Raw genomic sequence first — 144,179 nt, forward strand, 5'->3', positions numbered from 1 at the left:
ACGGCCCTGTGAAGCGATGCGAGCTGCCATTGGAGATGAGACTTGTATTCCACTCCAGTTCTGTAGGAAGCCAGCAACAGCAGCCCAGGACACTTGCTTTGGAAGACTCTATATTCTTTCATCAGGCTAGGGTAATGGAGTCCCCCAAATAGGGTGGCTTAAAAGAGTAGAAGTTCATTCTCCTTCAGTTTTGGAGCCCAGCAGGTCAAGATCTAGATGTTGGCAGGGGTGTGATTCCACTGAAGACTGTGGGTGTGGCTCCTTCCACGTGTCTTCTGGCTTCTGGTAGCTTCCAGCAATCCTCGGTGTTCCTTGGCAATCCTTGGCAATCCCTGGCTTGTGATATATCATTCTAATCTCTGCCTTTGACATCACACGGGAGCCTCCCTACCTTTCACACCACCTTCCTCTGTGTGTCTGTCTTTGTGTGAACCTTCCTTTGCTTATGAAGACCCATGTTATGTTGGGTTAAGCACCTGCCCCACTGGACTATGACCCATTCTAACTAATGAATGCTCCTATTTCCAAGTGAAGCCACATTCTGATGATCTAGGAAGGATAGGAATGGGCCAGGGGGACTGACTGGTCAGCCCAGTCATGCTCAGATCTGGGCAGGGTCTGCGTTCCAGGACCAGCAGGACGGGTGGCCTGGTGTCCCCTTCCACACTGGGGTTCCCTTGCTCGTTGCCCTGTCCGGCTGAGTTTAAAGCCCTGTGTAGAGAATGCAGCAGTAGGTTGCAAGTCTCTTCCTCTGTTTCCCAGGAAGACTGCACATTTGCTGGCTCCCTAGAATTATGAATTTACTAGAATTTTTATCTTTCTGTGACGATGGCTATTATTACTATTGCAGTTTGGCGATATATACAGTGACAGTTTGAGATGTAGCTGGAGGCTTATCTTCATTTATTATGCTCTACTGCATTTCTGGGTTTTTCAGTATAAGACTTCTTCCAAGTTCACCAGAGCTCAGACAGCGGAAGGGCATCTGTGGCATATTTTATAATTTTCTCATTCCATGGGCTCGGCATCTGGAGCCGGGGAGGTTAATACCTTTTACTAATTCTGCAGCTTATTGCTTTGCTGTCTATACTGAATGCAGTACACACACTTAATGTTTGGTTTATTTTTTTAGGCTGATTGTACGTTATCTGTATACCATGACATACAATGTTATAATTTGTTTTTGTTTTTCAAACAGTATACATTTGACACACTGTCATTGACTTTTCTGTTATTTTAAATATAAAAAATGAGAAAGAATGCCATTTTCTACTTTTTCAACATGTTGTGATTCCTAGGATCAACATAATTCTCTGCAAAAGGTTCTGACATGCTCTTGCTTATTTTTTTTAAAGTATGTAACTAGCTTTCTGGGTGGCCTGGTAGATTTATTTGTTTGCGTAATTATAGACTATATCTGAACTCTTTATAATCCTATGATCTAAGTGTTTTTGTTTGTCCATAAAGATCCACTATTCTTACTACCAAACAGTTGGCAAATTGTTTTACCAATTTCAAGTCATGCAGTGAAATTTATATGGGAACTGAAGAGTGCATTGCTTTAGACGTAGACATATTTGATAAAAGAAATATATGGGGAAGATGATGATAATGATAATACTGGTGATAGTGTTGAGTCTGAGTTTTTTTGTGGAACAAAAATGAGGAGGAAAGTGTAGTTAGGAGAGGAAAATAGTGAAGGAAGATTGAGAAGAGTGCAGTTGGGGAATACAGTTGTCACCCATAAGATTGTCCCCCAGATGGTTTGGGACACAGGCCTCAGCCCTCAGTGTGTAGTGGGAACTTTTTTTTTGGTGGTACTGGGGTTCCTGGAAACCCTTCTACCTCCAGGCTACACTCCCAGACCTATTTTTATACTTTTAATTTGGAAACAGGGTCTCTTAAGCCAGTGTGGCTGGCTTTGAACCTGCGCGATCCTCCTGTCTCTGCCTCCCAAGCGCGGGGATTACAAGCGTGCGCCACCACACCCGGCTTGTAGTGGGAACTTTTAAACCACACCAATGCCAGGTCAGAGCCCAAGAGACTTTGATTAATGGGTCTGGGGAGGGCCTGGCCTCAGCTCTAGACCCCAGGTGTCAGGAAACATGAACAGTACTTTTAGCAGATGACATATTGGCTTTTAGAGAATCTCGGTTCTCAACTGAGTGGCAGAGAATAGGGCATACATAGGGAAAGGTAGACTGCTTCATCAACACAAACGATACTTGGCTACTCTAGATTTGGGGCTTGAACAGCAACATTTGTGAGTGGTGGGTGCCCGCTCTTCTGAGGCTGACTATCCATGGGGGCTCTCCCATAGAGACCCCACGCTCTACCAAGCCAACCTTGAATGGGAAGAAGGGCTAGTGTGCTGCAAGGTCATGACCCCGAGACCCTAAACACACAGCCCTGCCCCAAGGACCCTGCCTCAGAACAGAGAAGGAGCTGGGACATTCAAGTAAGATTTTACAAGTCACTAGGCTATTAGATAAAAAATAGGATTCCAGCTCTGCTACCTGTAAGACCTCAGGGTGGGTGTAACCACTTACCTTCTAGTGGGTTGATTTTCTTATTGTTCCAAATGAACATAACAATCAATAATCAATAGAATATAAATCTTTAGGTTGATTATGGCTTTCATTTGAATGTGTCTTCCCAAAGTTCTTGTGTTGGAAACTTGGTCTCCAACACAGAAGTGTTGGGAAGTGGGGTCTTTGGAAGGCGATTGGGTTATGAGGTCTCTACCCTCATGAATGGATCAGTTCAGTTATGGATTGATGGGTTATTTTAGGAATGGCTTTGATATAAAAGCAAGCTCTCTCTGGTAGCTTGTTCTGTCTGATCATTTGACGTCCTCTGACCTGTTATCATGCAGCAAGAAGACCCGCATCAGATGCTGAAGCTCTGATCCAGAACTGTGAGCCAACCAACCTCTATTCTTCATAAATGACTCAGTCTTCAGTGTTTTGTTACAGCAACAGAAAATGGACTATGACAATTACCTTGCAGGATTATGGGAAAATATTATGAAATAGCATTTGTAATGAAATGCCTGAAGCTTAATAGATGTCAGTAACGAATGAGTGGGTAGCTTTTGGTGCTATTTGTGCCAGGCTGTGATAAACCAAGGTCACCTACTCATAGACAAGGCTCGCTCAGAACCTGCCTACCCTGGGTGTTGGTTCACTTTCCCACCGTGGACACACACTAGCACAGTGAGGTCAAGAAATCACCTCAGACTCTAATCACAAGAAGCCACGAGTAAAATGGCTTCTCCCACCTCCATCAGCAGCACTTTTGGGGTTCTGGCTTCTGGAAGGACCTTTCAGTTCTCCAGAGAATTGACACTGAGCATATCTGGTCCTTCACAGATACCCAGTGCAAGGATCCCAAACAGGCCAATGAGGCCATTTAGAACAGAGATGTTGATTTCTAAATTCTCCTGCTATCTGCCATGGGGCACAGTAGACCAACAGTGCAGAGACCATGTGGGCTCATGTGGAAGGTTCACATCTTCTGGGTTACCAGGGTCAGCTCTATTTTTATGAAAGACTTCTAGAAGAGGAAATTAAAACTAGTGTCTCTTTCTCCCAAGCTAGAGGCAATGCCCAATTATTACTGCTATTATTATAGTTATTAAAGTTTATAAGCCATTCATAATTACAAAATGAGACCTTTAGCCCAGTGCTTTTCAGAGCATGGTTCCCGAACGGGTGCCAGAGGGTGAATGGTTTGCTATTGGTCCATGGCAAGATAAGTACAGAGACCGAGAGCAGATGCTTAGGAAGTTTGGGGGGAATTTGACATTGTCACAAGACCAGTGGTGTAGACTGATCTTGTAGAACAGGGTTCGGACCAGTCTGAGGGTTTTCAGACTCAGAGAGTGAGTCATAGATGATCACGTGTCAGTGCACTGGGAGGCCACATGTTGCTTTGTAATGAACATGGGAAGGAAAAAAAAAAACCCAAAATCTAGTCCTTCACAATGGATGGACTTAGGTGGTGACCTTCAGAATCATTCCTGAAGATATGAAAATAACCTCCAGGGGAGACTGTGACCTCCTGAAGACACAGCCAGGTAAAAGTAGAGATGGAATTATCATTTGATTTTATTCCTGATTTCTCAGCCACTGCCTCACACAACAAGGTATTCAGAAGCTGAGGTTAATGCTGAAAGAACAGGGGATTCGAGATTCCACTCATGGGTAGGACCTTGGGAGGACTGGGTGACAATTGTTTCTTTGTTCATTATGGAAACATAATAAAACCCATAGGAGTGTCTCTCTAGAGGGAGAGGTGTGACTTCTATGATTTAAAACCACCACCAGTTAATTGGGCCTATGCTGGGGACAGATTAAGAGACCTGTACTTTGTATATTTGTATTTGATGTAAAATAAAGATAATGTGTAGAGCTGGAAGTGGAGGTAGTATCACTCATTCACCAATTAGGGGCACCTTCCATGTGCCAAGCGCCCGCCTGTGTCCTGAGAGCACACACAAGCTAGCCACATCCTCATCTGGGGCTTGCGAGTTGGTGGCAGGGAGAGATGCCCCAAGAAACCCTTTCTGTGGCCAGTGAGATGCAGAGTACTTCTAGGGCGTGGAGAGACTGAGGTTACTACCAATGTCCCTGTCCTTCTGAATTTACCTTCTGATGAATGGTGAGGCGACAAACAGACACAATGCAGTTTCAAGCAGTCACAAGAAGGAGAAAGAGAAATAAAGAAGGTGAAGGAGAGGGTGGAGAGGAAAGGTCTTTCAGGGGTCGTGACATCAGAACAGAGGCCAGACCACATGGAGGGTGCACGGTGACAAGGTAGAGACCACACAGAGGCTTCATAGGTGATGTGATGGGGACGGGGTGGGGCCATGACCACTTTCCTAAGACGAGGAAGCCAGGAAGAGCTTTGTCAGGAAGATGAGACCCAGTCCTAAAGGGGAGCGAGAGGCCACTCTGGCACCGGGGAATGCGGGGGAGGGAGAGGTTGAAGGTACAAGTAAGTACTTGTAGGTAAACAAGTAAAGTGTTTTCTATTTAAAACCACAAGTTCTGTAAGGCAGAGTAAGGGGTGTGTGTATGTGTGTGTGTGGATGGGGGATGGGGTGGGGTGCAGAGTATTTGAACAGATGGTGGAATGAAAAATGAAGGCCAGTATTGGAGTTTGGATAAAAGTATCCCCCGCCCCTCAGTATAGCTCAGGTGTTAGGCTATGGGGCCAAGTTAGAGCTGGGACATGGCTGGATGGGGTGGATTACTAAGGGCATGTTCTTGGGGACAGAATATCTCTCTCTCTCTCTCTCTCTCTCTCTCTCTCTCTCTCTCACTGTCTGTTATGAGTCGAGAGTGGCTTTTGCTCTGAAGCACTGCTACCGTGGTCCCCACCTTGGAGCCAACTGTTCATGGACTGATCTCTGAAACTATGAGCCTCAAATAAACCTTTCTTCCTCTCCTCTAAGTTGTGCTTGTCAGGAATTTTTGGTTAGAGTGATGAAAAAGCTAACCAGAACAACCAGCTCAAGAGAGGCCTTCTGTGGGAGTGTGAGTGGTGTTGGATTGTACCCTGAAGGGAACAGGAAACACGGGGGGGGGGTGTCGTAAGCATAACTTCAGCCAGCATTGCACGATCACATTTGCACTTAGCGATCTCTTTGAAGGAGCCATAGAGATAATGGAAGGAAGGCAGTCAGTGTGAAGTGCCCAGAGATGTTAGGAGACCACAGGAGAATCCAGGAGAAGGGACAGGTCTGATATTCAGAAAACATGGAATCATATGGATTTGCTTATTGATTGCACATAGTAGACATTTTGGGACAATGAGAGATGAATGATTCTCGGCTCTCCAGATTGGACAACAAAACGAGTGGTGTCTAATGGTTCTGGCAAAAGGAATATAGGAACTGAAGCATGCTCAGTTTTGGAAGGTGGGTAACTCAGGCTGTGCTGCTAGAGTAGGCCAGATGATTTGGAAAACACAGAGGGTTCTGTTTGTTTTTTCTTTCCCTCATAGTTCTGGAGAGTAAGAAGCCCATGATCAAGGTTCTGGCATCCAGTGTTGGTGAGAACTTTCTTGCTGTATCCTTCCATGGCAGATGGGACAGAAAGGCAAGGGGGTGGGGCATCTCCCTCGTATCTCTCTTCTAAGGGCACAGACCCATTCAGCGGGCACCACCCTCACAACATAATCTCCTCCTTGAGTCCTCACCTCTTAAAAGGATCACATTGGTGATTGTTCCAATATGGGGATTTTGGGAAATACTCAGACCACAGCAATGGCGACTTCATTTTGAGTTACTTTAAGTGGGAGAAAGCTGGGAGACATTCATGTGGAGGTGCTCATGGAATAGGCTACTGGAGATACATGTTTACCCTCCAGCCATTGCGATTTGTCAATGGGAGGAAAAATCGCTTAATTTGCTGTGCAGAGTTGGAGAAGGAGCCCCATGGAGGTGTTGGCCCACTATTTGTCTCCTGTTCTGAAGTCAGGATGGGCCATGGCCATAGTGGGATTTGGTGGAATATCTACCCCACTGTTTACGATCTCCTCACAGATAACAGCAGGTGCCGTCCTGTGTGCTTTTCCCTAGTAACTCTGCCCTCCTTCACCTCAACAAGGGAGAAAGGCTCTGGTGAGGGTGCACAGAGAGGGTAAATCACTTGCCAGGGTCGTCCAGTGCCTGAGTGGCCCTGGCCCAATTTAATTCAGGCAGTTGGGTTCTGGGTTCATGCTGGGAACCACCACAATACACTTGTTCTCAAGCTGGAGGCCCTACCAACCACTGCTTTCTGATTTTTACCTCCTGGGCACTCTGCCATTTCCTGACGGAGGCTGGAGATCTAGCCAAGGGCGTCTTATGTCCAGAATATGCTCTCTCTCTGGTTCTTTTGCGGAACCTCTGGGAAGGTCACATACATGCCCTGTGTGGGCCATTTGGGGACAAAGCTGATCACCAGAATGCTTAATAACTTAATAGTGGAGGCAAGAGAATGCCAAGGGATCATTAACCAGCCTGGAGTGTGCCATTAAGATGAAGGAGAGCCAGGATTGCCGCTCACAGGCCCACTTCTAGCCGACAGCATTGTTGTATGCACTGGGCTTTTTATAGTAGCGGGTTGCAGTTCTTTAGTGGTTGGGAAATTGGTTTAGTAGATAGCGACCAACATTCTTTGAACTTAATAACACTAAGAATAGAATAGAATAGAATAGAATAGAATAGAGTAGAATAGGATAAAATAGGAAGCGTTAAAATATATCTCGTGTAACTTAGGTAAGCATTTATATGTGGATAGATATTTGGTTCATGATGTAAAATATATTTCTTACTGCGGTTTGTGGTTTAAAAAATATTTGAAAGCCACTAGGCTGGGACACTTTACAGTGCTGACTGTCCGTGTCCCCCAAATATCACTGTAATGTATTGTTTTTTTCTAATGAATTGACATAAGAATTATTTATGTACTTTAAACATAAATATATATTTAAATATATTTAAATGTAAATTTAAATTTACTTTAAATACAAATATAAATGTACTTTAAAAATAAATATAAATCTTCAGCCCTCTGCTGTAGATCTGAAGCTCAGACCCCGAGGTCTGCTTGAGTCTTAATTTAGGGAATCTGTGGCAGGTAGATGGTAGCCAAAGCTGCAGGAAGCTGCAGTCCAGGCAACATGACAACTGTGTACAAAGGCCACCACAACTTTATACCCACGCCCCCCCAAAAAATCTGCAAGGATATCTATCTGCCCAGCACCTCCCCGTCCAACCTGGAACCAATGCCGCCCCTGTCATTGATTTTGGTAGCCGAGGATGCTTGCTGCAAAACAGCTTGTGTAATATCCTTCATCTTGAACATTTGTCCTTGCCTTGACCTCTCTGAATGTGCCCACATGTGCTGTCATTATGCTACTCCCAGATAAACTTATTATCTTTGGAGAACCTCTATTTGTTCTGTAGGTTGCCATAAATAACAGAGGCCTGTGAATGAGCAAGGAAGGCTGCCCGTAGAGCTGGGACCTACCTATCTTTAAGGCAGGGACGTGGAAGGAGCCCAGGGAAACCAGCGAAATGCAACAAGGAGGTAGACAAACCAGGAGGGCCCTGGCCTTGGGGCCAAGTGTGTGAAGAGGGAGAGGGTGCGAAATGGTGTCGTGTGGCAGGAGGTCAGGGCTTGAGCAACACTGCAGCTGGCTGCCGGCCTTGGCGAGGGCACCTCCAGTCAAGGGTGGCAGCCAGACTGGGAAAGGCTCAGAGGGGAAGACACAGAGATGTGGGGGAGGGACGACATGACCAACATGTTTGGAGGGGAAATGAGAGAGAACAAGAGACCCTTGGTTGGAAGAGAGGGCACATACTTTTCTAGAAACTAGCTTGAACCTAGTTTTACAGGAAATGACAAAATACTCCACAAATCACTGTGACTGGAACCGGCAGGGATATTTAATCAGGACTAAAGGGGATGAGATGAAGCGGTGGAAGTTTTTCCCCCTACTTTTCAGTGTGTCCAAACAATCAAATAAGATTTTTTATTAATTGCAGGGACAAAGATTTAGACTGGTGACAATAACTGCTTTCATTTATACACGTAATAGCTAAATTTATCTTGGAATTGTGATTCCAAATTGTAGAATCAAGGGTCCAGAAGGAGCAAAAATTATGAAGGACCAAAGAAGAGGATGTAACAGTAACCAAAAGAAAAACAACACTGCCACACTATACACATTATTCTATGAACAACAGTGAGATAGGGGGCTGTATTCTGAAAACGGAAAGTGCCGTGGGCAACTGGTAGAATCCCAGGGGACAAAGTCAATTTCTTATATGTTTAAGGTGGTGACAAGGCTTCAAACAGACCTTTTATTTGTCTCTTTGTTTTATCAAACCTTGGAGAGAATTTGGACAGAGGCATCTTATCATTGGCGATGTTACTCAAGGTAAGATTATGCTGTTCAGGTCGTGGTCTTGGGCTCTAATTGTAAGATTCTCAAGACAGATTACCAGGTGCTCCATAACTATCATGACATCTAATCTTTAAGGAGTAAGATTTGCCTCTGAGTATAAACATTTGTACAGAGTTTAATTATTTCTCTGGGGGGCTGGAGAAAACCTTTGGACCCCTAATTAAGTTATCTTCCCTAACGACCTCTGAACATATTCAGAGATAAAAGACATACATATATTTTGAGTGGTAAAAGCTTATCCCTTGTAATCTAGAAAATTCCCAGACCATTATATTCATTAAAATCTATCTATTATTTTTGACTAGCCAGAATTTAGAAATTGCCTTCTATAGATATATGTGTGTCTTATAGATGAGAAATATTATTGATTTTTCTGAATTTATTTATTTATTTTTGTGGTACTGGGGATTGAGCCCAGCGGGATTCTACCTCTGAGCTAACTTCCCAGCCCTATTTTTTATTCTTTATTTTAAAACAGGGGCTCACTACATTTCAGAGGGCCTTACTAAGTAGCTGAGGCTGACTACCTAGTAAGTAGTACTCCCAAGTACTGGGATTACAGGCGTGTGCCACCACGCCCGGCTTTATTATATTTTTAAGAATTTTAATTTTCTTGTGCTACTTGGGACCTGAACCCAAAGCATTGGGCTTATAAGGCAAAGGTCCTGCCAGTAAGCTACAGCCCTAGCCCTGCTCAGCTTAGTCACGTAGACAAAAGTCTCTAGCCTGGGAATAATTCCTTTATCCCTGAATGTGCTGCCTTTCATTTTGGAAATCTGCAAAAGCAATTTTTCTATTGTCAAGATTTGAATGATGAGGTCTACTTTTTCAAACATGGAATGAAGCTTGTGTGTTTGGGAAGACAGGGCCACGAAGTTTACTTTCTTTTCTTTTTTTTCGGGTCTGTGGATGGAACCCAGGGGCATTCAACCCCCGAGCCCGCCCTATTTTTTATTCTTTATTTTGAAACACGGTCTCACTAAGTTGCGGAGGGCCTAAGTAGCTGAGGCTGTCCGCAAATCACGATCCTTGGGTCTCAGCCTCCCGAACGCTGGGATTACAAGCGTACGGCACCGGGCCTGGCTGGAGTTTAATTTCAATGTAAATTATATCATGGGTGGAGCAAGTAAACGCATTTTAAAAAGTAATCCCAGCTGGATATGGCGGTACGCACCCGTAATCTCAGTATTCGAGTGGCTGAGACAGGAGGAGCATAGGTTCGAGGCCAGCCTCTGCAACTTTGTGAGGTCTTCTGCAATTTAGTGAGACCCTGTTTCAAAATAAATAACCAAGTAAGGGTGGGGGTGTGTCTAAGAGGTAGAATGCACCTGGATTCAATCCCCAGCACCTTACACACACACTAAAAAAGGTAATCCCCGTACTTGGGAAACTGATACAGGGAAATTTCAGGTTTGAGGATAGCCTCAGCAACATATCAAGACTCAGCAACCTAGTGAGATTGTTTCAAAACAAAATTTAAAAAAGGGCTGGGTGTGTAGTTCAGAGGTCGAATGTCCCTGGTTCAATCCCCAGTACCGAAAACAAAACAAAACAAAACAAAACAAACAACAACAAAAGGGAATCCTCTGTCCCTGTAATTTTAGCTTTTCCTTGTAAGTCAAAGCGATCATCCTGGCATCTGAAGGTCGACATGCCTGTGGAAAGAGACTGACTGCTCACTACTTTTCCACGAGTTCAGATGCCTAAGACCTTTGCTGTTTTCTACCTGCCGTTGTTGGAGTTGTAAGCAAAAGCTGAATTTTAAGCACAAAGAAAGAAATCTTACGCAGTGAGAAAAAAACTCGACCCAAGAATTCCTCAGAACTTTATGAACTTTCATATATTCTTTGAAGTTATTCTTGAATGACTGACTCCATTGTCCAAAAACTCAGAGTAAGAAGTTGGAATTTCCCAACTCTTTGCCATAATGCGGGATCACAGGTTCAATTTTCAAAATAATTGATACTATTAGATCTCGGCACCAGAACGGGACAGAGATTATATATAGTTTCTCCTGATTAACTAAAATTTTAGCGGTTTCTGTTTTTATTTCAATTCTCTGGTTAGTGACGTTGGTTCAAGCCAGTACTAGTCAGCGTGGCGAGGTGCCAGCTGTCTGGGGGAGACAGCTCACTCCCTGTGAGGGCACACTGCCCTGATTACCGCTCTGTCTCCTCCTTGCAGACAGAGTTCCGTTTGGCAGAGGTGCTCGCCCTCCTGGCCATGGGTTCAGGGTTTAAGATGATTCGTCCTAGAAAGCAGATGGGGGTGGATGACATGGATGACGGTCATCAGTCTCTAGGGTCCAGTCATAACAACTCATTTCTCTTGTTCTTGATAGATTTGCAGGAAAATTCGCCGTCTAAAGACATCTGGCCTCCTCTTTGAGGCAGAGATCAGATCTTCTCACTTTGACCTTCTTCTAGTTATGGAGTCCGTGGCCAACACCATTTGGCCTGTTTCACACAGTTCTGTTTGATCTTTTTCTCTTACACTCTTCAAGGCCCGACCTGTCCTTATGATGTGCTGCAGGCAAGGAACACTTTGGGAAAACCCCAACTTGGGCCCTGGCTTTGTCCCCAACAGAGGGAACAAAGCAATCCTAAGTCTGGGTGGAGCAGACCTGACACCAGTGTGGGGCCGAATCTGGCCAACTGGTTACTTTTATTTTCCACGACTCTATATCTGCTGCTGTAGTGTCTCACACGCAATCCTTCCCATCACAGAGAGCATTCAGAGGAAATTCACTCGGTTGTCTATTTTACTTCTGAGAGACTTCTTTGAGAGTTGCTGCAAGTAACTTTTGCCAGCTTTAAAAAGAAAAAAAATCCTAAAAAGCTACTCCCTTGTATTTGACCGTCTTTGTGGGTTTTTTTTCCAGTAGCCAGAACAGAAATGTATTGTTAACATACAGCAGAAATAGGTTAGTGTCTCCCTGTAATTTTACACACACACACACACACACACACACACACACACACACACACACACACACACACACGCAGTTTTCTGTTTATAACTTTCCTCTCCACCTCTTTGCCCTAAATCTTATAATAAGCTCATTGACTCGCAATTCTGTTTGGTTGCATGATGTTTTTCAAGTAGAGTTAGTCAATGCAGCTACTTTCCTGAGTAATAAGAGCTTGTTTGGAACTGGTATTGAGCAGGGAAGGCAAATTGAATCTGTGAATCCAGCAAATTCTCGACTCAGAGAAATCCTTATCGTCTGCACGTGGTCGGAATGTCCCTACCCCCCCCCCCCCCCGCCCCCAGCCCCTGCATCCAGCAAGCCGTAGTTAGAAAGATGCCTTTGTGCCCTGCCTATGATTAAACAGATGGTTGGTAAGGGAAGAGAAACTGCTCTGGAAATAATTCTCCAGGCGTGGTGGTTGTCTGTACAAACATCTCCCCATCAATTTTCTTCTCAATCCCAGGGAGGAAGTGGCATTCGTCGTGGCGTGAATAGGAATGTGTGTTTGGAGTCGCGGGGCGGGGCCGAGGGAGGAGACAGACACTCTCCGTCCTCCCTGGAGACGGAGGGGCAGCAAGACATCCCGGGGTGCGGGCAGCGCGGTCCCCGGCTGGGGGCAGCAAGGGACCAGAGGGTTTGAGGTCTCCCCAGCAAAAGCGCAATCCCCCAGGTCTCCAAGCCCAAAGACCAGGACGCGAGCGCGTCCGGGACTCTCTTGGCACGCAGACCAAGCCAGGTCCCCGTTGCCTGCCCACCGCCCACCGCCCACCGCCCACCGCCCGCCTCCGCCCGCGATCCCACGCCCGCGGCCACCTCCCCGGCAGGGCAGGCGCCAGGTCCCCGCCCTGCGCGGGCCTCCTCCCCCTCCCGCCCCGGGGAGGAGCGGCGGGTGCGCGGAGCAGGTGCGGCGCCCGCCTCGCCTCGCATGCGGCTGCCGGGCGCGCGGTGGTAGCGGCGGGGGCGCTGCGCCCGGCCCTCCTGGGCGGCGATCGGGTCCCTCCTGCGCGGGGCCATGTCGGTGGTGACGGGCAGCAGCGAGGCGGCCGGCGGCGCGGGGGGCGGCGGCGCGCGGGTTTTCTTCCAGAGCCCCCGCGGCGGCGCCGGCGGCAGCCCGGGCTCCTCCCGGGAGGACTCCGCGCCCGCGCCCCCCGCGGCCGGCCAGGTGCAGCAGCAGCGGCGCCACCAGCAAGGAAAAGTGACGGTCAAATACGACCGCAAGGAGCTCCGCAAGCGGCTGGTGCTGGAGGAGTGGATCGTGGAGCAGCTGGGGCAGCTGTACGGCTGCGAGGTAGGGCGCAGGGCCGGGCGGGCGCGGCTCGGGGGTCTCCACCCGGGGCGTCCTGGCTGCACGCAGGGCTCAGCGGCCCGGAGCTCGGGCGCCCTGCCTGGTGCGTGGCGGGAGCCAGGGACCCTGTGCCTGGCCCTGCGCAGCCCAGGGCTTTTCTGCTCCAGCAGGAGCACCAGGTGGGGCTCCGAGGCGCGCGCTCCAGCTGTGCCTGGTGGGGGGACCTCAGCCCCAGAGGGGCAGCCCGGGTTTTGGTGGAGAGGAAGCAAGGAAGGGACCTTAAGCTGCAGAACAGACAGGAGAGTTTCTGAGGCTCTCAGAGGACACCCGGTTTCTGAAATCCATCTCAAAACCACGAGACACACTTTTCCTTTTCCAGCCAGCCCCGGAGCGTGTCCCCCTGCATCTGTTCTTGCATTCCCCAAGCTACAAGCGTCGGGCTTTGTTGAAGCAGCTTCTGAAGGCTCTCTCAGAGATGGGCACAGAGTGAGAATTGCCCCCCTACGCCCAAGGGTGCCTCGGCGCGTGGTGTGTGGATGGATGCCCAGGGCCCTCCAGCTGGGGCACCCAGCGCCTCGCTACCCTGAGCTAGGTCACGGCTTTCTCTAGTTCGCTGCTAAGATTAGCCACAGGTATGTAGGGAGAGCTATTTAAAATAAACTATAACAAGCACATGTTGGAAAATGACTGAAGCCAAATGGTCTCCCACGAGAGCCTTTAACATGGAAGATTGTGAATGAAACATTCGCTTCTCTCACAGGACTGGAGTTTGGCAAGGGCGAAAGTATGGAAGGGGATTAATAATTAAAGATATGGCTTCTAAGTTAAAGCTAGATTTGCATCTATCCTCAGCAACAGTGAAAGCCGGATGGCACCCCCTGGCTTCCCCGCCAATGTTGGGCAGTTTGAATTTCACACATTTTAGGGCTTATTGTGAATACACATTTTCTTTAACATCCTCATTGCACAAAGAAACAGCATTCTCATTGCTGACTACCGATGAATGATTTTGATATAATGAAGCCTGGCTGTATAACTAATGAGCTTGTAAAAAATATTGTTTCTCTGGCCCCACTCTTACAAAATGCCAATTAAATTGCCCAAATGAAAACTGGCAAAAATAAAAAGTATTCATGGGATTTTTTTCCCAGGAAGTTGGCGAAACTCCTTAAAGAAACAGTATATTTGATTTAGATGGAATTTGTGTTGTATGAAGAGATGTGCTCAGTCTTGCCTCTGTAGACTCCAGTTAATTTTCATTTATTTCCTCTGGCCTTTATACTCCATTTTGGGTTTGGAGAAAATCTGAGTTAATAGAAAAAACTATTGTTGAAATTAACAATGCTTCATTGGATGCAGCGTGGGGAACTAGAAAGAGTTCCATTCACTTAGATAAATTATATATTTTAAAAATTCTTGATAGGAGTTGGGGAAAATGGAGGTTGAATGTTCACCATATTGACCATGTCGGTTTAAGGTCATGTATTTTAAAGAATAAACATGACCTTGGCATGCTTCCTTGCACTTTTCCTCTTGGGTTTGAGACCTTCAACTCATAGCCATCAGCGAGACGTTTGAAAGAGAGGCTTTTGTGGTGAGATAACACAAGATGCCCCGTATGCCATTAACACGTGGCGAGTATTTCTTGGCAGATTGTTTGTTCAATCTTTGTAGAATGAAGGGGCACACATTGTTGAGAAGGCTGTGGGCAATTTGTAATTACCGTGCTGATGGCGTACCTTAACTTGATAATAAAATAAATGTGGACTAATAAACAGCCAAATAAAGGATGATCTCTTCCTATTTCTCCACTGCTAGAGATCTAATTTTAGCTTTAGTTTTTTTCCCTGTCCTTACTGATTGCCTCCAAATATTTTGGCCCCTGGACCTACTCTGGCTATCACTCCGAACCCCATGAATATGAAGGCCAGGAAGCCCCCTTTTTACATTTAAAATTGGTGAGAGTCTCAAATGTTTATTGCATGAAGTTGACACAGAAAGCCAATTTGCCAGACTTCAAGCTTTACACTGGCCAAAGGCCTGAGTTATCTGCTGAATTCTTAGGGTGGGAGGTGAGCATACATTTAATTTCAGAAGAACTTGTACCAGACAGGGCAACAGTTTGATAGATGACTTGTCCTTTTCAGGTTAGAAAATGATTTTCTTTGGGAGTGGCATAAAGCAAGATGTTTAAAATGAGGAAGGAATGGAACAGAAGAAATGCACAGACCCAGCTGTGGTTTAATCTGGAAGATTGTAGGGGTCGGTCAGTTTTGTTTAAAGAAAAATGCAATGGACACAGTTGTGTGCTGAGACACAGTACTTGTGTGCCAAGTACGGTTCTAATTCTGCAGTAATTAATTGAGCCTTTCCAACCACCCTTTGATAGGGGTGCTCTTACTATCCTTGTTTGACAGACAAGGACACTGAGACTTATAGAAAGTTATGAAGTTTTTCCAAGACCACATGGCTGAGGAGTGGGCTGGGAGTGGGGGAGGACTGGACCTGGGCTGCATGACTCTGAGGCCCCCACGCTAATGCCAAGCCTGCTTATAACTTTGCAGGATCCCTTGCAAAAGAACAAAGGAGGCCCACGTGCGTCTCAGTACTTAAAACCTACTGAATAAGTGAACAGGCATCTATATAAATTTTTTTTTTTTTTTTTTTTTTTGCGGGTCTGGGGATGGAACCCAGAGGCATTCGACCTCCGAGCTACACCCCCTGCCCTATTTTTATTTATATTATTTATATTTATTTATATTTTTATTTATATTTATTTTGAAACCGGGTCTCACTGAGTTGCAGAGGGCCTCACTAAGTAGCTGAGGCTGTCAGCGAACCGTGATCCTCCGGTCTCAGCCTCCCGAATGCTGAGATTATAAGTGTGTGCCAACACGTCCGAGTGACAATTGTGTATCTTCATAATGGCCTGGAAGGCTAGCTTTGAATTTTGAGTTGTTGGACTTTGCAGAGCTCTGAGCCAGAATACAGTTGGGGAATCGATCCCTGGCTCAGGTGTCTTCTCCTTGGGTTGCCCCCTCCCCCCACCTGGTGAGGTATTGTGTCCAGCTGCCTGGCCCTCAATGACCATGCCTCTGGCCCACACCAGCTCTGGGAGGAGCCTGCTCATGCAGGAAGCTGTGTTTGATGAGGGAGCTCTGGGGACCTGGGGCATAGCCTAAAACCAAGGTGGAGGGATATTGATTCCAGGCAGGTGGGTCCCAGGAAGTCTTCAGAAGGGTGGGTGGGGCAGGAGTGGATCCCTGAGCTGTGGCCCCTTTTATCCAGTCCAAGGTGACATTGTTAAACATAGCAGGCATACCAAAAGGAATCACACAACCTTTTGGATACATATATAAACATTTTTATTAAATCCCAAATGATTAGCTCTGTGTATATAGTTCTTTTTCATTTCATCTTCTTGTGGGAAGGCTTGTACAGTTAGTGAAATTTTTAGTTAGGAATTTGGTTGTAATGGAATTGTTAGGTTAAATTTATATCCATATGTAAGGATTTCTGTTTTAAGACATTTTCACATCTCTTCCAAACCCTGACTCTTTTTTTAAGAGCATTTGAAATCTGGCATAATGTCTGCTCTGACAAGTATTGCAAGATGATTTACTGGATAAGTCATATTAATTTTTAAATCTTGCCCAGTATCAAGATAACATCTGTACTTCCAGTTTTGAGGTTTAGTTTGCTTTGGAAATAGAATGTTGCTAAACTAAAATTATTGAGAAATGCCAGTAGCAGTCAGTCTAGCCATAAAGTCTAGTGTGGCTAGGATCATGGCTGTGTTATTCTGACTGTCCATTTGGGCCTTCCTTTTGTTGTAGATGCCTGCTTTTTAAAGAGGGATTTCTGGCTTGTTATACCTTCAAGTCTTCCTCAACTCTTCTTCATCCTCATCCTATAAAACAATGTGTTCTGAGTTTTTCATGGTGACACAGAAAGAAAAGCCCTTTAGATTGCTGCCTGATACATACACAGGCATGTGGATGTTTAGAAACAGAGGTTCACAGGTACAAGATAATCTAACCATGTATGCTTTAGAAAAAAAATTACAATCATCTAAGCCATGACTTCTTGAATATTTGAATATAGCATTCTATTCTGTTTCGTTTTCCAAAAATGCTGGTTGTGACCTTCAAGTCGATTTCAGAACACATAAAAAAAAAATACTATTTTGTAGCCGGGCGTGGTGACGCACGCTTGTAATCCCCGCGCTTGGGAGGCAGAGACAGGAGGATCGCGCAGGTTCGAAGCCAGCCGCGCGCGCTGGCTTAGGAGACCCTGTTTCCAAATGAAAATGTAAAAATAGGTCTGGGAGTGTAGCCCGGAGGTAGAAGGGCTTCCAGGAACCCCAGTACCACCAAAAATAAAAAAATAAAAAAATAAAAAAAATACTATTTTGTAAACGGAAAGGCCCAAGCAAAGGTAACAGCATTAGCTGACTTTGATGGATACTGTCTATATGTTGGGAAAGGTTCATTCAAGCCTAGTAAGAAACTCTGATAGCATCATTTTTTTTTTTTTTTTTAGATTTGAAAACAGGGGCACGGGGGAGTGAAGAAGTCACACCAGGGCCCTTCGGTGGGATATGGCAGAGCAGGGCTGTGGCCAGGCTGCGGTGGGTACAGGGGCAGAGCTGGCATCTCTGTTCTCTCCCTAATTTGCCTCTTCCCCGAAGCTGCTGTCGTAGCTGCTAGGTTGCCTGGTAGCGCCTGTGGGCACACCACCCGCAGTGGTTTTGTTCTTGTGCCCAGATGAGGCCTCTCATTTTAAACTCCAGCCCTTGCTTTGTATATGGTTTCCTACTCGACAGTATCAATTCAGCCTGCTTTGCTGTTTGTTAGTGTCTCAGCTGGAAGGCAGAACTGCTGCTTGAAACAGTTATTTTGGCAAATCCTCGTTTGTTTAGGTATGTACGTACAAACTTTTCCAGAAAACTGCTTTGTTTTTGAAATCTCCATAAACTCAATCTATAAAGTACTAAGGAATAACTGAAGCTGTTGATTAAAGGAGGATAACTTGCCAAAGGAAGAAAAGAAAGCTGCACTTAGTTCCCTTTGAAGCAATGGTTAGGGAGATTCAGAGTGAGTGCGGCGGTGGTTAGGAATATTTGTTCTGAATGGATGAGCTTGGGTTTGCACTGTGGCCCCTCATTCGGGGGTGTGTGGGATTGGGAAATTTTCTTAGCATCTTCTTCACATGTTCAAGGGGCTCGCCTTGGAGTCCATTACTAGATGGAAGAAGAGTAGGTGTGTGGTTGGTGCTGCTGTTGGAGCCATCACCGGCCACTCTTAGTTATTCTCTATGGTGTTGGGAGGGGAAAGGAAACGAGATGTTCATATCAATTGTGTGCTAGGCTTTGGTGAAGGATGATGTGTGGGTATCTTGGAGTCAGAGATACTGTGCGTGTGAACTTGAACTTGGGAGAATGGGCTCAAAATCATTCCTTGTTTTCCTAGAGCCTCCACCATGCTTGGTGTTTTGGTGGATTTAACAATTGGAAAGCAGAACCATCTTAATTTTCATTGTATATGTCCCTCGTATTTGCATATTTCTTCAGCCTTTAAGGATTTATTTGAATGGATGAAAAAGGGTTGGTCAGTCTTCATAAAATGTTTCCAGAGTCATTTATGTTTTAAATTTAAATTAGTTGGTGGTGTTTCTTTCTTTCTTTCTTTCTTTCTTTTTTTTTTTTTTTTGGTGGTACTAGGGTTCCTGGAAGCCCTTCTACCTCCGGGCTACGCTATTTTTATACTTTTTTATTTGGAAACAGGGTCTCTTAAGCCAGCGCAGCTGACTTCGAACCTGCGCGATCCTCCTGTCTCCGCCTCCCAAGTGCGGGGATTACAAGTGTGCGCCATCACGCTTGGCAAGGTGGTGTTTCTTTATCATAGATGTGGCTAAGAAAAAAATCAATCTGCTCCTTTGTTACTCTAACTCATATCATACTCTGACATCAATACTGTTTTGTTTCAGCTTTGTTGAAAAATATACTTCTATGCCGGGCGTGGTGGCGCACGTTTGTAATCCCCGCGCTTGGGAGGCAGAGACAGGAGGATCGCGCAGGTTCGAAGCCAGCCGCGCGTGCTGGCTTAGGAGACCCTGTTTCCAAAATGAAAATGTAAAAATAGGTCTGGGAGTGTAGCCCAGAGGTAGAAGAGCTTCCAGGAACCCCAGTACTACAAAAAAAAAAAAAAAAGAAGAAAAAGAAAAATATACTTCTATTGACTTACGGCTCCAAACAGGAATTAAAAGGTGGTAGTGGTAGGCAACTGGTTTTTAAATTAAGATCAAGAGAATGATTTTGGAAATCCAACTTCCCCTGAGTTTCCTACCACCTTTGCTCGGTGGCACCTCCACCATGCCTCACTGGTTTTCTCTGCTAGCTAATTTCTGATGTTTGCTTCGAGTATCTTCTGTCTTCCTCCCAGCCTGCACAGCACCTTGTCCAACCCTTGGCTCTTCTCCAGGAAGTCTTCTCTTTCTAGGTGGTGGGAGCAACGTGGTCTGAATTGTTTTGTTTTCCAGGTGATCTGAGCTTTGTCTGCATGATTTTATTTTCTTGTTTCTTCTCTTGTCTCTTATTTTTTACACTTGGCTATTATCACCCTTCCCCTAAAAAGAGTATTTTTTTCCAGGCACTTTCCTGTTGTCTCCCATGCTCTATGTCTTGGAAGCCTCCTCCCGTCTGGTCCGCCAGGCAGCTCCATCATCATGTTCTTTTTATCTGTCCTGTCAACCTCCCTTCCCGTGGCTCCTTCAATTCAGCACATAACCGAAGTCTTTCTCTTCTAAACAGAACCACCACCACCATCACTCTCTTCCAAGAAATGCTTCCTTTCCTCTCTCTTATACTACTGTTGCTTTTCTCCTTCTCTTGACATGTTTTTTTTCTAGAAGCTCTGTCTCCATCCCTGACACATGCCTCCTTTTTCTACTATAATCTGATGTCAGCTCACACCAACGCTACCTTAAAAACTTCTTTCTCTCAATCCAGAAAATTATGCAGGTCCTTCTCTGATCTGATTTTCCACACCATTAGGAAGCTCACCATTTCCTTCCCTTGCCTCTTGGCTTCTGATGGTTCCCAGCCTCCTTTCTCTCTATGCCTGCCTCTGCAGTGCTCACATTTCCCAGGGTCTGTCTTTGGTCCTCTCCTCCTCCTCCTCCTCCTCCTCCTCCTCCTCCTCCTCCTCCTCCTCCTCCTCCTCCTCCTCCTCCTCCTCCTCCTCCTCTTCTTCTTCTTCTTCTTCTTCTTCTTCTTCTTCTTCTTCTTCTTCTTCTTCTTCTTCTTCTTCTTCTTCTCTCTCTCTCTCTCTCTCTCTCTCTCTCCTCCCGCATGTTCCTTCTGGGTGGTGTGAATCTCTTTCCATGGCTTCAGTTCTGCCCATCTGCTAACAACTTCCTAACCTATATTTTTAGCCCTGGTCTGTTTTCTGAGAACCAGCCACGTGCAGAGCACTTTGCAATGGACAGCTCCACTAGATGCTCCAGGGAACCTGATAGTCAAGCAGTCTGAGAATGAGTTTCTTATCTTGCTCTGCAGACCCGCTCCTCTTCTGTAATTCTCTTGGTGTGTGGCAAGTGCTGCTGTTCACAGTAGTTTCAGCAAATATGTGGCATCCTTATCTCTCGCCTCTCCCAGGCTGGTCACACCCAATAGTCATGAAGTCCTCTTGATTCTTGCTCCTCAGAGCTCTGGAATCTGATTCCTTGAGTTGTCTCAGCCATTGCTTTAGTCCAGCATCTTATAATTCTCACCTGTGTTACAGGACTAGCCACTGGGCCAACTTTCCTTCAAGTTATTAGCACAACTAGCACCCCTCTGCTCCCTGCTGCTGCTGCCACTAATTGGGCTCTCAGGCAAGGACCAGGTGACTTAAGCATGTCATTCCATGCCTTCAGTCTTTGCAGTTACTCTCTGTGAAGTGGGTGGTGTGCTTTTCATTTCTTTATTATATAGAAGAATCTGAGATCAGAGAAGTTGCTGCTTGTCCTTATCTAAGGTTACACTGATTCCAAACTCACGTAGCCACGATGCTGTCTTGGCTCATGACAGCCCCGTGTATTATGTTTTTACGATCCAGCCTGTCCTTCAAGAGATCTCATGTGATCCTCACAGACTCTCTGCAGAGTGAAGAAACTGAGGTAAAGAGAGCTTGTGCCACAGCCCGGGGCCAGAGGCCGCCTGCCCTGGTTTTCGGGGTGGGACCAGAGGCTGCCGTCACCTCCAGGTTCCCCTGGTCATGGTGACTCAGGAAAGGCACCTCCACAGTGCTACCTGAGTGTTCCCTAAAATCCAAGTAGGATCTTGTTCGCTTTCAGCCTTTAAGACAGAGCGTGAGCAACCTACCAGGCAACGTGGCCCAGGGGTCTGCCCTGCCCGCGTCTCTGGAGTGGTTGCCCCTGCCCCTCATCCTACCTCCTCAGTTCTCAACTGAGACCCCAGTGTAGGTCAGCAAGAACATCACCTCAGCCAGCATCACCTCTCCTCATCCCCCACCTCCTTACCTGTTGCCTCTTACCTGGGTCAGGCTGGTGCTGGGTACTGTCTCCTCTGGGAAGCTCCTCTGCTCTTTCTAGCATTTCTAGTGAGGTATCCTGCCCTCACTACAGAATAAAGGCAGAATTTGTGTGTCCTTGTGGCCAGAATTATTCTCTCTCTTCCAGCTGCTCGCAGGTCTCTGCTACCCGCTGACTGTGTCCCCTTAAAATCCAGAGGTTGAAATACTAACCCCCAGGGTGACAGTGTTGGGAGGTGGAGCTTTAGGGAGGTGATTAATGTTAGGTGAGAAAAGGCTCAGTGCCCTTGTAAGGGGGTGAAGGGATCAGTGCTCACTCTCTCTCTGATGTGGGAGGCAAGAAGTCGGCCACATCTGACCTCCAAGAGGCCCTCACCAAGAACCCGGCCATGCTGGCACCCTGATCTTGGACTTCTGGCCTCCGGGATTGTGAGAAATAAATGTTTGTTGCTTCAGCCTTATCTGTAGTATATTGTGTTATATCAACCCTAGCAGACTCAGACTGTCCTGGGCCAGACTGCTGAGTGAGAAAGACAGAAGCTGGTCCTTTAGGGCAGTCTAGTGATGTGCATTCCAGAAACACACACTCCAAATTAAGTACACGAATGTAACTTGCCTCTGCCAGCACTGAAGCCTGTTCTTTCGTCGTCAACTTGAAGTTATAGTTCTTTTTTGTGGTTATGAATTATAACCACACAGTCCTTTGAACTTGGGAACAAAAAGGAAGTTGTCATGAAATACAGCACAGATGCCTGGGCGGTGGGACTCCGCAAAGGAGCCAATCACAGGTTACTGTCACTCTCCTCTGTAGTTTTCGGTTTCCAGCATGTACGAGGTTACTGCTTTATTGCAGAGGCGTCGTTCATTTCTTGGGGAGTGGAAATGCCTGCTCATGCTGGCAAGGGGTGCGTACTTCTCTATCTGCAGATAAGATTCAGGGCGACAGGCTCGCGCAAGTCTTGATAGAACAAGGAACTAAAGCCCAGATTCCTGTCTTGGCTTCACAGTTCAGGCCAATGAATCCTCACCAGGTTTTTCTTTGTTAGCACTGGCATTTTGGAAGTCTGTTTTTGGAAGCCGAGTAAAAGCTTAGCAAAAAGGACGAGACCTGAGTGTAGATTAGACTCTAAAACATCATTTTATGATGGGGGGGGGAGTTGTCAATGTAGAGTCTTTCCTTAAAAACTCCTACAGCAGAAGCCGGGAAGATGGCGACCGAGAAAAGTGGGGCTTAAGAGTCCCGCTAACAACCAATCTCCATTACCACAAAAAGAGCGCCTTTCATAGCCAGAAAACACCATCACCAGAAAAACAAAAAAACCCACCAGGCTCCAGAGAGAAAGCGGACTGAGAACAGAGCTCAGGGCCACAGAGGAGACACACGCGCCCGAGGACGCGGCAGCAGCGCCATACTGCCGGCGGCAGCGGCGAACTCAGCGGACGGCTACAGCAAGCCAGGTGAGCCGCTGCGGAACAGCCAGGCGGGATCTTTCGGTGCAGACAGCATTTAAAGCTCCCAGTGGCTGAGCTCAGCACACGCTGCAGGGATTCAGAGTGGAAATCAAAACCAGAGAAGAAAAAATACGCCAGCCTCATGGCCGAGGGCGTGGCAGAGGCGCCATATTGCCACCAGCGGCGGCAGCAGCAGTGAATTCACCGAGTCCAGTACAGCTACATCTGCGTACTCAAGAACAGTGAGTCAAATTGCGGGCCACAGAGGAGAAATCGCAGTATTGGGCCTCCTGGGACTTGACCCAGTGAGGGAGTGGTGGTGGCAGAGATATCACACCATAGGAGAACGTGCAACCTGGCACCCCCCATAGTTTAAAGCAGTCTCTATCGACTCCCTGGGTCGGAGACTCTGTGATACAACCCAGTAAAGGAGTAGTGGGGTCTGAGATAATACAGACTCGAGATCCAGAGCACCTTAAGTGAAGCCATAGTGACCCAAGGGAAGAACCCAGAGAAGGCACAAACCTCCGAAATCATGGGAAAGAGGAATAACACTGGAGTAATGAATGTGCACAACCCCACAACATCAGAACCTGATAAAACAGAAAATCAGAGATTTCTAGAAGATCAAATCAGGAAAATAACTGTAGAAATAATAGAGGTGCTTCGAAAAGAACTCAGAGAGAGCCAAAAAGAGATAAAGGATGCAATTAATGAAGTAAAGGCCTCAATTCAAAGCACAAACAACCGATTAGACCACATGGAGAACAGAATCTCGCTCTTAGAAGATGAGCAATCCAAAAATGAATGCATAGTTTCTAATCTAGAAAAAGATATCCAACAGCAGGAATCTGATATTGAAGAAATATGGGCCCATCTTAAGAGAGCTAAACTAAGAATAATTGGAATAGAGGAGGGAAAAGAAAGTGATACCAAAGGGATCAACAATCTCTTCAAGGAAGTAATAGCAGAAAATTTTCCAAATATAGAGCAAGAGGTTGATACACAGATCCAGGAAACTTATAGAACTCCCTTTAGACAGGATCGGAGAAGAGGATCCCCACGCCATATAATTGTCAAAATGACCAATGTGGAAGCCAAGCAGAGAATCTTAAAGGCAACAAAAACAAAGGGCCAACTGACATTCAGAGGCAAACCAATTAGAATCACTCCAGACTTCCCAAACCAAGTCATGAGAGCCAGAAGGGCTTGGAGTAACATATTCCAAACTCTGAAAGAAAACAACTTCCAGCCAAAAATTTCCTATCCAGCAAAACTTTCTATCAAATTAGATGGAGAAATAAGAAGCTTCCATGACAAACAGAAACTGAAGGAATTTATGTCTTCAAAACCAGCGCTAGAGAAAATACTCAAAGAGATTAACTACAAAGAAGAAATAGGTAACACTCACCAGAACCAGAGAAACAAGAGTTTCCATCCAACAGACAACTAAGATTGGTTATCTGTGGAGATTCATTATTTATGTTAGTCTTTTACCTATCTCTAAGTTGTATTGTTTGCCTTTATTGTTGTTAATTTTTAGGATTCCTAGATGGAATATTAATATACCTTCAGATATAGCATTTGGAAATATTTTATCCAATTCTATTAGTAACTTTTAACTCTGTTTACATTGTCTTTGGATATACAATATTTTCTTTTATTTTTTAGGGAGTTTGTATATTCTTCTGTTGCCTGTGCCATTGAAATCATATCCAAGAAATCATTGCCAATTTCAATGTTGTGAGGTTTTATGACCCAGATTTTCTCCTAAAAGTTTATAGTCTTAAGATTTATATTTAGGTCTTTTATCTATTTTGAGTTAATACTTGTATATGGGATTAGGTAAAGGTCCAATTTTATTCTTTTCCATGTAATTATTATTTTTCAACAATATTTAGTTAAAAGATTATTATTTCCACCACCAAATGTTCGTGGAAACCTTGTCAAAAATAACTCGACAATATAGGGAAGAATTTAGCTCTAGGCTTGTATTTAACTCCAATGGTCTATATATCTGCCTTTAGAACAGTACTACACTGTTTCAATTATTGTAGCTTTATATGGTTTGAAATCAGAAAATATATATCTGCTAGCTTTGTTCTTTTTCAAGATCGTTTTGGGTATCTAGAATTCATATTCCATATTAGGATAGATTTTTTTCTGAAAAATAAATATATAAATATATGATAGTTTCACCTAAAAAAACAGAAAAAAATATGCTCTAGTAAGAAAGAAAGCAAAAAGAAATATTGAAATGCTATCTTTAAATCATCAAACGCTTGGTATCAGACAAATGAAACTGTTATGTGAGATTATCATTTTTAATTTTGGATAAATTGCTATAATACTAGATGTCAACCACTAAGCCAAGCATGGGAAGGAGGGATGGGGAGAGAATGGGGTGGGTATCGGGTGGGGGCTGACTGGGCGATGTGTGCATGTATGTCTACAAAAGTTTGTATCCCACTATGATGTATGAATACAGTGCACCAATAAAATAAAATTAAAAAAAAAAAAACAACTCCTACAGCAAAAAATGGAATGAACCCTGGAGGGCAGGAATACTTTTTCATTTATTTACTTATTCATTCATTCAGTAGATATTTACATGGGAAAGGAGAGAAGAATGGGTAGACTTTTATTTATTTATTTATTTATTTATTTATTTATTTATCTATCTATTTTTGTGGCACTGGGAATTGAACCCAGGGGCATTCTACCTCTGAGCTACACCGCCAGCCCTATTTTTGATTCTTTATTTTGAAACAGGGTCTCACTGAGTTGTGAAGGGCCTCACTAAGTAGTGGAGTCTGTCCCTGAACTGTGATCCTCCTGTCTCAGCCTCCCGAATGCTGGGATTACAAGTGTGCGCCACAACATTCGGCTAGTAGAAACTTTTAAACAGGAATTCGTACCTTTACATAAGAAGGAGGAGGGGTCCATATGATTGGAAGCACTCTGAGGGGCACCTGTGTCCTGTTCACAGTTGTGTTAATGTACTTATTAATACACTGATTTAGAGTGTAACAGCTGTGTACTTCTTCCTTTACTTAAACTCTCCTTTCGGGAGAGGATATGACAAATTCATTGACATTATAATGAAAGGGACTAAACCAATTTAGTTATCTATCATTTTAATAGGAAGTAAAAGGTCTTAAGTAAGAGAAAGCAACAGCTGAATTTCTGACTGCGTGAGCCAGGGCAGGATGTATTATTTGTGAGCTGGGGAGCCTTGTTGGCATCTATGAAGTCAGTGGCGACGATGAGGCCAGCTATTTTCAGTACGAATCAGCATCAAGGGCCGGGCCCGTGGACTCTTCTTGCTGCCGCTCACCAGCTGGGTGAGCACGGCGAATCATTTTCACCATAGGATTTTATTTTCAGGTTTTCTTTTCTTATGTGGAAAAAAAAAATGAGGGAGGCTGGGGCCTTTGTAGCTAACCTTTAGAGATTCTATGATTGAGCTGGCTGTGTATTGGAGAAAGGGAATTTTATTAAAGAGAGGGTGATACTGAAAGCAGAAGAAATAGAAGTGTCTTTGTCTTTCAAGGTGTACCTAAGACTAGAAGAGGACTAGTTCCTGAAGGGGCAGTCTAGTCGACATGGCCGACTCCCTTAGCCTGAGTGGGAGAGAAGCCATGCTTTCCTGGTGTGACTTTGTGCACGATGGGACTCCATTAGGCACTGGGAATGCCAGGATCAGATTGGGAACTCTGTTCCCAAATCACCTTTCAGCTGGGCATGGCAGCACATGCCTGTGATCGAAGGTTCAAGGCCAGCCTCAGCAAGTAATGAGACTCTCATCCACTTAATAAAAATAAATAAAATAAAAATAAACTAGGACTGGGGGTGCAGCTTGGAGGTAGAATATCCCTGGGTTAATCTTCATTAGCACATATATAACTCCCTTCCCCAACAACAATGGCAAAAAAGAACTCTCTTCTTTCTCCAACCATTGGCTTTGGAGTTAAATTTGAAATTTGACAGCACAGATACTTAGAGTCACCTTAGCTGCTCCCCCCTCCCTTTTTGCATTTAATTGGGGTAACCTTTAAGAAGATCTGGCATATTTGCCTTTTAAAAAATCTTAGGCATATAACTTACAATCTTGGTTGTTGAAGGCCTTTCCTGGTCTTCCTATTTGTCCTTTATCTTGGCAGCTCCTCATGAACTAATGGCGGTATTTATTTTAAGTTGAGGGAGGTTTGAGTTCAGATATAAAATGAACACCAGAGTAGGGGAAAATCACAGCAGCTTTAAGGAATAAAATTTAAAAAGGTGAAATGTACAAATCAGCCCGAATAAGAGTGTGAATGAATCCATATTAAGCACATTAATCTTTACTGGGGAGCTTATCCCTGGCATGGCACATTCTCATTAAACACTAACTTGAGAGCATACCAAAAAGAAATGAAGACTTCTCATGGAAAGAAGTGGAAAACAGACTTGATTACTCTTTATAATATTTGTTGATTTTCGTATAAAGATAGAATCATAAAACGCCATCAGATAATCTCATTCAACCCACACAGAGACTCAGTGATGTGCCTAGTTATCCATGTTTAAAATGAGAAAGCCGAAGCCAGAGGGGCTTCCTGACACCCTCACGTTTAAACTGCTGGTGAAAAGATGCAGGGGAGGGGAGGCCTGGCCCCTGGAGAGGGCAGCTCCGCTCCACACCGGGCCTTGCCTGTGCACTCCAGCATGCTTGGCCCATTTCCTTGGGCAAGACTTTCCTGTTTAATCTATTCGATGCATTTTCCAATATGCGTCATTCATCTTATTTGGGTCATTACAGGATACTGTTCTTAGATGAACCATTCCAGCCATTTGTTTAGAAGAATTCAAACCCATTAGCTCTCATGTATCCATCCCAGCAAGTGTGCCTCTCATTTCCTTGCTTGCAGGTTTGCACAAGCAGTTAGTAACGCCTCCGTCTACTCTCTGTCTATCCATGTAGATGGAACTGGCTCTGTGCTAAGTCTCTTTTGAGGTGAAAAATTAGAAGCTCTGGTTGTTTGTTTATTTAGTTGCAGTGCTGGGGATTGAACACAGGGCCTTATGTGTGCCAAACACACTTTCTACACTGAACGACATCCCTGGCCACTAGAAACTCACTGTAAATAAATCATAGATACAGAATGTGGGTTTCGTATTTTGTATTTGAAAGCAGCAGATATCATTTTTGACATGATAAAAGTAAACTAATGCTTTTTCTAAATAAAAGGTGAGAACCCCATAACAACTTGTTTTGCTTATGCTAAGGATGTTTGTGCTGAAGTCCTCAGCTGTGGTCGATGATCTGCTTATATCTTTCTCTTATATTTTACATGTCACTAGTACAACTGACAGAGTTGCTTCATTCCTTTCTGCTATTCTTAATGGGATCCAATCTGTTTCCAGCCCAGGAGATAAGGCATTGAGCTTTCAGATTGGCAAAGATGTTTCTTCTGCCTAGTTCTTGTGAGCTAAGACTCACAATTCTAATTAGTCGACTGGTTTTTCTCACTTTGTAATGGGGTGTGGCAGCTTTCTGACAAGTCAAAAGAAAATGAGTCATTGATTTGGTGCTAAAACATGATTATGCTTGCTATAATGAAAACACCCCACAAATATTACAACTAAAAAAAAAAAAAAACAACATGTACTGTCTCTGGTAGACAAGTGCCCTTTTGTTAAGCTAAAATATTCCGTTTCTTCATCAAGCCCTGGGAGGCTCAGCATTTAGTACTTTTAGAGCAGAAATACTTTATATGAGTAAGTGCATAGCTATTGAACACTTGTCTGCATTGAGGTAGACAGCCTGTCACCTGACATGGCCCGAGGCTCTGACAGCAATTAGCTGATGGTCTAGCTCAGCGCCCTGACACGTCCCCATGTTAAACTTTGGGAAGGGTGGATGGTGGAATGTATTCAACGAGTGAACCATCCCAAAGTTAACTCATAATTCCAAAATCAGAACGAAATGAGGAGCTAGTTTATCCCCGAAACCTTACTATAAACTGGGAAGAAGAACAAAGAGTGAGATGCAGATAATGTAGAAGACATTAATAGAGTAGAACTGAAATTTTCACGATGGCCATTATGACCAAGGCATTGGGCCAAACCCACGGGACTCCAGGGGCGCACAGGAAGGGCAGGTGCATGAATCTCAGTCTTCCTCTCCAGGAACCGAGGCTTGTTATTCCCGCCCTTAACCCACCCTGCTTTACAAAATTACAAATAGGAAATTCCTAAATATTGCTTCTTACTGGTAGTAGAAACGGTTTGTCTGATTTCAGAGACCCTCATGGTTACCGTCACAGTTCTTTATACCGACCCTCCCATCTCTTTGAGGGGAGCTGGGTCCCCAGTGGGAGCACGGCCACCCCCACCCACCCACTTTTATTCCTAGAATGGTTGTCAGTCACCATCCATGGCTGATTTTAATTTCTCTTTTCAAATGATCTAGCTCTTGCAGTGACATTTCAAGGATTAGTAATATTAAAAACCATCCCAAGAAAAAGTCCATTATAGTGTGCGATCGCTCTCAGCAGCATCTACTGTCCTCTGCCATCGCCGATTCTGCCTTGTTAATACATATATTCAAGTTAAAGTTATGTTCCCTGACCAAAAAGGGCCTAGAGGCTTTTGTGTTTTTACTTTTTTTTTTTTTTTTTGTAGAATTTCTTCCTTCATTTCAAATTTTGGTCACACACTAGCCTTTAGGAATATATATAAAAAATCAATCTGTGCTTCAGAATGGATTTTTTTTTTTTTGTGTGTGTAGTGCTGCAGATTCAACCCAGGATTATTCTACCTCTGAGATACACTCTCAGCTCTATTTTATTTGGAGACAAGATCTTAGTAAGTTCCTTTGAACCTATGATCCTCCTGTCTCAGCCTCCCAAGTACTAAGATTATAGGCATGCACCGCCATGCCTGGCTAAAAAAATATTTCTCACTGGTTTGTTTCAAGAGATTACCTTCCTGAAACACGGGCTATATCCACTTGAATTAAGTAATAATAGATAACTTGATAATAGATAACTTAATAGATAATTTCCGGATGAAATTTTTTTCATAGGGTATCTTTTATGTTGTGCCTAGATATAATATTGAAACAATGCATATAAATATTAGTAGTGGTTTTTTTTAGCATCATCAAGGATGTTATACATTTTATCTATTTTGTGCAATAAACATGTACTTCTTTTATAAGAGAGGAACCCTAGAGTTATTATTTATTTATTTATTTATTTATTTATTTATTTTTGCACTACTGGGAATGGAACCCAGGGGCATTCTACCTCCAAGTTACACCCTGGTCCTATTTTTTATTCTTTTTTTTGAAACAGGGTCTCACTGAGTTGTGAAGGGCCTCACTAAGTAGCTGAGGCTGTCTGCGAACTGCGATCCTCCTGTCCCCACCTCTCGAATGCTGGGATTACAAGTGTGCGCCACCACGCCCAGCCCCAGAGTTATTTTTTAAAAATGGATGGTCATGCGTATCTTGCTCTTTTTGTAGTCATGGATAAGAAAAAGGTATGTTATAAGTCAGTTTTCTGCTGCGATAACAGAATACCAAAGATTGGATAATTTATAAACAATAGAAGGTTATTTGGCCAACAGTGCCAGAGACTGAGAGGTCCAAGAGCGAAGCACTGGCATCCAGCAAGGGCCTTCATACTGTGTGATAACATGAGCTCACACAGGACTGAAAGTCAAAAGTGGGGCTAATGCATACATCCTTTTTGTCGGTAGCACACGCCTACCCACAGCCGTACCACCCTGAATGTGCTGACCTTGCCTAATCTCAGGAGCTAAGCAGGGGCTGGCCTAGTTAGTAGAGGATGGGAGGAGCTCACTTCCTGCATCCCTGGCCACTCCTGCAGAGAGGGCAGAAATCCTTTCCTGAGAGCTGAGCTTACTCACCTCTTGAGGCGCCCCTGGCCATCCCTGTCCCCCACACTGGTACAAAGGCAGTTAAGTTTCAATAGGAGGTTTGGGGGACCTTGGAATCATCTCAGGGTGCAGGTCCTCTTCTGCCATGGGGCTCTGCAATGTTTAGAACAGCTCAGGTGGTGTTCTGCCATTTTTTCCTTTTGTGAAAGCAGGCATTACATTTTGTTAATATGTAAATAATTAAGGGAAAATAGCATATTTGTCCACATTGGATTTTTCTTTACATTTTGAGAGTAAGCAGCCATGACACTTTTGGGAATTAAGGTGTCTCCATTTTGGGGGGTAGATCGTCTCTGGTGAAGAAGGTGTCGCGCTCCTGGGACAGAAGGAGAGGTGGAGGATCGGGTCCTCCTTTCCCTTCGCTGGCCGCCCAGCGCGTCCACCTGCTCGGGGCCACTGCTCCTCATCTTGGGAGGTCAGGCTCTTTCGTATGTGCCTCGGTCTTTGAGCATCGTCTTTGTGAAGTACACATTAAGGAAGGAAGACAAAGCAACTTTGGGTTTTCTGTTTTATTTCTCTTGGACCGATCTTATTCACCCTGGGCATGAGTCCTTTGTCAGAGATGTGTTGAAAATATTTTCTTCCTCTTTGTGAGCTGCCTTGTTCACTCTGTTATGGTGTCTCTTGGTGCATAGAAGTTCTTACTATTGTCCATTTCGTTCATTTTCTCCTTTATAGTTGGTTAATCCACTTTGCATCCTGTTTGAGAAGTCCTTGTCTGCTCCAAGGTCCTGGAAGTTTTCTGTTGTCTCTTCTGTGCCTCATTGTTCTGCCTTCTGTGGTACATACTGGGCTGTTGGCAGCCCATCTGAAATTGGCTTTGCTTATGGTATAATATGTGGATTAAAGTTCGTTTCCCCCATTTAGATATCCAGTTGACCCAGCGCCATCCACTGAAAAGGTGTCCTCCCAGGACACTGTCATCACAAAGCAGGGGATGTTGTATTGTGCAGGATGCTATTTAACATGGATTTGGGGGTTGGACTGAATGTCTGTGTCTCCTCCAAATGCATAAATCCTGGTTCTCAGTGGGATGGTGTTAGCAGATGGGACCTTTGGGAGACGATTAGGTGGTGAGGGAGGAGCACTCGCGAATGGGGTTAGTGTCCTTGTAAAAGCCACAAGAGGGTGTTTTCCCTCTCTGTCCTCTGCTGTGAGGATTCAAGAACAGGGTGCCATCTGAAAACCAGGCAGCCGGCCCTCACCAGACATGGCATCTGCTGGCACCTTGGCCTTGTGCTTCCTGGTCTTCAGCACTGTGAGAAATAAGTTTCTGTTGTTTAAGCCTCTTGGTCTGTGGTCCTCTGTTACAGTAGCCTGAACTGAGACGGGGACCTTTTGTTATTGGGTCTAGATAGATTCCAGTGAGCGGGGGTTTAATTTTGGGTGGGGCCTTCCCGTCTTGCTCACGACACCCTCGCCCCTCCATGGCACAATGGCCCATGTTCTGCAGATGGCCCACAGGTATCAGCTGGTTGGTAGATGGTCTGAAATAGCCTTTAGTGTGTGAGTATTTTGTCAGATGGATAAGACTCAAAAAAAAAAAAAAAAAAACCTTCAGATTTCATTTTAGAGAACAATTTACTTGACTAGTTATTTTTCCTTAACAAGTCCAAAAATGGTTTTGTTTTTATTTATTTTGTAGTACTAGGATTGAACCCAGGGACATTCTATCACTGAGCTGCACTCCCAGCCCTTTAAAAAATTATTTTGAATCAGGGTCTTGCTAAGTTACCATGCATTGGCTTCAAGCCTGTAATTCCCCTGTCTCAGCCTCCAAAGTACTGGGATTTTATACAGTGCACCACTGTACCTGGCCCAAATATGTTTTTTTTGGACCAGTTCTGCTGGCCAAAACCCCAGGGAAGGCCAGTTGACCTCAGATTATCTAGTTCATAAAACTTTATATTCAGCCATTTAATCACCTAATTAATACTTATTATGGGCCTACTATGTGTCAAGTGTAAAGTAGAACTGAAATTATGTGATTCTTTTCAGCATTTCAATTTTTATTTTATTTTAGAATACTTGTTCTTTATAAATATTTTTCTTTTACAAAGCTTTCTTTACAAGTTAAACACTCAGCACAGGAAGATAATTTGGATAATTTAGGGAGTTTTATTTCTGGGGCAGCTTTGTTCTATTATAGTTATTTAAAATTCTTTTATGTGACAGTCTGGGTAAACAAGCACAAGCCTAAGAATTAAAGCTTTTATGTTGCTATCAGGCAATTTTAAAACAAGTGCCCTACAAAATAAAAGAGTTTTGTTTAAAAGCACAGTATTTTATCCGGCAAATTCAGTGGGCAGTTAAATACTCTTCAAAATTCAGTGCCAGACCAAAGCCCAGGTTTAGAAAGAAACAGAAATGCATTTTTAGAGAGTGTGTACCCAGGATATGCCTGCGAGTGTCATTTCCTTGGATTGCCTGGAGGTAGGTCACTCACTGGCCGAGCCCCGCTGGGTCCCAGTCACTGTCCACTGGAGGCAGAAGAGGCCTGGAAGCCGCTCCTGCGGCCGCCATCTTGCCGTCTTGCTCAGCTATGCTGGGACCTGGGTTCATGTCCCAGGGCCTCCTGCTTCTTCCTCCTTGGAGGGATGTTAAAGAGAATGTGGATGAGGAGGGGCAGGGAGTGGGCAGGTGCCTTAGCTGGGGCCAGTCCTGGGGCATTGGCTTTTGGGAGGCGGGGCTGCCTTTCTGAGCACTTCCTGTTCATCTTTCTGGTCGCTAGTTTCCGCTTCCCCAGAGCCTTTTATGGGTACTGGGAGAGGGAGCTAAGTTGCTGGGGCCTCCCCAGGAAAAGGAAAGAAATTGCTAGAGAGCAGTTTGTCTGGTGCTAGGAGAACTTTGAATCTTTTCTTGTTTGGTCCATTTTCTTTAGTTTATTTCTACTGAATATTTTATATAGTTAGTGAATCCTCATCTACCAGGAAACCACTGATCTGTAACCTCAATCACTTGGAACATGGTGGAGAAACAAAAAGAAAGAGGTTAACTCTGAGGGCCCAATGAGATCCTAGAGTTGTGTTCTTTATTGACTGAAGTAAGCAAAAGGCTGTCACAAAGAGCTTGTTTACACTTAACTTCAGACACAATCCTAACAAGTTTGGTTTCCTGGCTTCTTGGTTTACTATGATTTGGAAGCAATACATGAGGTTGTAATATTAAGGTACTGGGAAACATCTAGAAGTGACAGCTGACAGCAAGGGAGGAGACAGAGTCTATAAAAAGCCCAGAAGACTGGAGCGGCTTTATATAAGGCCAAAAGAGCTTCGTGTGTGCCCGAGGGTGTCACGTAGCCAGTGCAGCAGGCCATCTGATCATGGGGTGGCCGGTGTCGTTAGGAAGTGCTGAATTATGTTAGTATATTCTGCTGCAGAGGACAGGCACAGAAATAATCCACTTAGAGAGATTCTCAGAAAAAGAGTTTAAATGTTGGTGCTCTGGATACTTTGCTTGTGTGGAACCATTGTTTTCCTCAAGATACTGAATAAATGAAATAATTCTTTTGCATTTATCCTTGGTCTCCCGCTCTCTGCCTTTCCCCTGCCCCCCTCTCTCGTTCTCTCCCTTTCTCCTCCCCCAAACAATATACTTCCCTGTTTTTCCTTGCCTTTGAAGTTTACTTATATCCAGTGGGTTGCTGGTGAATGTTTAACAACTGTACTTCAGAAAGAAAATGCCCCTGATTTTATAGTGTGCACCTATTTCTTTGGCATAAGTACTCTCCCCATACTTGATTTCAGGCTGCCTTTGTGAAGCTGCTGAATGTGGACGAGGAAATAGTATCACCCTCACACAGAGACAGTGGATTTCAATAACATCATCAGCATAGGTCACAGTAAAAAATACCTGCTGTCAAGAAACTGTTACTCTCAACAGGCAGCTCAGCCCAGCATCGGAAGGAGAGTGTCACACGAGCAGACCCTCGAGCAAAAGGAGGACAAGTGTGTTGTGAGTGGAGAATTCTAGGTTGACAAACCAAAAAGGAGAGCACCTCAGTGTGGGTAGGAATCAAAAGTGGAAAGTATCCAAGTTCACTGATTACCTGTGCCACACAACTGAAGTTTGAAATCTCAGTGGCAACAAGCAACTGTGTTTGTAAGTGTGTGGCAGTTAGAGGGAGTGGCTCATCTCTGCCTCAGGAGGAGCCAGCTGGGTGGCCGGGTTGGGCTGGATACCCAGAGGCCTCAGCCACGTTTTCGGGGAGCTCTGGGGCCCTGGGTCAGTGCGCCGGTTCCCCAACATACTGGCTTGTCCATACACTTTTTCGATTTTATTGTGGTGGATAACTGGGTTCTAAGTGACATTTCAAGACAATCAGGAAGAGGCGGCACTGTTTTTGATGCCTTTACTGTGAAGGCCACATAGAGTCCATTCTCTTCTTGTCCCAGTTCCGGGACTTTCGGATTTCAGGGAAAGGAAATGTGGATTTCACCATTGCATGGAGAAAAGTTGAGTCAAGCCACGGAGTGAGAAAGGGAAGCCAAATGGGAAATAGCGTGGAAGCCAAACCTAGGGGCTGTAACCTGCCACACAAGAAGGAGTAGGGAAATATGGGTGATGAGGACGGCGTTCAATGAATATTCATTATACTTCTGTCATGTGCTAGATAGTCTTTTGAAGCATCCATGATACAGAAATAAACCAAAAAAAAAAGACAAAAATCAGTTTCCTTTCTTACAGTTTATATACTGTAGTGAAATGAGTGTGAAGAGCGAGGGGAGAAAGACAGCCTTGGAGGTCGTGGCAAGGAATGTTTTCTCTTGGTAGGGAGTTTGCATTTCTTTCTAAGAATGACAGCTCTTTCAGTTCTGGTCAGCATTCTTGTAGCTATAATCTAAAAGATTTACCATGTAGCTTAGAGGGAGGAAGCTTTATTTTCTTACGGTTTGGTGTTCAGTCCATGTGAGACCGGGAACCGTGGACCTCAGAACATGGTGGCAGGAGGTGGAGGAAGAGCACATAGGCTGTGCTCGCATCATGGAGGTTGGAAGCAATAGAGAGAGAGGGAGGGAGGGAGGGAGGGAGGGAGGGAGGGAGAGAGAGAGAGAGAGAGAGAGAGAGAGAGAGAGAGAGAGAGAGAAAGAGAGAGAGAGAAAGAAAAGGGGCAGGAGGAACCAAATACCAAATATAATCCCTAAGGGCACAGCCCCAGAGTCCCACCTCCAGCTACATCTGGGTACCACCCGGGTAAATCTGTTACAATGGATTAACCACTGCTGGGAGTACAACCCTCAAGACTCACTTTTATCAATTCCAAACACCCATTTATGAACTCAAGGGGCCATTCTATATCAAACCATAACAGCTTTTATACAGGGAAGATATTGCTATAAAAGTTTTCTTTGGCATACTTTTCAAAGTATATTTCCTTTTAAAAATTTGACTTTTAGAGAAGTTTTAGATTCACAGCAAAATGAAGGGCAGGTGCATTTTCCGTATACTTCCTGCACAGACTCCTAAACACGCAGGCTCCCCACGATCAGCATCCCCCACCAGTGGTGCCTGCGATGGACAAACTTGCACTGATGCACCACAACGCGTTAAGGTTCTTGGTGGTGTACACTCTGTGGGTTTGAACAAGTGTATGGTGACATGTCCACCATTATAGCACCAGGCAGAGTAGTTTCCTGCCCTAACAATCCTCTGATTAGTATTTTTTTTTTTACAGTACTCAGAATAGAACCCAGGGGCATTCTACCTTTGAGCTATATCCCCAGCCCTATTTTTCATTCTTTTATTTTGAAACAGGGTCTCACTGAGTTGCAAAGGGCCTTGCTAAGTAGCTGAGGCTGTCTGCAAACCCAGGTCCTCCTGTCTTAGCCTCCCAGATGCTGGGATTACTGTGCCACCAAGTCCGGATGATTAGTATGTTTAACAATAACATTTCTAAAAACTTAACAGTGTCTCTCATGAGCTGGTACTAGCCAGCTCCAGCCCACCATCCATGTACTTAATATCTAATAAATGAGACTTGAGCCTAGCAACCGTCTAAACTCTCCAAGAGAATTCCACAGTTACGGCTGACCCTTCTCTTCTGACCCCTCTGCCAGACACAGATTCCATCTACAGTCTGGTAAAAGGATCTCCCGGGCTACTTACTGCTGCTCAGATTTCTCACGTCCTAACACAGAACCCATGATTGACACACACACATTTGAAAGTTAGGGGACCTTCTTCAGTCTGGAAACCAAGACTGGAATTTAATCTCTTTCTCTTGTTCCTCTCTGATTTTTTTTCTTATGAAAACAACCCAATTTCTGATTTTATAAGTTAGACATACTTAGGTAGGGATTAATTTAAAGACCACAAAACCATGCCATTAAGATCAATGAATGCTTATTAGTACTTGTTAGCTGGTAGATGTTCAGAACCTCGCTCTCTCTTTTTTCCCTTGAAGAATTCATTTTGCTTATTCATCAACCATCTAGAAAGACTATTTATTAATAGGTTATAAATAACCTGTATATAAAATGAATATATATATAAGTATATCATAAATATGTGTGTGTTATATATGGCACAAATAACACACATATAAAACGCATACATAGAGCTGGGCATGGTGGTGCATGCTTGTTATCCACGTACTTGGGAGGCTGAGACAGGAGGATCTCAGGTTTATGGCCAGCCTCAGCTACTTAGTGAGGCCCTCTGCAACTTAGAACCTGTTTCAAAATAAAAAGTAGATAATAGGGCTGGAAGTGTAGCTCAGAGGTAGACTGCCCCTGGGTTCAATATCTAGTACTGAAAAAAAAAAAAAAAAAAAACCAACACACCACATATATTTACTTATATGCTACTTTGACATTCAGAACCAAAAGTTCAAATCATCTTATGAAGAAAATATTTGCTTTCCTCTGTCCAATAGGACTAGCAGATCCTGAAGATCTTTATAACTCCTGGTTTCAGTGCTTGCATGACAAGGTGAAGCTCTTTCGTGGGTGTGTTAGTGTGTGTGTGTGTGTGTGTGTGTGTGTGTGTGTGTGTGTGTGTGTGCACACTCGGGCCCTCTTCAGCCTGCTGCAGGAGGCTCTGTGGGGCCGAGAAAAACGGAGCCTGACTCCCTGAGCCAGGGCGCGGCTCCGCTGCTCAGAGGGTGTGTGCTAGTTCTTCATTTGGACTCTTGAGAGCCCATGTCATGGCTATTTTTTATTTTTTTGGTGGTATTGGGGTTCCTGGAAACCCTTCTATCTCTGGGCTACACTCCCAGACACCTATTTTTATATTTTTATTTGGAAACAGGGTCTCTTAAGCCAGCACGGCTGGCTTCGAACTTCCGCGATCCTCCTGTCCCCACTTCCCAAGTGAGGGGATTACAAGCGTGCGCCACCACGCCCGGTCCTTTTTTATTTTTTTATTTTTTATGAAGCCTTGGTTTATTATGGGTCTCAAAATAGAAGCTTCTTGCTGGAAGATAACGTTCTTCTGAAGTGTCATCTGACACCCCTCCTGGTGGGGCAGTGGCTGTAGCTGGAAGCAGAGGGTGTGTGTCAGGCGCCTACGGCTTGAGACAAAGAATGTGAGCCTGGCCAGCTGACAGTCAGCCACTCGCTGTTCTCCGAGGCCGGATTTGTCCAGGTGGATTAGTCCTGTCGCTGGATATGGGTTACAAGGTCAGGCTCACCGTCCAGGTTCTGCCATATTGCTCTGCAGGTTGATCTAACACTACCAGCCCTGCCTTCCCTCTGCCTTAATGGTCTGGCGAGTTGTACACAAAGGCCTGCAGGGTTTTGTCTTTGCTTTTGAGATCATTTTAGATTCACGGACAATTTGCAAAGCGAGCACAGAATTTCCCTCTGCACACATCTCCCAGCTTCCTCGATTGCTAACATTTTATATAACCTTGTACACTTCTCCAAACTAAGAACTCAGCAGTGGCCCGATACAGCTAAGCTATAGTCCCGATCTGGATCAAGTTTCTCCCCTCTGTCCTTTTTCTCTTCCGCGTTGCATTTCAAGTGGGTTGTCTTTAATTTCTGTTTCTGCGTACTCTTTGAGTCACCTAGTCCACTCCCTGGTTCCCACCCTTTTTTTCTGCTCCTCTGACTAGCCCTGGGCCCAGCTCTCACCTCCCACAGGTAGACTCTGGCACAATGTTTCTGGACTCTCTCTCGAACGTCCCCACCTTGTGACCAGCCCAGGGCTGCCGGGGAACTGTCCCAGGATGGCTCTTCTGAGGTGCCTCAGATCCTCCTGAGTGAAATCAGAGCTCTGCAGCCCTCCCTCCTGCCCTTCCCACCTTGGCCCACAGCAGCTCCCTGTCCCCACCCACTGGTGCAGACAGCTTGACCTCCTCACCGCTGTGATGGTATGTGTCTCCCTGTATGCCTTCGGGTGTGTCTCCCATTCGGCCTTTAGGCTGGCACCTATGAGGGACAGCAGCTGGGGAACTGAGGCCCAGGGAGGTTTAAGTAGTGGTCTCGCGGTCCCCCTGCTAGTGGGAGGTCAAGCACTGCAGACCTGAGATTCGTACACACTCCAGTCTCTCATCTCAAACTCAAGAAATCTCGGTGCGTTCCTCTTGTTCCGCGGCCAATACCCTGCTTCGTCAAACCTTCCTCTCTCTCTGAATTGCGTCCATCTTCTGAAGCCCAGGTCACATCCCATCTCCAGCATACCCATCTATCTATCTATCTATCTATCTATCTATCTATCTATCTATCTATCTATCTATCTGCGGGTCTGGGGATTGAACCCGGGGCATTCGACCTCGCAGCTACACCCTCTGCCCTATTTTTTATTCTTTATTTTTGAAACAGGGTCTCACTAGGTTGTGGAGAGCCTCACTAAGTAACTGAGGCTCTCCACAAACAGCGATCCTCCAGTCTCAGCCTCCCGAATGCTAGGATTACAAGTGTGCACCACCATGCCCGGCTACAACATATTTTTCATTTTAGGCTGAAATAAATTTTCTTGCACAACACTTCGCTTCTTACCCCAGCTTTAATAAGATATAGTTGACAACAGAATTATATATCTATGTGTCCTGAAATGATTAGATCAAGTTAACACATTCATCACCTTACGTACCATTTCTTTGTGTGTGGTGAGAGCACTTACTATCTTATCCAGTACTTTTTAGTATTTATAAATCAATTAAAAAGAAAGGCTATATTATCATTCAACGGACATGTGCTATCTGCTGTCTATGGTGTGGTTTCTTACCTCTGTGTATTTGATCTGTTCAATTTGACTGTAAGCTCCTAAGACAGTAGTACTTTGTTCAATAATATAGTGGTTCCTTCCTAAAGCCTGGCAAATGTTCAGCATTCAATAAATATGTTTCTAAAATTTTTTTTGTTGGTGCATTGGATTCATACATCATAATGGGAGCATTCAATAAATATGTTTTAAATGAGTATGATTCCATGAAAGATCACTTGACAATAGAATGTTTCTTTTCTTGGTCTCCTTCTTGAAAAGTACTATTAATTGGCTGGACCATTGTTTATGGTGTTGTGAAGACACTTAATTTTTGTTGACCAAATAATAAAAGCTAAAACAACTAGAATAACTCAGGCAGCGTTTATTATATGCTGAGCTCTATTCTATTTTTTTTTTTTTTTGGTGGTACTGGGGTTCCTGGAAGCCCTTCTCCCTCTGGGCTACACTCCCAGACCTCTTTTTATTTATTTGGAAACAGGGTCTCTTAAGCCAGCGCGGCTGACTGCGAGCCTGCGCGATCCTCCTGTCTCCGCCTCCGAAGCGCGGGGATTACAAGCGTGCGTCACCATGCCCGGCTGAGCTCTATTTTATAAGGCTTGCTCTTAACTCATTTCATCCACCTGTGAAATGAGGGCTACAGAAGACCCCTTTATCCTTGTGTTACTTCCCATGGTCACAGTTACCTGCAGTCAACTGTGGTCCAAAACATTACGTGGAAAATTCCAGACATCAGCAACTCATAGGTCTTAAATGGCATACCATCCTGGGCAGTGGTGAAATCTCACACTGACTGCCCCACCTGGGAGTGCACCATCCCTCTGTCCACAGTAGCCACATTGCACATGCTACCCACCCGTCATCACTTAGCTCTCCCATGGCCACTTTGTAGCTATCTTGGCCTTTAGACTGACTGTCATGTATTATAGCACCTATCTTCTAGTAATGCTTATTTTACTTAATAATGGCCCCAAGGCACAAGATCAGTGGAGCCAAGGAGGCACCTGGTCATAAAATATGGAAGAACAGATGAACTCTGGTACCAAATGGCAAAGCTGCAGGGCACAGAGGGGAAAGCAGAATGAATGCAGGGTTCAGCATGACCCTCAGATTCAGGCTTCCCCTGAGTGGGGATGGAACATATCCCCCATGGATTAGGGGTCTCCTCTGCTGCTTGCTCCACTCTGAGAATGGAAAACAGGCAAAGAGAGAGGTCCAGTCACTTGCTGAGAGCCACCGGGTAGGTGGTGGAGCCAGAAGGTCCGTGCGGGTGGGGTCTACTGGGTCTGGTTCAGAGGGGTTTCGGCCAAGACAGGTCACAGATGGGACTGGAATGTGCCCTTTTCATGGTAAAGTAACAGTGGTCATTTACTAAGGAGACAGCTTTGCTATGCCAACTGTATTTTTGGGAAAGTGAGTTTGCTAGCATGGGGAGCCTTTATAGATACTGGACTCTTTGCTTTTCATGAATGGCCAGTCATTTCCTTTGTGAAATGTTCCTTCAACAATACAAGGCTGTAATGATAGCAAGCTCCCGAGTACAGAGCTAGTGTTCCTTTCTGAGTGCAAGGAAGTTCCTTTGACATTTCCCCAGTGATGGCTTGGTCAGCCCAGGTGCAGAGGCGGGCAATTACCAGGACTTGCTTTGTGTACTTCTCTGGTCAAAGGAGTAATCATTTTACAGCATCTAACCGTGTGTTATTGGGCAACATAACACACGGCTCTCAGCTGTGCTGGGTTTAGGGCTGATGTTTTTCTCAGTGGAATCAGTTAAAATAAAACCCGATGTCATACCCTGACCAATGCCAACCCTGACCGGGTTTGAACTGCAGGCACAGCATACCTGTGATGTCCCAATGCACTGCTTGGTTGGGCAGTCTTATTTGTTATTCCAGGTCCAGAACTTTCTGAAATTCTCTCTCTGGTAACAGGATCTCTAGAACAGCCACACCCAAGCCACAAGTTACTCTACCAAAGAGGAATTTGAAACTCCACTGTGGTTATTTAAAAGACTGGCCTGACATGGTCCTGTGTCCTTTTCCTTTCTTGTGGGGGTTACCCCCGGATCAGTTACCTGTATCTTAGGGAGACTGGGTTCTTATAATTGGGGTGGATAGCAGGGACCCTGTTGGTACCTGGAGGGAATTTGGGTTGGGGGGTAGAGCCATGTAACATTAGCAGTGCCCTGCTGGCTGGTCTGGGGAGTCCCCACCTCCTTTTTATGGAGATGCCCATGGCTTTCTTGAATTCTCAAGCTTGAAATTGCTTCTAAAAATGAAGCCTGATGCTTCATTTACCAGGATTCCCTGGTACAGTGTGTTTCTGACTCCCTCGACAGCTACAGCTTGTCCTTTCCTGCTTCAAGGCAGTAATATCTTTGAGATTAAACTGAACTTTCCCCCCGATCGACTTTCTCAGTGTTAGAGGGGCAACAGAGAATTAACATCCTGTTTGTATCTATGCTATCTTGTTGAAAACACCCAAGTAAGTTCAGGGATCAAGAAATGTGAGACCTTCCTGAGTGTATTCAAAAGAACAGGTCTTAGTCAAGTTCCTGACCTGTGTCTTTGTACTGGTACTCTGGTGGGTTAGTGGCTTGGTGTTTCTGGGGCCAGTAGAATTTGATCACCATTGTCAAGCAGTCCACATTCCAGCACATCTTTGCTGATCACAGAGGTGAGACTTTCTGCTATTCTGGGGAGAGAGGCCCATGTAAGGGCAGGCTCCTGGCCTTGACACATGGGCCTGAATTTGGCAGAGGACTTGGAGGAGTGGCTTGGGGACCTGTGGGCAAGGAGGCAGGTTTTGTAGATGAGGTCATTCAGGGAAGTGGGGGCAGAGATCACGAAGAAGAGCCAATTGTGCAGGGCCGGTCCTACCCACCCAGTGACCTGGCCTGTGTGTTGGCTCGCCTGTCTCCCCTGCCTTCTGGCTTCCTGTATTCCCGACTCCATATCCTGTTTGCTAGCTCCCCTTTACCAGAAATCCCAATACCCATCTTTCCTAGCCTCAAAACCTGGCCCTCCTTCCCGAAGGATGTGCTGCTGGGTGGCTTTGTTACAGATGCTCCTGATGCCTATCTGCCCTTGGGGCACACTTGAACAGCCTTCACACTCAGACCCAAGTGTAAGGAGGCAGCTGGGCCTTTCCTTTTGCTGTCTAAATGAGAGAAGCACTCAGTGATTCCAGAGAGCACTTTCCCTGCCTGCCATTGTTGTTCATATGAAAAAGTCTGGGGAGAAGAGAGCACGAGATGAAGTGATGGTTTGGGACCATATATGGGCTCACTTCATGGAGTGAATGCCGGGGCCAGGTTTATATTGGGAAGGGAGCTATCTCGGTAGATAAGTGGAAATTCTTGCCAGTGTGCCTGAGGGCTGGGACCTGCCCGTCATGGCAAGAGAGAAGCAAGGGTCGTGTGCAGAGTCGCAGGCCTGGCCTCTGGGTGGGGAGCTTCTGTGAGCCTGTCTCTGTTGGCCGTGCCTTCCCTGCCCTTTCCTTCCCCTCCATCCTGCTCCTACGTAGGGTCGGGTGTCCAAGATGTGTTGAGTGCACATGCATGAGCAGCTTGGGATCAGTGTCTTCTCTCTCCTTGTCATCCCTAAATTCCCACAGTCCTGCATTCTTCACACCAACCTGGCACCCTGTGAGGGCCTGGGTTCCACTGAGCATCGATGGCAGGGAGAGGCAGAGAGTGGATGGAGGGACCTGCAGCTGAGCCCCAGGGACCGGATCTACCCAGCGACTCTCCCAACCCACAGGCCAGGGACTGACTCCTCAGATAGCAAAGCTGGACTCGCCTTGGTTTTATTTGTTGTTCCTCATTACTGTGCAGCTGGCCCCAGTTAGGATATGAATACTGCCCAGTTGCTTGTGGGTTAATGTTGCCTGTGACTGGGCTACAGTCTCCTAGAGGGCTGTGCCGTGTTGCCTGATTCTGAGAGCGGCCACCACGAGGCCTCATGCACAGAGGCTCCCTCTGGCCCTTCGTGTCTTCCTAGTGAAGCTGCGTCCTGTGGCCACTTGTTGGGCGCCACATCAGCGGGCTTCACTGGCACCTGGCAGGGCCCACTGGATAGCAGAGGCAGGAGTCCAGACCCACAGTGCAGCTGGTCTGTCTGTGTCGGAGCTAGAGGATGATCCAAGCGCAGGCAGAGCAGCCATGAGCAGACAGGGGAAGCTGCCTACGTGGGCCATTAAGCAGAGCCAGCCTGCGAGTCTCTGGGGTGTGAGTGGAGAGGAGAGGCGTGATGTCAGGTGGAGATGGGTTTGAAGTTTAATTTTTCAGCCGAGGCAAAGTTAACACAGTTGGGTTACAGACAGTGTCTCAGCAGGAGTGACAGTGTTGTCTCTGGCCTAGGTGGGCACACTGCCTCTGCTGTTCTATTTCTTCTTTCATTTTTTGGAATCATTAAGAATAATATTGCTCCTAGTTTCCAAAATTACGGGAGGGTTCTGAACACTGTTTCAGAAACACTAAAAAGAGTCTTTAGGCCATTTGTTACCATGACTATCAACGATAATGCAGGATGAAGAGGGAGACAGGTTTGTTAGCCCTGAGTACTACCTGGCAGTGTGTGTGTGTGGGGGGGGGATAACAGAAGCCTTTAGGTGTCCTCTCTGACATGCAGATTTACAAATCTTCAGGAGAGCAGACTTCTTCATCCAGGAGAGTGAGAGAGGTTGGTGCACCGCCAGGGAAGCCAGGCAGCTGCCCTCACTGGGGATTGAACCCAGGGACATCCGACCTCTAGCTACACCGCTGGCCCTATTTATTTCGAAACCATTCCTCCTTAGGTTGCTGTGGCTAGATGTAGACCTGCAATCCTCCTGTTTCAGCCTCCCGAGCACTGGGATAACGGGCGTGCGCCACCACCCCTGGCTGCTCACTAGGTTTTGAGGCGCCCTATCACTAAAGGCATCAAGTGCTTTTCAAAGCTCCTTTCTATTTCCCCAAATACCCGCTCTTGGGAGGAAGGGAGCTCCTGGTGTCTGCTTGTACTGAGATCAGAACCAGTGTTTGGAGGCAGGGGGCAGAGCAAAGAGCCTTCATCCCCAGGTGTGGGAAGCAGCAATGGACTGGCAGCCCCCTGGGCAGAGGCTGGGAGAGCTCTACTCCCTTGACTTGGCCACAGGAGGTCTTCTGAAATGGAAACTAGCCGCAGATTTGCCCTTTATTTGATTCTGAATCCTCAATAGGGCATCTCGTGTCAAATTTCTGCCATTTGTTTCATGAGCTGTTAAAACAATTGATAATATCCATCGAATCTTCTGTAGATATGAGATGAAAAGACTTTCAGAAAAGTATGACTTCGGCAAAACTGAAGAATAATGTCCACACAAAGAGTAAGTAAGACAGACAAGGATGCTAAATCCCAGTTCTGCCCCGTACTGACTGTGTGGCCTTGGGGAAGTTACTCAGCTTTTCTGTTCTTTGGTTTTTCTCATTTGTAAAGTGTGTGTGTGTGTGTGTGTGTGTGTGTGTGTGTGTGTGTGTAAAAGGGAGAGAGAGAAAGAGAGAGAGAATGAGAATATGAATCAACAGAGCATAAAGTATTCTGCAGTGTCTGGTAGGTCAGATGCAATCAATGAATGCTAGTTGTTGTTGTTGTTGTTATTATTATTATTATTATTATTGTTGTTGTTGTTATTATTATTATTATTACAGTACTGGAAGTGGAACCCAGGGGTATTCTAACTCTGAGCTACACCTCCGGCCCTATTTTTTATTCTTTATTTTGAAACAGGGTATCGCTGAGTTGCGCAGGGCCTCACTAAGTAGCTGAGGCTGTCCACAAACCCGGATCCTTCTGTCTCAGTCTCCCAAATTCTGGGATTACAGGCTTGCGCCACCACGCCTGGCTAGCTGTTATCATTTGTAAACAAGACAGCATATAGCATCGATTGGTACAAGTGTTGGCTTCACCTCTAGCTGCGTGCCCGAGCATATAGCTGAAGCTCCCTCTCGGAGTCTCATCTTCTTCATCAATAAAATGAAGGAAATCGGGCTGCTGACCTGTTTAGAGCAATGTGTTTTATTGTTGAATGATGAATGTTATCAGAGGGTCTAAGAGGGACCCTGGATGCAAATCTCCATCACCACTAGAAAAATTCAGCCCTGTTCATATTTATTTGACAGTGTATGCAAAATGAGGGCAGGATGTCAAAGTTGGGGTTTGTTTAGGTGAAAGAAAGGTAGAGACAGTAGTCCCTCCCCTAGGAACTAAAGGCCACATTTACATTAGTAGCCGGTGATACGTGCTTTTAGGAGTCGTCCACAGGTCTGTGTTGGAAGTGCAGTAGCTGCCCTCCTGTCTCAGAGCTGGTGCTCAGGAGGTGTGGGACCATGTGGCCTGAGATCCACCGGAGGCTGCTTTCCAGGGCGAGGGGGCCAGGAGGGGCCCTGGCGAGCATTTCCCCTTCTTTTCTACTGTTGCATTCGGGATTCAGGTTGTCTTTAGAGGAGCCATGTTAGTAATATGATAGAACATCTAAAAGTGTCTTGAAGTTATGGAGCCAGCCTAGGGGTACATCAGCCCATGAATGGGAAAAGAAAATGCGGTTTATACACTGGATGGAGTTTTTCTCAGACATACAAAATCTCCAGATTATGCGATTTATAGGAAAGTGGATGGAACTGGAGGACATCATGCTGAGAGAGGCCAGCCAGATTTGAAGAATCAAGGGCTGTATGTTTTCTTTCACTTGTGAAAGCTAGAGAGAAAAATAGAAAGGAAAGAGACCACTTGAGCACGAGGAGAGAGATGGCGGAGGGGGGTGGCGAGGGACGGGGAGGAAATGGGGAGATACGGTTGAAGGAAACAATTAAAAACAGATACAATGTTTTCTTAAATACTTACATGTTAGCTCTTGTGTTCTCTTCTGTTCCCTCATCTCTTCTTGTTTACTGTATTTTTCTCAAGTTATCTGCTTCTCCAGTCAAAAAAGTATCTCCTTGCCATATATATATTTATTTGTGTGTGTGTGTGTGTGTGTGTGTGTGTGTGTGTGTGTGCGCATGTGTGTGTTATTGGGGATGGAACCCAAGGGCATTCTACTTCTGAATGACACTCCCAGCCCTATTTTTTATTCTTTATTTTCTCCCTAAATTACAGAGGGCCTCACTAAGTAGCTGAGGCTGGCTGTGAACCAGCGATCCTCCTGTCAGCCTCCTAAATACTGGGATTACAAGCGTGTGCTACCATGCCCGGCTGTTTTTGTTTTGTTTTTGCTTTTTTTCTTCTTGGTTTTTGTGCTTATGCCTTAATTAGGAAAAGTGTTCCTTGTGAGGCTAGCCTTGTTTCCAAACATAGTAAGATGGTTTGGCCCTCATCCCCCCAGCTGCACCTTGCTGGAGAGCCCAGCCTTAGGATTTGTTCTGGGTGGTGTGAGCCATCTTTCTGACAAACAGAGAACACGTTTTATGCATCTTTGTAAAGATCTTTCATCACTCCAGACTTGATTTATTTATGATTTGGTGCTGTGGCAGGTTTTCCTTTTCCATGCTTCCCTAACTTGACTTGAAACAGAATTGCTTTCTGCAGTAAATGGTTTGCAGTGTATTTATTTTCTTCTTGTTCTTCCATAGCATTGGCTAGTGGAAGTGGGAAATAGGATTCGGGGTGGAAGGAAAAAGTTAGTCTTTTTTTTAAAATGTCAATGTCAAGTGTCAAATAGACGACATAGCTAACTAGAATGAGTACCAAAGATATTAAAGAAATATGAAACTTAATTTTACCATTTGAGTAAAGTCAGATACTTTCATCAAATTGCCGTGCATCTAGATCTTCAGGTTATGGTCAGCAATGGAACAATTATAGTTAGTGTGGTGTCTAAGGGCACACTTTTAGTCTAGACTTGCTGGGTTCGATTTGACCCCCCTACCTTTAAGCTTTGTACTTTGGGGCAGATTGAAAATATATCTATTTTCAACATTTAATAAAGACAGCAGAGACTTGCTAGGGTGCAATGCTTCCTTTTTTGACAGTTTACGCACTTTCCGGCCTCTGTCTTTATCTGCTCAGGCTGCTCATACAAAGCATTATAGTCAGTGGGTGGTTTAAACAGCATTCATTGTTTTCTCATAGTTATGGAAGTGTGAGTGTCCAGGGCCAAAGTGCCAGCAGGTTTGATGTCTCCTGAGGACCTGCTCCTAGTTTGTAGATGGCTGTCTTCTTACTGTGCCTTTTTATAAGAATATGAATCCCATTCATATCCTGTCTACCTTCCTGATCCAATTGCTTATCAAAGGCTCCATCACCAATGGCATCATGTTGGGTATTAGGGCTGCACCATATAAATTTTGGGGGGGGGCACAAACATTCAGTCCATGTCATTTTCTATTTGCCCAAATGTCAAATGAAGATAAAGGTGTAAACCAGTGTTCAATGGTTGTTTTGAGAATTGAATGAGGAAATACATATAAGGTGCCTATCACCCAGAAGGCACAGTGTAATGTAGAAATTCATAACTATTCACTTAAAGTACAAATATTCCCCTGGTTTGCAGATTATATTGTCATGACTCTTGTGGCCCATTGCCTTTTCACATAATAAATATATATATATATATAATTTTTTTGGTACTGAAGATTGAACTGAGGTGCACATTACCTCTGAGCTACATCCCCAGCCCGATTTTGTTCTTTATTTTGAAACAGGGGCTCACTAAGCTGAGGAGGGCCTCACTAAGTAGCTGAGGCTGTCCACGAACTCGGAACCTCCTGTCTCAGCCTCCCATGTACTGGAATTACAAGCATGTGCCACCATGCCTGGCGAATAATTTTTTTTTCTAAATGAGTCATTTTGGATTATTAACAAATGATTCTGGTTGATTTTAGTTATAAACCTTATTTGAATATAGCTACCTTGAAATTATGACAAGAAAATGAGTTGATGAAAGTGTGTTTGTAAATTCAACTTTATCTCTGTACCTCTACAGAAAACAAGTAGAATAAAAAGAAATTTTTCTTAGGAACTCAGGGAAATTAGGTGTTCAGAAAAATGCTTTCAGATATTCATGGGGAGTTAGCATGAATCTATTGCTTACCTCTGAATGTGGGTTCTACCTATGTAACTAAACTGGGACATCTCTTAAAGTGAGTACATGAAACAGAAAACATTTCAGTGATGTGTGTATAGAGAATCTCATATTGATGCACACATTTATAAGCATATTATTTTCAACATCTAAGAAAACCAGCAGAAACTTGCTAGGGTGCAATCTTTGCTTTTTTGATAGTTTACACATTTCCCAAGCTTTGAGCTGTTTCTTTTGATGATGGTTCAGTGATTCTTTTGGTTTTTGAAGAAGGATTAGTTACTTATGAACACCCGGTGAGCTAAAGGTGGAGGTCAAATATCAGCTTCTTCCTTGGTGTAGATGGACTCAGAAGTTAATGTACAGACTCCCCAGTAACTCATTTGCAGGTGTGGTCACAAGTCCACAAGGACTTGCTGAACAGGCACCCCGGGTAGAGTGTGATGTGAACCCAGGAGGGCTCAGCGTTTGGCTGATCGTGTCTTTGAGCTGAGGATGCTCTGATATGGAATATGGGCATTGCCTTCATCACTGCTGCCTTCTTTTGCTCACAGGAAAGCCTGGCATCTCTTGGTTGGTGCATCTAGCCACCCCTGAAATACAGATGCCAATCCCTTTGCCTCCTCCCCTACCCCAGCCTTTATGGCTCTATGGTATGTTTCACCATTACTTACATTTTGGAGACAGCACACTTTAAGCATATGTTGAACTTGTCTCTGGCAGAAATGTGAATAAGTGACTTGTGTTTTGCCTTTGTGGGCCCTCACCCCAGTCTATGTCTTTTTTATTTCCTCTGCTGCTGTGAATGAGAACAGCCCCTGTAACCGTTTGTTTAGAATTGCATTTCAGAGTTCAGGGCAGGACCTTGCACAGGGCAACTGCCACCTGAATTTGTGAATGGGTTAATGAGTGAATGAACTTGTCTTTGAGCAGAAGCTGGACCACATAGGTAGCCAGAGCCTGGCTGAGATATGCTTGATCTTGAGGGTGTAGTTTTATTCATCCATTGGGTATCAGATGACCTCATTCCCCCTTCACCCACTTCATGCATGTGGCTGAGCAGCCAGAACTTTTTCATGTATCATTATGGGTCTATTTTAGTCCATTCTTTATGGCCATAACAAAATATCCAAGGCTGGGAAGTTTATGAGGAAAGGGGGCTTTTTTTAGCTGACAGTTTTGGAGATTGAAAGTCCAAGATTGGTGGCTCCAAGTGCAGCCTCTAGGGAGGGTCTCATGGTGGTGGGCGGCCTCACGAGGGTGGGAACACATGGGAAAGAGAGAAGCAATCACACGGTGAGATTGGAAGCCAGAGAGAGATTCAGGGGCCAGGCTCACTCTTTTACAGCACTCACTCTCATGAGAACTAAAAGGGTCTCACAAAAACTCTGTTAAATCTTCCAAAGGTGGTATCCCCAACACCCTAATCACCTAATCACCTATTAAAGGTTCCACTACCTCCCTGCCACCTCATTGGGGATCAGTCTTCCAACACAGGAACCCTCTGGGGACACACTCAAACTGCAGCATGGTCTTTCTCTGGCCTTCTTTTAATAATGTAGACATTATTAGCCATAACGTCTAAAGCAGGATTGTTGCTTCTCTGCTTTTCAGCTTGACTGGGTTGCTTTGGGCAAGTTATTTCATTTTCTGTCTCTTTTCTTATCTCTGTAATGACAACAGTGCTGTTGCTTGTTTTGCAGGGTGGCTGTGAGCATGAAAGGGGTCAGAGCAGGCAAAGTACTTATGGTAGTGCCTAGCAATCGTCAGCGTTGAACGTGAGTTATGTCTCATGAATGTCCTGCCCACACACGGAGCTGCTGCTAGGGAGGCCCTGCCATCTGTCCTTTACCCTTTCCCTTGCCAACTACCTTGCTGATTTCCTGACTTTGCATCTTGCCATGGGGACCCTCCTCACCACTGCCATAGCAATAGTACACTACTGCATTTTGAGCCTCTAGCCCAGTGCCTGGTGAGTAAGGTGCATTGGTTAGTAATAGTTGATTGGAAGATGCTGGGGTTCCCTGCCTCACCCTGCTGTTGGGTGTGGGGCTCGGGGCTCTTCAGTGATGGCTGCTGCTGCACAGTCGATCTGCAGCCTCACTGTTGTCTGCAATAGGAACCCAATGATTATTTATAATCCTCAACAATCAGTGAGTGAGCTCATTGTGTCAATCAGGACAGGCCAAGGTATGATTGGATGACCCCAAATTTCAATAACTTAAAACAACCAAGTCCTGTCTCTCATTCATGCTGATGTTGGCTGATGTGGGAGTGCTGACTTGACCATCACTCAAGGACCCAGGCTGGTGAAGCTCCGTCTAGACACACGCGCCCACGGTTTCAGGCTTTCTTTTGAGAAAGGCTCTCTAAAGAAGCAATGAACTCATTCAGGAATGAGCAAGGTATTTGCAGATCGGGGGTATGTGTACTAAAATGGATGATAGGCATGCCTAGAGGTAAAGGAAGGTGGGCTGTTTTGAAACAATTGTCCTGGGCTACGATGATCAATAACGGGGTGGCCTCAGCCCGAGGTTGAACAGGCAGTTGCTGGGCAGATGTTCCTGCAGAAGTGGCCTTTGTACACACTGTGGTTCCTTGGCCAAGGTATGGCTTGCTGGAGTCTCATGCAGAAGTTCCTGTTATCAGGAAAATTGTGCAGGAGGACCTTCCCTTCAAGGCCTTCCGACCCCTTTTATTAGGGATTGACATAAGCGACTCTATTTCTTTCTTTCTTTTTTTTTTTTTTTGTATAGAGGATTGAACCCAGGGGTATTCTACCCCCGAGCTATACCCCCAGCCCTATTTTTTTATTCTTTATTTTGAAATTGGGTCTCACTAAGTTGCAGAGGGCCTCAGTAAGTAGCTAAGGCTAGATGCAAGCCTGTAATCCTCCTGTCTCAGCCTCCGGAGTCCTGGGATTACAAGCTTGTGCCAACACGCCCAGCTTAAACCACTCCATTTTTATTCTGACCAATCTCACAATGGTTAGGGCAAGGGTTGGGTGAAGCGCTCATCAGCTTCCAAATGTATACCTCACTTTTGCCTCGGAGTTCATTGGCCAAAGCAAGTCATACCATAGAAAGTAACTTCAGAGGGGCCACACAGCGCCCTCCTGCCCTCCCTGTGTCAGGAAGGAGGCCGCTAGAATATCTGTATGTGGCCCTGATGGCTGCAGCAACCAGGGAGGGGTGTGGCCACAGGTGCAGGGCTCCCTCATGGTGGTCGTTGGGTCCCCACTAGGCTTGTTCTTGCCACGACTCCGCCCTCCTTTTAAACAATTACTCCGTGTAGTCAGGAAAAAAAATACATTAATCCCAGAAGCTTAACAAACAGGCTTTTCTTTTTGAGAAGCTCTTCAAAGCATTCAGGAACAATTTTCTCATCCACTTTGGAGGATATAATTCTACTGTCTGTCTGAAGAGCAAATGTTCTGTGTAATCCAGAATAGAACCTCAGACGGGAGTGTTATCCAGGAAAAGTCTCTCATTAATTATTTCCAGGGACTTTGGGCTCCTGTGCACGAGGGGAAGCTGGGAAAGTTGATGGGGTCAGACCATGAAATCCTGTGGGCAGGGCAGGGCATCGGCGTTTAAGTTCAGTGAGCAGCCCTTGTGGTGGGGAACGAGGCAGAGAGGTGTGAACTGTTTCTCTATAACTCATACTTATTCATAGATTTTATTGTTTTACATGCTCTACTTCTTAGTGTTATCTATGACCCCACAACTAATTGCTTTCTCCACTATCTGTGAAACCTAAAGAAATATTTTACAGTGAATAATCACATCACATTTAAGGCTGATTCTTTCCAGTATTTTTCCCTTGTACAGAAAGTTCAATGATATAAAAAGCAGAATATTTTTTAAAAAGCAGAATATTGCACTGTAGCATGGTTTTAGTCATTTGTCTGGGTTTCTGATTTATTTGGGTGACTGCTACAATTTGTTGTTTTATCAAAATTTAACTCTGCGTTTATGTACTTAAGGCACCGAGTTTCTAATTTAGGACAGATTTATCTACTTCTGGCTTTGTTGGATTTATGGGGAGATAATCTGTTTACTTGAATCTTTCTTCTTTTGGTAATAGCTTAATTAAATGGCCAGGCAAATGGTTTTTTACTACACATTCTAAAACCATAAATTTTGTCCCTAAGTGGTTGTGGGCAGATTAGAATTTTAAAAAGCCCCTGCTGCTTTGTGGAAAACAGCCTGGTCCTGCAGGGCAGGATGGAGCCTGAGGCTCGAGGGAGACTGGAAGGAGGCCCTGGGGCCAGGGCCAGCCTTGGTGGGAACAGCAGGTGGGTGTGGGGGCTTGGCAGTGGTCAGTGCTCAGGGCCCTGTGCTGGAAGGCAGGTCCACACAAGAACCAAAAAAGGAACTGGGAGGTTTGGTGCAGGGAGAACTGAACAAAAGGAGAAAGAAGTTGCTTTCAGTTACTTTTTTGATACTAGGGAACCCGGAGACATTCTACCTCTGAGCTATATCCTCAGCCCTATTTTTATTTATTTATTTATTTTTGAGACAGGATCTCACTAAGTTGCTGGGGCTGGCCACGAACCTGTCATCTTCCTGTCTCAGACTAAGTAGGGGGATTATAGATGTGCACCCCTACGTCCATCTGGGAGTTACCTTCTTGTGAGATACTTTAATCAACCTTTGTTTACTCACTGAATTTCCCCTTTTTGTAAGTTATTCTCTGCACATCACTGAGGTTGAGACTTGAGGGCAATACTTTTTCCTAAAAAATGCCAGTGAACAGTGATGCATATGAAACCTTTGACACTACCTGCCCACACCTCCCCACCCATTCTTTCTTTCTGCGGACACAGTGACACTTCAGACTGAAGTCACAAGGCAGTAGAGAAGAGGCCAGTGTTCTCCAATGACTTAGTTTACGTCTGGACCATCCTTTAGGGCTGTTGGCAGTGGGTCTGAGGAGACTCTGGTCTCTTGGTTAGAGGAGGAAGATACTTGGATGCCCTTGACTGTGGCTGGCAAACATTCTGGTCTCCTGCTGGATGGTTAGGGTTGCATCCCAGCCTCATATGCACATCGTCAAACCATCTTTCACACCGGAGGGATTTCTGGTGATGGTGAAGCTCGGCATTTCAGTAATGATATATTTTAGCTTTTTTTCTTCTTTCAGTAGGGACATTTTCTGACCTCATGTTTTAGGGCTTCTACTATTGGGAACCCTTAAAACCTTTCTGCAGATGGACACAGAATGCTATATTATCTAGCAAAACTCTGGGTGAAGTTTGAGAGATGTTTTAGTCTGTCCTCTCATTGCTGTGACCAAAATACTTAACCCAACAAGAGCAATTTAGTGGAGGAAAGACTTATTCAGACTCAGGATTTGAGAGGTTAGGAGGCTTTAGTCCTTGATTAGCCAGTTCTGAGACAGAAACCACATGGTTCTGAGGCAGGGCATGAGGTGGAGAAAAGCTGCTCTCTGTCATGGCAGCCAGAAGAGGGTAGAAGAAGGTGGTCCCAGGGACATACATAGTCCCCAAGGCCATGTGCCCAATGACCTGACTCCTCCAGCCATGTCCCAACTCTTAGCCGTGCTGCATTGGGGACCATACTTTTTAACACATGAGCATTAGGGGGACGGACACTCCAAACCCATATATAACAGAAGCTACTGATTCCTTGATACCATCTCTATAGAGGGGAATCGTGACCCTGGCTCATTAGACAGAAACCAGCAGCCACTTCTCCTCCCTTCTGTCCTTCTGAATGGGGTAATTAAGATCTTTTTTGGGTTGTGACCTCCACTTCCTCCTAACAAACACAGAACACCCCCAGGAATCTACTGGAAGGCGAAGGCCAGGAGAGTCATAGCTCAGCAAAGCCTTCTAGGCTCTTAGCCTGGCTTTGACTCCCAGTTATAGGTAGAAAACAATGGTTTGGGCTAACTTTTCTTCACTGATATAATGGAATGAAGGAGACATAGATGTTACAAATATATATTAATTTTTATATACTTGATTACTGGCAATAGTAATCTTATTTTAGCTGTAATTGAACATTTGCAGTTTTATTTCCATTGTTTATATTATTTGATCATTTATATAATGAGAGATTGGCATTTTAATGTGCATTCAAATAATCCTTAGTAGTTATTTTTTATTTTATCTTTTTGCAGTACTGGGGATTAAACCTAGGGAGTTTAATTTTACCTCTAAGCTACAACCTCAGGCCCTCCCTCTTTTAAATTTTTGAAACAGGGTTTCACAGGGTTGTGGAAGCCGATCTTAAACCTGTGAGCCTCCCAACTACTGGGATTATAGTTGTGCACCACCACACCCAATTAATCCTTAGTAATTCTTAATTAAATACCCCCCCCAAACCCAATAGCTTCGGTCACCTGTCCTGCACCCCGGCCCCCACCAAGCTGCCTGAGCCAGGGCAAATCATGCCATCTCTCTTCATCTTCCTCATGTGACAATAGTTGATACCACTAGAGTTGATATGAGAAGTAGTTAAATTTCTATCTGTAAAAGTTATCAGCACCATGCTTGGCACAAAGATTCTAGGAATGATTACCTTTTTTTTGGCATTAGGAATGAAACCCAAGGCATTCTACCTCCAAGTCACACCCTCAGCCCTATTTTATTTTTTATTTGGAAACAGAGTCTCACTAGGTTGCTGAGAGCCTTGCTAAGTTGCCAAGGCTGGCTTTGAACCTGTGATCCTCTTGTCTCAGCCTCCCAAGTACTGGTATTATGAGCCTGCGCCACCATGCCCGGTTTAGCCATTATTATCTTGAAAATAAGGACTGGTTTATTTAGTTTTGCACCTTGTGACAAGACCTAGGACCGCACTGTGATTGCATGTGTGTCACACCTATTTCTTAAATAAACACAGACTTATGGCTCAGGAATTTTCTTTTATTATTAATCAATGAACATGTTTTCTCAAAGGCTTTACTGATCCTTAGGGTGCAAAACAGTTGTTGCTAAGCAGTGTCTGGACAGAGGCTGAAAGTGCTCAAAAGCTGCCTAAAGAGACTTGTTTTGAGCTCTAAACAAGACATCACCCAGATATGCTCAAGAATTTGCATCAAAACTCATCTTTTCCCTGGCTTGTCCACTGTCAGCATCCTCAGCCTCGGCGTCGTTCTCACTGTGAAGAGCTTCCCCAAGTGGACACTGTGTTAGACAAAGAACATACTTCTTGTTCCTTGAATCTGTACAGCGAGCAGGTACTGCCATTGTTTATGCTGTGGGCTGCACAGTGATTAATCTCACATCTAGTAGATGACACTGCTGGGACCAATATCTTGGTCTGCTTGGATCTAAATTCTGCATTCTTAATTATTATTTCTACATAATTACTATTTCCAGTTTGAAAAATGTTCCTCTGAGAGCAAATGTTTCATTGTTGACGGAGCGCAGGGTCACACGCGGCCCCCTCAAAAGCAGCCTTCGTCACCGGGCTCCAGCGCCCAATGCCCTCCTCTGCTGCTGTTACTTGGAGGGAAAAAGAGACCTAGCCCAACTCTCTTTTATCTAGGTTTTGGTTTGTTGATCTCTCCGTCACTCATCATTTTGATTACTTGGCCTGGGTTCACTTTAAATTCAGGATGACTGATCACAAGTGGGCCCTTTATGTGGCTTCACTGTGATGCTACATTTGCCTGGTTATTATTCTTTTCTATTAAAGGGAGAACTGTTTGATTATTTACCAACCAATAATGATTAACTCTAGGATGTTTTAAATGTGACTTTAAAATGATGAAATAGTGTTTTATTTAAAATATTTCACATTTTAGTAAATTGTCTTGGCTCCTACTACATTTGCCCATTAGCACAAGCAGTTCCATCCTTTGTTAATCCGGTAAAATGCCTTGCTTAGCAGGCCAGGTCATAAAATAGAAGAGGCTCTTATGATTTATTACATAGTTAAAGGCGTTGTTTTATTCATTTGAACTGCCTGGTGGTAGATGTTTACTATCTTCTAGCATCTCAGAGAGTGTAGGGGGAAGCCTACTTCTTTAATATATACATGTTGAAGATAGTTATTGATGTATATTTAAAGGTCAGATTGAGCCAGATCATAAATATAACAACTGATCCAGAAGGTACTCTGTCTGGGATGGATGGATAAAGATAAGAATTTAAAAAAATATGCCCACTTTTTTGCTGAGCGTGGTGGCGCACACTTGTAATCCCCGCGCTTGGGAGGCAGAGACAGGAGGATCGCGCAGGTCCGAAGCCAGTCGCGCGTGCTGGCTTAGGAGACCCTGTTTCCAAATAAAAATGTAAAAATAGGTCTGGGAGTGTAGCCCGGAGGTAGAAGGGCTTCCAGGAACCCCAGTACCACCAAAAAAAACCAAACCAAACCAAACCAAAACAAAAATATGTCCACTTTTCTTTTGTAGTTTCTTTTCTTACATACTTAGTTACTAGTTATAGCATATATACATATGTATTTGTGACCATTTTGTCTCCAGTTCTGGGTCAATTTCTGGAGGAAGTTAAATACCCTTTTAATTGTATGGGTCATTCTTATTCTTAACTTGAACATTCCAGGAAATGTGTTTAATGGTAGTTTTAGGCTTAAGCATCTTACTTTGGAGAGAGCTTTAATTTATTTACTCAGTAAAAATAAGTACAGTGTGTGTCTACGGGTGTTGGTGACCCTGCTGTGTGTGAGGGTTTCAAAAATAAATGAATCGCAGTCCCTGTCCTCAGGGAGCTCTTGGTGAGTTGGTGGAGACAAGTTGGCACTTCTTAATGTTTTTGTTTATATTGTGGTAAAATATTCTTAATGTTTTTGTTCATATTGTGGTAAAACACAACATAAAAGATACCGTGTTAGCCATTTTTAAATGTTCAGTGGCACTAAGGACATTCACATTTTTGCATGGCCATCCCCTTCATCCATCTCCAGAATTTTGTCATCTTCCCAGACTGGAACACTGGGCTCATTCCTAATGGGTTTGAGTTTGAACATGTGAATGTTCCCCATGAGCTGTGGGAGCCACAGTGCCAGAAACTTCTGGTGCTAATTCAGGGTCAGTTCCTGGTCAGTGCAGTGGCCTTCACCCCATCTCCTGATGTACACAGGGCGCCACGGATCAAAGTCCCAAGACTCTAACCTGGCCACCATCGGGGCTGAAGATCACATCTCAGGGAGTGCAGAAGTGGGGTCTTCCTCTCCTGTGACACAGAGACTGAGAGCTGTGGTCCTGGTTGGCCACCCCCCTTTATAAATAGGAATCCTCTCCTTTAGAAGGGAATTGTCCCAATTACTCTTGCTGTACCTGCTTAAGTATTAGCCAGGCTGTGGGAACAGTCAAGAAGCTGGCGAGGATTTATGGTCATTGGTAGCAACTGGGCGACCATAAATCTTGGGCCCCACTTGCCTTTGGAACCCTGAGCAAGCTTGCTAGTACAGAGAGCTATTGGGACTCAAAGTAAATCGTTCAGCCCCTCCACAGATCATGAGGGAGCACACCCACTAGGTGTGAGGCCGTCCACGTCTCCTTTCTCGTCTGTCAATATTTAGCAGGAGTGGGCACAAGGCATCAGATTCGTCAACCTTAATTTTCACTCCATCCATTTTTTTTTTTTAAATCTGGAAGGCTGTTTTGAATTTGTCATCTTCAATCCAAAGATCTTCCCTGCACAGGAGAAAATAGGAAAGCTTGGGGAAAGATTTTTATCATTTAACACCTCTTTCTGGGAATAAAAACATACATCGGTATGAAGAGTCTGCCCCCTACGTTTTGCCACCATTTTTTCCCTTCGGGAAATAAATATGTAGATAATCAATTCATTTGCAGAGATTAAAGCGTGGCATCCCCTTCTCCCTACCCATCTGCCATCGCGAGCATCTAATTGGAGTGTCTGTTCTAGTAGCGAAAGGAACAGATGTAGAGGAGATAACAACTTGCTGCCTAGATAGTTGAAACTTACTTTGTGACTAAATCGGAATAACAAAATTCGGGTCTGGGAAATTATTGGAATGCGATCATCTGCTGCTTGCCTGGAGTCTAAGCCGCAAAGCTGTTCTCATAAAGGTGGCACTATCCCAGGCAGTTCCAGCAGTATGTGGGAGAGGGGCAAGAGTCTCCCAGGGATCAGGAAGGGCCTGACGCTCCTGCTTTCCCTGAGACACCGCCTTCCATCCTCCAAGGACTCCAGTGTGAACGTCTACCGCTAGCTTCACCCCTTCAGTTCCCTGACACGTAGCCCTGGGGGTGGCTCTGGGGCTGTGGAGGGGTGAACAAGATCATCAGCTGCCCTTGTCTTTCTCAGTCCTGGGAGAGGTGGAGGATGAGGGAATCCCTTTGTGGGAAAGAAGGAAGCCAGGAGAGGTGAGGTCTAAGTGGCTGAGCTCTACTCTGATGCGCTGAGACAGTACCTGCTGCAGGTCCAGTGTGCACCAGCAGGTGGACTTCCCCGTTACTGTTGTTTGTCTAGGAAATGAAACTCTTACCCCCAGCAGTGGCTCTCAGAAGATGCCCCTGCTCCTGGGGGCACTTGTCTTGAACACAGAGGCAGTAAGTTCTTGAGTTGAGTTGAACATTCACTACCTGCCTGGGGTCTGTGAGGTTGGGAAGATGGGAGCAGGTGGTCTAAAAGCAAATGGGCTGCTTTAGAGGCTGGCAAATGGCTGACTTCCAGACTGTCACGGGACGCCTGGTGGTGGGCATCAGCTTGTTGACGCAGGCTGGAGGGAAAGATGCTTCTGTCTCCAGTGTGGGGACAATCTGGTGTGACATCTGTCCTCTGCCTGCCCGGCTTCGTGTGCCCCTGCCCTGGTCATCAGGTGGTCCCTCCCCAGGGAGAGGAGAGTGACCTGCTAAGGAAGGGGGTTGTGAATGGTCGCCCCCACAACTCCACCAAAACAGCCTCTTCTTAGCTGGGCACCGATCTTGCCTGGTCCTGGGGTAAAGACCCACATGATTACCAAAGCTGCGGAAGATGGTTTTCTTGCCTCGTTTTCCAATTGGAGGGGCTGAGAAAAGCTACAGGGGCCTCAGGAATGCCATCTGTTCTCAGAGGGTCTTAGGAGAAGCCAAGATGAGCAGTGGCAGAGAGCTGTGCCCCTGATTGTGTCCGGGCAGCCCTACCCGCCCTCAGCTACTGAGTTTTGCTTTCCTGCTGGGGGCCAGGTCTCTTCATGCAGCCACCATCTGCCCCTCTCTACTTGCTTGTGGATTGTCATGCCCCTGCCCCCGCACAAGTGTAGACACGGGTCTTGCATCGTGCAAGAGTCCTCAGCTCCTATCACGGAGCCAGGCTTCGGTATCTTTTCCAACAGGGCACAGAAGTCAGCACCACACGGGGACAGGGGCTTTCTCTTCTTTTCTGGTCACCATCTGCAGTGGGCTGGCTTCTTTTATTTACAGAAAACCATGAACCCCAGCGCAAGGTTTCCAGATACCAGTTGCCTGTGGCTCTGCACAATGGCCCCTCCTCGGCTCCTCACTCAGACGTTGGGGTGCCTTGGCTTTGAAAGGGGTTCCCAGGAATCTACATTTTTGCAAGTTGACAGGGATTCGGAAGCAGGTTTTCTGTGAATCGTGACTTGAAAAATTCACCTTCAGCCTCTTAACTGAGGTGTTGGCATGGCTTGCGTGTGACTCCTCCAAAATTCAGGGGTGGGAATTTAATGGCCAGTGTGACAGTATCAAGGGCCGGTTTCCCCCCTGAGGGCTTTTCCCTCCCGAATGAGACAAGGCCCTTATGAAAGAGGCTGCATGCAGTGGGCAGGGCTTGCCTGCATTTCCTCCAAGCCTTTGCCAGGTGGGGACAGAGTGACGAGCCGCCATCTTGGCAGTGTAGGCTGCCCTCCACCAGACACTGAGCCTGCTGGCCCATATCCTGCGCTTGCCAGCCCCCACAACAGGGAGAAACAAACTCTTACACCTTGTCTCTGGCCTTTCTTTATAGCAGTACAAAAGGACTAAGGCAGATGGGCTTTGGAAAGAGATTTTCTAAGTGGAAACAATGACCCCTCCTTCCAAAACCAAATAACTCCCCAAATAACCTGGTTCATTTCCACTGCTTTTATCTCTGACCTGAGGTTCTTCATGCTTTGATTTCTTTTGTGCCACCTCATTGGGTCCCCTAGGTATGCCTTTAAAATGATCTCGAAGTACAGCTCAAAATTCAGCGGCATAGTTAAAACCAGTCAAGTACTTTTATAACCCTATAAAATTCACAATCCTCCTGTGTCTATCTTCCTCAAATTTACAGTCTTCCTATCTCTGTCTTCTAAGTGCTAGGATTACAAGCACCACCACGCCGGACCTGAGGAGCCAGTCTTGACACATATTATTAGCTAAAGTCCATGTTTACATTTGGGTTCATTCTTTGTCTTATATATAATGAGTTTTTTTGTGTGTGATTACTCAACAGTTGGATTTTGACCCAAGATAGTACAGACTAACTATCCCATGCCCCACCCAGCCACCCCTCCTTGCCAGCCCCTGGCAACCGCCGCATTGGTCCTTTTACACCTACATAGCTTCGTCCTCTAAGAACATTAGATAGTTGAGACCGTACAGTATGGAGGCTTTCCAGCTTGGCTTCTTTGAATAGGCAGGTGAGGTCCTCCATGTCTTTTTATGGTGCAATAATAGCTCATGTGCATAATGGTCTTTGAGCTGGAGGGCTCAGGGTAGCTGCTTGCTGCCCCGAGCCTCTGGATGAGATTCAGCCTCCTTTGGGTCTCTTCCAAGTGACTTTCCAACATAATCCTCTCAGTCTTACTCTTCTCTGCACCTGCCCATAGTGGGCACATTTGGCCAGAGCTGGTTCAGGAGCTTTCCCCAGGCAGGAAGTGGAAACGTCTGGATTCAGTGTTCTGGGTTAGGAAGCCCAGTCCCGTGGTGGCCCCGGATCGCCATTGTATTGGCTTGGTTGGGAGTGCAGTGATAGGTTTGATAATGTTAGAAATTATCGTCCCTTAGAGGTAGGTCTGTAACAGGCATCTTCCCATGGTCTTTGTGCCACCACAAAGTTATTAGAGTGTTTTCAGCCTAGGAGGATTCTGTTTGGCCCCTACGAAGTTCCACTGAAGCAGCGCTTATGGACCATCTTTCAGCTCAGGCCCGATTCCTGAGTGACTGGGAAGCGGGAAAGAACCAAGTGAGACTTCTTAGGGACAGGCTGCACTGCTGCTACCTTGTCCCTCCTTAGGTGACACCAGCCTTTGGTTTTGGAACATGCCTTTATTTTCCTCCGGTGTCCTTACCACATTGGTCTTCAGTACCAATGTGAGCTTCTTGAGGATTGTCGGGTCCATATTCCTGCGCTCCTCAGCCCCTCCTGCGTGAGCACGCAGGCACTGTCTTTAAGGATGTGTGTCCTGATGTCTGTGTCTATTGGCTGCCTTGGTACCTACTTGGGCACTTTGATGTAGATGCTGCTGTGGCTGGCTGGGTCCTGAGAGAATGCGCTACTCTAAATGAGCACAGTTGGCCGAGGCTGGTGGCCTTCTGTCCCCTGTATCCAGAGACCCTTGTCCTCGTTTGTGACACAGAGGAGAAGGCGGTGCTTGCCATCTTTATGAGCCGTCTTAGTTACCCCTCATTCTCAAAGACCTCATTAGGAGCAGCCTTCCTGTTTTCTTGTCACTTTAGCATCGTTAATGACCAGCTGTGCGTGTTTAGTGTTCCCAGGCAGAGACAAGTGTTATTGTTTCCAGAAAGCTCTGCACCTGGAGATTTTTGCTTACATTTTCTTTTCTCCCTCTGTTTTAATCCTTGTGGTTTTGAACAAGTTGGTAACGTGTTAGGTCTTCACTTGCAATTTTCATACATCGGCAGTAGAAAATCCTCTGAAAGAGAAATTTCTGTTGAACATCTATTATTTTCATTTTTATAAAGTGGAATCCATGGATCGTCTGTGCCTGTTTGATTTAGTACCCACTGATGTCACATGGCCCTATGTTGTTTTTGCAGTCCATGCCTGGGTGTGATTAGGCTAGCTCTTCCTCTGGCGCTGAGAATTAGACAGCAGGCCCATGTTACAGGGTTGGGAAATGAGGTGAGAAGGCGGAGCTGCCTTGCCCCAGCTCACACAGGCCGTGGGTGGCAGGCACCCAGGGCTGCCCTCCCCATGCCCCTTACTCTGGGAACATGACTGCCTGGCCTTGGTCCCAGGGGTATCCCTTGTGCCAGGCAGCAGGGCAGCCTGGGCAGATGTGAGAAGGCTGAGCTCTTGGTGTGTGGATGCCCATGCTGTGTTTGTTCATCAGGCCTCATGCAGCATTTGAGAACAAGGGCAGGACATATTCTGCCATTTCTTTCTGACTTTCTTTCCTTCCTTCCTTCTTTTCTTTTTTCTTTCTCTATGTTGGGAAATCCATGAAGATCTTCCCAGAGATATTCCTTTGCTAAAACTAATTGCTCAGTGTAGGGAGATGTTTGAGGATTAGGAACACGGGCCCTGCATTGCCAGGGACGCCCATGTAGCTGTACAGTGGAGGAACAGTGCCCCGAGCCCTGTGTGTGGGTTTCAGACCCAGGAGACTCTCTCACCTTGCTTCTCTGTTGCTTTGCCGCTGCCCCCGTGCAGCGGCCCTGGGCTCAGTCAGCGTCAGCAGCCTCAGGTAAGTCCTGGGACCCGGCACTCTCAGCAGATGCTCTCCCTCACCTCCTGGTCTGTGGCACCAAGGATGTGGCCTGCTGGTCCTGTCTGGTAGGTGTGTGCTTGTAACTGCCTTCCTGCCAAATCTTTAGCCTCCGGCAACTGCAGAACCTGGAGCTGCTAACTAACTAGTTGATTTTCTCTGCCGTTTGGATTAGTGGAGACCCGCAGAAGAGCTGGATTGCAAGACAGACTGTATACTATGCCAGTGCCCCGCTCTAAGCCCGAATCATCTCTTAGCAACTTGTCTCTGCTCGTGCCCTCGCCTCCCAGCAGCAATTCTTCACAAAGCAGCCGGGACGACCCCCTGGCAAAGATGGATAAGTTTGTCTCTGCTCCCACCCACCAATGGCTGTGCGCTGGCTCGGGGCCCAGGTCAGCGGCTTTACTGGGGCCTCTGAGTCTCCACAGGCTCCTGGCCACTCCACTGGCCCCAACTCCACCGTGGGGACCTGGGCTCCCAGCGTCTTCTCTGCACAGGTGTGCCTTGCTCTTTTCCCTGGACACTCTTCGCAGAAAGTGACACGGTCCTTCCCTCGCCAGATCTTTGTTCAGGTGACTCCCTCCGAGGCCCAGCCTGCCCGCATGCCAGCCCTCCTACTCTGTCTCCCTCCCTTCTACTTCATTTTGCTCCCAAATGTTTAAGGCCACTTGCCACACTGTATATCATATGGGTTGAGGATCCCTAATCCAGAAATATGAAATCCCAAATGTGCCCAAGTCCAAAGCTTTTATTTTTATTTTTATTTTTTTGCAGTACTGGGGATGGAACCCAGGATCATTCTATCTCTGAGCTACACCCCCAGCCCTAATTTTAAAATTTATTCTTTATTTTGAAACAGGGTCTCACAGAGTTGCAAAGGACCTCACTAAGTAGCTGAGGCTGGCCGCAAACCGAGATCCTCCTGTCTCAGCCTTCTGCATGCTGGGATTACAAGCACGCACCACCACCGGCTAGTATTCACTTTTAACCCCTGGAAGGTAGAAGTTGCTGAGTAAGTGGATGCCGCGTGGGGCGGCCTGGAGCCCTGAGATCTTGATGTAGATGTGCCCGATTCTAGAATAATCTATCATGGCCAGTGATGTGAATCTTCATGTCTGCCAGCCATTGTTTGTTTGATGTCACTTGTTGTGAGGGTGGCGGTGAGACCCAGTCTGCCGTGACATGTGGGTGTATCACAAGGCATCCGTTGCTCATCCCGAGAGTGCTAAATTCAGCCTATGATCTATTGAAAAATTAAAACATATTCTAGGGTGCTTGTAAAATAATGGCGCTCTTGCTCTCTTGTATCCTAATATGCTTTCAGAAGCAGGAGGAAAGGGGGGCGCTCGATACCAGGTGCAGAGATGGCCTGTGGTTCTTCCCCTTTGTGACGCAGCGGTCACCTGTAGTGCATCAGGTACCCCAGAAATCGACCTTAGCAGCGGGGTGCTGGGCTGAAGGCGGGCCAAGACCCGCTCTGCTGAGCGGCCAGACTAGAGACCCCCGTAACAACCACTTCAGACGCCCCTTTGCTCCACCCAGAGTCACCTTAGGTCTGGCTGTTTTGATATTTTTAAAGGAGGAGTGGGGGTCATGGGAGGATATTGAACTTTCAAGACAAGGATGTACTGGGAAAGTCCTGGCACTGTGGCGTCCATCTGGAGCAACGTTCATTGTTGACCAGGTTAGTTCTGTTGAAGGCGCTAGCCGAGGCTGTGCAGCCCTGAGCCGGCTAAGCGACCGCTGCCCGTGCAGCTGTGCGCCTACCAGGCACTGGCCTCTGCGCCCGCCTCACGTGGGCTCCTTCGTGCTCTTCTACCTGTCTGCCTGGTTCTCCACATCTGTAACCCCACTGCTCTCTCTTCAGTCTTGAGTTTACTCTGATCTTTGGCTATAACTCCAGGGCATTCCCTCACTTTATTTCTTTGTCCCCAAATGGGTTATTAAGATGTAAGACTCAGTGTGTCAAAACATCTATGGTTTTCTTTCTCGCTTCTGACTGACGTTTTGGGAAGAGGTAGGTGCTGAGGTTGGAAACCAGTTCTCTTTAGGATTCTCTTTAGAATTACAGCTGCTACGGTTTGGCTGTGGTTGGTGCCCAAGGTTCATGTGTTGGCAGCTCAGTCCTCCCTGTGGTGGTGTTGAAGTGACGGAATCTTTAAGATGTGGGAAATAACTAGGCCACAGGGCTCCACCCTCTCCAGCAGGTTAAATCAGTTTTGTGTAGTGGGTTGGGTGTTCCCTGGAGTGTGTGGGTTCCTGAGAGAGCAGCCTGCTAGAAAGGAGAGAGCCTGCCTTCTCCGTGGACTCTTGCTTTCTGCGGAATCCTCCCGGGAACTCTTCCTTCCACCCTTTGCACTGTCCCAGGGGATGGCGTCATTGCCATGAGGCACTCTGCAGAGCCCTTGCCAGATCAGGCCAGTGCCTTGCTATTGGACCTTCAGAACTGTGGGCTAAATAAACCTCTTTTCTTTACAAACTCTCCAGCTTCAGGCATTTTGCTATGGCCATACAAAACAGACCAACCTGTAGCTCCAAGGCTTTGAGTGTTTCCTGTTGCTGTCAGGCAGCCTGTGGGCTTTGACTCCCTCTCCGTGTGTGTGTGTGTGTGTGTGTGTGTGTGTGTGTGTGTGTGTGTGTGTGACCTCTTTTCCTTGTGAGAGCTTTCAAGATCTCCCCTTGTGGCTGGAGGTTCATGTATTGGCAGCTTGGTCCCCACTGTGGTGGTGTTGAGGTGGAAAAGCTTTAAGAGGTGGGATAGTTCTGATATTTTGAAATGATGTGCCACTGGCACATCGGGTCCCCTTTTAAGGGGAAATACTTTCTTGCAGACTCCAGGGCTGATCTGAATGCTTAATATTATAATATTATTTTAATGAGTATCACTTAAATCCAGGAAGAACTTATGCTTATAGTTATTCCAATTATAAAATCCCCATCAGAATTAAATACAATGAAATCCATGAAACTCAAATGCACACCATTAATTTACTGTGACGGCTGACTTCATTCCTTTTGTAACAGGAATTAGGTGCAGATCGCTGAGGCTTAGTGTCCTTTGAGTGACATCTTCTGGCTTCACTTTGTGGCATGAGTCATCTATATATTAAATTGCTATATTAACTCTGCCCGCTGGCTCTTTTTTCGTTAGCCCATGACAAGTAACCTAATTCTGCGTGACACCAGTGGGTAAACACGGAGTGGGCCCAGCCTGAGTTGGTCATCGGATGGCCGGATGGCCGTCCAGAGCATCCTGAGAATGTCCTTATTTAAAGAAAGGGTGGCCATTAAAATGAAAGCACCAAGTGCAAGTATTTTCATGGAGAATAAAATACTCTGTATTTCATTATGCTGTAATCAAATCATCCCAAGGGTTCACAGTCAGAGGTCGCGCTGGGCTTCCTGGAAGGCGTGGACGGCCTGGGAGCGGCTGCCCACCATGCCCAGGCCTCCTTCCGCAGCCCCACCGTTCCACCGGCCGCCGCAGTCTGCACAGTGGTTTCAGCTCACGGTGTGTTACCATCCTCATTCCCAGATGTTTGCTGACAACTGCTGTTAAGCTGTGACCCATGGAGCTTGAAAACTATGATCCACTTTCAGGTTAAGTTTCAGCTGGAGCATTCCTGCCCACCCTCCCCGCAGGACAGGGTGGAGACTGAGCATTTTGTGAAAGCGTGGGTGATACCTGATGGGGTTTAGTTAGAAGTGTGCGTGTGTGTATGTGTGTGTGTGTATGCATGGCGTGTGTGTGAGAGCATGTGTGCATGTGGATGGAACGTGTGTGTGAGAGCATGTGTGCATGTGCATGGCATGTGTGTCTGTATAGTGGTGTGCATTCAGGTGTTTGTGCATGTTTGCATGATTATTTGCATGTATACACTGTGTGTGTGATTCTTTGTATGGTGATGTGCATGCAGATGTGTGTACCTAAATGGTGTGTATGTTCACAGCAGTGTGCATTCAGGTATGTGTGTGCATTCATAGTGTGTGTTAGAATGTGTTCACAGAGATGTTCATGCAGGTGTATGTGTATACATGGTGTCAGAGCGTGTTCACAATGCTGTGAATTCAGTGTGTGTTTATACATGGTATGAGAGTGTGTTCGCAGCAATGTGCACACAGGTGTGTATATACATGGTGTCAGAGCATGTTCACAATGGTGTGCACGCAGGTGTGTACACACGTGTGTGCGTGCATGTGAGCTCACGCCCTCAGGTGCTGAGCTCGGCGGTTGCTAGCCTGCAGTGCCCATGTGCAGAGCCACCTGGGCCTTCAGCTTTGCTGAGAAGCTGGGTGGGCCTGAGGTGGCTGGCGTCTGACCCACTGGTCGGTGCCAAACGTCTTCAAGGTCTCCTGCCCCCGCCATCTCTTTGCAGTACGTCTCAGGCTCAGCACCTGGTCTTCTCATAACTTTCCTTCTCCTTCATCCGATACCCAGTTTGCACGTTCCGTTTCTCCTCCCTGTTTATCGCTGGTTTGAAACCTTCCCTTCACTCTTGCTGCGGCTCACCCGCAGCCCCGTGGCCTCAGCCTCCGCCTCATCCGCCTGGGCCAGAGGCCCAGCCAGCTTTCCCTCTGTTCTCTGGTTCCTGCGCTCAGGGCTCTGTGTGGCTACTGTTTCTGCAGCACAGGGCGGGGAACTGACAGCCCACAGGCTCATGATTTTGTTTGTCCTACACATTTTTTTTTTATGTGTGTGTGGTGCTGGGGACTGAACCCAGGAAGGTTCTACCTCCGAGCTTCGCCCCTGGCCCTATTTTTTATTCTTTATTTTGAAACAGGGTCTCATTGAGTTATGGAGGGCTTCATTAAGTAGCTGAGGCTGACCGCGAACGTGCGATCCTCCTGTCTCAGCCTCCCAAATCCTGGTGTTACAGGAGTGCCACCACACCTAGCTTGGGCATGTGTCTTCAATGTGTGGCCATATCCAAACACAGTTCATGTCTGGTCCGCCCTGGTAGGTGTCTGCAGGTGTCTGCATCCCTTCGTGATTCCATCTGTCACTAAGGTCACTGGGTCATGCTGCTCTCAGAGCAACCTTCGGACCACAGGGCTGGGCGGAGCCTCTGTGAAAGTTAGAACTGCCGGCACTCAAAACACCCGCTCTGAGCTCCGAGCATGCGTGCTGAGCTCCAGCTCCTCCCGGGCCTCAGATGAACTGGCCAGAGAAATGAGAGGCTCACAGACGGGCAGATAGTGCTGACGCCCGAAGCTTGCAGTGGTCACTCAGTGAGCACTCGGCTTGCACCAGCTTGCCACTTGGAAAGCCACGCCCGGGGCTCCCAGCCACCTGCCCCTGGGTAGTGGGGGGACCTTGAGACGCTCCTGCCAGTCTCCTTCCAGAGGGGAAGGGGCTTTGCTCCCTCAGGCTGAGCCAGAGGGCACGTGGACTCCAGGTCAGCACCATCCAAAGAAACCTAGGTGACGACAAGAGCGTTCTCATCTGTGCTTTCTCATGCAGTGACAGGTGTCTGTCACCTGTGGTGGTGAGCACTTGATACATGTGAATGAGGAACTGGATTCTGCTGTGGCTTTCATGGCGGTGAATCTAAATTTAAATACTACAGGTGGTTACAGTGTTGGACACTTGGGTCTCTTGGGCTGGGGAGTGGGTCAAATGTAGTACCTAGCACAGCCGTACACAGTCTGCCTGGCCGAGGCTGCCTCCCGCAGGGCAGTGTCGGGGTCAGGCAGGCAGTGCTGGACAAGTCAGACCATGCGCTGCTGGGCTGCAAAGCTCTTTCAGTGATGTTTTCTGGGGAAGCCATTGCTATGCTTTTCCGAGGGGGAACATTCATAAATTACTGTTCTTTTATTTCCTTTAAGAATAGCAGACATCAGGGGCTAGGGATATAACTGGGAGACAGAGTCCTTGCTAAGCATACTCAGTGTCTTGGGTTCCGGCCCTAGCAACACACACACACACACACACACACACACACACACACACGCTTGTGCGCACACGCGCGCACATGCACAAAGGAATGGCAGACACCCACTCCTCTTAGCTCGCATTTCTTCAACAGGTTTTATATCTGATTCACTTGCTTGATTTCATTAAGTCCTGATATAAATATATGGTTTGTTCCCACAGAGTATAAATACTGAACCCAGAGGACTGTTCCGGGGGAGGATTAGGGAAAAATAAGGGGGAGGCTGCATAGACTATTACACAGACTGGCACTTGGAGATGTATCTGTGTGCTTGGCTTTTCTTGCATAGTCAGCGGAGACTGGCTAAAGTGTTCCAGTCTTCTGCGGTGGTTACTAGAGTCGCTAGTGCTGTGGACGTAGCTGAATGCACCTCGGGCTTCATTTTGTAGAACAAGCCTGAAATACATGCCCGGCTCTTCTTCAGTGGCCGGTCCAGCATGGCCTCCACCATGCACCATCCTGGGGGTGGTCCTGGGGGTGCCGCCACCACCCTGGGGCTTCCCAGGAGCAACCTGAGCTCCTGTCCATGGGACTCGGTTGCTCTGTGACCCAGTGAGCTTCTTTGCTGGCCTCTGTGTCCCCACTGGTCCTTTCTGTTGAAAGTCGGGCAAAGCCTTCAAAGCTATGCCGCCTCTAAACTCATTGCTACGTCGAGCGGTACTCATTGCTCTGACTACTTGGGGCCCTCTACTATCTCCCCTTCTCTTGCCAGTGTTTCTTTCAACTATGATTTTGGATATACACTAAGTTAGGTGTTTGGGTACAAGAGCATCTGGGCGAGAGAAGGCCAGAGGTGGAGGGACGGGTGTGGCGGCCCGGGAAGTGGGCATCTGCAGAGCGGAGCAGCACCCACATCCTGTGTGTATTTTCTGCATCCTGGCAAGCAAGAGCAGCTTTGGGCTCTTTCCAGCATCCTCTTCCCTGAAGGAGATACATTGGTACTCACCTCCTTGCCCTGCCTTGATAGAGGGGCTAAAAATGGTGTCTCATTGGAAATTACTGCTTTCCACCAGTCTGAGAAGCCAACTGATGGTCATACTTGTGAATTATGGGAAGGAGGGGAAAGTTACATCAGCCCAGCAGCATCCTCTCTGAGGCTAGTGACGCCTGTGCTCACTGGCTCGGGTAGATGAAGTTCCCAGGACAAGGAGGGTACCCAAGACAGTTCTCATAGTCAGATCCTTAGCCCACTGGTGTAGCTTCTGTGCATCCTGGGAAGCCAGGGGACTCTGCTTTAATTCTATTCCTGTAACTACTTCCTATCAAGAAGCAGTTGTTCCAATTCCTGAGGCCATTAGAACTTCCTGAGATTTTTTTTTTGGGGGGAGGGTGGTACTGGGGATGGAATCCAGGGGTAGTCAACCTCTGAGCTACACCCCCAGCCCTATTTTTTATTCTTTATTTTGAAATAGGGTCTCACTGAGTTGCAAAGGACCTCACTAGTAAGCTGAGGTTGTCCGTGAACTGTGATCCTCCTGTCTCAGCCTCCCAAATGCTGGGATTACAAGTGTGCACCACCATGTCCAGTGACATATTTATCTCTTGTTATTATTAAATTATTTTTTTAGATTTTTGGCTCTAATAAGACCAAGGATGTTAGAATTGCCTTCTACTTAAGTTTCAGTTTTCATGGATTGCTTGTCTTACAATATCATGGAAGTTATAACCAGGGCTAAGAAAGTCTTTGCTCTGTGCCAGGGATGATTCTCAGAACTTGATATCAATTAACTTAATCCACATAGTAAAGATAGTTGGTATTTACTACCCCACTTTTTTTTTTTTTTTTTTTGGTGGTACTGGGGTTCCTGGAAACCCTTCTTCATCCAGGCTACAATCCCAGACCCTATTTTATACTCTTTTATTTGGAAACAGGGTCTTTTAAGCCAGCGTGGCTGGCTTTGAACCTGCGCGATTCTCCTGTCTCCGCCTCCCAAGCATGGGGATTACAAGCGTGCGCCACCACGCCCAGCTTCTATTCCACTATTTTTTGTTTGTTTGTTTTTGTTTTTGTTTTGGTGGTACTGGGGTTCCTGGAAGCCCTTCTACCTCCGGGCTACACTCCCAGACCTATTTTTACATTTTTATTTGGAAACAGGGTCTCCTAAGCCAGCGCACGAGGCTGGCTTCAAACCTGCACGATCCTCCTGTCTCTGCCTCCCAAGTGCGGGGATTACAAGCATGTGCCACCAAGCCTGGCTCTATTCCACTTTATAGGCAAGTAAACTATGACCAGAGAAACATGCCCAGTGTCACACAGTAAGTTAGTGGCAGAGCTGGCTTCGGCCCAGGCTTCCTTGCATGAGAGCCCATGCTCCTAGCAAGAGAAAGACCACCTGCAGCCTTACATCCATCAAAACATTGAAACTTCCTACTTCTAGATAACTAGCTTCTGCTTATAGGTACATGATCATTAAGTACAATAAAAGAAAATATAAAACCTTCCTTCCTTTATATAGAAGCTTGGGAATGAGACTTCAAACATTCACTTTGATAAATACTGGTTTCAAAGCATGTTATCCCACTTAACACGTGGGAAAAGGGCCTAAACAGCAATTTCCACAGTAGCAGAGATAAGCCACAAGCAGATTAGGGAAAGGGTTGTTTCTGAAGTTTTTCTTTCAATGGAGGGCCTGCTCTCAACCCAGTATTACTAAAAGTTAAGGTGCAATCTTCCTCCATGTGCCCTATACACTTGGGTCTTCATTTCTGTGCTGGAACCAAACACCTAAAAATGTCGAGTACTATTACTTAATATTAAAATGCGTTTTACTAGAAAGGAAATATCTAGAAAGTCAGCCTTGCCTGAGAAGTCGGGATGAGGGAGCTTATGGAGGCGACCACCCACTGTCCTGGCATGCACCTTCCTCCCCAGCTCCTGCAGGTACCCTCAGCCATCCCCATGGTGCGGGAGAGTAGTTGGGCAGCCAGTGACAGCACAGGGTAAGATGAAATGCAGAATTGCGGGTGTCTCTTTACAGGCTATTTTTTTTTTCAGCATTTTCTGATGCTGTCCTGAGAGACCTAGTGGAGATTTAGACATTAGAAGAGATAAGAGGGGGCCAAGGTCTGCTTTGTGTTGGAAGTTCAGATCGCAAGTTAGTGAGATTGTTTCCCCTTCTTGCCCTCCTTTCTAGACGGGATGTATTTGATCCGTTATCCCACACTGGCTACAGCAACATAAGGGATTGGCTCACCTACCTCACAGGTGGTTTGACCTGGTGACTTGATGATTTTACCCAAAACCCTGTTTTTTGCTTTTAATTTCTCTCTGCTCTGCCCGCCATGGAGTCAGCCTCATCCTGAACTCAGACTCTCTTCATGGCTACAGAGGGGTCCAGCAGTTTCCAGGGCTGACATCCTCCTCAGCCTGTGCTCAGTACAGAGGGCGCGGGAGGGATGCATTTGTAGGAAGTGGCCTTCCCAGGGCCTCCTTGGGTCTCTGTTGGATTTTTCTCTCTGAATCAGTAACAGGGACTGGGGCCTTGCTGTCACCCAAAAAAACAAAAGAAAAGTAAACAAAAACAAAGCCATGGTGGAATGAGGTCTTCCCAGCCCCAGGCAGTGAAGGGAGATCACTGAATAAGGATGGGGGTGGTCACCAGAGGAAGCGCCCAGGTCAGGTGGGAAACTGCGACTCCCACCTTTCTGTGATCTGCAGCAAATCCCCTACTCTATAGTCATAGGTGCAGTTTTCTGCAGGAAAGTAGAAAATCATTTCTGAAATGGTACTGTTTATTGCTTTGTGATTCTTAAATCTCCTTCCTTTCTCTCTTCCCTCCTCCTTCTGCCCTTTTTCTTTCTGCTTCTTTCCCCTTCCCCATTCTCTTCCCTCTTGTTTTCTCCTCTTCCCCTCTTCCTCTCCTTCCCCTCGTCTTCTCCATCTCTCTTTCCCCTCCTTACCCATCACCCCCAAATCCACTGATAATCTAGTTGTTTATTTACCTCTACTAAACTGGGTTTGGCACATCCAGTTTCTCTTTAACTAAAATTTCCTTTTATATTTGCTCCCAGGAAGAAGAAATGCCAGATGTAGAAATCGACATTGATGATCTTCTCGATGCAGACAGCGAAGAAGAGAGAGCTTCAAAATTACAGGTCGGTGGCCGCCTACAACTAGACATTTCCAGTCACGGGTGTTTGAATCCATCTGGGTCTCCAGAGCTGGTCGTGAAGCGACTCTTGCCTGCAGGACTCAGGCAGTGGCATTTTGAAGAGCGGAAAGCACTGGTGCGGAGTCCACCCTCGTAGGCCGTGGGTCTGATGATAAGGCAGCTCTCTCTCTGATGATAAGGCAGCTCTTGGCTGTAGCCAGTTCTCCACGAGCCTTACAGACAGGACTTTCTCCAGCTTCATTGTCTTGGGAGAGAGAGCTGGTTCTGCCTCGGAGGCCAGTTTTCAAGGGAAGGCACAGATTCCCCTGGCAGGTGAGGGAAGGGACTGAGCTGGAACTGGGACTAGCCCAGCCCTGGGCTCTGATCTCACAGCTGTGACTAACTCATGAAATTCTTCTCTAGATTAGTTTGCTTATGACATAATTCTATTTAGTAAAATATCCTTTAGTAGCTGCTCACCCGCTGGCACTCTGTGTAACAGTGGAGATTGGGTTGTCTAGTGTTTCCTGAATGGAAAGCAATGGAATGGGCACAGTCCTTCCCACAGGAGGTCAGATTTATCATTTTATTTATTTATTTATTTATTTATTTATTTATTTATTTATTTTCGTAGTACTGGGGATGGAACCCAGGGGCATTCTACCTCCGGGCTACAACCCCAGCCTGATTTTTTATTCTTTAATTTGAGATAGGGTCTCAGTTGCAAAGGGCTTCTCTTAAGTAGCTGAGGCTGGCCACAAACCTGTGATCCTCCTGTCTCAGCCTCCCAAAAGCTGGGGTTACAAGCATGTGCTCTCATGCCCAGCTCTAAATTTTGGTTTTGAAACAGAGTCTTGCTGGGTTTCTGGGAGTCTCACTACTTGCTGAAGCCAGCCTGGAACCTGTGATCCTCCTGTCTCAGCCTCCCAAGTACTAGGATTGCAGGTATGCGCCACCACGTCTGGCTCCAAACCTATCATTTTAAAATCTACATGTGGGGATTTCTAAAACTAACTAATCTTTGACCTGCCGTTGCTCTTACTGTCCACTGGTACTTACTGTTAATGGCTGTTGATCATCAACAATGGCAAGTGGCCACTAAGGCAAGTCAAAGGACACATTTTAATGCACTGATGTGTTTAATGTGTTAGTTATCATTCGTATCCCTGGAGTGCTGAGCAACCTTAATTATAATGATTATTTCTTGTCTGCAGATTTAGTTGGGAGACTAGAGCATACTAGTTAAAAATAAAGATAAAAGTAGGCATTATTTCTATAAAAGACGTAGTGACATTAAAAAGTTGCCTGAAGCTGAGCGTGGTGGCGCACGCTTATAATCCCAGCATTTGGGAGGCTGAGACAGGAGGATCGCGGTTCCTGGACAGTCTCAGCTACTTAGTGAGACCCTTTGCAACTCAGTGAGACCCTGTTTTAAAATAAAGAATAAAAAAATAGGGCTGGGGGTGTAGCTTGGAAGTAGAACCTCCCTGGGTTCCATCCCCAGCACAGAAAAAAAAAAAAAAAAAGTTGCCTGCAAATCAGAAACTTGACCCAGGCTTTCTTAGCTGTCATCAGGTCATAACCCCCTTAGTTTCTAGGTGAGAATGTTGAAGCCTGAGGAGACTGATTCTCAAGCTGGTCTGTGGTTGGATCCTGGCCAAAGTCCCTTCTCCATGTCTACCGTGACTGCCATACTCTTTTACAGAAGGCCTCAATATGCAGTTTAATATTAACCAAGTAGGCAGCCCAAAGGAAAGGTGTGTGTGTGTGGGTGCACGTGTGTGTGCACACAAAGTCATTGATCATGTGGGTGGGTTTGAAGCCGTTTGGATCTCTCTGGGTCACATTCAGTTGAAGCAGGAAGTCTACAGTGGGGGATTTGGATCCTGTGGAGGGCCCCTGGGTTTGAGCCTAGTCTGCAGCACTTTGCAGACCGCAACCTGATGGCCACCTTCACTTCACTCTTTAAAGTCAGCTCTCAAGCCAGGCGTTGTGGCGCACACTTGTGATCCCCGTACTTGGGAGGCTGAGGCTGAGATAAGAGGATCATGCAGGTGCGGGTTCAAAGCCAGCCTCAGCTACTTAGTGAGGCTCTCAGCAGCTTAGTGAGACCTGTTTCCAAATAAAATACAAAATAGGTCTGGGAGTATAGCCTAGAGGTAGAAGGCCCCTGGGCTCCATACACACACACACACACACACACACACACACACACACACACACACGTCAGCTCTCCTTTGTAAAGGGAGTGAAGGGCTGTGTTTTCTTTTCATTGTTATGAGAGGAGATTTTTCTTTTCAAAAACTTCCTATGTAAAGGTGCATGTGTGTACACTCTGAAAACAAAGTGTTCCTGCATATTAATGATATGTTAATATCTGCAGGGGACCAACTTGGGCCAAAATAAAGGGTGATTGTAGATAGTTAACACGAAATCTTGATTTGCCATTGCGAAAATAACAGTATATGGGTGAAATGATGTTCAGGTTCACTTTAAAAGTGATAGTGAATTTTAAAATAACAGAGCTGGTTTTATGTGTGTTTATTCTAGGAAGCGCTCGTAGACTGCTACAAACCAACAGAGGTAAGCAAGTCACTTCTTCTAAATGTCACTTTTGAATTGGTTCTTATTAAAACAACCTTTGTTTATTTTTAAAGCTAAACCACAGTAAGTCAATACTCTAGCTGTTACTATTTGTGAGTGCATGCTTACACAGTGCTAATTGCATTATTATTATTATTATTATTATTATTATTATTATATTATTTTTGGTGGTACTACTGGGCTTCCTGGAAACCCTTCTACCTCTGGGCTACACTCCCAGTACCTATTTTCATACTTTTTTATTTGGAAACAGGGTGTCTTAAGCCAACGCGGCTGGCTTCGAACCTGCGCGATCCTCCTGTCTCCGCCTCCCAAGCACGGGGATTACAAGCGTGCGCCACCATGCCTGGCCTAATTGTATTATTTCTAAATTTAACATGTCTACTTCAGGAAGACAAAACTAATCTAAAGAAGTGAGCTTGTTTTAGATAGGAGCCAGACTTCAAAGAAAATTATAGAAGAGCAAAGAATCAAGCAGTAAAAGTTTTAGATTGAGAATCTATTATTTTAGCTTACAGACATGCATTTTTAAAAAGCTTAAAGCCAAGTTGCCGGGCGTGGTGTTGCACGCTTGTAATCCCAGCATTCGGGAGGCAGAGACTGGAGGATCACGGTTTTCAAACAGCCTGATACTTAGCGAGGCCCTTTGCAACTCAGTGAGACCCTGTTTCAAAAAATATAAAAGACTTAAAAAAAAAAAAAAAAAGGATTGGGGATGTAGCTCAGAGATAGAATGCCCCTGGGTTCTATCCCCAGTTAAGCAAAAACAAAAAACTTAAAGCCAATTCTGTCTTTCAAGAGAATCACCTTTATTGGGAGAAAAAAATGTGTTTTTGTGGGGTATTTATAATGCATATAAACCGTAGTATAAAAAACAGTTGATATTAGTCTGAATAGATCAAAGTTTTTAATGTAGCTTCTGATGACTAAAAACAGGAACAGGGTAGAGGTTAGGATTTTGAGGAGTTACAAAAATATGACATTTAGTACAATAAACAATAACTGCATTTAGTTTGTTTTTGTGATAAATCAGAGAAATTAGAAGGTACATCAGGTGTTTTGGAATTTTTGTAACATCAAAGCAAGAATTCTTATTTTTGAAGTGGTAAGAATTCTGATTTTTGAAGTGGTAAATTTCAAAGGGTGAAGAAAGTATGCTTTTTGCAAACATGTAAGAGTTCGGTGACTAAGACATTTTATGATCCTTTGGTTTGAGGCTAACTACCTATTTAAGCTGTATTTGATTTTATCTTGCTGTCATGGAGTTTTTTTATGAGGTGCTTTTGTGGGTGCATTATGGTCACGCATCATAATGTAAATCATGTTGACAGTGACATCCATGCACCTAGCATGTGTCCACCCCTCCCCGTCCCTTCCTTCCCCATGCAGAGTACTGCAGTTGACACTGGTACTTGGACTTATGGTAGAACTTCCATGAGTAAACCTCAGCCTCCCTCCCCTCCCTTAGACCACCTACCTCCCGGCTCCGCTGAAGTTTCTCCTCCATTAGCTGGGGTCTCCCTAGTATCTCAATGACTTCCTACTTGGCGCATATTAGAGAAGACATAAGTCACAGAGATTTTTAATTTTAATTATTAAGGTATATACTATTAGTCAATGTAATGCATATTCATACTTTTGAAAACCAAAAATATTATAAATGTTTTAAAGAAAAAGTAGCAATGCCTTTTCTCTCTGTTGGCCCTCTCTCTTTAGAGATATATTTTATATTTATATATCGTATATAAATTTATTTCTATAAAACAACTTCTTTGTTTTCTTGTTATTTACTGCTGTATTTATATATATACGTTCACAGTTTTTTTGTTTTGTTTTTGTTTTGTTTACGGTACTGGGGATGGAACCCAGGGCATTCTACCTCCGAGCTATACCCCCAGTCCTATTTTTTAGTCTGTGTGTATATTATTTATGTATTTTTAGTCTGTGTGTGTGTGTATATATATATATATATATATATATATATATATACATATAGTGTGTGTGTGTGTGTGTGTGTGTGTGTGTGTGTGGTACTGGGGTCCCCGGAAGCCCTTCTACCTCCGGGCTACACTCCCAGACTTATTTTATATTTTTGAAACAGGGTCTCTTACGCCAGCACGGCTGGCTTCGAACCTGCGCGATCCTCCTGTCTCCGCCTCCCAAGCACGGGGATTACAAGCGTGTGCCACCACGCCCGGCGTTAGTCTGTATATATTTTTTAAAACAGGGTCTCACTGAATTGTTAATGGCCCCTGTAAGTAGCTGAGGCTGGGAATTCTCTGGTCTCCGCCTCCCGATTGCTGGGATTACAAGTGTGTGCCACCACACCCAGCCTTTACTGTGTTTTTTAATCTATTGCCTTAAGGAGAAAGATGATAGCTCTCTTACTCACCACACACACCTTTTCTATCCATCCCTCAATGAAGTTATGCGTCAGTATTTTGCCAAATCAGTAGTTGAAGTTTATAATATTATAATTCAAACAAAAAATTTTCACTACTGAGCGAACAGTGAAATATGAGCCGGGATTCTTCCTTTTTACAGCCCTTTGTTTTTCTTTTATTGTGTCTAGTATCTATCGCTATTTTTTTTGTTGGGCTCTCTAATATTTTTGTCAAACATGTAATATATTTCCCGTTTGTTTAAACATTTATTACTATCTCCCTGCCCCCAGACTTTCCTTGTGGAGTTCCTTTATAACAACCTGGAGTTTTTCTCTGAGTTTGCTAGTAGCTACTGTCCTAAGATTTCTCTTCACTGCTTTTAAATCTCAGTCTTCTAAATTTTCGTTAGAGTACATCTTCTAGTAGCTTTTTGGAAAAGAATGAATGTAGAGACATTTGGGATCCTTAAATATGTGACAGTATATCTTGATCAGTTGGGATGGTACAAAATTCTAGGGTAAAATCATTATTAAATTAAAATGGAAAGGCATTACTATATTGCTGTATCTCCTCTGCCCTTAAGTCTGATGTTATACTCATGCTCAGACATTTTTATAGGATCAATTTTCCCCCTTCAGTTAACTTTTAGGATTATCTTTATATTTTGACATTTTATAGTGATACAGTGTAGGTATTTTCCTGTTTCTTTACTGAGTACTTTGAAAGCTCTCTCTCTCTCTCTCTCTCTCTTTTTTTTTTTTTTTTTTTTGGTGGTAGTGGGGATGGAACCCTGGCTATACTCCCAGACCTATTTTATATTTTATTTTGAAACAGGGTCTCTTAAACCAGCGAAGCTGGCTTTGAACCCGCGCAATCCTCCAGTCTCTGCCTTCCAAGCGCAGGGATTACAAGCGTGCGCCACCACGCCTGGCATTTGAAAGCTCTTTTAGTCTCAAAACATATCTTTCAGTTTTTTGGAGATTCTCGTTTAGAATTTTTGTTACGCATTATTTTTCATTTTTCATTTTTCTAGCTCTCCTATGATTTAGAGATTAGCTTTTACCCATAGCCTGTTCTTCTTTTTCTTTTCATTTATTTTCTATCCCTTTATCTTTTATAATACTACATATATATATATATATATATATATATATATATATATATATATATAATTTTGTGTGTGTGGGCCTGGGGATGGAACCCAGGGGCATTCAACCCCTGCTCTATTTTTTATTCTTTATTTTGAAACAGGTTCTTACTGAGTTGCATAGGGCCTCACTAAGTAGCTGAGGCTGTCTGTGAACCGTGATCCTCTGGTCTCAGCCTCCCGAATGCTGGGATTACAAACCTGTGCCACCATGCCCGGCTCTTTTATACTACTTTCTAAAAAAATTTTCTAATTTTAATTTTTAGTTTTTATACTGATATTTAAAATTTTTGTGGGTCTGGGGATGGAACCCAGGGGCATTCAAACTCTGAGCTGCACCCCTGCCCTATTTTGTATTCTTTATTTTGAAACAGGGTCTCATTAAGTTGCAGAGGGCCTCCCTAAGTATCTGAGGCTGTCCGTGAACCGCGATCCTCTGTCTCAGCCTCCCAAATGCTGAGATTACAAGCATGTGCCACCACACCTGGCCTGATATTTTAAAATTTTGCCTATCTTATTATGAACACCTAAGAACTCTTCCTCAATCTCCATTGGCCACTTTTGTTTAAACGTTTCTTCTTGTTTCATGAATGCATTTTATTCTTTTTTTCTTTTAGGATATTAATAAAATGTTTTCTTTCTTTTTCTGTCTGCATATTGTCTCTTTTCTATAAACTTCATCTTTTTTACCTCTTTTCATCTGTCTTTGCTAATTTGGTCCAGCACACTTATATTTAAATATGAGGGGATGCTAAGCTCATTGGCATTTGTGTGTATGGGAGTGGCTTGTTCCCTGGCGGGTCTCACTATGGAGTGACTAAGTTGCCAGCCAATTTTATTTTTAATTCTCTTTTTGTGTGGAGTGGGAGAACTCAAAATGTCAGCACAGTCATGAGCTACATAGTGACGTTGGTGAACAACAGACCACATATGCAGTGGTGGTCTTATAAGATTGCATCACCTAGTAGCCAGACGTGGTGGTACACATTCCTAATCCCAGCGACTTAGCAGGCGGGAGCAGAAAGATCACAAGCTGAGATCAAGAGCAGGGGAGGCAACTTAGTGAGTGAGACCTTCTCAAAATAAAATGAAAAGGGTTCGTGATAAAGCTTACTGGCACAGCACTTACCTGAGTTCAATCCCCAGGATTGAGGGGGGAAAGATTAGATTACCTAGTGACATCTTAGCCACCTTAGTTCGTGTAAGTATATCCCATGATGTACACACAGCCATAAAACTACCGAATGCATTTCTCAGAATATGCCCCCAACTTAAGTGATATGACTGTATTTGGATGTCTTTTTACTGGAAAGATTCTTTTTTTTTTTTAATTTTTAGTTTAACCATCTAATTTCTGCCTGAGGGTGACAATCTGGCTTCAGGCTCTCTGGAATCAGAAAAGAGGGGGTAGGAGACGCTCCCCACTTAGTTTTTTTTTTTTTGGTACTAGAACTTCTTTTATAGGTAGCTGGGGGATTGATATGAGTTAAAAACAATTAGGTGTTTGGAGATTGTCTTAAAATTGTTGTGATGGGTCAGACAGGACTAGGAAGACTGTAGTCAAGGGAAGTGATGGGTTATGCAGGTGAAAGACCATGAGAGGAGGAAGCAGGGGTCTGCTGCTGGGTGGCCAGATGGGTAGGTGCAGAAATGCCCGTCACTGTTGTATCGGTTCCCGTTTAGTTCAGCTCTCCTCCCAGGTGGAAAAGCGCATGTTTGGCTATTTAGGTCAGAGCGTCTGGACTTGCAGTTTTCCCTTCTGATTGGCTGTGTTCCATGTTCTAACTGCGACGAGTCCTGCGCTTTCTCTGCCTCCAGTTTTTGTTGTGTCTGGGGAATTGCTTGTCTGGCCAGACAGCTAAAGAAAGATGGTGGCTCTTTGCCCTGGAACAAGTCTCTTCCTTCGGTTTTGATGTGGAGGCTTAGGGATGAAAGGATGTGATCATTTGAGTATTTCTTGGAGTTATAAATGAAGAAAAGGGGAAAAATGAACTGGAATTTCCAAGTGAATATCTCAGTGTTCTTATTTTAGCCTGTGGTTTCTAGGAATGGAAATGCTGTGAATTGCTGGGAAATCTCATTCAGGTTCATTTATCTGTGAAAGCCTCATTTTAGAAAGCCTGGGCAGTTTTGCCTTTGAGTTTATGTTCCTAAAAACAGATTTTTGTGGCACCTGAATTGTGAGATGAAAGCCATAGCTTCTGTTTTTCCAGAGGACTATATTTTATCGCAGTAACGTACATACCTTAGTCCATTCTCACAGTGATCACTTGGAGCAAAGCAGGGTTGAGTAACTTGCCCAGGACGTCAGGGCGCTGAGCCGCGGAGCCGGGTCTCCACTCTGAGTGTCTGACATCTGCTCTCTGGGTCTGTTTTTTCTGACTCACCAGTCTTCCTAAGCTACTTGACTCAGCACGAATTTAGAACTTTGAAGAACTTCGTCCTATCTGAACTAAATGCCAAACAATTAACGATGTCCTCCTTGAAGGAGCCATTTATACAGGTGCTATATTTAATCAGAATTAGTTTACATACAATTATCATGCCATTTCAAAGTTAGAAGCGTAAGGAAGATGTCTGTGCTGACTCAGATACATTTATGTGTAGTGAAGGCAGGTTGGGGAGTAGAAAGAAGACTGGACTTTAGAGTCAAGAGACTTATGCCAGCACCAGTACTAACTGTGTGACTATAAGCAATTTTCTCAACCTCTCTAAGCCTCCATTTCCTCCTGTATAAAGTAGAAATAGTAATAAGCATCTCCTTGGATTTTAGTAGAATTGTTTGCAGTGATAATTTTAGTTAGAGCAACAACAATAATAGCCAAGTGATTACCAAGCATTTAATATGCTAGACAATGATCTAATTACATTTGTGTAATATACTCATTTAGTCTTTTTCATAAAATTTAAACATTTATTTAATGTTTAAGTGTATCATTTAAAAATTTATAGGCAATTTTTAGAGTGGTTTTAAGTTCACAGTAAAATTGACCAGAAGGTACAGAGATTTCCTATTTCCATCCCTTCCCCTCCCTCCAGCTTCTTCTGTTATCAACATCTCCACCAGAGTGGCACCTGTGGTGGTACCTTAGGTATCAATGAACCTATATTGACATGTCATCAACACCTAAAGTCCATACGTTACATTAGGGTCACTCTTGGTGTTGTACATTCTTTGGGTTTTAATAGACATAAAATGATACATATCCACCCCTACAGTTAACCACCCCTACAGTTTGATACAGAGGAGTTTCACTGCCCTAAAAATTCTCTGTGCTCCACCTTCTCTCCTCCCCTCCCCCTTGACAATCACCAATCCTTTTACTGTCTCCATATTTTTACCCTTTTCAGAGCTGGGACCATAGAGCATGTAGCGTTTTCTTACTGGCTTATTTTCCTTAGCAATGCACTTTTAAAGTTGTTCCATGTCTTTTCGTTGCTTGATGGCTCATTTCTTATTAGCACTGAATGATATTCCATTGTCTTCTTGTACCACAGTCCATCCACTTACCTACTGGCAGGCATCTGGGTTGCTTCCAAGTGTTGACATTATGAATAAGGCTTCTATAAACATCCCTGTGCGGGTTTTTGTATTAGTAAGTTTTCATGTCTTTTGGGTACATCTCAAGGAGTGTGGTTGCTGTATTGTGTGATAAGAGTATGTTTAGCTTTGTGAGAAAGCAGCCTACTTTTCCAATGTAATTGTGCCACTTTTTAATTCTCACCAGCAATGGGAATTATTTCTGATTTTTTTGAATTTGCATTTTTCTCATAACATAATTTGGGAGTGGAACCCAGGGGCTTTTCTATCTCCGGGCTATACTCCCAGACCTATTTTTTATATTTTATTTGGAAACAGGGTCTCACTAAGTTGCTGAGAACTTCACTAAGTAGCTGAGGCTGGCTTTGACCTGTGCGATCCTCCTGTCTCAGCCTCCCAAGTACTGGGATTAGAGGCGTGCGCCACCACGCCCAGCTGTATATTTTTTTAAGTGAAGGTATCTGTTAAGATCTCTGGTTCATTTTTAGCTAGGTTGTTTATTTTGCTATTGTTGAATTCAAAACATTCTGTGTGCCTGGAGATGTAGTCCAGCGATAGGACACTTGACTAGCATGACCCTGGGTTCAGTCTCCAGCACCACACACACAAATTCCTTGTATATTTTTGGTTAATAGTTCTTTATCTGATAGGTCTTTTACAAACAATTTTGCCTAGGTCATGGCTTCTCTTTCTTTCTTTCTTTTTTTTTTTTTTGTGGTACTGGGGATGGAACCCTTCTATCTCGGGCTACACTCCCAGACCTATTTTTGGAAACAGGGTCTCTTAAGCCAGCGTGGCTGGCTTCGAACCTGCGCGGTCCTCCTGTCTCCGCCTCCCAAGCGCGGGGATTACAAGCGTGCGCCACCACGCCTGGCCATGGCTTCTCTTTCTACCATCGTGACAATGTCTTACACTGAACAGAAAATTTTGTTTTTATGAAATCTAGTTTATTCTTTCATGGATCTTGCTTTTGGTGTTTTACGAAGCTCATTGCCAAATAGCAGGCCATTTTATATTTTCTCCTAGGATATCTTTGAAGAGTTGTATAGTTTTACAGTTTACACGTAGGTCTATGTTATGATCCATTTGAGTTAATTTTTGAGGGAATTGTGAATTGTGTGTCTAGATTTTTTTATTGCTTGTTGATGTTCATTTGTCTCAGGGCCTTTTAAAAAGACTGTTCTTGCTTTGCTGCATTGTTTTTGATCCTTTGTCTCAAAGACCCACTGATTACAATGATGTGTGTTGATTTCTGAGCTCTCTACTGTGTTCCATAGATCAAGTTGTTTTTTCTTTTACCCACCCCACCCTATTCTGATTACTTTTGCTTTAGAGCAAGTCTTGAAGTTAAATAGTAGTCAGTTATTTGACCTTGTTCTTCTCCAATATTGTACTGGTCATTCTGAATCTTTTGCCTCTCCATGATACTTTAGAATCAGTTTGTTGATAAACAAACAACCTATTGGAATTTTGGTTGAGATTGTAGTGGACCTCTAGGTCTCGTTGGAAAGAACTCACATCTTGACAAGCTTGAGTCTACCTATCCATGAATATAGAATATCTCTCCATCTATTTCTATTGTGATAGCCTTACTCTTAGAGATTATTTATTTGCCTGTGGCCCATCTATTGATGTCCATCAAAAGCATTCTTTATTTCTGTTACAGTGTTGTTGTTTTTAATCTCTGTACTTGCCTTTTGGTTCTCAGAATGCCCATCTCTCTACTTAAATTGCTCATCTGTTTTTTCATGCCATCTACTTTATTCATCACAGGACTTGGCATAACAAACAATTGCAGTTGTTTTAAACTACCAACTTGATAATTCTACCATCCCTCCTATATCTGGATCTGTTTGTGATGATTACACCGTCTCTTTAAACTGTGATTATTGTTTTGTATTTCTTTTCTGGTAGCTGGACATGTTGAACTGGTTAAAAGAAACTGCTGTAAGTAGGCCTTTTATATTATAAAGGTAAAATATTTGGATGGGGAAGGATAATAGAGTTCTATGATGAGGTCCTAGTCTTTAGTGAACTTGTGTCCCTGGTCTATCAATGCCACACATACTTCTTAATACACTCCCCCCAACACACACACTGCCTTTAGGTGGGACTGATGGCTAGAAATAGCTGGAGTTGGGCATTTCCCTTCTCCCAAGTCAGTTTGGCTCTGGTAGAATCCCAGCATGTTGGGCTCAGTTTAGTTTTCCCTGAGGGCGGTCTTTGTTAAGAACAGAATACTGCCATGTATTTTCTCCTCCTTCTGCTGGAAGCCTCTCTGATGTTCAATGTGAGGACCTGGTAAACTCTTAGAAGTAAACTCACTGACAGTTCAGGGTTCCTGCCTCAGCAGAAGTTGCTGCTCATGTGTTTCTGCTCCAGTGAGTCGTGATTCTTCATATTTGCCATCAACCTCTCCACCCTGGTTTGCTCTCTGACTTAACTTCCCTTAGAGATCTAAAAAGAGTTGTTGATTTTTTAATTTGTTTAGCTTTTCACTTGCTGATAGGATATAGTGGTATCTGACTAGAAGGAGGTTGTTTTATTTCATCTTCACCACAAAGCTGTGAGATTGACACTCTTATTTTCAGTTAAGGAATTTGAGGCACAGAGAATTGCCTAAGGCCACACAGTTAATAAGTGGCCAAGTCAGGGTATGTGTGAAAGCGGATAACATAAAGCTAGGCACATATTAGGTCCTTAACATGCGTGTTGAATCTGATTCTATATGTGGCAATGATTCTCCACCACATGGTAAGTATGTAAAATGCTCCAATTTATCAATATTGCTACTCCTGAATTATTAAATTTGGTAAGTGGACTTTAAGAACCTGCTAATTTCTGAGATGTGATACTGTTTATGGTTTATCACTTTCTGTCATGTGATTTGGGTCTATGGTTTCTCCTATGTGGTTCGCAGGCTAATAGGGAAAGTGTTACGGTTTGGACTGTTGTGGTTTGGGAAACTGTCCCTGGTGACCTTTGTTAGGCTCCCCAAGACTATTCCCATAAAACCACAGGTTCTTGTCCTGAGCTAAGGATAAATATGCAATAGCCCAGACTCTGGCTGAAGATTTAAAGGAGTTTATTAAAAAGATAGAAATACAGAAGACAGTCACAGCCCCATGCCATTCAGGAGTGGCACTGGGGGTGGTTTGAAGAATTCACCAATAATTCCTGGATACAGAGTATCTTATAGCTAGCCCAGATTCATCCCTCTAGGGCCCACCCTTTTGATGTGGGGGATTCCTTCCTGCCAGTCTGTCCTGTTTTTAGTACAGACCCCAAGCCTTTTGTTAAACCCCCAAATGTGTTATTTGATCATGGGATTCTGGTATCTCTTGAAGGCTTAGGGCATCCTCCCATGATTATCGAAGTCTGGGATCTCCTGAAGGTTTAAGGCATCCTTCCACTTCCTTGGGAAATCTTATCTTTACACTGAAAAGGGCCCTGAAACTATCTCTGTTTTCTTGCTAATCACCCTTGGTGCCTGGAATCCTGCAGCCCCTTTCTCTGAAGCTCCTGGCTTCTTTTACTAGCAAAGATATATTTGAAAATTGAAAATCTTTTCCAATACTAGTACATTAATACATTTTGAAGCCTCTTCCAAATACTGGTACAGAAAGGACTTGTATTTTCCCATTGATTCATATTCAAATTGTGGATTCCTGATATATAATTTTTTTGTGACTTGGACACATCAAAACCCAGCAATATAATTGTGGTCATCATACTGATATACTAGTCTAGTGATAAATTAGTAAGAATAGTATTTTAACTTTTCCCCCTGAGCAAATGCCATTTTGGAGATTGTTAATATAAAAATATAACAGACTTAAATAAAGATAGAAAAAGGATGTTTCATTCCAGTACTTGGGAGGCTGAAACAGGTGAATCTGGGTTTGCAGCTAGCCTGAGCTACTTAGTGAGACACTCTGCAATTTAGTGAGACCCTGCTTCAAAATAAAGAATAAAAAATAGGCAGCCAGGGGTGGTAGCTTGTGCTTGTAATCCCAGCATTTGGTAGGCTGAGACAGGAGGATCACGGTTTGCGAACAGCCTCAGCTATCACTTAGTGAGGCCCTTTGTAACTTAGTGAGACCCTGTTTCAAAATAAAGAATAAAATATAGGGCTGGGGGTATATCTTAGAGATAGATATAATCCCCAGTACTGAAAAAAGAAGTTTTCATAGGATACAAGAAAAGGAACAGTTTTATATATGATAATGCATAGATTTGAGTAACCAGCAGTGAAGGCCTAGTGAAGACTATTCGGATCAGGAATGGGAAGGAGGAGCCTGCTACCCGGCTAGGGAGGAACTTATTTTCCTATTTCTTACTCTTTACTTAAATAGTTTTCAAGTCTTGGCGTCACATAGGAGCACTTTCAGTATATTGGGATGATGGACAGAAAATATGTCTAGTTTGGGGGCTGGAGGGCATCGTCTTACCGTCTGTTAGGGGAGTTGTCAAGCCAATTAATGAGGTTTTTTTTCTTTTAAAGTCTCTCTTTATAGTTGAAGATGTCCATGCCTTTGTTTTCTGATAAACATCAGGGTTTTTTTCCCCTGTGCTTTTATTTAGGCTTCTGAATTAGAGGTTATGGTGTAATCTGATCTTTTAACAATCCAATCTACACATTGGGCTTACCAGGGTGACTCAGTGGAAAGTAGGCGGCAAGAAGCATTCCAGGGCCCAGTGATCTACCAGGTCATGGAACCGTCACCACGATGCCACGGTAGGGGCTGATCCTGGTTTCTAAATAGAAGTTGATCCGTGTTTTCTGAAACTCAGGACTCCTCCGTTCTCTCTGTATTAGCAGTAAGAGGGCAGGCTCTCCTTCTCTTACCCCAGGTCATGGTCACTGAGGGTCACTTTTCAGATGGGCTTTGTCAGTGGCCATTATCAATCATCCTGTTCACATCAGATCACTATCCATTTATCACACTGACCTATCTTTTGAAATTATTGCTCAGTTTCTGCATACATGAAAGTAGTCACAATTCTTCATTGAGCTGATTAGAGTGTAAAGAATACCTAAAGTGGATATTTACAACAGAAAAGCGCTGAAGCTGACCGGAGGAGACACAGCGTGGTGCTTTATTATACTCTCTTACTCATTTGCTCAACAAATGTTTATGGAATATCTCTGAGTCTGTCATTAAACTAGGGACTAGACACAGCAGTGGATATCTATACCTATTTTTAAAACAATCTCTTAGAAAGCCACAGGTTACTTCGGTGAAAATTTAGATGCTCAAAGACTACTGAGATACCAGACAGAAATGCTAGGCTGTCAGCTTATTCAGTGATTCTCTAAGTTAGGAACTATCTCAATTGCCAGAATGTGCTTTTAGGAGACCTGCTCTTCCTAGAAGAGACAGCCATGTTGCTCATCTTAATGAGTCTGAGGGTCCACAGGCAGAGGAACCCCTCTCCTATGTGAGACCCTTTTCATCTGGCCCTTTATAGGGCTTCTAAAAAGACTATGTTCTTGGGTAGGGATGGGGAACAGAGCTTGAACAAGAGGTAAATGAGTTGAAATAACACCTTTTAAATGGTGTCACTCTTCCAAAAATTCCCAGATATATTTTTTTGCATATCTGTGGTTAAAAAAGTACTGCTGAAAATGTTACAATAAATATGTGGGTATTAAAAGAAAAAAATAAGCTGTAAACTTCAGAAACAGTGTTTCTGAATAAAGAATAAATTGAGCTCTTCAAAAAGTAGACCAGAGTTAGATGAAAATTGTACCTAGTGGTTGAGGCCACCATATGTAAAGGCCCTTCTAGGTCTTGGTGTCACTGAGAAAGTAAGTATTGAAGGACTGGAGTTTATTAGTCAGAGACACATGTCACATTTCCTAGTAGCCAAAAAGATTTGGGGCCCAGTACCAATTGTTCACATGCTTTTATTTATTTATTTATTTATTTATTTATTTATTTACAGGTATGGGGATAGAACCCAGGGGCTTTCGACCTCCAAGCTACACCCTCTGCCCTATTTTTTTATTCTTTATTTTGAAACCTGGTCTCACTGAGTTGTGGAGGGCCTCACTAAGTAGCTGAGGCTGTCTGCGAACCGTGATCCTCAGGTCTCAGCCTCCCGAATGCTGGGATTACACGTGTGCGCCACCAGGCCCGGCTTTATATGCTTTCTTTTAGGCTTTTTATTTCCCACACCTTTTCTGCCCAGGGCAAAACAGCCAGTAAGTGCTCGAGTTGGCCTTTGGCTCTATATTCACCCCAAATCCTATGATCTTTCTACTTCTCAGTGCTGTTCTCTTGAGTTCTTACTGGATGAGTACAAGCTCTCATTTGGAATATATATAAAGTTCATTAAGACTGTTTCATGGAGGAAGATCAACCTACAAATATTAGATAAGCTTGCTATAGACATATATAGACCTACAGCCATGAAGAAAACAATCTGCATTTATTTCATGGCCTTTATTTAACACTCTTTGCAGAGTGAGGGAGCAGCCCATAGACCACCTTCAAGTCTGACCAATCACAAGTTTGGGCATCCCCAAGACCAGCCTCAGCTTTGATAAGTCACTAACAGAACCCACTGAAATCAGTTATACTCACAGTTCTGGCTCATTATGGTGAAAAGCTACAAGTTAAATCAGTCAAGAGAAGAGACTCCTGGGGGTAGAGTCAGGGAAATTTCCTAATGCAGAGCTTCCAGTTGTCTCATCCCAGTGGAACTGAAGGCATTAATTTTCTCAGCAATGATGTGTGATCGTAGATGCAGAATAACAGCCAGGAAACTCACTGGACCCTGAATCTGGAGTTTTTAGATGGGGTCTAGTCACATCAGCAAGACTGGCTGGCCACGATGTGGTTGACCTCAGTCTCCAGCTGATACTATATGTCTCAAAGTCTCCACTGTAAGTCACCTTGTTAAACTCTCTGGCATGGCCCAAGTCTTCAAGGTAAACAGACTAACTTTAGGCCAGGCCTTCTTTTTGACCAGGTTAATTCTTAGACACAGAGGACCATGAGGATAATGCTAATAGTGATTGTAATGATAGTGGTAACAGGAAAGACAGCACCTCATTATAAAAAATGACACATGAGTCTTGCTTTTGAATGCCCCTCTCCCAATATTAATTTTATAAGATACATGATGGACAAAGCATGAACTATAATTGGTACTGAACCTGGTTGACATTTTCTAGTGTTGGCTTATGGATTTTTTGGCCTTTTCTTACTGATTACATCCAGTGTGATCAACTTGATGTTAAAAGCAGCTCTACTTTCTCTTCCTCTATTTAGGCTTATCTAGACAGAAGAAAGACTATAAATGAAAGACCATCTCACACACGACATTTGGATTTTGATATCTTTAATAGAGTTTGGATTGAAAAGAAATCCAAAAATGTTCGGAAATGGGTTTCTTTAGACAAGATTCAGGTATTTGAAGGCTGTGGAAGACGGTTAACAGCAGCAACGCCATGTGTGCGCCAGACTCTGTCCTGTGCTTTGGTGACTTGCTGACATGCCAAAGTAAAGTTATGGTCTAAGAAGGAACATCCTGAGGATTGTATAAACTAAACTCTTTCCATGAAAAATGGGATCACTAGCTGGTCTGTAGCCGGACCAATGAACCATTGGTATAAACTTAACCTCTAATCATCTTTCTTGATAAGCAATCGATGTGATCCACTAAAAATTCCTATTTTACATTTAAAAGGACCCTCTGAACTCCTCTTTAATGAGACACATTCTGATTTCTGCTGAAATTTGCCTCTTGAAATGCAATCCTAGGACTCCAAATAGCTGCTTTCTGGCATCACAGATAGTCTGGGTCTCTTTGGATGACATGGCAAATAATATTTTCCCTTGTGGATAATAGGAATCTTGGCGAAATTACTTTCCTTAGTAATTATCCAGGGGGAGATTATGGTTTTGTTCAGTTTACTCCACTGATTCCTTACCATGGTTGAAATATTCACGTAGGTTTTATTTTACATTGCCTGAATTACAAGGGTAAGGATAATCAGAAACCTGTTAGTGAGGGAAGGATCGGTGCTGTAACGTTGAAAATGGTGAGTGCAGGTGACTCTTCGGCTGCATTCAGAGGAAAGTCGGAATTTGGGTGGAAAACAAATTATTCTAAGAGCAGTGGGCTGAATCTCCAAGACGGATTAATAGAACTGCTCTCACAGCAGAACAAATTAATATCCAAAGGCAGATAGTCAAGAAAATAAATGGACAACACAGTGTCACTGGCTGCAAGTTAAAGAGGGAGGTGAAAGCTGGGCTGAGTGCCAGCGGCAGGAACTCTCACCGCGATAGCAGCCGCCACAGACGCTCACTCAGGATGGGCTCCTGAGCCCCATTTAGAGAATGATGATTAGGATCCATTCTGGTTGTGCCCTGTCAGCAAGCAAACTCCTCTAAGATAAGCAGCCCCTTCCATAACCCCCCAAAAGGGCCAAGTTAAATATCTCCATGGTGAGTGAGGATGAGCGGCTAACCAGTGTCGGGGACTCTGGGAACCACACCCTATGTCACTGGATTGGGGTGCCACCGGGGCACTCACTGGGTGACCTAGAGGGTCAAGTGAATAGAGTCTATGGCATGGTATTCAATGCTTACCTGGCTCTCGGAGGCGACATTCTGCTCATGAGAATAGTTTTTTAGGTACTGCCATCACCTTATTTGTTTGATTGTTTATTTTTGTGGTACTGGTGATGGAACCCAGGGGTGTTCTACCTCTAAGCCATTCCCCATCCCTATTTTATTTTTTAAATTTTAATCAGGATCTCACTAAGTTGCTGAGAGCCTGAGTAAATTGATGAGACTGCCCTAGAACCTCTGAACCTTCTGTCTCAGCCTCCCAAGTACTGGTGTTATAGGTGTGTGCCATCATGCCCAGCTTATCATCACCTTTTCAAAGAAGTGTAGACTCCCTTCAGTTTTCTTCACTTATCTAAACTTTGGGAGATCTGGAAATTCTTCTCTGCCTCCGAGGACTGCCTCTGTTCTATACCTTGCCACAGGGATTAGTCAGCCTTCCATCACTGTGACAAAATAACCTGAAAAAATCAACTTAAAGGTGGAAAGGTTTGTTTGGCCATTGGTTTCAGAGGGCTCAGTCCGTGATCAGCTGACTCTGTTGCTTCTGGGCCCACAGCAAGGCAGAGCAACACAGTGCAGAGCATGTGGTAGCGCAAAGCAGCTCACCTCATGGAGGCCAGGAGGCAGAAAGAGAGGAGCGGAGCCAGGCTGAAGACATCCCTTCCTAGGGCGCACATCCAGTGACCTGCATCCTCCAACTAAGCCCCGCCTCCAACAGTTTGTAACACCTCCCACTCCCCCATTCAATTATGAACGGTCAGTGGGTGGCCACTGATGAGCTCAGAGCCCTTCTGTTGCAAACAGCTCCCAAAGCCCCACCTCTGAGCACCATTGCACTGGGGCCAGGCCCTGCACACAGCAGGCTTGCAGGGACATGTCATACCCAAACCATAACACCCCATATCCACCTCCACTGTTGAATATCAGATTGTGTGTGTGTGTGTGTGTGTGTGTGTGTGTGTGTGTGTCTTAGAAGAAGTGTTAGTCAGCTAGTTAAAATTTACACTCAAGTCGAGCAGATTTGCTGTAAATTGGCAATTAGACTGGAGGCCAGGACAGTTGACCCTTGTGAATCTGCAATTCTTTTTCTTTTTCTTTATTGTGGTACCGGGACAGTGCCTGGTTTGGGGAAAAAAGAGAAGATGGTACACTGGTGTCATGTGACCTGTGTGGATCCCAGTCTTCAGGATCCTCACCTGTTTAAAATGGCCAAAATGGAAGGGTAGGGCGTTCCATGCTATTTCTCTCTGCCTCCAACCTCCGTGCTCCAAGTGAGGAGTGGGTGGGATTTTCTGGAAAAGTGGGTTGGGCATCCAGAGTTCTTCCAGGCACACTTCTTTTTTTTTTTTTTTTTTTTTTTTGGTGGTACTGGGGTGGAACCCAGAGGCTTTCTACCTCTGGGCTATACTCCCAGACCTATTTTTATATTTTATTTGGAAACAGAGTCTCACTAAGTTGCTGAGAGCCTAAGTAGTTGAGGCTGGCTTCGAACCTGTGCGATCCTCCTGTCTCAGCCTCCCAAGCGCGGGGATTACAAGCGTGCGCCACCACGCCCGGCTCTCTAGGCACCCTTTATTGGTGCCTGTCTGGTGACACAGCTCCTGTGGTTGCCGACACCATTCCCAGGCAGAGAGTTTAAGCATTTCTTTTAAAAGTTCCCTTGTAGCCGGGCGTGGTGGCGCACGCTTGTAATCCCTGCGCTTGGGAGGCAGAGACAGGAGGATCGCGCAGGTTCGAAGCCAGCCGCACGCACTGGCTTAGGAGACCCTGTTTCCAAATTTAAAAAATGTAAAAATAGGCCTGGGAATGTAGCCCAGAGGTAGAAGGGCTTCCAGGAACCCCAGTACCACCAAAATAAATAAATAAGTAAATAAATAAATAAATAAATAAAATAAAAGTTCCCTTGTTGGAAAATACTTCTAACTAAAGAAATACTGCATAATTTCCGTTTATCTTATTTCTTTTTAAGTGGGTCAACAGTCTTCAAAAAATAACATAAGTGCATTTCAGCTCAGAGCAGTGATGTGCGACGTCACCGTGGTGCCTTTGCTTCCTGTTTCCTAAGGGACCCATCTTTTAAGCAAGTTCTTATCAATGAGTATAACTGATTAATTTCTTTGAATGACCAGGGAAGACTCCCAGACGCCCGGCTATGGTGATAATTACAAAACGTGTGTCCATCTGGCGTCACTGGCACAGGCTGGGGCAGGCTCGAGACGGGGGAGGGCCATGGACACTGAGAGCCACAGGCCCAGGAGGGATATGGAGGAGGAGGGCTCCGGGTAGAGAGTGCCACGGGGGAGCCATGCCCGTGACAGAGCCACCTGGCAGAGACTCTGGAGCGCGAATTGCCTTCTGTCCTCACAGCTGCTGCCCGATCCCCTCAGAAGCTGCCTTGACTTCTTCCTTAGAAGGCTCATCAATCAGGGCTGCATGTTGCATGGGGCCAGTTCTCTAAGCTCTTTGGAAATGTTACTCTTCTTTCTGTTGCTTCTTCAAGATCTTTCTCCTTCCTCCTCCTCCTCCTCCTCCTCCTCCTCCTCCTCCTCCTCTTCCTCCTCCTCCTCCTCTTCCTCCTCCTCCTCCTCCTCCTCCTCCTCCTCCTCCTCCTCCTCCTCCTCCTCCTCCTCCTCCTCCTCCTCTTTCTCTCTCCTTTGCCCCCTCTCCCTCTCCCTCTTCTCTTCATCTCTCTCATGATTGGGAGAGGTTGTGAAAGAACATCCTAGTTTCTACCTTTCCTCCATCCTCTTCCCTCCATTAAGAATCAAAGATTCTCCCTCCATTTTTTTTTTTATTTCCAGGCTGTGGAGTGACTAGTAAGCACGTGGATTATTCTGGGGGCTTTGTAAAGTGTGTAGGTAATACTTTGCATTTTCTTTTTCAGCTTGCTTGTTTTGACCAACATTAGATGTCAGAAATTTACTCATGTTACTACAGGGGGCGGTAGTATAGTTCATTTGTCTTTACTGTATAGCATTCCCTTGTGTCGCTATACTATAATATAGTTTTCCTTTCCTCTGTCACAGCTCACTTGGGCTGTGTTCAGTTTTTCATTATTATGAACAAAAGTGAAGTAAGACAACTAGTACTGTCTGTGCCTCATATACAAGAGTTTCTTCAAGTAATAGACCAAGAAATGGGTTGTTCTTAATATTTGGACTGGCTTGCATGTTCACACGGGGTATGAGAATTCCCTTTTAACCTCGATATCCTTGTACCTTGTGTTGCTAAATTTTAAAGATTTTTCCAATCTGATATATTTATTTATTTATTTATTTATTTATTTATTTATTTAGTGTGTGTATGATACAGGGGATAGAACCCAGGGGCTTTCTAACCCTGGGCTATACTCTTAGACCTATTTTATATTTTATTTGGAAACAGGGTTTCACTAAGTTGCTGAAAGCCTCACGAAGTAACTGAGGCTGGCTTTGAACCTTCACGATCCTCCTGTCTCAGCCTCCTAAGTACTGGCTTCATCGTTTTAACATACCTTTTCCTGACTGCTAGGAAGACTGAGCCCTTTTTTGTACATGCTTAAGTTTCCTTCTGTAGGAATTTCCATTTCCAATTCTTTTTTCACTTTTCCTTTGAGTTTGTTGGTGTTTTATTGATTTTAAAGAGTTCTTTATTTATTCTAGATGACAATCCCTTTTACATAGGTTGTAAATTAATTAGCTTCCCAAACTGTGAAGCTTATTTTTACTTATAACTTTATGTGCAGAAGTTTCAAGTATTGAAGTCAAATTTATCAATGACGTCTTTTATGGCCTGTCCACCTATAAAGGTCTCATCTAAAAAAATATTTTGTTCTCTAGTGTCATAAATGCAGTCTCCTTATCTTTTGCTTTAAAAGTTTTTAGATTTTTTTATACTCTAGTATTCAAATCTCCTTCAGTTTAGTTGTATATATGGTGTGAGGTAAAGATCTGATTTTACCTTTTGCCATACTATTCTAGTACCAATCATTGGGCAGTCATTTCTTCTTTACTGAACTAATCTGTAATCACCTCGTTGTATACTGAATTTCCTTATGTGTAGGGCCTTCGTCTGGCTGTCTATTCCTGGGAAGAAGCTATGGACAAAATGAGAAGAAAAGATTCATACTCAGGGAAAAATTTCCAGAGTCTACCTGTAAAATACAGTCAGTTCTTTACATCCTTCTCTTCTTCCTTGAAATATAAAGGATTGCTGTGTGTATCATGTGCATTTCAAGTTGATTTAGTTTGTAATTAAACTAAAATTATCCAACTTGGTTGCTTATTGAAAAAGATTTCTCATTCTGGCCTGCATAATACATCAAGAGGGAATTATGCTCCTGCCTTGGGGCAGTGATTCCAGATTTCTTTCTTTCTTTCTTTCTTTCTTTCTTTCTTTCTTTCTTTCTTTCTTTCTTTCTTTCTTTCTTTCTTTCTTTCTTTCTTGTGGTACTGGGGATGGAACCCAGGGGCCTTCTACCTCCGGGCTACACTCCCAGACCTATTTTATATTCTATTTGGAAACAGGATCTCTTAAACCAGCTGAGTCTGGCTTCGAACCTGCGCGATCCTCCTGTCTCAGCTTCCCAAGCATGGGATTACAAGCGTGCACCACCACACCCGGCTTCCAGGTTTCTTATACCTTAACATAGTGTTTGAATCCTGATCTGCCCACTAGCTGTGTGACCTCATAAAAGCCTCTAAACCTGTTTTAGAAGTTATTTGTAATAATTAAACTAGACAGTATGGGAAATTCTCAGCTTGTCTATCACCTACAAGATGCCCAGTGAGTACGGGCTGAATCTGAAACCCACTCAGTGGGTTCCAGAATGGTCTCCAGGCCAATTAATATTTACAAAATCAGCATTCTCAGATACAAAAATAGTACCTAGCACTAAGTGGTACAGCTGGGATTAGGGGCATCTAGAAAGATTAGTGAAGACGGGAATTTTTTGTTGTTCTAAGGGGGAATAGTTGGATGGAGGCAAGAGTTAAGTCTTTCCCTGCAGTGTGACCCAGTGTGCCCTTCAAAGGCTCCGAGGAGTCAGGAGGAGGAAAGGAAGGCCTGGAGCTCGAGGCAGCAGTGACTATTGACCGGTGTGTGTGTGTGTGTGTGTGTGTGTGTGTGTGTGTGTGTGTGTTGCAGTGGCTGGTAAGGAAATGCTGTTAAAGGAATGCTCTCAGGTCCATTTCTAACATTTCACAAAGTAAAGAGCAAACACACTGGTTTGTATGTCCCCGAGAGGGGAAGTGGCATGATCCAAGTGGCCCTGGAGTGGCTGATTTAGTCACAGGCTGTTACTAAGACTGTGGAAGGAAAGGTCAAAGCAGACGCTGGTGAGGAAGGGGCTAGAGGAGCTGCAGCTCTCCACCAGGCAGGGCCGGGAGAGGGTGACCTGGGTTCCTCAGCAATGACACCCTCCAGCCAGGACTGTAGCTGGGAGAACGGACAGCCACAGAGGAAGAAACCTTTGCTGCTCAGAGTCACTGCGGGCTTCACAGTCTGGCCTGAGACCTGGCTCTTGCTGGGGCTCACACACAGAACTTCTCATCTTCCTTCCTTGTCAACCCTTCCCTGCAGGAAGGGGCAGAGGAGCTGCATTCCCTTAGTGTAATCAGAACAGCATGTTGTTGGCTTGAATTCATAGAGACTGGATCTTAGTTGATTTTGTGCTACCGGATCAGAATACCTGAGACAGGGTCATATATAAAGAAAATGAATCTATTTCTAGGTATGGAGACTGGGAAGGCCCAGAGCATGGTGCTGGGCTCAGGCAGAGGGTGCCCAGCGGCATCATCCTTCCTCGCTGGGACAAAGTGAGCACAGGAGAGAGCTGGAAGCAAAGCAGGGCAGAACTCTAGTCTCTAACCACCTGCTCTTAGGGAACCAAGTCCACTTGGGATGATGATGGGAGTCCACTCATGATGGCAGAGCCCCAGTGGCTGCTTACCTTTTACAGGCCCTCCAGCAACAACACATTTCAGTGTGAGTTTGGGAGGGGACAGTCAGAGCATAGCAGACTGAACAGGTTCTCATCCTAAAGTTCAGTGCAGTCTTGGTGGTGATGATGGTAGCGCTTCCTAAACACCTGCCGTGCTTTATTGACTTAATCATTTCATCCTTACAGAAAACTTGAGGGTAGGTTCCATTGTCATTTCTTCGCTTACCGGTGAGGAAAGCCAAGGCCTGTAGAACACTGATGAGTCTTGCAATGGGACACGAGGTTTGAACCTAGGCCACCTGGCGCCAGAGTCCTCCTCTTAAGCACGTGACTACACTGCTTCTTGCTGTGCACATATAAGGTGACCCCCTCTTTATAGGAACAAACCCACTAAGATTGTTATTATTACTTTTAAGGTGTCTGTTTCAAAGGGTCCTCCTGTGTCTGCTCCCAAGGTCTTTATCTTCTGCTCCTCAGCTTCCTGCGGCATGGTGCACTTCACAGTCCTCAGGACGCTGGGTCCCAGCCTCATTACACCAGCTCAAGAGGAGACCCCAGCAGGTGCAGTTGGGTGCCCTTCCCCTCTTTGGGCCCAGAAGCCCACAGTGAGCCTTGTGGCTAGAGGCGGAAAAGAAGGTGCCTACCTGTATCCCCTAGGTGGCATCTGAGAGGCGTTTAGGCAAAAGCTACTGAATGAATCAGTCTTAAAATATATATATTGCATGTTTTGAAAGATAGCTTAGGGGAAATGTTTATTGGCCTTTTAAAAATTGTGGCACTTAGCTGAAATAGTGTGTCAACTCTTAGGAACTGGAATGGCCAGATGTTAAAAGATGTTAAAAGTCAGCTGATAACAAGTTTCCCTTTAAGGAATGATGAGGGAGAGGAGAAGGAGGAGGAAGGAGGAAGAAGGAACTGGCAGTCCACATTCTGTAGACTTTATGTTCACACAGAGCTTGTGTGGCTGTTTTGAGGTCTCTGGGAGCAAGGACCTCCTTCCCCTCGTCCACTGGGGGAGGTGCCAAGAGCCTGCGCGAGTTTCCCTGTGTCTGGGAGGAGCCATGAACTCACCTGGTACCGTGGCTCATGCCTTATTCTGACAGACCTGCTGTTGTGTCTTCCTCCCCAGCCGGCCTGGAGCCCCTGGGAAATTGACGTTTGTCCTCTTCTGCTCTGCCTCCGAGCATGTGGGCAGAATCTTGCACAACTCCCCTTAATTAGACTGAAAGCTTGGGACATAATTATTTAACTCAGTTGGCATCAAGGGCCAACTTTGTGGCCTCTTTACTCGCTTTGTGACCTTGGGCAAGTGACTTTTAATAAACTAGAACATCCATTTTTCTGATCTCTACAATTCTACATTGGATTAAACACAGTAACATGGAGAAGAGTCCAAGAGGAGATCTGCCATCAGTGTTAGTCCCCTTCACCTTCTTTGTATCACACAAACCCAGAGCCACATCCCAGAACGGAGCCCCATCCCTCCCCCCTGGAGCGCCTCACCCATTCCCATCCCATCATCCAGCCAGGGAGTGAAAGGTCATAAAAGAGTTTGGGAATTGACTTTAGTGACTTTTCATTTTCATTTGGAAATCCTGCAACTGAGAAGCAGCTTGCTTTCAACCTTTCTTTCAGCTTGTTTGGTGTGTGTATGGGTTCCAAAGGAAGAGGCTATTTACAAGCAATGGTGAAATGTCCAGCTTGGAAATAGCCTGTTTTTTAAAAAAATATATATGTACACAGAACATCTACTAAGATAGATATATTTTGGGTCATAGGGCAGATCTCAAATTTGAAAAATTTAAATTATACAAAGTATGGTCTTTACAGTGGAATTAAATTGGAAACGAGTAACAGAAAGCTACCTGGGAAATTCCCAAGCATTTAAAAATGACATATTTATAAATGATGCATAGGCCAAAGAAGAGGGAAATTAAAAAGTATTTTGAACTGAATGACATGAAAACCCATCATATCAAACTTTGGGATATGCCTCAAAGTGCAGCTTAGAGGGGAATATATAGTACTGAATGGAAATGTTGGAAAATACCTTGAGTTAATGTTCCCAACTCCCACCTGAGGAACCAATAAAAGAAGATCACAGTAAGGCCCAACAAAGTCAAGAAAGAAAACAATAAAGATGAAAGCAGTAATCAGTAAAACCAAACAATAAAACAATAAAGAAAATCAGTGAAACAAAAACTGCTTCTTTGAAAAGGTCAATGCAACTGATAAACCTCTATCCATGCTGACAAATGGGACTAGAGAAGACAAAATACCAGCATCAGTAACGGGAGAGGTGACTGTAGAGTCCACTGGTATTGTGAACAGCATTATGTCCATAATTTCAACAACTTATATGAACAGGCATGTATACTGTGATATAATAAGGAATACATATTTGATCTCTGCCCCCGTTCCTGGCACAGAGTTCCTGAAACCCTTATAATTTCCTGAGCATTAAGGATATTAGGTACATATTTTGTTTTAATATTTGGACTTTGACCCTGGCTCCTAATACAGATTTCAAAATCCCTTGGCATTTCCTGGGTGATACAAGTGTCTTTTGTTCTAACAAGGCATCCGTTGGTGGGTTCCTGGCTGAGGGCTGTTCACCAGAAACAGCAAGCCAATATTAGAAACTTGGAGCTTTCATTCCCAACCCCCATCCTCCAGAAAGGAAAGAGGAGATAGGGATGGAGCTACTAGTCCATTATGGCTCTGTGATGTAGCCTCCACCCTGAGCTGTAGCCTACGTTCAGAGATCTTACAGGTGCTGAATGTGTGGAGGTGCCGGAGTTAGCACGTCCAGAGATAGGCATGAAATCCCCACATCACTTCTTCCCCACCTTGTTCTCTGTGTTTCTTCCTCTTGCTGCTTAGCTGTGTCTTTTACCATATCCTTTATTAATAGGAGTAAACAGAAGTGTTTCCAAGTTTTGTGAACTCCTCTAGCAGTGAACCCAAGAAGGAGTAGTGGAGACCCCACTTGTCATCACATACTATCCGAAGTATACATCACAACCTGGGACCCGAGACTGGCATCTGAAATGGGAGGGGTGCAGCCTTCCAGGACTCATGCCTTAACCTGTGGATCTAACTCTGACTCCAGGTAGATAGTGTTAGCATTGAGTTGAATCATAGAAGATCCTGTTGGTGTCCACTGGGGAAGTCCTTGCTGTATGGGGAAACCCTGTGTCCCCCACATTACAATGGCTAGATGTGGGCTGTGTTGAGTGTTGGAGTAGAAAAGTAGTTTGCTTTTCCTATCTCATATAGGCAAATTTTTTAGAAGACTCAACCTATCAAAACCTCCCTCAAAATAAGAAAAACATCAAAAAACTTTAGGCCTTGATAGTCTCATTGGGGAATTTTACTAGACTTCTAAGAAAGAAGTCATGCCACTTCTACATAAACTCTTCCAGAAACATAAACAGTAAGGAACATTTTCCAATTCTGAAATCACTCTAAGACCAGACAAAGATAATATAAGTATCTCAAAGATAAAAAAAAATTTTAAGGACAATTTTGTCAAATTGAAATCGGAAATATATAAAAAAGGATAGATCACATGATCAATGGGGTTTATCTCAGGAATGCAAGACTGATTTAACATTGGAAAAATCAACATAATTAACTATATTTAAAAAGCTAAGGGGGGAATTTAAACCTATAATCATGTCAGTTGATGCAGACAAAGCATTTAACAAACCCCAAATCTATTCCTGATTAAAAAAAATTTTTTTTTCAGCAAACCAAGAACAAAAAATAGCCACTTAATCTTTTCAAAGAATCTCTGCAAAACACATGCAGGTAACATACTTAGTGGTGAAAAAGACTGAATGGATACCCCTAACTAAGATCAGGAAAATTACCAATATATCTATTCTTGTCACTTTTATTCAACATAGTATCAGTGCCTTTGGCCAGTACAATTAGGCAAGAAAAGGAAATTCAAGGTATGGACACTGGAAGAAGTAGAATTATCAGACACAGACATTGTGATTGTTCTGTAGAAAATCAAATATACTCTACAAAAACAATTCTGCTAGACTGGTATTTGAGTTTAGTAAACCTTTCAGAATGCAGATAAGTATATAAAATTTTTTTGTATTTCTTTATACTATCAACAAAAAATTATAAATAAACTATTCTATCTATAGTAATATTAACCATGTTAAATATTTAGAAATATATCTGACTAAAGATGTGAAATATCTGCACACAGGAAACTAAAAACAACCTTGCTGAGATATATTAAAGACATAAACAAGAGTAGAGGTATATCAATTCATGGGTGAGAAGATTCATTATTGAAACTTGGCAGTTCTCTTCAAGTTAGTTTATATATTTAATGCCATGTCAACCCAAAACTCCAACAGAACTTTTTTTTGTAGACACTTATAAGTTTATTTTAAAATTCTTAAGGAAGTTTGAGGGACCTAGAGTAGCCAAAACCATTTTAAGAAAAGTCAACAAAGTTGGCAGACTAACATTACTTGATCTGGGGATTTATTATAGATATATGTGTATCAGTAAGTACAGTGTGGTGTTAGTATTAAAAGAGGTAAATAAATATAGATCAAAGATTCAGTCATTTTACACCTAAGTATTATACAAAGGAAACAGAGGCATATTTTACTCAAACATTTGTTTTAACAACTTTACTTATAATGACCCGACACCAGAAACAATCTGAATTTCCATCAGCAGGTGATTTAATAAACAAATTGTGGTCGATCAAAACAATGGCATGCTGTGTAGCACCAAAAAAGAGATGAACTATTAATACATGTAACAATAGACTGGACCTCAAAATTAGTATACTGAATGGAAGAAGGCAGATTAAAGAGCACGTAGTATTTTGATTGCATTTATATAAAATTCTAGAAAATGAAAACAAATTTGTAGTCACAGAAAACAGACCAGTGTTTCCCTGGGAGGGGGAGGAGAGAGGTACTGCCACGGGGTGTGAAGGAAGACACTTCTGGGGTGCTGGATGCCTGCGTTATGTCGATCATGCAGACAGTATGCTCGTGGTGGTTTTACACCTTAACTTGCTCTGTGTAAGGTATGTCAGTAGTACTTTAATAAGGCTGTTTACAAAAGAAAAAAAGAAGCGACTGGGACACTTTTAGCAATGGAGCTTCTTTCTATCCATTCTGCGAAAGCTTCTCTCATCCAGGACACAATGGTGCCTTTCTGTCCCCTTCTAAGGGCTTCCTTCGCCTCTGTCCTTGATTCACCTCACCTTTCTCTAGCACTTGACTCTGTAGGGCACTTTGTCCTTCCAGAAACACCTTGTCCTCTCAGCTGCTTAACAGCACCCCGCTGTCCCTCCTGTCCTGATGGCTCCAACTCCTTCCCCAGCCCTCTGGCCTTAGGCTTCGGCCTTCATCTTCCATTTCCACTTACCTCCAAGGTTACTCATCTCTTCCTGCGACTTACAGCGCTATCATCTGTGCTGTGCAGGGAAATCCTGTGATGCTGAAAATATTCTCTATAAGTCATGTCCAGTTGGGTCATCACAGCCATATGGGGTGCTTGAAATGTGAGTAACAAAATGTATTTAAATTTTTATTTATTTAACTACATTTAATTTCTCTCTCTCTCTCTCTCTCTCTCTGTGTGTGTGTGTGTGTGTGTGTGTTACTGGGGATGAAACCCAGAGGCTTTTCTACCTCTGGGTTATACGCCCAGACCTATTGTATACTTTATTTGGAAACAGGGTCTCCCTAAGTTGCTGAGAGCCTCACTAAGTAGCTGAGGCTGGCTTTGAACCTGCGCAATACTCCTGTCTCAGCCTCCCAAGTGCTGGGATTACAATGTGCGCCACCACGCCCATAGTTAGTAGCTACTGTACTGAATAGTCCAGGTCTAGATCAATGTGTGCTTACAGACTATGAGGGATCTCGTCATCTGATCTTGATCTTTGTTTTTTCAAGATAAAATAGTAAGAGTGACAAGTTTTTGTGAAACTTTTGCTTCAGTCTTGTATCTCTGTGCATCACACGTACTTGTTTTGTTTATATATAAAAAAAAACCACTGGTTAGCCGGGTGTGGTGGCGCACGCTTGTCATCCCAGCATTCCAGAGGCTGAGACAGGAGGATCGTGGTTCGCGGACAGCCTCAGGTACTTAGTGAGGCCCTCTGCAACTCAGTGAGACCCTGTTTCAAAATAAAGAATAAAAAGTAGGGCTGGTGGGGTAGCTCGGAGGTAGAATGCCCCTGGGTTCCATCTCCAATACCACACACACACACACAAAAGGCCACTGGTCTAGGTGCTGGTGAGGTCTGTATTTATGTCTTTAGCCATAAGTTGAGGCTGTCTGAGAATCAAGGTCATATTTATCTTTTTTGTCATCTCACCAGAAATCCATAAACCTGTTGTTTCTGCCTCTAGTTCTCCTGTGTCAGCAAAAGGCAGCACCTTTTCATCCAGTTGCTGAGGAGCCGTGGCCTTCGTTCCCTGATGTCGTGTCCCTTCTCCCCTGTGCCCCACCCCACATTCCACCCAGCAGCACGATCTGTTATTGGCTTGCCTCCAATATGGATTCCTCATCTACCCACTTATTTCCGCCAGTGTACTGTAAGCCTCCCACGTCTCTACTCACAGAGAGTGCTTCTGAGTCATGTGAACCAAGAGCCCTCAAAGTATTTTTAATTAGCAATCCTTGAATCTTCTTTGAACATTAACTATAATCAACAGGATCTTTCTCTGCGGCTGTTGTTGCCAAGTCTCTAAATGGAGAATAAATGTTGGCTTCGCTATTTTTAACTTACTCAGCTGAGCACCCAAATACACAAATTTAATGAATAGCTTAAATATATGCATATGTACAATATAACAGACATATAAATCATGTTGCTATAAAATGGAAATGAACAATTTTATTAATGTTAATACATTATAAACAAAAGACAAATTATATAATTTATTTAAACTTTTAATCTCTGAGGCTTATGCACATCATGATCAATTTTTTCTGAGAAAATTTGGATTTGATTTAAATTACCAAATCACTTTGTCTTGAAGAGAAAGTTCTATAGTTTGGGTACATTATTCCTTATGTAATTTTAGTCTTTATAAAAAATGTGTTGTTAAAATAGTGCAGAAAAAATTACTAGGGTTATTAGCAGAGCAAATTACAGATTTTGTGATTCTGACCTGGGCTTTTAAAAAGTAAAGAAATGAGCCGGGTGTGGTGGCGCACGCTTGTAATCCCAGCATTCGGGAGGCTGAGACTGGAGGATTGTGGTTTGTGGATAGCCTCAGGTACTTAGTGAAGCCCTCTGCAACTCAGTGAGACCCGGTTTCAAAATAAAGAATAAAAAATAGGGCAGGGGGTGTAGCTCGGAGCTCAAATGCCCTGGGTTCCATCCCCAGACCTGCCAAAAAAAAAAAAAAAAAAAGTAAAGAAATGAATAGTCAAATACTGAAACTCTTTACAGTAATTATTTGCATAACGGATTCCCCAAATCACAAAACTGAAACTGTATATAAGTTAGTAAGGGAGTCAATAGAAAATGCATTTAACTTTTCAAAATGGAATTAAATATACATTGGAAAATACGGCATTATTTCATCCAAGAAAATTTTTTAATTAGATGGGCAGTATTTAGACAATTGAAATAGGATTTCCATTTTACTCTACTTATATTCCAGTCTGCCTAAGGTCAGAGATGGTGAGGATTAAAATGTTTATGTTCTTTGACTCACTTGGAGGATAGCTCTAAAGGGAAAAAGCCATGGTGCAGACAAAGTCTAACGCAGAAAATGTTAGTTATGTCATCGTTTATCATTTTGGAGAGCCAGGGACCATCCAGAACTCCAGGGATGGAAGAATCAAATACTTTGCAGGAGGTCCGTATGAGGGGGCTATGTAATCATTGATATTAACTTTTAGGAAGACTGTTTAATGTTGTGGGGAAAAGCTTCAGACGTAGAGTGAGGTAGAAAAAAAAAGGATATGGTTATACCGTTATTTTAATTAAGTAAAAACAATATACATAGAAGAAAATATGTTCATAGTGGCTAATTCTAAGAAGTACACTCATTGATGCTGGTTTAAATTTTCCAAGTTTTTAAGAAAAAGCATGTATTACTTATATAATAGCAAAGACTATTAAAACAAATTGTGGTTTTTCTTTATGGCCGAGTAAAATTCCATTGTGTACATATCCCATAGTTTTGTAATCCATTCATCTGTTGATGGACATATTGACTGGTTCCATAGTTTGGCAATTGTAAATTGTGTGACTATGAACATAGATATGCATGCATTAGTTTGGTAATTTGGTTTCCTTTCTTTGGGGTAGATATTTAGAAGTGGTATTGCTGAATCATATGGTAAGTTTGTTCCCATTCTTCTGAGGATCTTCCATACAGTTTTCCAAAGTGGTTCACTAATTTGCAATCCCACCAACAATGTATTAGAGTTCCCACTTCTCCACATCCTCGCCAGCATTTGTTGTTGTTTGTGTTTTGAATGATTGCCATTCTAGTTGGATTTAGGTGAAATCTCAAGGTAGTTTTGATTTGCATCTCTCTGATTGCTAATGATGTTGAATATTTTTTCATGCATTTATTGGCCATATGAATTTCTTCTTATGTGAAGTGTCTATTTAGTTCACTTGCCTTTTTTTTTTGTGTGTGTGTGGTACTGGGGCTCCTGGAAACCCTTCTACCTCTGGGCTACACTCCCAGACCTATTTTATACTTTTTTATTTGGAAACAGGGTCTCTTAAGCCAGCACGCCTGGCTTGAACCTGCGCGATCCTCCTGTCTCCGCCTCCCAAGCACAGGGATTACAAGAGTGTGCCACCACACCTGGCCTACTTGCCTATTTTTTTTAATTGGGTTATTTGTTTTTTTAGTGCCGAGTTCCTTGAGTTCTCTGTATATTCTAGGTATTAGTCCTCTATCGGAGGGGTAGGTGGCAAAAATCTTCTCCCATTCTGTTGGCTCTCGGTTGAGGTTCTTGATAGTTTCCTTTGATGTACAGAAGCTCTTCAGTTTCATGCAATCCCACATATTGAATCACCTTTTAGTTTCTTGTGCCTCTGGGGTCTTGTTGAGAAAGTTTTTATCTGTGCCTATGTGTTGCAGTGTTGGACCTATGCCCTCTTCAAGGAGCCTCAAAGTCTCTGGTCTAATTTCCAAGTCTTTGATCCATCTTGAATTGAGTCTTGTGCAGGATGAGACAGTGGGGTTTATGCCCATTTTTCTGCATATGGTTAACCAGTTTTGCCAACAGCATTTGTTGAACAGGCTATCTTTATTCCAGTGTATGTTTTGGCCCCTTTTTCAAAAATCAGTTGGATGTAAGTGTGCGGATTTGTTTCTGAGTCTTCTATTCTGCGCCATTGGTCTATGCACAAGTATGTCATTTATAGGGAAATGGATGGAACTGGAGAACGTTACGCTAAGTGAGATTGGTCAGTCACAAAAAGTAAGAAATCGGATGCTCTCCCTAATATGTGAAAGCTAGGGAGAAAATGGGTCATAGGAGGAACTCTAGACGAAGAAGGAGATACTATAGATGAGCAAATAAGGCGACCTAACTGAGGGGGATGGGAGCGGGGGAAGGGAAATTCTCTAATGTTCATGATGTACATTAACAAACATATTAAAGTCAATCATTAAGCCAAACGTGAGAAGGAGGGGGAAGAAATGGGGTAGGAATTGGGTAAGGGCTAATTGGGTGATGTGTGCATGTATGCCTCCACCATCTTGTACTCCATTAAGATGTATGACTACAGTGCACCAATTAAAAAATTTACAAAAGTGTGGTGTCAGAAAAAATATTAAATATTTATACCTATTGTATTTTAGGGCTGGGGAGCAGTGCAGGGCTCATTTAGCCTGGAAGCTTATGGCTGAAGCTTGTCACTGGCATAGGGAGAGGTTTGGGGGGGGCTCAAAAGATAGCAAGGTTCCCTGTGTTTTTGCTTAGTCCCTGATAACGCTGAGTTCTCTTCCTCACTGGCTGCTACTTGCTGATAACATCAGACTGGCTGTCAGCTTTGTGTTTGATAAACATAAAATAGGAAGAGAATATATAATTATTACCTAATAACTGTGACTTGTTTGGTAGTTGCATGTTTTAAAATGTGAACCAGTGAAAATCCCAGTGGCATAAAGTGAGAAAACCATTCTAGATGGATTTTCAGTCTTTGTGTTTTAATCTGTTTATAGGTCATGAAATAATTTGAGTGGGTCTCACTCAGCAGTCCTTTATAAATGAAACTAAAGTAGAATAGAAGATATCAGAGCAAGTTTTTATTCTACAATTTTAAATTTCAGGTGTGTGTAGGCACTGGATTAAAACACAACATGAGATTTTGTTTTGCTTATGGTTTGCACTAGACTCTTCCTGGGATCTAGACCCGTGGTTCTCAGTGTGCCTCTGGGGCCAGGAGCATCGGCACCAGCGTCACATGGGAACCTGTCAGAAAGGCACATTCTTGGGCTTGACAACCACCTGCTGAGTGAAACACTCTGGGGTGGGCCCAGCACTCTGTGGCCTTAAAAGTTCCCCTGGTGCCTCTGATATTTACTCAACTTTGAGTTGAGTCTTAGCCTCAACTCTGGTCTTAGCCTTACTGGTCTTAGCCTCACTGTTCCAGGTGTGGCCTGGGAAAAATACTAATACCTGTGACCTAGTTGAAAATCTAGAATCTTAGATCCTAACTGCACCCACTCAATTAAAATCTACAAGATCTGCAGGTGATCTTTATGCACCTACTAAGCACAAAAACCCATGTACCTGCAGAGGCCATGAAAGCAGCTCTGTGAGCAAAGGTAAGCTGGCTTCCCCCTTAGAGCGGAGGCAGGAGAAGGCAGGATGCCATGAAGTCTAATCACTCTTCATTTGTTTAAAAATTGCCTGTGTCGAGACTTCCGGGAAGATGGCGACCGAGAAAAGCGGGGCTTAAGAGTCCCGCTAACAACCAATCTCCATTACCACAAAAAGAGCGCCTTTCATAGCCAGAAAACACCATCACCAGAAAAACAAAAAAACCACCAGGCTCCAGAGAGAAAGCGGACTGAGAACAGAGCTCAGGGCCACAGAGGAGACACACGCGCCCGAGGACGCGGCAGCAGCGCCATACTGCCGGCGGCAGCGGCGAACTCAGCGGACGGCTACAGCAAGCTGAGGTGAGCCGATGCGGAACAGCCAGGCGGGATCTTTCGGCGCAGACAACATTTAAAGCTCCCAGTGGCTGAGCTCAGCACACGCTGCAGGGATTCAGAGTGGAAATCAAAACCAGAGAAGAAAAAATACGTCAGCCTCATGGCCGAGGGCGTGGCAGAGGCGCCATATTGCCACCGGCGGCGGCAGCAGCAGTGAATTCACCGAGTCCAGTACAGCTACATCTACGTACTCAAGAACAGTGAGTCAAATTGCGGGCCACAGAGGAGAAATCCCAGTATTGTGCCTCCTGGGACTTGACCCAGTGAGGGAGTGGTGGTGGCAGAGATATCACACCATAGGAGAGCGTGCAACCTGGCACCCCCCATAGTTTAAAGCAGCCTCTATCGACTCCCTGGGTCGGAGACTCTGTGATACAACCCAGTAAAGGAGTAGTAGGGTCTGAGATAATACAGACCCGAGATCCAGAGCACCTTAAGTGAAGCCATAGTGACCCAAGGGAAGAACCCAGAGAAGGCACAAACCTCCGAAATCATGGGAAAGAAGAATAACACTGAAGTAATGAATGTGCACAACCCCACAACATCAGAACCCGATAAAACAGAAAATCAGAGATTTCTAGAAGATCAAATCAGGAAAATAACTGTAGAAATAATAGAGGTGCTTCGAAAAGAACTCAGAGAGAGCCAAAAAGAGATAAAGGATGCAATTAATGAAGTAAAGGCCTCAATTCAAAGCACAAACAACCGATTAGACCACATGGAGAACAGAATCTCGCTCTTAGAAGATGAGCAATCCAAAAATGAATGCATAGTTTCTAATCTAGAAAAAGATATCCAACAGCAGGAATCTGACATTGAAGAAATATGGGCCCATCTTAAGAGAGCTAACCTAAGAATAATTGGAATAGAGGAGGGAAAAGAAAGTGATACCAAAGGGATCAACAATCTCTTCAAGGAAGTAATAGCAGAAAATTTTCCAAATATAGAGCAAGAGGTTGATACACAGATCCAGGAAACTTATAGAACTCCCTTTAGACAGGATCGGAGAAGAGGATCCCCACGCCATATAATTGTCAAAATGACCAATGTGGAAGCCAAGCAGAGAATCTTAAAGGCAACAAAAACAAAGGGCCAAGTGACATTCAGAGGCAAACCAATTAGAATCACTCCAGACTTCCCAAACCAAGTCATGAGAGCCAGAAGGGCTTGGAGTAACATATTCCAAACTCTGAAAGAAAACAACTTCCAGCCAAAAATTTCCTATCCAGCAAAACTTTCTATCAAATTAGATGGAGAAATAAGAAGCTTCCATGACAAACAGAAACTGAAGGAATTTATGTCTTCAAAACCAGCGCTAGAGAAAATACTCAAAGAGATTAACTACAAAGAAGAAATAGGTAACATTCACCAGAACCAGAGAAACAAGAGTTTCCATCCAACAGACAACTAAGATTGGTTATCTGTGGAGATTCATTATTTATGTTAGTCTTTTACCTATCTCTAAATTGTATTGTTTGCCTTTATTGTTGTTAATTTTTAGGATTTCTAGTTGGAATATTAATATACCTTCAGATATAGCATTTGGAAATATTTTATCCAATTCTATTAACTGTTAACTCTGTTTACATTGTCTTTGGATATACAATATTTTTTTTTATTTTTTAGGGAGTTTGTATATTCTTCTGTTGCCTGTGCCATTGAAATCATATCCAAGAAATCACTGCCAATTTCAATGTTGTGAGGTTTTATGACCCAGATTTTCTCCTAAAAGTTTATAGTCTTAAGATTTATATTTAGGTCTTTTATCTAGTTTGAGTTAATACTTGTATGTGGGATTAGGTAAGGGTCCAATTTTATTCTTTTCCATGTAATTATTATTTTTCAACAATATTTAGTTAAAAGATTAGTATTTCCTCCACCAAATGTTCGTGGAAACCTTGTCAAAAATAACTTGACAATATAGGGAAGAAGTTAGCTCTAGGCTTGTATTAGAACAGTACTACACTGTTTCAATTATTGTAGCTTTATATGGTTTGAAATCAGAAAATATACATCTTCTAGCTTTGTTTTTGCTTCGAGATTGTTTTGGGTATGTAGAGTCCATATTCCATATCAGGATAGATTTTTTTCTGAAAAATAAATATATGATAGTTTCACCTAAAAAAAAGAAAAAAATATTCTCTGGTAAGAAAGAAAGCAAAAAGAAATATTGAAATGTTATCTTTAAGTCATCAAAAGCTTGGTATCAGACAAATGAAACTGTTATGTGAGATTATCATTTTTAATTTTGGATAAATTGCTATAATACTAGATGTCAACCACTAAGCCAAGCATGGGAGGGAGGGATGGGGAGAGAATGGGGTGGGGATCGGGTGGGGGCTGACTGGGCAATGTGTGCATGTATGTCTACAAAAGTTTGCATTCCACTATGATGTATGAATACAGTGCACCAATAAAAAAATAAATAAATAAATAAAATAAAAATTGCCTGTGTCATACCAGTGAGAGTTAATACCTGACTAAATTCATCAACTAAAATAAACTTCCATTAACATCAGTTATGTTGAGCAGATTTTCAAGCACAACTTCGAATAGAGTGACCCCTCATATTAATTTCTTTCATCTCTTTTAGGAATTTATCAAAGAGCTGCTCTCTCGGATAAGAGGCATGAGGAAACTTAGCCCTCCGCAGAAGAAGAGCGTATGATTCTGGAACAGGGCAGAACTCTCTCAGAGATGAAGAAAGAGTCCTGAGATTTGGACTTCATGAAGACTTTGGTTAAACAATAGTTGTCTGTATGGAAAACGTTTTTCTTTTTTGGTGTGCGGGGAGGGAATCTATTAGAAATTTATTCAAGAGCGTTCCTTTTTGTTGTGTGTTTTTTTTTAAGGTTTTTGTTAGTGTACTATTTTACTAGAAAAGATATTATGACTCAGACTGCAGCCCAACCCAGGGTTATCAAAGCAGGTGGACACAATGGGCCAGGCCTGGTCATGCTTTCTGCAAAGACTCAGATGGTTAGTATCTTACGATACAGGGGAGATGGCTTTCTTACTACCAGTGTGGTAATACTTATTTTGTTAAGTTATACATTTGACCCAGATGTCAAAATCTCTTATACTTGTATATATCTACACGCAACTAAGTTAAAATGTAGATGTGAGTTTTATTTCACATGGATGGAATAGACTTGTGGTCGTCCTCTAATGGGAGGTCACAGCACCTGTGTTTTCAAGAGGCCACGAGGCATTCTTTGTGTGAGTGCTGTTGACCTTTGACATTCACTTTCTGCACCAAAGTGAAAGAATTCAGCGTATCCATTATTTTAATGAGCAACATGACCGCAACGTTGAGTTGGTCAAGGGCTTAACTTCTGGGCTTTGTTTTATTTCATTGGTCGGCATGCTTTGCCAGGTCATGTACTTTTTGCCTCATTTGTGATCGCTTCAAGTTTTATGAACCCTTAATTTGAAGAAATAACCTGATTTTTTAGAGATGTGCCCATGCTATCTGAGTGGTGTTTTGCATTGTGAAAAGGAAGCACCGTGTAGCAAGGAACTCTCTGCTTCCAACCAACTACTGTGTATTATTCTCTCTCCATGGGAACAGGTCAAAAGAAATCAGCAGATTGAGAGTTTTCTTCCTTCCAAGTAGATTCTGGTCCCTTCTGTACCTGGGTAGTGTCATGCCAGGGGTGTGAACTGGGTGTTGAGAAAGTGTGGAGGTGGTAAGAGAAGGTAAGAAAGGCTTTACCTTCTCTCCAGACAGTTGTATTTGCTGGTTTGGAAGTGTGGGTACATTTCTAGCTCTCAGTGGCTCATGACGAGAACTGTGGGGGCTCATGGCTGTAATGGTGACCCAGCTCTGCACGCTAAGCCTGAGCGCCTGCCCTGCCCCTTATATACCAGCTCTTTGAAGAAGAATTAAAATTCAGATGAAATGTGGGTGGGGTAAAAGATGAGAGTAGAAACTTCCTCCCCTGCAGGAGGCCGCTGCTGCCTCCCTGTGGAAATCCTACCTATGTAAGATGTCTCCTGGTGGCCCTATCCAAAGACAGAGGCCAGGCATTTTATATCAAGGGTGCTCTGAACATATTTTATTTTTTAAAAGAACTCTGTTTGTGAATTCTATGTATACTGGCAAGCTTTTGGAAATGTATTTAATTTTGTAATGTTTACCAATGATTTATTTACAAGCTATTTACTCAAATAAATGGAGCTGCTTACAAACCTGTTTACATGTATGCCTTGCAGACCACATTGACATGGCAGTTTGACTTTGTCGGGGTTTCTGCAGATGAGGGTGCCAAACACCATATATTTAGCTTCTCAGTTTCAAAGTAGTTGCAGGAATTTGATGCCGGCTCTCTCACGAGGCATCTTCAGAACAGGTAAGGAAACCAAAGGAACAGATATGCCCTTGGCTGAGACACCAGGGGCACCTCACATGCTCCTTGCCTATCCCTGGCTGGCTTCTACTCCACACCCCATAGGCTACGCCCCGATGATTTCATCAAACTCCTCTCTTCCCTTCCAAGAGATTTCAAATTTAAAAAACGTTCCAATTATTGCTAGAATGCCATGTACAGCATAAATGAGAAAAAACCTGCAGTTTCTGTTAGCCCAGACCAGCCCAAGTTACAGTCTTCAGAAGAAGCAAGAATCAACTTTCCTTCCAAAGGCCTCTGGGTCCCCATACGTGAAAACTGCCTTGCTTCTCTCCCTTGCTCAGGCTGGCGTCTCTTGATCCCCCTGAGGACTTTCTTTAGAAGCCTGGCTTCTCCCTTGACGCCCCATCCCTCCCCAACACACCCAGTCACCAACCTCACCCTCCGCTAAGACCTCTCATATCTGTCACATGTGAAGCCTCTCTCAATGGCTGTGGCCATCTAGGAACTGTCACGGACTAAACTCAGGTCGTTATTGTCCGCTCCCGGTCAAATCCTCAGAAAGATGGGGCAAAAGGCAGGTGAAGTTCTGCAGAATCTTATCTGCAGCGATTCTTTCCCTTTAGGGACTAAATTTTCTTTAGGTCCCTAAATGACGACGCTTTTGGAAAGAACCTGACATGGACAAAGGCTTCTTGAGCCAATGACACTTTATTACAAAAACCCCAAGAAATTTATACCCTTCACCAGTAAAGTTAAGAGAAAAAAGAGGGTGGGTTTCTTTCAGCTGGCTGTTGGCCTTCGAAAGATTAACTCCTGATCCTCTCCAAGGTCTCGCAGATAAGCAGTTCCAGGTGGCAACCTCCCAGAATAAACTGGCATAGTCAAGGCTTGGGAGCTTCTCGGGGAATCTTCTTTAACTTTTCCTGGAACTTTCCATCTTTTGGGCTCAGTTCATATAGCAAGTGTGGGGAAATGTGGTGATTCAGGTGGATGTGATGGAGTTTCTTCAGGTGTTGGCATCTTATCTTCTAAATCTGAAAGCTTAAGCATACTGACAACACAGTTTGGCAGAAAAAATACCACAAACAACACCACAAGGTTCTTAGTTCTAATTGTCAGATGTATTTCCTTAACTGCTGAGCACTCTTCTTTAGACAACAAGCCTATTAAAAGCCTATTCATCTTTAATAATCCACTTCCCTGTCACAAACTCTCTGCAGCCTGCTTCTAACTTTCTAATTCCTTTCTTTCCCAGTTGGGACTTTCTTATGATAAGCTCTTCTTCATGCAAAAATGCTTTTCTTACTCTTACGGTATTTCCTTTCCTTCATACATATATTTTTAGAACGTCTGTCCTTTATTTTGTCATATCCATTTCTAACTATGCGGCCAGTCTCCCTATCTCCAGGAATGCTCACACTGAGGTAAAAGTCAACAGTCTTTTTCTTTGGGTCTATTGTATTTGGGCAGCTAAGTTGTTTATCAACTAAATTGCTTTAAGGTCACACACAAGGTTTTTCTCTGTCTCTAGGCAGGATTTCAAGGGTAAACAATTACTTTGAACTGAGCTACTTTGTCGGAGTTAATGGATAGGAATGAGGGTCAGAGGCCATTTGTGATTGCTGCAGCTAGGGTGCTTATCACAGCACCTGAATTTTGGCCAGTTTTTTCATTACTATTGAGCAAAGCCAAGGACATTTAGACAAATTATTAGAGAATTTATTTCCACAGACTCAATTTCTTTCATAGTTCTAATTTCACATCACTGGAGCAATTCGTATAGAGAGTTAAAAGGAATCATTACCAAGAAAATAATAGTCATGAAGGGTATCTAAAAGTAGGGGGTACTTTGGCCAGAGACGACACCTCTTTCTCGGGGCTTGTTGCTGATTAACTATGTGGAGTGGGGTCTCAACACATAGATGCCGAGGCGGCAGGCGGTCTTGGCAAGGAACTAGCTTCTCCATGTCCAGTCTTGCCTGCCTCTCTGGTGCCCTATCCAGTATCCAGAATGATCCGAGCATCCCTTCCCTGTGCTTGTTTCTGGCCGTTTCCACTTCATCTTTTAGTCTTGTACTAGTGTCTACTCCCACTGAACTCCTCTGGGTTTCTGGAACGCTCTATGTATTTGCTGCTCTGAGTTCTTATAAACTATGTTGCTTTGGCCCAGAACGCCCTCTCCACCAGTGGGTTCTGTGCAGACAGCTGGAGCAGGTCTCCTCCGAGCATGTGGATCCACACAGCGCTGGTGTGGAATGCCTGCTTGTGGGTCTCTTCTCTTCACCTCTAGGATCCTTGAGATTGGGACTGGCACATCGCCCAGCACCTGGCCCTCTGCTTGGTCCTTCCAAGAGCTCAAAATGTGTTTGTCAGTGGTGAGAATTTGACAGCAACTCTCCAAGAACAGTTTCCTTCTCAGTGAGGGTGGTGGTTCTTAGATCTGAATGCTCATTTGAATCACTTGGGAAGCTTTAAAATAAGGGCTGTGCAGTCAGTACTGACCGATTTAATTAGAACCTCTAGGGCCAAAATGGGGGTCATTTTTCCAAGTTCCCCATATTGAGCAGTACTGGGCTTTTGGGTCCTTTGTGTGTTCTCTGATGCGCTGGCTTGAGCTCAGTTGTCTGTATTTGTCCTATTACGACAGGTGGTAATGATGGTATTAATGCACCGGCTCCTTCTTACAAACTGGGTACCAAGTACCCAGTTCCTAGTTCAGTGTTCACGCAAACATCAGAAAGTCTAAGTTCCAACTTTGTGAAGTGACTTCTATTTACTTATAATAACCCTAATAAAAGCACTATGCTAAGTGTTCCCATGCCTTGCCTACTTAATTCCAACCTTAACCTTATGAGGTAGATTGCATTAGCCTCATATTACATATGAGCAAACAAACTCAGAGAGTTTTAGCAGCTTACCTGAAGTCACATAGTAAAGGGCTGAGATCCAGAACTAAGTTGATTTGACTTCAAAACCCCATAACCATCAGGATTTCCTACCTTTTCTTACTCTCAGTTCCATGAACAGGAGTGAACCCCAGGAGCTGCCTTTCCATGGCGCCAGGTGCCTGAGCTGGCTGCATATGTTGGAAGCTTTGTGGATGAGGGGGACCTCAGCCACCTGGAAGGCTCCTCCTCCCTCCTGAGAGCAAGGGGCTCTGTGCTCCAGGCCTGCAGTGCAGCCAGCCCCGTTGGCACTCTCTCTTTCCCCTAACATAAAGCCCCCAGACTTGGGCTTAGTAGCTAAACAGGGCACCCAAACATCATTTCCTGAGAAGGCAGCTTTGGGAGAAAGATCACCTCAGGGTAAGTTGCTTTTTAATTCTGGGAACATATAGATATTGGATTTTTATTTGCCTCCTAAAGGCCCCATACAAGTTTGTATGCTACACACAATCAGTTTAGTGCCAGGTGTGGTGGCACACACTTGTAATTCCAATACCTGGAAGTCTGAGACAGGAGGATCGCAGGTTCACGGCCAGCCTCAGCCACTTAGTGAGGCCCTCTGCAACTTAGTGAGATCCTGTTTACAAAAAAGAAGAAAAAATAGGACTGGGTGTGTAGCTCAGAGGTAGAATGCTCCTGAGTTCAATCCCCAGTAACACACACACACACACACACACACACACACACACACACACACATTCCACCCCACCCAGTCTTCACATCTAGTCAAATATCCTGGAATTCCCTCTACTTCTTGGAAACTTTCCCTGGAATCCAGCCATTTTGGGAAGGCTGCGTTCCCGCCCTGTTGCCTTCCTCCTTTGACTCCTGTCTTTGGGTGTTGGACTCTGGACCCTTTGATTGCACTGTTTGTACCGCATGGCCTAAGAAGCCGGGTGGTGCTGTGCAGGGCAAGAACCATTGTCTGTGGTCTATCTCAAAAAAGAGTAAACCTTGTCTTTGATAGTTGGAAATTTCTGGAAGATATTTTCAAATTAGACAAAGATAGCAATACAAGTATTTTTCTCCACTGCTTTCTCTTAAGTTCATTTTAACACAGATAACCCTGGGAGTCATTACTAAGAACCAGCTTCATTGCCTTTGGGATTTGGACTGTAACTTACTGTGTGTTTGTAATTTGCCTATGGAAAATTCAGTGACTTCTCACAGCCTCCTGCATTGAGAAAGAGATGTCCTAGCTCCAAGTAGTTCCTTTCTGCCTCCACTTGGAAACAAATGCTGGAAGGGCTTCATTTTAAAAAAAGCATTCTGATGCCATCATGAGTATCAAGTTGTCCTCTCCTGTTGGCTGGGGTCCCTTGCTTGGGGGTGAGCAGCTTTTAAAGACTGTCCTATTTTTCATTTGCCTCCTCTGTGCGTTTTCATGTTAGGTGGTTAGGCAGAAATGAGCAAAGACTGAGGATAAAGCTCGCTCAGCTGGGAATGGTGAACATTCCACCTCCATGATGGAGAACCCTGCCCAAAACCAGACTCGATTTTTAAGTCTAAAAGGATCTGGCTGTAACTGGCCTAAGGGGCTTTTCAACTTTGGAGCTTGTGCAGAGCACTAAGCCTGTGGGGCTCGCTCAGGTACTGATGAGGAAGGTTCCAATAATGCAGAAACAATGCGGGCACATAGAAGTGTGGTACAAAATAGCAGGAATACCCCCCAAATATATAATACCTGAAATGGGGGGTGTTTTCAGATGAGATGTAAACCTCATCACACGGAAGGAGCCATTGCTATTTCCACCCTTGGAACAAACCACTCCATGATTCTCTCTTGGGAGGGTATGTCCTCCCTTCTAACTTGGCCGCTTCTAAGACCTACCCACTCACTTTTCTAAGTAAATCTTTTGTGCTTGTCCGATCTTTGTTTCTCAAATGAAATCTTTCTTTTGGGAAGACAGGAACTGAGGAAGCGGCTGCCTCATAACATTCCAACACAGCACAACAGACAGATCTCTCAACAGGCACTGCTGTTAAAACATCTGCAAAATAGGTTCTAGAAAACTTCTTTTCTGGTGTTTCTACTGGGTCAACTGGATAAATAAGACCAGATTTGCCCTGGGCACACATTTCCTTGTCCCCAATTTGTTGAAGTTCTTAGCAGGGGGTTAAATGAAACTGGCTAGGTTCTCTAAGTTCAGAGTTCCATCTCCTAAAATGCAACCCATCACAGGGGCAGGCATCTTTTGGCCTTTTTTGCAATACTTGGAAGTTGGGATTTCAAATAAATTGACATTAAGAACTGGCACCAAAAAATGCGGATACTCTGGCTACTGCTATTGCTAAGAGTAATAAACTGTCCTTCCTCTGGATCCAGGAGCGTTGGGTCTTCTGGCAGCATCATGAACCAGGCCAAGCTAGTTTGTGGGCTTACGGTACAACAAAACCTAAGGCTGTACACAAGTTGTGACAGTGGTAAGTCTTCTTGGCCTCTTTTGATATGACTCGTATCATTTTCACAGTTAATGGATACTGTTATGTACTTAGATCCTAACTTGACTCATCATTTTTAGCTACATAGGGAGAATAGTTTTCCTTTATGATGATTTCATGCCTAGAAATGGTTTGTTCTGTGGGCAAAATTTACTTTCATAAAAGGCACCTTCTCTCCCCCTCCTTTTAGCAACATGAAGTGAGTGTCACCGAGCAGAAAAGAGACACAGTGGCAGAAGAGAGACACTGTCCTGGAAATGTATAGAAAATTGAAACCCTAAGAAGGAGATGCAGAAAACAGACAAATAACATGCTATTATGATTTGGATTGGTTTGTCTCCTCAAAGGCTTATCTGTTGAAAACATGGTCCCCAATTTGGTGAAGTTCAGAGGTGGATCTTTTAGGAAAAGACTGGATTATGAGGGCTCTGACTTATCAGTAGATTAATCCACTTGATGGGTTAATAATTTGAATGAATCACTGAAGGTCACTATAGGCAGATAGGAAACGCTGGAGGAAGTAGGTCATTGGGACCATGACTTTGGACTGTGTCTATTCTCCGTCTCTCTTCTTTTGGGCTCCCATCAGATGAGAAGCTTTCCTATGCCAAGCCCTTCCACCGTGACATCTCTGCAATGAAGTCAGCTAACCATGGACTGAACCGCAGAAGCCAGGAGCCAAAATAAACTCTTCCTACTCTAAGTTGTTCTTGTCGGGTATTTTGGTCACAGCAATGAAAAGTTAACACACATTTCTTGCCTCAGATCTTTATCTTTAGAATAAAAGGCTAAAAATAGATCTATCATACGATCTAGCTACCCAATCTCTGTGTATGTGCTTAAAGGAAATGAAATAAACATATGTCAAAAGAGATACCTACACAACTCATGTTTGTTGTGGCACTAGTCACAATAGCTAAGATATGGAATCAGCTTAGGTGCTCATCAACAGATTAACAGGTAAAGAAAATTTGATATATATATTCACAATGGACTATTAATCGCTGTAAAAAATACGATCCTGTCGTTTGCAGCAACATGGATGAAAGGGAAGAGCATCATGTTAAGTAAAATAAGCCAGACACAGAAGCTAAAAAAACAAGTTGACCTAAAAATAGAATAGGATCATACTTTTGATTGGGAAGGTGCAGCCATAGAGGGGGGGCTAGACTTGTCCAGGGCACTCTGTCTACATGTATGGAAATATCATGTTGAATTACATTCATATATACAATGAAGATCAGTTCATATATTTTTATAATGCATATTATAATCTATATAGGACATATATATGCCTAAATAATACGGGTAGCATATCTTCACTTGCTATTTTTACTGGGGTTCCTGGAAGCCCTTCTACCTCTGGGCTACACTCCCAGACCTATTTTTATATATTTTTTTCATTTGGAAACAGGGTCTCCCAAGCCAGCGTGTCTGGCTTCGAACCTGCGCGATCTTCCTGTCTCTGCCTCCCAAGTGCGGGGATTACAAGCGTGCACCAACATGCCTGGCTTCGCTTGCTATTTTGAAGTTCCTAAACTCCAGAAGTAGTTTTTTAAACCTGATTTATTGTTGGTGCTATGGTCCACCCAGTAACTACTGAAACCAAAAATAGAAATCGAGTTTGTAGAGAACCTGGTGCTCAGTGACTCATTCAGTTGCTTGAGATAAGTGATTTGCCATTTTTTTTTTTCTATAGTTAGTAGCAGGAAATTACTTCTTTGGTGCTGACTAGGGGTTTTAAAGAAGCATTACTGGCGCACACCTCCCTGTTTATAGCTTGTGAATAAGGAACAGACCCGATTGTCCTTTGAAGTCTATTTCTGGCATGTAAGACATTACCCTGCCCTGTGTGGCTGTAATTCCAACGGGGAACAGGGAACCCCCTGTATCGCTGACCTGTATCCTCCTCACTGGATGCCCCAAGCCTCAGCCATTCACCCCTTTCTGTACTTGGTGATGGAGAAGTCAAACAAAACTCCTGAACTGATTAAAAAAAAACAAAAACCAGTGCAGAGGTTTTCCCAAATCTTGTTTGCTATTTCAATTGTGTTCCTTTCAAAGAGGAGGCCTCCCTTTCTCTATGTCCTGGTGCCAGGGATTCTTAAAGCCACCCTTCCTCACAACCTCTGACCCTGCATGGGTGACACCTCAGTCAACAGGAAGCTACGGAGAGCGACAGCCTGAGCTACAGAGGCAGAGCCGCACGCAGCACCCAGGAGAGAGAGGGAGCCACGGCCAGACGGAAGAGTGATGGGAGGTGGCAGAGACATGGACGCAGGGTTCGGGGGATAGAGGGCCCACATGGACAGTGGAGCTTCAGAATGGCCCTACCTGGAACAGATAAAGAACAGGACCTGGAACCTTGGAGCCCAAGCCCACTGGAGGTCGCAGCCACTCGAGAAGCCAAAGCTTTGGTGTCCCAGAAAGAGCTGGTGCCGAGCTGTGCCTCCTGTCCCAGCCTCAGACCTCACTCTGGTTGGATGTCCTAACCTCCCTGCTGCACGTTCCCTCCCAGATGTCCCCAAGACGCCGGCCCAGGAGCAAGTACCATCTGCCTGGCAAGGAAGCCTGGCCCGGGCTACCCCCACCTCATGTGCACTCAGTGGCTGCTGAGGGGAGGCAGATTCAGCTCTCTCCTTCCTTTCTGCTTTCCATGATGCCTTACATGGGTTCCAGCTGCTCAGCATCGTATGTCCACCTTAACTGCCAGCGTCCTCACTCGTCCCCAAATCCTCCCGCCCTCCATCCCTGTGCTTAGGTTATCAAACAAGCAAGGCAAGCACATGAGTAGAGGTGGATGATATGGAACAACAGATGCAAGAAAAGTCTAGGCTGGGTCACCTTGTCCCTGGGAATAAATGGACAAAAAGGGTCCTTTTACAAAGCCTATTGATCTGGGAATTTAAATTCTGCAGAGCCTTCTACACCTTCTAGGGGGAAGCAAGCCCTTATTTGCTTTTTTTTTTTTGCTCATAGTTTATCATGGGCCTCATTTAATCCAAAGTACTGCTCCTAAATTTATGATTTTTATGTGGCGGAAACACTAACAGAACTTCTTATTGTCATCATACGGAGAAAGTTGGCCACACATTTGCTGCTGGGAACCGGAGCTGCCTGGCTTATGACTTGCTCAGCCCTCCACCGCCGGAGATTAAGAATGACTCCATCATATAATGGGCCAGACAAAGCCTGAAGGCAGAAACCCAATAAGAGCTGAAATTCCCATTTTGTTGCCAACAACAAATATCAAACACTGATCACTGGATGATTACCCAGGGAAAACCACACACAAAGGAAAGGGGTTTAAAATCGTAACCACGCATCAACTCAATCACTTCCCTCCAATACTTTATCGCTAAGAGTATAATTCTTTTTGTATTGTCAGTTAAGGGCAAAGTCCTTGGAGGTTATTCATTGGTAATTGAGAAAGTAAATGCTAATGTCTGCGACGGATTTGGAAATGATGTTTTATAACTCACTGTGCAGCTGCTTATACTGAACTGCCTGACTTTGGAAGCCTCCTTGCTTTTCCACCCGAGGGTTCATAAGGCTTTTATATCACCGGCCATGTCAGAGAGTGTCGCTTCCTCAAAGCAGGAAGATGAGGCCTGCTCCCTGTACTACACTTTGGCTGTTCAAACAATGCAGCTACAGCCCACGTCATCCTCACCCTATAGAAAATTGTACAGCTGAGGCCAAGTTATTGTACCATGGCTTTTAAAGGTCAAGAATCTGCAGCCAACAAGCCCGGGTTACCAGGAGCGGGGAGTTAGCAAGCACCTCCCAGGAGGAGGTTGCAGCAGCCACAGGAAGCCCTTGACACGTCACTGGCCCCTTCACGTTAGAGTCTGGGGTCCCAGGATCAACACCCATTCTCCTTCAAGTGAGCCTGCACGTATTCCTGCTGAGGGCCACAGTATTAATCATTCTGGCCTTTGTCAAATTCCTTATGGAGGGGGAGGTTCTGGGTGTGAGGGCTCTGACAGCTAGTTAAAGGTGGGGCAAGGGGACCCGTTATAACCATCGTTTGGGTTCATTAGGTTGCTTACAAAATGCTTTAAGTTACCTCTCCCAGCAGCCCTAGGGTATCGGCAGCAGTGTGCCCAGATTTCCAGTAAAAGCCACGCTGCTGAATGGCAGGGTAAGTGTACAAAGGAACTACATTTTGGGAGGACAATTTGAAAATAGCTATGAAGATATAATATGCAAATAGTTTTTGATCCAGCAGCTCTACTTCTAAAAAAAATGTACCTAATTCTTCTGCAAATGTATATGTAAATGGCTCATTACTTATGTTAGAAAAAAATGAGAAACAACCTGTGACCATCATTAGGACATTATGTAGTACAAACATGGGGTAAGACTAAGAGAGAAAAGGAGATTACAGGAGAGGATTTAATGTTAACAAAGTGTTAAAAATCAGATACGTTTGCCAAGGGTCACAGGCTGTCGAGTGATGCTCCACACTGTGACCTCTGCGGACCCCGCGTGTGGTCCAGGCTGGGGCGGTCAGCAAGGGCTGGCTGTGTCTCTGGACGCATGTGACTGTGCAGCATGTTTGAAACGTTTCCAGTGGACCCTGCAGAGAAGGGATAGCAGAGGACCTGTTCAGCCAGAACCTTCCTCTTGCGAGTGAGAAAACAAGACAAGTCTATCGAAATCCAGCAGGAAGGACCAGGCAGATCTCGAAAGCGGAGGGTAGTAAGTAGATCCATGAAGGTAGGATGAGGAATTAGGGGCAGGGGCTAGACTGGCTTCCTAAAGAAGGGAAGGGGTTTGTTTTTCTTTTCATTGTGGTACAGAGCAGTTGTGTGGAAAACAGCCCAGAGTTAACCCCTGTCTCCTTCTTATTCTTGATTTTGGACAAGCCACTGCAGTCTTCACAGCGTGTTTGAAACAAGGTTTCCAGTGGACCCTGCAGACTGCTAGTATCTGCTAGTGCTTGACCACGAATGTGAAACCAGGGGAGTTCAGGGAAGCTGGCTACTCACTGAAGTCAGCCAGCTTCTGGCCCTCAAGACCAGAGTCTCTACCTCGCTCCAGCTCTCTAATGCCAGAGTTAGATGCTTAGAGGTTCTGAAAAAATTTTGTAAAGTCTTTGCGATCTGGGCGTTACATTTGTCCTTTCTAATATTGAAATGTATTTGCTTCATGTCTCCCTCTTGGGGTCATATTGGGCTAGGGGTGGAGATAGCTTTTGATAGAAAGATTCCTAAATCTAATAATCATCCCTATGGGCCAAATTATAGTGGGAAAGCGGCCCGCCATACCTAAGATGCAAAGAACCAGAAATCCGTCTAATGAGGCGCACCTGTTTCCCGAGCATTTCTCAGGGCTGGTGTGTTTTGAATCAAGGACAAGGTTATGGAAGATCATCTTTAATTAAACCTGCAGTTGGTCCCTCCAGGCATTGTGTTGTGTTTTCCTCTTGAATGATGTACTCCAATTAGCAGCATCCTTCCTCCTGGCCTGAAGGCTTTATTTGCAACGCTCACCATTTTCTGTTAACTGTAATGTTTGATTCTCTCTGGGAGCATCTGCTATAGAGTTTCTTCCCCTGCGGTCTTAGGTTGCATTTTTTCCCAACAAGTCTTTTTTTTTTTTTTTTTTTTTTTTTTTTTTTTTTTTTTAGTGTACTGATAAGGGCAGAGCTCTTCCCTCTCTTACCGCCACACCCAGTCCTAGCACCACCCCATCAGCAGCCCTACCTTTCCCTGGATGTCTCCACCTCATCACCTGTCTAATAAAGATTGTGACCAGCAGTTTCTGCTGTATGTTACTCAGTTTTCCATTGCTGTGACAAATTACCTGAGAAAATTAACTTATGGAAGAATGGTGTATTTTGGCTCACAGTTTCAGAGGTCTCAGTCTGTGGTCACCTGGCAGTTGCTTGGGGCCGGTGGTGGCACGGATCTCATGGCAGTGGGAGCTCAGAGTGGACAAGGTCTGACCTCCTCATGGTGGCAGGCTGAGGTAGGGCCCGGGTTCCAATGTCCCCTTCAAAGGCACACCCCCAATGACCTAACTGCCTCTCCTGAGGCCCTGACTAGTAAAGATTCTGCCACCTCTCAATAGTGCTATTGGCTGGCCATCAAACTTTTAGGATATGGACTGTTGGGGGATATTTAAGAGCCACACCATAGCACGCTGCTTGTGAACGAAGCTTCTAGAAGTAAAGTTCTCACCTTCTGCTAGAAGAACTGATACATAAAAGACCTTCTAGGAGGAGGGATGGAGGCGACTCCTTGATGTAGTGTCTCCCAGCTGACCTTTCCATTTAAAGTGATGAGTAAAAGCCAGTCGATTGCCAAACATATTTTATCACTCAATAAATTGATCATTTAAAAAGGCACAGGAAAATGTGAACCTTCTTTCATGTGATCCACATATTACCCCCAAAGATACTGATTTTCTGGAATTAAGTGCTATAAATTATTCATCATCAGTAACTTTAAAAAACTATTATAGCAAGAAACTTATGATGTATAGAAAAGTCTAAGGAATAATAGAAATCAATCTATCACCTGTCTACTTGACATCACACTTAAAAAATGAAACATTATAGACAATATGGGACCCTGCTTGTCCTCTCCCCTGACCCATTTCTCCCTCCACAGAGGTAAGGACTAGCCTGAAGTTGGTATTATCCTTCCCATGCATGTCTGGTGCTTTTGCTACTTGTATCAGATCCAAGCATATGTAATAAAAACTTGGTATAATGATATCATACCTTGGGGATCTATCTGCAATTTGCTTCTTACATATGAAGATTTCCTGCGTTAATAACTATGACTACCTCACTTATCCTAAGAGAGATGTCCCATCTTGCCTGGATGGCTGCAGAGGGCTGTTCCTGACTTGGGGTGAAGAGGAGCAGTGCTATGCTACCTCCCCTGGATTCCTCCTTGTCCACAGAAGTGAGAATTTGCTTCAGGAAGTGCTTTCCAAACCGTCTGATCCTGGCATCTCCGGGGGGGGGGGTCACTGTTAAAAGCACAACTCCCTAAGCCCACTCTATATCAAACTCCCCAATACTCCCTGTGTATGTGACAATCCCCACCGGTAAGCCTTCACACACGTCCCCATCGGTCCCCACCGGGCAAACCCGAGGAGCTCCAGGGCACATCTTTACACTAAAGGGCCAAATTATACAGATTTTAAGCTTTGCAAGTCACATATAGGCCCGGTCACTCCTCCTCCTGCATTCCTCCTTCAGAGCCTGTGAAGATATAAAAACCATTTTTAACTCATGAGCTGTACAGGAATAGCCCGCTGGGGGATCCTGCTCTGGCATGGTGCAATGGCCCAGCTCGGGGCATCACTGGCTTGGGGCTCTCTGCATCTCTGAATTTACCTGAGGTGCCAGATGCTCCAAGGTGCTTTTATAGAGTCATAAAACCCGTCCCCTGCACATTATCCCTGGCAGTGTGTAATTACCTCTGTCTCTGCCCTGCAGCTTGCTCATTGTGTCATTTCTTTATACTATAAGCACGTCATCCATTCTTGGTACCACAAGCATTTCTTGCTTGACCTCAGATATTTGCTGACTCTGAGGAGCAGCACGTCATGTCATGTAAGACCGTCTAGGAGGGGGCGCGTCGCCACATGTGGGAGGCGCTTGCTGTCCACAGTAGGGCTAGCTTCCATCACATGCCAATACAGGAAAGGCTCCATAGGCAGTCTTCCTTGAACACATAGTCAGAGCATGCTGGAATTACTTGGCAGACGTATGGCAGACATCCCTTAAGGCTTTGATCTTTAGGATGATTTGGGGGGAATATATAGGAAATGGAGGACCCTAGAAAACCAAGAAAATATTAACACGGGACTATTTAAAAACAAATGAAAAAGTGTGCTAAATCTCAAGGAGATGAGTATAATATTAATAATTGTAATGGACAATATATGATAAGAAGTCCCATAAAATAAGGAGGTCTCCAGCCAGAGTCAGCCAGGCTTCCAAGCAGCTCAGGCTCACCACACGGGGCTTTTTTTTTTTTTTTTTTTTTTTTTTTTTTTTTTTTAGTTTAGAAGGATAATAGTAGAGTGATGGGTTGGCTGTTTGGATTAAAGGAGCATCTTGTTCTCCAGGTTAATTTATTGGCTTGAATAAAACGTGGCATCCTGGAAGACCAGGGAAATGCCACACAGCCCTGTGGACTTTAGATGTCACTGTCCATCAAGGATGTATAAAGAGAGGGGACGACTGAGGCTTCTGTCCAATCACCTGAGAAACGATGCTGCAGAGTTCCTTCAGAGGGAGGGAGCAAGTGAGGGAGCCGCGGGCAGGAGGGCGCTAGCTGCCAGCTTTGCAGTTGCTGTACCCACATGTACCCTTGCACCCTGCACTCCGGTGTGCATGGCCGAGATGCAGCCTGCGCAGGGGGTTGCATACACAGGATTCCGTGTTCGCAAGCACCCCCTATTCTGTGGTTCCTCTGACATTCTGTGCTCTAGCTCTGCCCTGCCTTTTCCCATGTCTGCTAATCTCCAAGTGGGAACCAACCAACTGTCACTCTCTCAGGTAACACTGTGTCTCCTCAGCAAAAAGTGTGCACATCTCTGAAGGCCTGTCTGGGCTCTGTGATTGGTCAGGAGGTCCCCTCCCACCCTCAAATCACATGATGGAGTATCCTGCTCAGCTGATACTGAGAGACATCCCCAAACAAGCTCCGAGTAGCCACATATGGGGACAGCAGTTTCATCCACAAAGCGGAGGGGTAGACACACTGCAGGTCCATTTCCTGGCCACACATCTCCTAAGGAATTTGCAGGAGCATTTGGAAATTCCTCCTTTCCTCTCTCTCCATGCCCACGGTGAGTTGATGGAACTGGTCTCTGGGTCTGTCTTCTCCGCTTCTGCCTGAGCCAAGGCTAGTCCAGGCCAGACGGTGTTATGGTTACCTCCTGGAGGGACTCACAGTGAATTCAAGCCTGGCTTGGTGTGTATCCTTTCTGTCTGAAGCCGAGCATCCTCTTATTATTGTCCCAACTTGGAGGCTAATTTTGCAAACTCTGAATTGAGAAGGTATGGCTGGCCATCATCTGTAAGAAATAGACTTCATGCACTTAGTAACTCACATGAATCGGACATTGTTTCATGTCAAAAGCATTTTAGTTTCTGTCATCTGATATTCACATCACCTTTGTAAAGCCGGTGAGGCAAGTACTATTATTTGGAAACATTTTTCATTTTCACTTTATAGATGAAGGATGTAAAGCTTGAGAGAGTTTTTGGCTTTCTAGAAATTTCTGAATGTCCCTGGTATGTGGTCCTGTGATTTTCCCACTAGACGATTGATTCTACCAGTCGGGTTTCTCTGAAGAAACAGAAATACAATAAATACAATAAATACACACACACAAACATGTTCTCATATATAAATTTGTGTATATGTATGTACATGTATGTGTATGTATATATGTTTATGTATGTGCATATACATGTAATTCACTATTTTAAGGCATTATCACATGTGATTATAAGGAATGGCAAGTTCTAAACTTGGGAAGAAGTCAATTCTCTGGTTTTTTGGGGAAAAATTCTAGCCAGGTGTGGTGACACATGCCTTTAATCCCAGTACTTAGGAGGCCAGGACAGGAGGATGGCAGGTTAGAGGCCAGTCTAAGGAATTTAGTGAGACTCTTGTAATCTATTGAGACTCTGTTTCAAAACAAAAATTTTAAAAAGGGCTGGGGGTGTAGCTCAGAGGTAGAACAACCCTGATTTAATCTCCAGTACCATGGAAGAAAGGAAAGAAGGAAGGAAGGAAGGAGAAATCTCTCTCTTTTAAGAAACTTTAACTTTTCCTCTTAAGCCCTTCAACTGATTGAGAGCAGCCCACATACTGAGGCACTTAATGTCTATTACTTAAAGTCTACTAAGTGTAGATGTTTCACCACATGCACAGAATACCTTCTCAGAGATACCTAGATTGGTGTTTAATTGGATAACTGGGTACTCTAGTCTAGCCAGGCTGGCTTATAAAACTAACCACCACTAGAACAGTATAGACATTTTCCTAGTGTAAGTCTCAGTTTTGTGGTAGACAGAATTGAGAAGTAGCACGCAGAGAAATAAAAAGCAACACCAGAGATCCACACCATGGTCTGCCCCCATCAGCAGTGTGTCCTTTAAGGGTAGGACTACGTCGCTTGGCCTTGGAACCCCAGTGCCCGGCACGATGCCTGGCCGTGTTAGGACTCAGTAAATACACGCTGAAGAAACAGACATACACCTGCCTTGTCATCTCACAGATGCCGCTCACAGATTTAACCATAATGTATAAAACCGGTGACTGCCGGGCCTTTCCCCAGCCTGCCAGGAGCAACTGTTCCGTTTTTTCACCATGCTACTTCAAGAAAATAACCAACCTTCTCTGTGCCCCATTTTCCTCATCTGAAAAATGGGGGTGATAATTGTATCTATGCGTAGGGTTTTTGTGCCAATTAATGCATGTGAGATGCTTAACTCAGTGCCGGGCACATAGAAATACCCAACTGACTTAGCTATTATTTCTGTCCAGACTGATGTGGATTCTTCTTCCCCGAATGTTTCCTAGTTTCATAGGTCACCACTGCTAATTTTGTGCATTAGAAGCAAAATATTTAAATAATTGATTGCATTACCTTAAGGGAAGACAATTCTTTCAAATTAAAATGATTAAAAGTAGCCTAGGGTATTAGTTTGCAGCTGCCACAAGCAAGTATAATAAGCTGGTGGCTGAAACAGTAGAAACATATTGCCCAGCGTCTAGAAGGCCAAGACCAAGGTGCCGGCAAGGCTGGCTCCTTCTGAGGGGCATCTGCACAGCGCACCCTGAGCTCCAGCGGCCTCGGCGGTCCTTGGCCTGTGGGTGGTCTTCTCCCCGTGTCCATACCTCATCTTCTCTCTGTGTGTGTCTGTGTTCATGTTTCTTCTTCCTAGAAGTTCGCTAGTCAAGTTAGATTGATTCACCCTGTTGACCTCATTTTAACTTGATTATCTGCAAAGACACTACTTCCAAGTAAGATCGAATGCACAGATGCTGAGGTTAGAACTTCAATACAGTTCAACCCATGACACCCAACACTCACACTGGATTCAGTGAGTTATAAACTGTGCGTATCCTCTGATCTCCAGGCAGTAACTTCCAGCCAATGAGTGAATATTTAATTTCATACTATGCTGGGGCTATGTGCAAAGGAACTCCAGCCAGTGACAATTTTTTTTTTTTTGAGTACTGGGGATGGAACCCAGGGGGCATTCTACTTCTGAGCCACACACCCAGGCCTATTTTTTTATTTTTATTTTTTTCGGGTCTGGGGAAAGAACCCAGGGGCATTTGACCTCCGAGCTACACCCCCTTGTCCTATTTTTTATTCTTCATTTTTTTTTTTTATTTTTTGTTGGTGGTACTGGGGTTCCTGGAAGCCCTTCTATCTCCGGGCTACACTCCCAGACCTATTTTTACATTTTTATTTGGAAACAGGGTCTCCTAAGCCAGCGCGCGAGGCTGGCTTCGAACCTGTGTGATCCTCCTGTCTCTGCCTCCCAAGTGCGGGGATTACAAGCGTGCGCCACCACGCCCGGCTTTTATTCTTTATTTTGAAATCGGGTCTCACTGAGTTGCAAAGGGCCTCACTAAGTAGGGGAGGCTGTCCGTGAACCGCGATCCTCCGGTCTCAACAGATCTCACTAAGTAGCTGAAGCTGGCAGTGAACCAGCGATCCTCCTGTCTTCCAAGCACTGGGATTACAAGCATGCGCCACCATGCCCTGGCTACGGGCTGTTATTTTAACATCCACTGTTGTTGTCTTTCAACATCTCTTAAAATATTTTACAATAAGACTTCATTTAGGTGGTGATGCTAGTGTTTTTTTTTTTTTAAAAAAAAAGAACAAACAGGTTGGAATGAAAGTTAGAAATAAACTAATTTTTAAATTTTTTTTTTTTCTTTTAGGCATGGTGGTACCTATCTGTAATCCCAGTACTTGGGAAGCTGAGACAGGAGGATTTTAGTTTCAAAGCCAGTCTCAGTCTTAGAAACATAGCCGGACTCTCAGCAATTTAGATCCTGTTTAAAAAAAAAAAAAAAAAAAAGTAGGGACTGGGGTTAGAATGCCCCCGAATTAAATCCTCAGTACAAAAACAAAAATTTAAAAACATATGAAGGTCAAACTACCCTATTAACTTTAGTTCAGAGAGAAATATCAGAGATAATGCTCAGATAATTTAAAGAGCAGCGTATAATTTGAAGTCAATCAATACAGTTGTTGACTTGCATGCCCTGAGAACTTGTTTCCTACTTTGTGTTTATTTCCGTGTAGAAATGAGTTTGAGTTCTGCAAGGCCTTCAGGCTGGGTTCCTCCCACGAAGCTGCTACCACTCTGAGCTTTGTGATGTGTCCCGACCCCCGCCCACATTGTCAGAGAGTCACCTACGTGGCATCTCATTTACTTGACATGTCATTTCACAATATCGCCCCGAGGTACAGAGGGAGGGGACGGTCCCTGCCTACAGTACGAGTGGCAAGTGGGATCCACAGTGGCCCGCGTGAGAGGCAGGGCCTGAACCGAGCTGCCATCCAGGGTTTTGTTCTGTGGCCTTGGGTGGAAGCCTGCGGTTGGGAATAAAACCCTCCATGTCTGTCCACCTCTGAGTTTAGACTGTACAAGGAAGGGGCTGTTTCCATAGCTCTCAGATAAATAGAAAAACCCTTAATGATGAGCAAAGACAAAACCGTCCACTGTCCATTCATTCCGCTGGGTGCTGCTTCTCCTCGGACTGAAAATCAACTGCTCGATAAGGAGTTGTCCTGAGGTCTTCTAAAAGTAATTGGCCAGAAATCAACTGCCTGATTAGAGTCAGTTTTGTCATTAACTAAAGAGCAAGGAAGAGAGTGCAGGTCACTGAAGATGAAGTGTTCAGTGCCTCCTGGAAATGCCTCCTGCATCCTGAGCCACCTGCTCTAAGGACCCACAGATCTCCACCAAGTAGCCTCCCGTCCTGCTACCCTCTTCCTGCAGACATGAGCAGATACTCTCCTCCTGCTGAGCCTGTCTCTAGGAAACTGTACAGGGTTCTGGAAGAACAGGTCCTGGATCACTGTCAGGCATATCCAGTTACTGGCAGAACAGGAATTGGGAGGCAGGGTCGTGCCCTGAGAGTCAGTGGAGACCCTGCCACATGCAGGAGAGTGTGCTGGGATGGCCTTCCACAGAGAATGAGAGCCCTGGCTTCTATTTTATGAGGCTCTATGAGATACCAGCACAGCACTAAGTGTTTCACAGACATGACTTCTTTCATCCTCACAATATTCTTTTGAGATACAATTGTTGTCCTCTTTTACAGATAAATAAACTGAGGCCCAAGGTCATTAAGAGAGTTGCTCAAGTATCCAGCTTAGAGTAGCAGAGCCAGGATGTTAACCTAGTTAACATCCAGAGCAAGGCCTTAATAGCACAGTGGAGACGTCGAGGAATTCACAGTCTAGTGGGGAGGACGAAGCTCCAGCAGGAATTATGGCTTGGCGTCACATGGCCGGCACACTAACATGTGACGTAGACTACGCTGGGGCCGTGGGAACAGCGAGAAGGACGCTCAGTGGAGCCTGGTGAGGGGCAGGGGGTCGTGGAAGTATTTTCAGACTGAGGTTCTATATATGTGCCCCAAGGTGCCCCGTGAGGGTTAATTTTATGTGCCAACTTGACTGGGCCACAGGGTGCCTGGCTATTTGGTCATTTCTTTTTTTTTGAGTCTTCCTGTGAGGAGGTTTTGCACTGAGATTTGCATTTACTCGGTGGACTGAGTAAAGCATATTTCCCTTTCTAGTGTGCTTGGACTAGTCCAAGGCTCAAACGGAACAAGAAAGCCGATCCTCCTGGAAATAAAGAGAGGAATTCTCCACCAGACTGCTTTCAAACAGTAGCCGCAGCACTTTCCTACCCTCACATGGAGTTGAAATAGCTGCCCTCCCTGGACGCCCAGCCTGCGACTCACCCTGCCGATTACGGGGCCTGCCCACCTCCATAACTGCGCGAGTCAGTTCCTTATAATGAATCTCTTTCTAGATATACACACAAAAATTCTACTGGTCGGTGTCTCTGGAGAACCCTGATGTTAACCAGCTCCTGCTACCCTCTGTTCGTATTCTGTCACCTCAGCATATCATCCCTGGCTGTTTAATTACATCTCTCCAGCGCCCCGCCGAGCTGTAAGGTCTGAGTGGATTCATTGCTGCATCCTCGGCACCTGGCACAGTGCCTGTGGGGCAGGTAGAGCAGAAGGCTGCGGATCGACTGGCTGATGGAAGGAACAGGGCCTGGGTGGGAGCAGCCAGGGTGAGGCGCAGAGGCACGGGAGGTTGGGGAAGGATGCTCCAGCAGGGGTGACGGTGTGCCTGTGGCGTCTGGTGGAGCATGTGGGCCTCGGTGGGGGTCCTCAGGGCTGGAGTCTGTAGGGAGAGGCAGGCCTGGGCCCGGAAGGGCTTCACCTGCATATTAAGCAGTCAAGACCTTATCCTGAGGAAAGTGGGAACCACCAAAGGTCTTAAGAAGTCTGAACTTAGCCGGCAGGGTGGCTAAGATTTTAACTGTCCAGGCCTGGGTTTTTTGTTGTTGCTTTGTTTTGTTTGTTTCTTTTTGTCATTGGGAAAATGTCAGCCTATGTGGCTGTAAGAACCCAGTGGAAGTCCTGGGTGCTGTGTAAGGGGAGGCTTGCTGGGAACCTGAGGGGTGGGTGGCCCAGTGAGCCTGTGGAGACAGCCCCACCTCACCTTTAGCAGACGAACGTCCGTACATCCTTCCTCTGCTCTGAGGGTGGCAGTTGGCACAATGTGAAGAACCCATGTCCAGTGGTTTCAGGGAATTATGGAGCCTTCCCTTGGTGCCTGGCATTAAGGGGCTAGCTTCTATCTTGTGAGCATTCAGATGAACACGTGATGTTTAGAAAGACTCCCCCAAAGGACTCACAGGCACAGGCGAGGACAGTCTGTTTCATTTTGATTTACTTTTTATTTATACATCATAGTGAGATTAAAAGTGGTCTATTCACATATGCAAACAGCATCTTTTGGTGTAGTTCTCTCCGAACCCCATCCAGTGACAGCCCTCTTCCCTCCTCATACATACCAGTAAGGTTATTACTAATATTTCATATGTGGACATAATATCATATTTTTCTGTTTTCTTCCTCAAGCCTCCTTTCTTTCACTCTCTTTTGCCTGGTCCCTGTTTATTAGTCTACTGTTCCCTCTCCTTATTACAAGGCCCATCGAGTCCCAAGTTAAAAAGCGTCCATTCACCTAAGAGCCACGCGTCTCCCTGGGCTGCTTTGGTGTTTATCTCTGTTTTCTTACATCCAGGTCTGACACCGACACGACATGTCCATCGGTCTACTTCATTTGTCTGCTTTATGTGGGGAAGGTGGAGGTCTACAGTATTTGTTTAATCTAAGAATAGATTACATTTTCAACTTGGGAGCTTCCAGATGAGTAAATGACATTGATTTAATAGATTAAATAAATATTACAAAGTAGATAGTCTTCCAAAGCCAAGTTTGCATCAAGAAGTTTTTCATTTTCTGAGCTCCCTAGAGGAAGAGGGGCAAACTTCTTGTCCTAGCAATGTGATGGACAGAAGGTCCAGGTTCTAGGAAACCAGTAAGCCACTGCACCAACTGCAGGGCTTTAGGATCCTGCCCCTCAGACTCCAAGGCTCAGGAAGTAGCCACTGCAAATGTTGGTAACAGCAACATACTGTCCAAGTTGCCATATAGGGATCAAGACCTATAAATTTGGGCCGCAAATCTATCTGGAAGCCCTACCTCACTCCCCACTTAATGCATTTCTTCACTCAAGGCCGTCGGTATACATTTAGGCAACAACTCTCAATCACTTAGGAAACTCTAGTAGCAAGTCTGAGATATCTAACTTACAGTTAAAAAAAGCTCCTAGCTGGAATAAAAAGACAAATATACGTGGTAATATCTAATACACTAGATAAGTCTCTGAATATTCCTTTGTCCAATGTGTTCCCTGAGAGATCAATGCTGAAAATTGGCAAGTGGAAAAATTCTCATTAGCGTCCTATTTTTTAAGCATACATGATTTATCATGTTTACGTAGACAGGTCTGAACCTCTCCCCCAGCCCCAGTCTGTGCTCAGGGCAACCGCAGTCTGGTGAAACAATTTGCTGGCCCAGGCTGCGGCAGGCCCTAAGAACACTGCTGACATGGCCACTTTTTCCAGACCAGAGAGAGAATCATACAGACCAGAGATAGTCCATTCATCTCCTTCTTTTCTCTTTCAGACTTGCTCCCTGACCCCTTATCTAAGCCCCTGGATGCTGATTAATTGTAGGTCTCGATGAAACCGAGGTTCCCAAGCTCCTATAGAAGTTTCTGGAAGCCTGCACTGAACCCGTTTTGTGTAGCTGGCGGTTCCTCATCATCCTTTGCTTCTAAAAGCCTGCTCCAGGTCCAGGTGAGCTTAGGCAGATTCCTAGGAAGGGTAACTCTGGAATAAGTCCTGATGCTGGATTCCAACTCTTCATTCATGGAGACCATGACCCCAGGCCCGTCTCCTCCCACCCATCCCCCACCCACCAAGCTCTCTGAGGAGGCATCCGCCACTGAGATGGCTCATTTACATGGTGTAGACTATGCTATATCCAGTGCAGGAGAGGGTGTTAAGAGTGTCTTCGTTCTGTTCTTAATGGTAATGAATTCTGGCTATAGATACAGGAAAATATATCCAGTAGAAGGAGAGAGAGAACTCATCCAGAATTGTACTGCACATTGTTAACATTCTGGCACTCTTTCTGCTTTGTGCTCCCTGCTCCCCTTAAGAAATCACAGGATTCTAAAAACAACACAAGGAAAAGCGTTAGTCAATCTGTCCACATCGACATATATTCCAGCAAGGCCTTCAGCACGCAGATGTGGGCTTCTCCTCCTGAAAAGAAGCTGCCTCGGGCGGCACTGCCTCTTTCCATGGTACCATCCATCACTCTGTCAGAAAATTCTTCTTTTTACATAGCTGAGGTACCCACACTGGTGTAGTAAGAGCCAATTTTCTCAGTTGACTGCCATTTGGTCTTCCCCATCTAGAGGCCCAATGCCTTCTTCAGACAACAAAGACGCTGCTTGGTAAAATCAAGGGGCCTGTCTGTGCCTGTGGGGTGTGAGGAAGCACGCTGAATGTAATAAGGGCCCTTTGTTCTCAACAGTGTGTGGACAAAGGCTGTGCTAAATGGACGGCATATTCATGGTCCCCGGGGCCATATGCTCTGACTCGACTAGTTAAGCACACACGGGTTAGCATATGGCTGCCCCCTCTTTCCCAGTGGATAAGGACTGGCCCCAGCATGTCTGACTAACTGCTTTTGCGCTAACTCTGGAAAAAGAGGTATTGGAGGCATCACTGCCGGGAAATATCTATTGCTGGGCTCCCGGCAGCTCTGACCCGGCTTGACCGGTTGTGGGCGAGAGCAGAAGGCCGCCGACTCTTCCTTGGCTCAGCAACCAAGCTGTGCAGCTGCTGCCTACCTGTGCCCTGGGTTTGAGGTTAAACATAGCCCCACACATCTCCTGGAGGCACACTGGGACGCTTCAGAGGGCAAGCAAGTCTTAAAATGAGTCTATCAGGGAAGAAGCCTCTTCCATCCTCTGTCCTCCAGCTGTCCGTTCATCGAGGAAGCCGTTCTTGGATCTTTCTACCAGATCCATCAGAAGCCGATGGGGAAACAGCCACATCAGCACTTGTAATTCTCCTCCTTGCACTCTGGGTCCTCCCTGCCAGCGCTGGTCTTTTTATTGCTGATAAGTCAGGAGCATGCAGGAAACACAGGCAGGCCTGGCGCAGTGACCTCAGAAAGAAAGAAAACCAGGGGAAGGGGATGGGGGGGGTGGACTAAGACTGAAGGTTTGGGAATAGATTCGCATCAGGGGCTCCGGGTGCCCTGGACACCAAGGGAAACAGACAGGGCAGCTGTTCAGCCTGTCGCATGTTCCCAAAGCAGCACCAATCTATCTATATCAATGATTACTTGGTTTTGATAAAAACCACCAGACTCTGACAACCTTGCACCCTTGTCCCACAGCTTTCAGCACTTTCTCCCAAATCCACCAGAGAAGGCTGTGTTCATGGAGGAACAAAGCCAGTGTTCCTCAGCCTAATTTGTACTATTTTATACCATGACATGCATAGAAAAAGATATCTGAAGGTTCCCTGGGGTAAATGGGCACAGCTGCAGGCTGAAGCTGAGCCACTGAGAGATCAGACCTGGAACCTGCCAGGACATCACAGGAAGATGTTCTGAACCTTGTGAACCCAGGTACTCCCTAGGGAGGAGTGGGGAGCTGTGCATCCCAGAGCAGCTTGAAATCCTCCTAGGGACTGAAGCCTTGTCATCAATTCCTCCTCCTTTGCCTTTCTTTGATGGATCGATCCATTCTGGCATTAATCAAGACCTGTCCTTGGGGATCTCACCTTTAACTGTAGGAAACAGATCCATGAAGCAAGCCCCAGGCCGAGGAAAAGACAGGAAGAGAGGAATGTCAGCGCGTTTGGTCCTCAGTCTCTCCAGCGTGTGGTTTGTATTGGAATCTCCTGGGGTCTTTGCACAGATGCAGCCTCTCAGACCTCCTCCTTCTCTCAGGTGAGCATCCATCGGGAATCTGCAGGCTAGCCCTCTGTCTGCAGGTGTATGGTCCACACTGTAGAAAACCTGCTCAGAAAGACTCCCGGCCTCATCTTCCTTCTTTTCTTCACTGCCCATCAAGATACTGAGAGTCACTCTCAGAGCACACAGAGAAAGTCTTCTGTCTGGGCTTAGGTCCCTGTGTTTCAACATCAAGTAAATATTTCTAACTTTTCAGCTTCTCAAAGGGCGACTTTAGCATCATCCCTTAAGGGGAAAGGACTCTGGATGATGTCCAGGTCCTGAGGCTGTTCTGAGGGATAGGAACAGATGTTCAGAAGGTGGGTCTGAACTTATCTGCCTTTCCTGAGCTGATGCAACTAGGATCAACACTGATCTGGACAGGGAGGAAAATCACTGCACAGTTGAAAGACCCCTTGAAACTGATTGGTACCTATGGTAACAGCTGGGAGAAGAAAGCAGGTGACAAAGTTTCAAACCATCCAACAGGGGCCTGCATTCTTAATACTTTAAGATCTGGGACACCTTACTTCACTCTTGTCCCTGAGGCCTGATGTACAATAGTGACTGCATCTCATACCTTAATTTCTTCACTCCTTCAAGAGGCTGAATGCTGACATGAACACAGGTTGTTTGAAACAGACACTGTTATGAAGAATGCTGTAAATGCAACAAAAAGATATAATATGCTGTTCTGGGCACCCAACCTAATGTCTACTTTTTTAAGAGGAGGAACCTAAGACTGTCAGTGTAAATGGAGATAAAACCTGTGGGTTTAGGAGGTTATCAGAGTGTATAACTTCTCCATGTGCCTTCCAGACTGGGGATGATGAGGGTCCAACCTTCTCTCTACCACTACTTAGTGTGCGTTTTGGACAATCACTGGCCTCATTGGTCTTGTCTCCTCTGTAAAATGAGCTGACACCCTGCTAAGAATTGAGTGTCTCCTTCTAAACACATGCTGATAATTGGTTGCCATTGTAAGTGAACTCAGAGGTGGGATCTTCAGGAGGGGAGTGGGGCATCATGATGGATGAATGCCTTCATCGAGGGTGTGGGTTTGTGATATGAGAAGTGGGATTCTGTATAAAGGATGGGTTTGGCCAGATTTCCTCTCTGTCTCAACTGAACTCCTCACTTGCCCTTTGCCATGTTATAACACAGCACAAAGGCCCTTACCAGTTGCTGGCACCATGCTTTGGGCTTCCAGCTTCAGAACTATGAGCCAAATAACTCTCTAATGTTCACAAATTTAACAGCCTGCAGCATTTAGTTACCGTAGCAGTGGACGAGGCTCAGTACTAGTTTAGGAACGTGTGCTCTGGTTTTTGTTTCTTTGTCTTCATGTTCCCCTCTTCTGTTCCTCATTGGGCACCAACTTGTGAATAGTGGCACCTGTGGATATTACTACTAATTTCAAAACTCCTGCTCTACTATGCAAACCAACTAGATTATAAATCTAGGACTGGTTCTTGTTTGTTTTGGTAGTGGGGATTGAACCCAGGGGCATTCTACTTCTGAGCTACACCCCAACCCTTCTTAGTTTTTTATTTTGAAACAGGGTCTCACTTAGTTGCCGGAGGTCTCGCAGAATTGCTGAGAATGGCTTTGAACCTGCGATCCTCTTGTCTTAGCCTCCCAAGTACTGGGATTATAGTTGTGCACCGAACACCTGGCTCAAAGACTATTTCAACTGTGGGTGTGCCGTTATAATACCAGATCCTTAACTTTTCACACTGTCCTCAGCACATGGTAAGTCCCTGTCTGTGAAGCTGGCACTGATGGATTCCTTTCATACAATAACTAGCCCACATGGGTGGAAGGTGCTAAGAAAGTGAATCATAGCAATTGAACTGAGCTTGTAGTTCTGGCAACAGCTGCACGGCTGAAAGAAGCTTTCTCTTAATGGTGGCAGGAGCCCAGGATTGGCTTGGTTGGGAGTGATTAAGATCTTTCTGAATTTCACACTACTGTGTGAGACAGCAGCCTGGGAAGGTGGAGGGAGCAGAGGAAACTCCAGGCCTCACCGAGTCCTTGTTGCTCTGTGTGGGGTGCCACCAATTAGCCCCTGAAAATGAGAAGAGAGGCTGAAGGTATGTGACTCGCTAAGGGCTTAATAGGGCTGTATAGTTAGAGCCATTCTTTAATACGTGAGTGGGCAAACTGTGCCTGCAGAGTGATTTTGACCTATAGTCTGTTTTTGTCCTCAAGCTAAGAATAGTTTTTCCTTCTTTAGACAGTTGCGGAGAAAATCGAGAATCGAATATTATTTGTGACATGTCAAAACTATATGAAATTTAAATCTCAGTGCCCACATAATTTTATTGGAACATAGATCGTGCCCATTCACTTGCTGTCCATGGCTACTTTCTGCTATAAGGCAGGATAGTTGCCAAGAGCCTGGTCCTACGGGAGCTACATTAATCTACTTGTGAAGGCAGAACCTTCATGATCCAAATACTTCTTAAAGGTCCCACCACTTTTCAGCACCATTACACTGGCAATTATATTTCAACATGAGGTTTAGCAGGGTCACATGAAATCCAAACCATAGCATAATTCTTATTGTTTTAGATTATTTAAAGATTTATTTTTTATATTTTTTTACATTGGCAGTTAAATTTCAACATGAAGGACAAACAAAATCCAAACCATAGCATCATCTTCATTTATTTTTAGAACAGTTTCAAATTTACAAACAAAAATGAGAAGATAGTTCATAAAGTGTCCATACACCTCATCCTGAGTTCCCCCATTACTGACATCTTACATTCACTCATTTGTTACAATCAATGAGCCATTATTGGTGCAATATTATTAGCTAAAGTCCATAGCTGATTTAGATTTCCTTGGATTTTGCCTCATACCCTGTCTCAGGATCCCATCCAGGATAACTACTACATTTAGTCATTGTGACAATTTAGCTTCCTCTCGGCAGGGGCAATTTCTCTGGCTTTCTTTGTTTTTGATGACCATGATAGTCTTGAGAAGTATTGGTCAGGAATTTTGCAGAAAGTCCCACAACTAGGATTTATCTGATGCTTTCCTAGGATTGGGCTGGGGTTCTCGGTTTTGGGGAGGAGGGCCACATTTGCAAATCATATCAAAGGCACCTGTTATCAACATGATTTAACTGGCCTTAAAAACCTATCTGAGTGATGATTGCTGGGTTTCTTCACTATAAAAGCTCCTCCTTTTCCTGGCAGGGTCTTTTGAGTAAAGGTGTAAAATCATGTTCTCCAGATGGCTTTCTCAGCAATAAGGATCTCCACTTGTCCCTTGTGTCTTATTTCTCAATGAATTCCATGCTTGGGATGGGGAGAAATGTGTGGGTGTTATATATTGAATCTCTAAGACCTCAGTATTATCCACTTTGTAAAATATACACATTTATGGCCCACCCAAGCATTTGTGTGCGTGTGTGTGGGGTGGTACTGGGAGTGAAACCCAGGGACATTCTACTTCTGAGCTACACCCTCAGCCCTATTGTTTTTATTCTTTATTTTGAAACATGGTCTCACTGAGTTGCAAAGAGCCTCACTTAAGTAGCTTGAGGCAGTCTATGAACCGCGATCCTCCCATCTTAGCCTCCCAAATGCTGGGGTTACAAGCGTGCGCCACCACACCTGGCTCCATCATCTCCTCTTTGATGCCATCCTTGATCTCCGCAGGCAGAGCTCGTGTGTCCTCCCAGGTCCCTCCCCACAACTTCGACTGATCTCTCCCATGGTCTTTTCACTTGACTGTCATGATTCATTCTTGCATCTTTCCTCACAAGATGGCGAGTTCCTCAAGGGCGTTGGCCATTTTTGTCACTCTCTGAATCCTGGTCCAGGGTCTGAAATTTAGAAGATGCTTAGTGAAGGTTTACAAGGTGGAGAAACATTCATTCCAACTCTCCTATCAGCGAGAGTTGCCTGACTCCGGCAGGGTGGAGGACTTCCTGTGCTTCTCTTGGTGATGACTTGAGGAACACATTCTCATCTGAAGAACAGGTCCATTCTCTTTACCACCCTTTGGGAATGATGCAGGGCCACCAAGCTGGTATGGCTGGAATAACACTGGTCCAGGACTCAAGTTCAATTCAGACATAGGACTCCATTAATATTCATGCTTATTATCAAATGAGCTGAAGGAGGAGAGGAGTTTTCCTTGGATATTGTTCTCCCTGTTGGTTGAGTCTTAAAAAGAAAAAAAAATCTAAAGAGGAGTGTAGTCTTAGAAACCAGAAGTAATCAAATAATAGTTATCACTATCCAGCATAGCTCATAGGTACCCTGCTAGCTGTATCCTATATGTGATCATTAACTCTTGCAATTCTGCAGCTGTCATTGACTTGACCTTCCCAGAAGGTTATATGACTAAAGGCCCAAAGATGTAAAGCAATCTGTTCAAGATAACACAGCTATTAAAATCCTCTACATAAGTAGGTCTAATAAAAAATTCATTCTATTTCTAGTCATTTGCTTTCATAAACTTTCTACTTTTTCTCTTTTTCTGCTTCTGCAATTAGCTGAGTCTAAGAAACTGATGTGAGAAAGGACAAAGTATTGGCCAAAAGAACACAGCAGATGGACTGAGGTTCTGTTCTTTTTTCATAAATAAGACTCCATTTTCATAATCTTGCCCTAAGGGATGCTGACTTGGAACTATTTCTGTACATTTTTTCTAAGTCTTCTCTAATATGACTATGTTTTCTTGATTTTAAGATGCACATTTTCTCACATTTTAACATCCTCTAAAATTAGAGTATGCCTTACAATTGTATGCAGATTGGGTTAAAGTCAAGTTTCTCAAGAGAGCATTTGCAGATAGTTCTACTTAAATTTATCCTCCATTAGGTGGTCCTACCTGTTTAAGTTTAAATTTTCCAGGGAGTAATTTTTCCCACCTTCACCCCCTGCTAGTAAGAGTTATAAGATTTCTGCCACTTATTTTTGTGAAGTTGATTTATTTCTCTCTTACCCCTACATTGAAGGTATAGCCTTTGGTAGTATAGTTTTCTTTGGAAAAGCTCCCAATATTGACTAGCTTTTTCTTTCTTATTGTTACATGAAGTAAAGATACCTTATAGGTAATGGCATTTTAGAACTAGTAAGGGAATTTGATATTTATTGAGGATTGAGTTTAGTTTCAAGCAGTGTGCTAGCAAATCTCCAAGATGGTTCTGCCTGATGCTCACACCGTCGACATACACCTCCCATACTGCTACGCTGTGAAATGAACAGGATGTCGTGGACATGGCTGCGTGGTGTTCAGTGCTGGGCCCCTGAAGATCTTGAGGCTCTTCTGATCTTCTTGGATCACTCCCTTTGAAAGGAACCAGCTGCCATGTTGTGAGGACACCTCAGCAGTCCTATGGAGAGGACACGTAGCAAGGAGTTAGGACCTTCTACCAACAGCCCGAGCTGGTTTCCCAGGGGTGTGAATGAGTCAACTTGAAGACACATTGTTCAGCCTCACTCAGGCAGGCCTTCAGCAGACTGCAGCCCCAACCAACACCTTGACTGCAGCCTCACAAGACACCCTGACCCAGACCACCCAGCTAAGCCACTCCTAGAGTTGAGATCTGTAGAAACTAAGATTAAAAATGGTTATTAAGCAACCAAAGTTTAGGATCATGTATTATAGAGCACTGACAAATAATACAAGGGCTAGAAAAGTATATTTGAAACAGTTTCACTTGTCTTTGCAAAAGCAGTTTTTAGTTCCTTATTTTAGACTGATCTTTTGTCCACATTAATGAGGAAATTATATATTTCCAACTGACAGTGAAAAAGACTGAATATTTGCTCTAAAATAAAGTTTGAGATTCACAAGAGATTTCAAATTTTAGACATTATCCTTTGTAAATGCTTTAACATTTTTCATTTCATTGAAAAATTGTTTAACTAAATAAATAGGAATAAGGCGGGTGTCACTTTTTTCTAGAGTTTGGATGTGCCATGTCCCCTAAAGGCACAAGTAGTGAGACCTTGGTCCCAGCTGTGGTCTCTTGGGAGGTGGTGAAGCCTTCAGGAGTGGGGGTCCAGTGGAGGGAAGTTAGGTGAGTAGGGGTGTGCCCTTGAAGGGAATATTGGTATCACACACACACACACACACACACACACACACACACACACTTTCTCTCTCTCTCTCCTCTCTCTCCTCTCTCTCTCCCCCTCCCTCCCTCCCTCTCTCTCTTTCTTTTTCTCTCTCTCCCTCCCTCTCTCTCTCTCTCCTTCCCTCCCTCCTCTCTCTCTCTCTCTCTCTCTCTCTCTCTCTCTCTCTCTCTCTCTCTCTCTCTCTCCTTTCCACTACACTTTGCTGCCATGTGTTGCTGCAAGCCTGAAGCAATGTGGCCAGGTAACCATGGACTGAAATCTGTGAGCCAAAATAAATGGGTTCAGATGTGGGAGTGGCTTCTGTCCTCCATGATGTGAGAGCAACTTTCATC

At 44.4% G+C, this 144,179-nt stretch overlaps 1 protein-coding gene across 1 annotated transcript; it reads left to right on the plus strand.

Annotated features, from left to right (window-relative positions):
- Nucleotides 1–12,944: 12,944 nt before the first annotated feature.
- PPP1R14C (protein phosphatase 1 regulatory inhibitor subunit 14C) lies at nucleotides 12,945–112,025 on the plus strand (the record flags this gene model as incomplete). The annotated part of the gene is made up of 4 exons (XM_080700389.1): nucleotides 12,945–13,220; nucleotides 73,896–73,979; nucleotides 76,526–76,558; nucleotides 111,951–112,025. 4 exons carry the CDS (start codon nucleotides 12,945–12,947, stop codon nucleotides 112,023–112,025), a joined length of 468 nt encoding a protein of 155 aa, XP_080556515.1.
- Nucleotides 112,026–144,179: the final 32,154 nt, after the last annotated feature.

Source organism: Muscardinus avellanarius (assembly GCF_963383645.1).
Source record: "Muscardinus avellanarius genome assembly, chromosome: 8".
Taxonomy (NCBI): Eukaryota; Metazoa; Chordata; class Mammalia; order Rodentia; family Gliridae; genus Muscardinus; species Muscardinus avellanarius.